Raw genomic sequence first — 144,179 nt, forward strand, 5'->3', positions numbered from 1 at the left:
TTTACATTTGAGATGCTCTAAGACATCAATTACTTTGCTTCATTAAGGGGTACTTAAAAGATAATTTGTTTCATTCTTCATAATTGTACCAAAAAATTAACACACTCCAAAAGGATAATGTAATATCTTCTTTTCCCAACAAGACAAATTTGAATTTGTACTATAATAGTACTCTTATCTTGACTTCGTTATATTTAATAACATTTATTCTCTACTCACATAAAAAATAAAAATAAAAATCGGATTTGATCATGTGTGATGCATCTGACTCTCGAACTACTTATCCTGAAATTTTGTAAACTTTTGGACCTAACGAATTGCCCACATTGGACTGTGAAGGAAGGTTCTTTAAGCGAATATGGGCTGTCATAATTGGGCCCCCAACACGAATTAATAAAGTGGATCAATCTCATTAGCCATTTCAAATTATTCGATCCATATGTTTGTTTTCGATACAAGGGTGGGACCATAAGTCCATTTCGCTACCTTTTTGGGAGATAGAATAAAATCCAAGCCTATCAAAATGTATATATATACTTTTGTATTGTGTGTTCATAAAGGTACATCAGACGTGATCACAGATCCATATAATTGACATCCTGGTTTCTGTGGTTGAACATAACCTCGCTATCAATTTTTCTATTTTTCATTTAAAATCAAGATAATACATTAATAGGCAAGTTAAATAAACCGTGCCTTCACAACATCCATCAAAACAGGAGGAAATTAACATAAAAATTCAGTTTTGGGCTTCACATCATTCACCAGATATCTTCGGTTTTTACCATTTTGATCATGAAACAAGTACTGAAAGAACAAAATGGTTGAGTAGGGCAAATCAGTTACATAAACCTAAACGGCAAGAAAAGTAAATGGGATTATGAAATGTATATGAAATTTATATTAGATATTGACCATTTTACCCATTAAGTGAAATTAATCTAAAGAAATTTAAAGTTCAAACTTTACATAGGACAGAAATTTTTTATATTATTTTTAAGATAAGAATATTATATTAGAAATCAAGACTCGATTCGGACTCCTAAAAATAACATAGAACAACCTAACCATTGAGTTACGACGAATAGAATTTCAAAAATTTAGGCTAATAGGGTAAATAGCTAATAAGTGAGGGATGGAACAATAGAAGCCGGACCGGGGACATGAATGGAAGGTAATAGGTCGGGCGGTCGGGACCACGGTGGCTGCAACTGACACAGGCATGTGGCAGTGCACAATGGATACCAAAAAGGCCAAAATGGATCCTACCATCCTCTCCACTCCACCGTTGATGTTAATTACTTTCGACAACAACTACTCAACTGCAGCAAATTATATCAAAATCTAGTTTTTTCTTTTATTTTTAGGTATTTTTTTTAAAAAAAAAATTATTTATTTGTGTCAAACATTCAAGTAAATTTTAACATATATTTAAATTTTTGCTTACATGCATTTGATTTGAATTAGATATATTACAGTTATTGTATCAGTGTATTTATCTAAGAAGTTCATACACTCCAAAATGGTAACTTAATTTTAGTCAACACCGTATGGACATCGATGCTTTATTGACACTTTGCATAGGTGTTGATTGAAACTTGATAATTCTATTTAAAATTTAACTTTTTTATTTTAAATATTTCACAAAGACATCTCAAACAGTAGGTCAATATATTATTGAAACTTGATCAACAGATCGTACACTCAGTCTTATAAAAAAAAACAAATATGTAGTATGAAGACAATATTATGAGCATACATCAAAATGTCAAACCTCTTTTTTCTTTAACATTTTGATATTAAAGAAATATCGTAGCATACTAATAAAGAAAAACACATTAATAAATGACAAGATAGAGATATGATATATACTATATTCAATAATACTCTTTTCCTTCCATAAAATTTGTATATGTTAAAAACTGTTAGTCACAAAGTTTTATGTGACGGAGGAAATATATTTTTATATTCTAATAGGTTGTGTTCTATTTTATATACCTTTATTATAAACGTTATAAATTAATTAAAATTTTATAATTATCTTAATCAATATATATATATATATATATATATATTAATTTAATGGTGTCAGACATGTCAAAGCATGTGTGTCCATCTATGCTTCTTCTTAGACTTGTATAACGATCTAAAGGTAAATTTCACTTACTTTCTCTTAAGTTTGTTAATATTTCACATACATTTCTTTTATATTTTATTATCTCACTTATTATCTCTATTAGTGATTTTTTTTACGGCTTTATTTATAAAATATTTATTATCATATTAGACATTAGAATGACAAAATGATCAAGCACAGTAGAGTATGTTAATAATATTGACAAACGTTGTGCAAAATATTGACAAGCCTAATGCGAGATAAAGTGAAATTTACCCATGATTTAACTGATTGGTGAAATGGTATTGTTTAGCTCATGTATTGAAACACTAGTGAAACTCTCGATCTTATATAATCCTAGTTTAGGACAAAAATACTTGGTACTTTTACCCTTTTGCTATGTACAAATTTGCAAAGTCACTGTGTGTTGTACACATCTGTTTGCTTTCATCACCACGAAGCCGTATTCAAGCCGAAAGAGGGTTTAAATATGCGTTGGCCGGTGGCTAAAATGCGCCGGGGGTCGAACTCCGCCTTCCTTCGCTGAAACGAGGCCCACTTATCTCCAAAGTGGTCCATCCATTCTCGCTGTGTGGTGTAATGGGGCAGGTACTGCTTGGCGTTGATCCCTGCATCATCACAGAATCTCAGGATTTGACGGTTCTGATTGGTCAGGTATTCCAACGTCTGTGTCTCATTTCCACTATCCAGAGCAGACCTAAGCAGTGCCACCAAATAAAACACCTCCTCGTCCGGTGTCACCACTGAGCTCCTCCCATCCCACCTATACAAATACAAAAGTTACATGTTAATATTGAACCGCATCAACGTAGTAACAACGTAATTCAATAATATAAAGATGAATTTTTAGTAAAATTTTAACTTGAACACGACATTTAGGAAAGTATGGGATTTGATGGTTTGGATTCTTTTGATGGATCGAGTGGGACACAAGGTGATGGGTCGTTTCCTGTACTAACGACCTATCTTGGTCGAAATACTTTGTTAGATGACAAGGGGGTATGGTCCGTGATTGGGTCCCACCAAGAAGATCATCTGACAATAGGATCTTCGCTCCTGGGGACCATCACAGCCGTCTGATTAATGGGTTTCAGCCAACAAAATCATACAAAAGTGGATTGTGTGTCATCAGAGTTAGCGAAACAGTGGATCATGGGTGCATCTGATCTAACGTTGGGGACGTGCATGTGAGCCACGTGTTAGGCACAAACATGCCACGTGATACCGAACAGAGGCCTAATCAGCTGATGATACACATCTAGTGGGGGTGTTCCTTATCTTCCATATGTTGTCACGAGTTCATATCACTTCAATTTTTTTTTTTTTTGTTAAATATACTTTTAAATATTAGTGGATTATGCAATAAATTGATTTCATTAATCGAATTATATAAAAATTACATTATTCAAATAAAATTTACATTACATCAAAATAGTGACATGTCATGCACAAAATGACCGCAAGGGATCCGGTTCTATTTTACCTTCCAAACTTAAAAGAGAGTTTTTTACCATACGTGTATATGTATAACTATGAATACATACGTAGTACTCTATATATATATATATATATATATATATACCACATTAACTATGAGCTCATCATTACGATATCTGGTGGGGGGCCTGGGGGCTATTTATGTGTGTGTATATATATATGCCGTGTGTCATGTATGACCTATATTAATACAATATAGTACTTGCATGCAGCATGCATGAATGGGATGGATGGATGCGTGGAATTAGAAAAAGGACAGAGGGAAGCATATATCACAACAAACTTACTTGTTTTTGTTCATTGGGTAGATGAGAATAGGACCACTGGTCTTGTCACCCAAAATGCCCTTGAACACCCCTTTATCGAACTCTTCAATTCTTGATTTTGGTACAAACAGGTTCAGCCATGGGTGTGGCACGTCCCACATTCCCTTGGACCGGAGCTTCAACTCCGCCTTGTGAACCCGGTCCAAGAAATCCACGTACGGAAGGTCCGTCGTGAACATCGTGGCCGGAATAAAATCCAATTTCTTCAAAAGACTCTCCACTTCCTGCAAATGCATACAAATACCCAATTCAATATTATTATGAAAAATGATATCCTCTTTGACAGTAAACTCTACATACTGATATCATGATAACGTCAATCTTTAATCGGGAAAAGTAGCTACAAAACACTTCATGTGTGAGGATAAGTTTGAATTCACATAAACTTTAATTTATTATACCAAGACAGTGTTTGGTGGGCGGGCGGTTAGATTTAGTAATTTATTAGTTAAAATATGAATCAGGTTTGATCAGTTAAATCACAGGATGAGATGGACTATTAGATCACAGAAGATCTTATTTGTTTTATTGTTTATGTCGTGTTACATATTTTAGTAAGTTATTGTATACAATAATCATATTTGAAAGAGCAACTACAACCATATAATCTAGGACAAAATTAATGTAATGACTTAATGATGCCTAGTAGTTGTAGAAAAACCCAAAAATGGTTTGGATTTGAACAGAAATACAAATTTGGACAGTGATTCGAGTAGAATGTTCTAACTTATATAGGGCAATAAAGTAATATCAAGTGCAGTTCTAGAGCATGCACAACTCTAATTATAAAATCGATTGTCTAGCGTAAGCCTAGCTACTAAGTTGATCTTATCGATGGTGTTAAGAAGTTAATTAATACATAATCTTTGACATAGTCATCCAAAATATTCACCGGATTCGAATTTAATTACAAATCAGTGTCCATGGATTTAATAGCCACTTATATATATATATATATATATATTTGTTTTTGTCGATAAGGTAGATGTTAGTCATGGCGTCGTTTTGCTAGCTAGAAGCTACTTCTTTGATCTTAAAACAAGGGACAAAAACACTCACTGTCTTCGGATACAAGACTAATTTACTGTTGCGATGATGTTAGTTCACTTTATTTATATATATATATATATATATATATATATAAAAGGTTAAGAAGATATTACATTGAGTTGTGATATACTGTCGGTAGAATGAATTTAATTATATTTAATTATTATGACATCGTCTCACACCCACATAATATATTCTCAAAACAATATATACTCAGTGTAATGTTGCATCAAACTGTTCACGCGACGGTGCATTAGGTAGTACAGTTTGTACTGCACCGATGCCAACACTTTTAAGTATCATTTCAAGAATGTAAGTTTGAAAGTAAATCAGTGATTTGAATTACAGGTGGGGTCCTCCAAGATTAAGAAAGAGACAAACCGAAATTTCCAACACAGCTTGCAAATTACTCCAGCGTTTATAAATAATGAATCACAGCTTTTGATAGACTGGAATGTCATCAGCCGCCTAACAAGATTTGTCTAGGCATAGGCAGGTCCCCACCAAGACTCACAGTAAAATTAAAAATATACTCTGTAACTCCTAATTATTATTATCTCAATAACATTACTATCAACTTCGGTTTTGCTTCCCAATAATACCCTTAAAAAAGGGCTACGTATTGAACGTACATGTACCTTATACATATTTCTCTACTTTATACACATGGGTTCCACGATAAAATAAACAGATTCGACTAAATTGATGTTAATGGAGAGTGACATGGGTACTTATTTTTTATTTATTTATTTGTAGTAAAGTAATTTAAACCGCTTTGGAACTGGTTTTAAGGATCTTTTTGTTTCTAAACTAGTTAAACGAAATAGTCTCAACAAAAAAAGGCTAGGTTGAAGCAGAGTATAAAGTGCACCTGATCAACGGTGTCGGCGGTTGATTCGTCGTAATTTTTGGTGATCTCCAAGCAGTATAAAACACCGCCATTACTAGCGAGAGAAGAAATCTTAACAGGGTTACGAGGAGAGAAAAATGAAGATCTCCAGTTGTTGATGAGGCCTTCGTCTACAATAACAAAACCCTCAACATAGTCGAATTTTCTAGATGGTGGTTGTCCATGCAGAGAGATGAGATACTCTTGGTCACGAGTAAAAGTTGAAAAATTCGAATACAATACTCGGATCCACCTCACCTGTAAAATAAAATAATAATGTTATTATTATTATTAAATAAAAACCAAAAAAGAAAAAGAAGAGTGAGAAAGTGACTGTGATTCAAAAATATTAAGTATGCGTCAACAACATTGCCAGCTTACGAACAGCCGTTTGTATGGAGTTAAAAAGCTCAAAATGACCATATAATCCTCACCTTCAGTCTTATGCATGTCGTTGACACTACATGCTTGCTTTTTAGATTTTGACATTAACTAATAATACTAGGAAATTATGTGTCTAACCATGTACACAAACAAAACCCCCATTTCAAAATAAGCTGAAATTATTGAGGCAGAGAGAGATGTACCCTTTGGGGTGCTTTTTCAAGAGCAATTCTTGCCCTAGTTATGATCCCAAATTGCCCTAATCCACCAAGAACACCATGAAACAGTTCTGAGTTTTGTTCTTCTGAACATGTCATCAGCTCACCCTTGCCTGAAAAAGTCAAATATAAATAATAATAAAAAATTAATAATGACATTAACAGTCTATGATTCGAGATATATATCAGGAATTTTTTTTCTTCTATTAGAGAAGAAAAATAATGAACAACCTGTAACAACATCTAGCTCGAACACATTGTTAATCTGAGGACCATGGTTGAAAGCTTGTCCACTAATACCAGCATTCGATAAGGTACCACCCACAGAAAGGTACAAGTAATCAGTCCAAGACTTGGGTGCGAGCCCATACTCTAGTGTGGACTTCAACACATCTATCCACAGCTCTCCGCCCCAAACGTCCGCATACCACAGCTTCTCTGCAACCCTCGTCGTCAAAGCCGGCTTCCCAGAAGAGCCGAGCTGAGCTTCGCTCGAGCCGCCGCTCATTTGAATCACCACCCCATTGGTGGTCTGAGCCTGACCGTTTATCGAATGCCCGTGGCCTCTAGCCGACACCGTGAACCCATGAGCCGACTCGTAGGCGGCTCGGACCAGCCTCGCCACGTCCTCGGCAGAAGCCGGGTGGTGAACCGCTAGCGGCTCAGCCCGGTTCAATCCACCGAAATCCAGAGAAGCCATTTCTACGTCAGACGGAGTGACGCTGAGCCGGCCGTCGACGCCGAGCCGAAGAAGCTCCACCGGGTCCAAGGTTAATCCGACGGTCACCATTAAACGACATATAGCAAACGCTAGAAGAAGCTTATTAGTAGCCATATTGGTTGTGGTGTGTTTGTTTGTTTGTGTATATATTTTCCGCTGTTTGGAGGATTTATATAGAGGAAATGGAGGTGAAGGATAAAAAACTGCGCACACCGGCGGAGAGAATTTGGTGACGCTCTCAAAGGGAACAAAATCTTGTGGCAGCAGCGTCGGAACTCGGGGCGCTAACGTAAACCGGATTGCGCTTTAAAGATTTACTACGCAACATGCACAGATTCTCTCACTCTCAAACTAAAAAAACCCTTTCTCTCTCTCTTCTTTTGCTTTCTTTAAGGAGGGAAATATGGAAGGAATGGTTGTAATTTTCTCTCTTCCCAAACAAGTGTTTCTCTCTTCCCAAACAGGTGTTTTTCTCTGTGAGGAGGGAGAATAGGAGAATTGGGGTTGTGTCTAGGAATTGAGATACAGGTTGTGAATTTATAGGACAATGACTTGGGAGGGACTGTGGAGCGACGTGGGAGTTCACGTGAGAGAGATGAGGAGACACGTGTGGGGAGGAGTGAACAGGAAATGGGGTCTACTGGGGAGTGGGACCCACAAGAGGATACGGAGGATCTGTGTGGGGACACGAGCAAGGGAAAGTTCACGTGGGTGCAGAAAGGGCACGACGTTAAGCTATGCAACCAATAAAGATTCTTTCTCCCTCTAGTCTCTTTCTCTCTCTAAAGTTATCGACCAATTAACGTCATCGCCTAAAATTTGATCTATATTAATCATGCGGTCATAATCACTGAATTATATATGTTGGCGGTTTTGCAATTTTGAACACCGAGAAGATGAATGAAACCATAGATTTGCACATTGGTTGGTGTTATCATCAACTTCAACTAGTCGATCTCTATACTTGAAATGGACTAGACTATAGTAATACATAGTTAACCACCAATGGCAAGTGGGTGTTTGGTCACCTTATTTGGTTTTTAAAAACATTACCAAGCTGTTGTTAGTAGTTTTCAATGTCTTGTATGGACTACAACTTTAATCGTTCTAATGATCCACAAACCACTGTGACATGGAACGGATCAATTTGTAAGAAAATGACCTCATTTGGTTTGTTTTTTGGTCGGATACACTCAATTCAAAGTGATGTCAAACCTAATTGTTATCTTCATTATTCAATGAATGAAGCTCTTCAATCTGTTCAAACTCTTTATATAACTTGAATAAATATTACTCTTATAAGTAATTTAAGTTAATTTAAATAATGCAAAGTTCATGTAAACTCAAGTTTTATTCAGATCTCTCAATTTGACTCGTGGGGCTTAATTGGTCTTCTTATGAAAAATTTAATTTAAAATTCTTTATTAATAGCTTTAACTTATATCACCACTTTCTTTATAATATAGTGGTCGGTAAAAAAAAATTGAGGTTTATATGAAAAGTTGTTAGTAGGGAAGTTCCAAGAGTCAATAACATGAGTCCAACTTACTAACACTCAAAACTCACCTCATTTTATAGCCGAACTTGACTCATTTAATTACTAACAGAACTAATATTATGCTAGTATATAGGGTAAATTACACTCTTTTTTATAAAAAATTTGGATAAATTATACATGATAGAGTTTTTATTATTTATTTTTCGTAAAAGTATAAAATATCTTTTATACCCTTATCAAATTTAATAACAGTTTAATAAAAAATATCTATCATACCAAGAGATTATATTACCCTTTTATTTTTCTCACATTTTGTAAACAGCATAGTACCCTAACAAATTTATTTTTCTTTAGAAAAAAAAAAAAACCTAATCAAATGTCATTAAAAATAAATTATTTTTATAAAATTAGTATAAAAAATGACTTTGCATTTCAATGGTATTTTTGTCATTTCATATCAAAATATGAGATTATTAAAGTTTTTATAAAAATAAATGGTAACTTAGTTATTTATTAAATTTTCATTAACATTGGTGTGCGTAACAATTCTCAGAAGATGTCAAAGTAATATAAGCCAAACGGTTTACCCGTATATAATTTGTCTAAATTTCAAGAGAGGTCAGTGTAATGTACTCTATTATATATTCCACAGTTTGAATCATTTTAATCTTAACAACTACAAATCACAAATCCACTTCGGTTATGTCCTAGCGATTTACTCGCTGCACTTTGGAACTTAGTAAGTTCAAGATCTGAGATTCGAGTTCCGCTAAGTGTTCTTTGTGGTTAGCTTCCGCTGCCCCTACAGTGACTTATCCAACTCGAGTGGGGAGGCGCCCTTCTGGGTCCTCAGGATTAGTTGGGTTGTTGAGGAGCTTTAAGGGTTCGTGTCTTCTCGAACGTCTCGAGTTAACTAAAAAAAAAAACACACTACAAATCACAATGTATTGTAGGTACAAAAGTGATACAATCGTAATTATTTTGTATTATTATTTTTTTTTTCTTGAAATTGTAAATCGGAGAAATAACAGGATAAAACAAATTCAAAAAAATAATTGAGAATCTGACATCGATACAAACTTGGCAAAGTATTCGTGTTAATCACTACTCACATAAATCGTTAAGTCCAGTCCAATCAATTACAGACAAAAATTTTCTTAGCCATAATCAGCTGGATTTTACACAAAAACAGCTTGCAATGCATGTTCCTAAACCAAATAATGTTTCCAACCATGATTGATGTGTCTTGTCCGCGCCTAAAGGATCACCATAAAACAAGAAGTGAAACTCCATGGGATTTATTGTCAAAAACATGCAGTACAATGTGTTGGTGTCATCCTGTTCCCATTATGGTGAGACTATATTATCAAGATGAACACTTGTAGTGCTACAGGTTGAATATTGACATCATCAGTCTACATCTCTCTGTGGCCTATTAGGTTAGGTATGTACCTGCGTTGACGATGGTGAACGTGGTAAATTCACAACTCCAAGGATTTATGCCCATGAGGGGATGCGTGTGTGACCTTGTGTCTCTATGTTTCATAACTCCTACAAATTCTTTTCGATATATACATTTATTTATATATTTTTTGTAGGGTAAAAAATTCATGCATTGGTTTGATTACTAGCTAATCCTAGCCGGCTTAGCTATTGAAATAAATATAAATTAAATAACACTCCTCCCAATCAAATTGTTGATAGGAGATTATCTTATTGTATTAATAACTCGGATCTTCTATCATATCATGAAATATTACATGTCATTATAACAATTTTATAATAGTCATACAATAATTTTATATCATTTATGTAACATCTATTTTATATTGTTTACACGAATTTATGTTACATACTGTGTAATAATACATTGCGTAAGAACTTCGTCTTCATTTATTGTTAAGAAATAAAATTGACCAGGAACATTGATTTGATGGCATTTATTAAAAGAAACTCCCTATTTTTTTTTTATTTTTTTTGTGTGCACATATAATTTCTGTTGAATCACGTTACTATTATATTACTGTTTATGATGTAATTTTGGTTAGGTCTATGTTCTTTTAACTTTGTTAAGTACATTGGTACAAGCTAGAATAGGTTAGGTTATTCAACTAATTAGTGCTGGACTATCATTAGTCAAGTCATTGTTTTTCATGAGGAACAAACCTAGCTATAATAATGTTTGTTTGCTGGCCAACATGACATAGCTTCCAACTGTCTCTATGTTGTCATGCAAATAAATCAAAATTCTTTTTATTCACACGAATAAATTAATAATTAAATTAAGCAAAATAGATATGTGTAAGTACTATACATATTTATATATGAATAACTAGTTCATTATTTCCAAATATTTTAGGGATAAACGGCATTAATTTGTCCTTTAATAATCATGTCCTCACATATTAATCATATATTAATTAGTCTAAGTTATACTAATGTAAAAACCTCTTAAAACATTTAAAAATTGTGTCAGTTTGATATTAACCAAAAACGTTATAGCCCATCGTGAATCTCCTCTTAGCGATCAGTTAGACTGAGAATGAGTCCTAACTCCTAAAAGAAAAAATCTTTCTTGCACTAGAAATGCCAAGACGAGAAAAATACATAGAATTTGGTATTTCCACAGCCTAAATAATTGCATATATAATATATATTAATTTATTTATAGAGTTTTTTATTTGGTTAAGTGATAATTTTTCCTCCTAAGATAATTGTGTGTGTGTGGTGTGAGTTAGGTGTGTCATGTGTGATCGTTAGAAGAAAAAAAAAAAATTCTCTTATTAAAGGAAGAGTTGTGACCGCAACCTTCCAAAATTAGAAATTAATTTTAGTATCAACATATTCAACAATCCAAATATTTTTACAAGTGCACCAACTACTAATTAGCAAATGTCTCTCTCTCTCTAATATACACATATATAGACACACACACATTGGGTATTGATTTAAAAATCTCTCATTAAGATTCAAAACATGCATCCTGTAAAAGTCATTCCATCAACTAACTAGATGGGTTGCAGTTTCGATTGAACTTTTGTCAGTCCATGCATATCTCTTTTAATATTACTTTCGTTACTTTTTAATTGTCTATCTTGTAAACTGTAACTCATAATTTTTTAATTGTCCGTCTGGTAATAAGTCACATTTTACGAAATGGACAATTAAAAAAGGACCGAAGGGAGCATTATTTAAAGTCATCTAAGGTTTGGAAATTGCCTAAAGTTTTTTCCGTAGCAGTAACTTGAAGACCACGCCTTGACATAACCAACTTTTGTTCACACTCATTCTGGTTGCCAAGATTGATTGGTTCTTGATAAAATTTCTAAGTCATGACTCGTGAGTCAGACAACATAAGAAAGTCATTTTCAAAATTTGAGATAGTCTCTATGTGAGCAATATTGTAATGAACCTTAAATAATGATTTATTTATTTATTTACATATTCTTGCTTTCACTTTGAATATTATGTTAAAAATAGAAGATTCCGAATATAATCTAATAAAAAGTCGTCACGAAATCTATTGATTTTAACCTATGTGGTGGCCAAACTCAACAATTTGACTATTTTATTTTATTTTAAATATTTAGAATACGGTTGGTTGGAGAAATTATTATATGTTCCCGAACTATAGATTGCGAATCGCTCACCAATTAACAGATAAAGAAATGTGTAAGTTTTATTTAGCTTTTTTCTTATTCTACCAATGATCTCGAAATCATATAATAATTTCTCGATTGAGAAAGTTAAACAGAAAAGAAAGTGGTTTATGTTATCCTTTAATTATTTTTTTCTTTTTCTTATGCCAAATGTTCTGGTTATGATCTAATAATCTTCTTATAATAAAAATGGTTGAGATGGAAAGACAGCCATACGAGTCTTATAATAGCTTTCTTATTTGGTGTCCTAGAATATAACATGTATAGTTTACTAATGCTATGATAAAACAATTAATATTTGTTATGCATGGGCTTTAATTCAAAATTTGATTCCATTCAGTTTAATTATTAATTCAAATAATATTCAATAAGAGGAAACTTGCTGTGGTTATATATAAAAGAAAAGGATATTTCAACAATATTCCTCAGTTTTCTAACAGGTGGCCTATATATGTAGGCAATTTTGTATTGCTCATAGCCATAACCATTCCATCAGCCACAATGTATGGATAGACATAAATTCTAGTTCAATAATTTAGGAAAATTCACATACATTATACAAGAAAATCATCCAAATGGATTTGGTGTGCATTTTATATACAGAAGATTAAAGATCTATTAGAGGGCCAGGGTGAGGTTTATTGATTGCTCGTGGACCATCCAAATGGGGATTGTCTTGTTTTTGCAGCAAACTAACTGGTAGGGATCTATATATATACAGTCATTCTATATTTTATTTATTTATTTTTTTATGACGTGGGAATAACTCTCACAAATATCGGTCATTTGGATTTGTAATTGACAGGTAAACCCCTGAATATATGCAACAAATTACAAACCATATTTATCGATTAAGTTCAAATTTACTGTCTCAGAGAGAGCTGAACATAGGATCTCTTAGGCGTGAAGCTCCTGTGTCCAACTCCTGAAGCATTAGAGCTAGCCCGCAAGGGCTTATAGTCAATCTACTTGCTAGTCACTTTGGCATTTTAGATGGTTTAGAAATTTCAAATCCATGCAATTGGCATTAATTTGTCACTAAATCATATGTATTATTTAAGTCCAAGTCTCAAACTGTATACTTAAGGGGAGTACCAATCACCCCAATTAATGCATTTGTTAACTCAATCTGTTTATTAAAACTCTTAACACATTTTGAATTTCTTTGTTTTTGGGAAAGAGTGATACCATTTAAACTTATTTTTCGAGAAAGAGGTTTTCTTCCATTCGATGAAGTGGATGAGTTCAGTGTTTCTCATCCACTCTATCAAAAGGAGAAAAATTATTTTAACTACTCAACACGGCTTTGAAGTGGATGGAACCTAATGTGAATGTCCACACATGTCGCATTCGATTTCAAAAGAAAAAAAATTCAAAATGTGTTAAGAGTGATACCATTTAAACTTATTTTCCGAGAAAGAAGTTTTCATCAAATGGATAAAGTGGATGGGTTCAGTGTTTCTCATCCACTCTATGAAAAGGAGAAAAATGATTTCAACTGCTCAACACGGCAGTGGATGGAGCCTAGTGTGAATGTCCACACATGTCGCATTCGATTTCAAAAGAAAAAAATTTAAAATATGTTAAGAGTGATACCATTTAAACTTATTTTCCGAGAAAGACATTTTCATCCAATAGATAAAGTGGATGGGTTCATCCACTCTATCAAAAGGAGAAAAATGATTTCAACTACTCAACACGGCAGTGGATGAAGTCTAATGTGAATGTCCACACATGTCGCATTCGATTTCGAAAGCTTCAGACTCCATATTTGTTACTTTTTAATTTTATGGTAACAACTAAGAAGCTACATTTTCTTTTCCTTTCTATCACCAATATCCCGGGAACCAAACAGTGAGTGGAAAATGTGGCGGATCATGGGTCGGGTTAAGGGTGTAACTGGATGGAAGGTGAGGTGGGGCTTTGCATGTGCCCTTATATCTTTCTTTCTAACTAGTACTAGTGTGTGTTTGTGTGTGTGTGTGTGTAAATATATATATATATAGCTTTTCTTTCTAGCTCTCATATACCGAACATGCACATAAAACAGCATAACCTTTGCTTCCCTCTCTTTATTCAACATAGTGGGGTTCTCTTCTCTCTCTCCTTCCACTTTTAATTTTCTCTCTCTAAACTCCCAGCCTGCATATCTTTTGTATATCTTTCCTGTATCATTCTCCAAATTTGTCTTTCTTTTTGAGTTAAACTCATCTTTTGCATGAAACCTGATAGCTAGAGTCATCTCTTTTTCTCTCTGTCAAAGTGCAATGTGGACCCACACAACTGGCACTTTATAGACAAAGGCAAACTTAGGAAGCAAACAGCTTCACTTTTGTGTTGGTCCAATCACACTCTTTTTCTCACTGACACCAATTATTCCTTAGATTTGATTCTTCTTTCTTTACTCCAGTTATTCTGGTAGAGGATGATAAATTTAAGAAGACCCTTAGTTAGTGTGTGTGACTTTAGTTTTAGTGTGTGTGTTCCAAATTCCAACATAACATTTAGATAATTAAAATAGAGATGGTGCATGGAACGTGAGTGAAAGGGTAGAAAAAGTTTGCCTTTCCATTACGTTACAGCTCAGTGCCAATTGTTTCTCCATTATCATTATTAGTCTAGTTTCTCATCATCACATTTTTTTTTTTTTTCCCTTTCCGTCCTTGGTTTTTATAATCGATTGAGATGTCAATCATTGATATATAAATAGTTGTTGGACATTATTTATTGAAGTCGTCTAAAAAAACTGAACGGCCATTGCATGTTATACATACGAGAAACAATAGCTCTCTCTATGTATAACATGCACACACTTTTAATGTACATTTACATGTATTTTTGTATGTCAAAGTAAACCTAGCTTACCAAGAAACGATATTCATATAAAACCTACTATTTTCTTAGTTTACTTTGATCCCAATTCATTTTGAGTCTGTTAGTATATATATTCACCCTGAATATTGAACTAATGGGAGAATTGAAGTTGGTAGATATATATATATATATATATATATATATATATATATACATATATATATGGGGCAAGGAAGGAAGGACTCAAAACCTTTTCCTTATAGGACCAGTATGGTAAATATATCATAAAGAAGTAGTAAGAATCAACTAATTTAACATTGAATATTGTAGATCGATGATCACACAGTATGTTGATTAGCCAATGATCGAAGACTACACAATACTATGAAATAAAGAATACATTAGACTATATACTATAATTAATTAGAGCAAACGAAAATTAGGTAAGAAAACTAACAATGGGATTCATGTTATAACATCAACTTCATCAACTAATTATATTGTATTAAAAATCCTTGAGGGACTAAGTTAAGAAATGGAGTACTAACATTAATTTTGAAAGCTATAAATGGGAAATGTTATATTATATATATACATGCTGTACATAGTACTACTATATATTGTACTGCAGTAGAGTGTTGTACAAGGTAATTTAACAGGAAAGAAGGGGATTTTCAGAATTTTTGGGGTGCCAGGCCACCACCACAATAGGTCCACTGAAAATTTGGCCATTAAATGAGAAGTTGGGTGTAATCATTAATACCTGAACCAAAAAAACTAATATAATATTGAACTTTTGTAAAAGTTAATGGAATTCTTAAATATAAGCTAGCTAATTTGTCCTTCAAATTAACTGAAGTCTTGATAGCCCAATGAATTAGTGTTTTTCGTAAAATTTAGAGTGTCAACTTTTGACTCTCTATATCTACTAATCTAAAATCTAATACTTCTTGCCTTGAAAAAACAAATATATATATATATATCCTTCAAATATTTTCTTGTAGAAAATTTAGACAATGATGAGACATGAGCGCATGAAAGAAAACCTAACTATATAAAATTGAAAATTGATTGTATTAACAATCTTCTTTCTTATAACTTTCGAACTGGCCATGGATACCAACAATGGAAATATTGAGTATATATTTAATTATATGTTCGTGAAGATTCTTCCAAACAAGCTACATGCAGCCTTAAATTCTTAAATATTATTGCATGTTTAACGTCTTTATGGTAGGAGAATCCTCCTTTATCTATGCTAGTAGATAGAAAATTGTTATTTTTAAAAATAGTGCTTCTTTTGATACACCTTTGTTTTGTAATTAACCAACTTTGTTAAATAATTAAAATTTATGAGTCATGAAAAAATTAATCTATTATAACTATAAATATGGACATAAATTTGTTTATGTTTTAATTTCCTATGTAACACACAAACACACACACACACACATACACATATTCATCTATATATATGTGTGTGTACATATTTATATCAATCAATCCTTGTTGTGAAATTGGAATCTAGTTCAGTGCCATTTTTTCAAATCAGAGATCTTGTAAATCTATTGTACAAGTACCACACAGCTAGCTCCAAAGACCAGATCGATGGACACTAGAGTGGATTAATTGCAGATAGCAAAACACATATTGTCAAGATTCAATATTGTCAGATAACAACTACACATACAGATGGCCTCGTACATACACATAGCCAGCCTCCCACGAAATTAAGTTATGGGCCACACCTTATATCCATATATATATATACACACCATATGCATGTTGCAATGTTCATACTTGGTAAGAGAAGAGGGTGTAAAGGAAAGGAAATGTAACATATATATTTAGGAAGGAATGAGATGCCAAATTTTCCTTAAAAGATTCGAGTCTGATCTTCCTTCAATTTATCCATATATATATATATATATATATATATATATATATATATATATATGTATGTATGTATGTATGTATGTATTAGTGTGTCTTGAATGAATTCTATGCGCCATACAAATGGCAAAGGAATGGTTTGGGAGGACTTTGGAGGATTATAATTTACTCCATTAATTGAAAAGAACTAAAACATGCATTAAAGGATTGAAAGGAAACGTGTCCAAGTGGGGTGGGATTCGTGGGAAAAATGGACTTGAACGATGGATAAATGAGTATGTTAGTGTCAGTGTGTGTCAGTGTGTGTGGTTGAAAATTGAGGTACCCAACTAAGAAATTTGCACACCTTAAACATTATTCTAATTAAATAGAATATAAACATTATATATATGTGTGTGTGTGTGTGTTGCATGAAGGGGCCACTCAAGGTCGAAGTCTGCAACTAACCAAATGAAGACAATTTGGAGCTATATATATAGACCGGCTTACCCTAGAGATTAGTTGGTTAATTATGAACACGTTATAAATATGTGGAACCAAAATGTGATGTTAATATATGAAGCCTAAAATGTGAAAATTGATATTGAATGACTATGCATGCAATTGTATGGTTATGAGTTTATTATATACATACATGTATATATATATGTGTGTGTGTGTGCTCCTGCATGCAAAGAGTAGGCCACAAGAATAAAATCTATGAGAAAATCTTGGGTCCATTATTAGGGTATAATAGTACCAGACCAGTGTTATCAGTCTCCACATCGTGATGGAGAATAGAGGGTCCATAGGGCCCAATTCCATGGCCAATGAATGATCCTCTTCCATTTCTAATGGTACTACTGTTTATCATTTCCTCGAATCTGACAGCTAATTTTTTTCAATCACTCTCCACTGCCCACTTGATCATCATCTTGTTATTATGCTTTCTAGCTACCCTACTTTGTCCATTTTCTTATGTTTTCTAATTGACTGCCTCATTGGCTTTTTCTCATCTCTTCTTCCTTCTATCCTCTCCTTTATTTATTTATTTTTATAATTTTTATTTTTGGGTATTTTTGTCAGGATCACACACGCAAAGAACGATTATCTTTACTTTAATACTTTGATTACACGTGCACTCTTTTTCCTCTCAAAAACCTTACTCACCTACAATTGTATATATCTCTCTATACTTTTTTCTTCTCAACCCTATTCATGGACTACTTGCACACCAAATTCGAGCAATAAAACCCAACCGTCAACTCTTGCGAATTGTTTGGTAGTTTAATTGAGTAATCTCAACAAATTTCAATGTCCCTACTTTGTATATTTGATTTTTGGTACTTTTGATATGGTCCAATTATAGTAATTATTGCCAATATCAGGCATATTATTTCTTTACTATTGACCTAGTGTGATGAATGTGTCATGGCCGTGTGGACGAGGTTGAAGGATGGGAGCTTTATATAGTCGTTTGAAATAATTTCTTGTTCACATAAATTTATCGGCACCAAATATGTTGACTTTAAATATATTTTTTTAAATCATCATTAATCAACCATGCTTAATTTCCCTGATTCGATGCAATTTAAACATTCATGCTAAAAGTGTGATTAATTTGATCTAACAAGACATTGATAGGCACTAAAATGATGATTTTGTGTTTTGTTACAAGAAAATAAAGAAAGTAAAATTTATAATTGAATATATTTGATAACGATACAATCCCGTTGGTATAAACCAGATAAATGAAATAATAACATATGGAACTGATTTTTATCAAATTACTTCACAAGCACAACATGCATGTTTAATTATATTAACCACACATCACAAAAGAAAGCAATACGTACCTTTGAAGATAAAGTCTATGAAGATTTGTCCCTAATTAATTTGTAGGGCACATCGGTAGGGTGCCTATATAATTAGATTCTAATTCTCTATATCTATATATGTCAATATATATGTACGTATGTATGCATGCATATATATATACAATACATATATAGGAGAGTTTATGATAATTAACTTGGTTGCAGTTTGCTTGATCATCTAAATACATTTTAAAAATAGAATAAATTTCAACATAATCTTCTTCTGGTAGGTAAGCTTGGGGCCTATTGGGGATCCCCTTAATGTCAGGGAATATATTGCCTCACCTACTCTCTCTTTCTGTTTTCGCTTTCTTCATTTATGAATTTTGGTGCTATGTTTAATCTATTAATAGTAATGATAGGAAATTCAGTTGTTCAGATGATTAATTTTAAATGAGTAGAATATAACATTATCATAATATTAAAGATATTAATGATATATCATCACAAGTCAATCTCTATGTACATAAATTGATTGGAGTTATATATATATATATATATATATGTTTTTATTATTATTATTTTTTTATCTGAGTCAAAACAAAAGTGAGTTTGTTGGGGATGTCAGGACATGTCCTTTGGTGGGCTTAGGTATGTTTAGTAGTGTTTGGCTTATATATTCATTGGGCTATTTGTTGGTGCTTCTTAAATGCATTTTTTGGGCTTCGGTTTTACATCTTCCGATCATAGGATGGGCTGGGGTTTTAATTATACCCTGAGAACATGGGCATTTTTGAACTTCAGCACCAACAAGGGTTTTGTTGTCCAATTAACCATATCCTGGCCTCTTTTTTCTTTTTTCTTTTTTTACCTGCTGAATTCTTGTTTCCATTTTTTTTTTCCCACTTATTTATTTAAATATTTAATTTGTTCCCTCCAAATATTTTCAATTATAATTTGACTATTTTTTTTTTCATTGACAAATAAACACCAAAAAAATCTTTCTTTTTCTTTGAACTCCACACACACTCACTTTGTCCCTTTAAAAATTTGAACCCTTACCATCCACTTTATAACTTGCAAGTACAAGTGGTAATGCAAATGTAATTAATTGACATTTTATTCTCTTAGAGATGATCGGATGTTGCCAATAGCATTCTATAACAGCGTTTACAATTAGGTTAGAACTTTTCATTGGCTGGATTATTCATGGAAGATGATGGATGCATGAGCTTGTGTTCTTTTCCTATGCAATACTACAACAATTATTTGATTTTTTTTCTTCTTTTTATTGGCACCATAAAAAAATTCCCTTAAATGTTGGAGTGTACCCAAAAACAAAAAAAAATAAATAAAATGACCGAAATGCTTGGTTTAGTTTTTAAGAACAATTTTTTATTTTATGAAAAATGAAAATCAAAAAATAATATAAAAATCTACTTGGTTGACAGTTTCTGAACAAAAATTTAAAAACGGTCTTTTATAATTTTATGAGCACAAACAAAGCAAGCCCGATGGTTGTTATGAACAAAAATTTAAAAACAGTCTTTTATAATTTTATGAGCACAAACAAAGCAAGCCCGACGGCTGTTATGGACACCAATATTATAAACTTAAATCTGAAATATACATGCCCAGGCTATATATTAGCTAATAGCTAATGTCATATACATGTTTCATTAACAGAAATACCAACTGAAAGTGTCAATCTTACTTTTGGATTAAATCACAGCTGACTGATTAATGGAAGAATTTCCGGAGAGACGATGGCCTCAATTGCCTTTGATTTCCAAGCCAGTGTTGCATGTGAACTCCTATGGCATCCAAGTACATTCCACTCCTTCCATGGAAGCCAACCACCTTCCCCTCTGTTGTCACTGAAGTGAAAAATATACCTATTTCTTCACCATAAGGTCCAAACTTCCTCCTACTTGTATGAAATGTTAGTGACTTGATCACTTTTGTCCCCTCATCTCCCCTTATAGGACCATAAAATCCACTTATGCAAGTCACTACTTCATTAGGATACTCCAGTTTTATCTGACAACAATAACACATATTAGACGAGAAAAAAGGTCACATGTATGCAACCCTATCTCCGAGACTAACAAAAAAGAGACTTACTCAAACTATTTAGTACAAGTGAAAAAGGTCAAAACTGATAAATAATAATAATAAAAAAAAAAAAAGGGTTAGTTCAGGCTATTCAGTACACGAGACTCTTGTTATTGCAGAGTGTGAGAAAGGTCAAATGTATGCAGCCTTATTTCTGCACCTTGAGAGGCTGTTTAGATGAAAAACAAATAAAAACGGATCATGTTAAAGACCAATTTATTACCGGAATTGCAGCCCCTCCGCTGTCTCCTCCATGTTTGGCTGACCAAACGGATTGTCCACTTCGATCATACTCGATTTGTATGGAGCAAATGGCATTGCTTCTTGTCAAGTGGATTTGTTTGATCCCCATAAACACTCCATCATCCCATTGTCTCCCTCCTTCCCCACCCCATGGACCTGGCCCTCCTTGAGCTGGTTCTTTTACCACCTTATGTCCCAACAACTGACACAATTAATCAACAATCTTGATCAGTACTTGTCAATCTTCGTAAATATATGTGTGTGTGTGTGTGTGTTTTTGTATAAGAATATTGTAATCATGAGGTCATTATGTATGTCGTACCTCATCTGTTAGAGCTTTCTTTACTTGCACCAACTTATTAGGCCTCTGCTGATCATTATGATCAACTTCATGAATGTGCACTTCAGATTGGTTAAAGGAAATGGAAGGAGAGCGAATCGGTGGAAACACTTTCCCTTCCACCACATGAACGCCAATGGCATCCACAAACAATCCTTTCCTCCCATGGAATCCAACAATCTTTCCTTCCTTCAAGTTGGTGGAAAATGACTGTCCTGTTTCTTCCCCAAACGGCCCATATTTCGTCTTCGTGGTATGGAAAGTTAAAGACTTGATAATAGTTGGCCCCATGAGCATTGTTGGCCCATAGAACCCTGTCATATGTGTCAATATTTCATAAGGATAATCAAAAAATATCTGCAGAAACAAAAAGAAAATCAAATGTTTGATCACTGTCCTCAAAATTTAAACAAAAACCAGAGCTTGATACATACCTTATCAGTCTTGAATCCTCCAGTCCCGCCATTTTTGTTGCCCCACATAGGTTGATCATTTTGATCATACAAAACTCTTATTGAAACAAGTCCCACATTACGCGATAAAATGATCTGTCTGATGCCGGTATACACTCCATCATCAAACACACTCCCACCGGCACCTCCCCAAGTTCCATATGTCATCACACCCTTGACATTGTTCGAGGGGACTCTCACGAAAGTATTCGAAACACCAGACGCTGCCTGAACGCTCTATTAGTGAATGCAGTGATGTAGAATTAGCACAAACGGTGTCCAAAATAATCATAGCTAGTCTGCTCGGTTTAGTTTTCTAAAAATAATTTTCAAAAACTCGGAAATCATAAAACCCTTCTCAGATAGCCATAAAAGACAGTTCTTTAAAAACAAATATTTTAACTCAGAAAACTGAACCAAGCAGGCTTGTTTACGAAACTTCAACTGATCATTACCTTGGCCTTCGAGTCTGTGTCACTGAACTCTTGACTAGAACTTGAACTTTGCCTCGACATATTGTTAGATAGAGGATTACTATAATCATCCTTCTGTCTTAAAGCCAGAACCATATCGAATTTTTGGCCGATACTTCCTTGTATTATCGAGTAGCCCAATTTTGGATCTGTTCCATTAGCAACAGAGTTTTGAGATTGAAGCAGAGATTTTGGAGGGCTGGGCTTGTTGTAGAGAGGCTCTAAATAAGCTCCGATCGCGTCGAGGTACCAACCACGCTTGCCATGGAATCCAACAATCTTGCCTCCAGTCATTGGGAAGGAGAAATACATTCCTTGCTCAACACCAAATGGACCATATATTTTCTTGTTACTTTGGAAAGTTAGAGATCGAACAAAGACAGGACCCCATTCATTTAAGCTACCATAGTGTCCATGGATTGAAGTTAGATACTCATCTGGGTACTCAAGCTTCACCTACAAGTTGTACACGCGTCATCATATAACATAAACAAGCTTAGCATGCAATTATATGGAGTCAACTTCTATTAACAATCAAACCATTTAGATTATTATGTTTGGTTAATTTAGTTATTAGGGTTTTTATTTTATTTTATTATATATATATATACTCATACACACTTTTGTCAAAGTCCGAGCTCGAACCATCCCTTTTTCTTTGAAAATGATGAGATTATACCATTAAACTAGAGGTAGTTTGGTTTAGAGTAAAATGAAGTGAAGTAAAAATTTGGTTCCTAATGATGAATTGGACATGGACAGTTCCAATAAGATTTTCGAACAAAAATCTATTAAACAGGGGAGGATACCCATTAATTACATAGCGATTTTGAATCAAAAAAGAAATTTCAAGAAATGGCAGATCTATAGATGAAACCATTGCATATTTAGAGAGGCAAGTGACATATAATTTGTAAATTGAAATGGTAACTTGATATGTGGCATAGCAACTTGGGATGACAATCACAATGACTATAGTGCAAAGGAGATGTTTGGTTTAAAAAAAAAAAAAAATTAAAACAGTTCTCAAAAATTCATTAAATAAATTTTTTTTTAAAGAACTATAAAAGATAGTTATTTAAAATAATTTTTTTTAATTAAATTTTAAAAATACAATTTTTAGAGGGAATAATTAATTTTAATCAAGGACATGTTTGGTCGTTGGAAACCTGTCCCAATTAATTGTAAAAACATATATGAATAAATATTTTTTTTTTCTTTATTATTTTCATTACTTTTCATGATCCATTAGATTTCTAATTACAATATGAACAAATTTAATTATCACAGATATGAATAAAATTACATATTTATTTATATTTAAACATTTTTTAGAAAATATCTTTGATTCGTTTTGGACTCAAAATGGAAAGATACTAAAATTACAGGACCAACCAAGCAAGGTATAAAAAAATGAACTAACCTTGTCAGTTTTAAGGCCTCCACTGCCACCGTGCTTCTCCGACCAGACTGAGGTCCCGTTCTTCTCATACTCAATCCGAATGGAGTCGATACCGGCCCCATGAGCAACCACCAGTTGCTTCACCGTGGAGCAAACTCCGTCGTCCCAACGAAACCCATCTTGGCCTCCCCACGGCCCAACTGATATGGTGTTCTTCCCACCATTGTCCTCCAAACTCTACCATGCATCACAATTAATTCATATATATCAATAGACAAAATTTTAAAATATATATATATATATATAAACATGCATATGCAAAAGTGATTAATTGGAAATTAATGACCTATATAGGAATTAAGTAGTTAGTTGTTCACCATTTCTGAGTTGTGAGCCAAGAATTAAGAGAGAAAAGAAGAGGGAATAAATGTGAGATAGAGATAGAGATAGAGACCGAGAAAGATGAGAATTAATGGTAGAGTGATATGGAGGAATATATATATATATATATGAAAGGCAAGGAGGGAGGGGAGTGTTTGTGCATGAAGTTTTGTTGGAAGTGGGTTTTGGATTTATGTAGAAGAAACAAATTCGGGATTCCACTATGGAGGGGAGGGATTGAAAGGAAGAGAATTGGATCCCTGGGAGAATCATCATAAATAAAAGTGCATGACTTTTTATCTTTCCAGAAGATTTAATGTACTGACATTTTTATGCAAATCAATTATGATGAATCATATTTAATCAAAGCTTACGAAGTAATTAAAAATAATTTTTTAAAAATAAATTAAATGAAAACACATAATATTATAGAAAAAAAAATAAAAAAAGAGAATTTATGTGGCATTCACATAATTCTGTCACAAACCACCGAATATTCCCAATGCACTTTGATGGCATAAAGTGAAATATGGTCATCGGTGACCTGAAGTAAGATTCGTTTTAGGCCCCATTTTTGGGAGTATTTTAGGCCCCACTTTAGGAAGTAGGTATTCGGAGCGCCGGGTATATCATGCACTAGACAAATCAGAGTCCCGCATACGCATTATGTGTCAACGGGTGCACATTACATACAGCTCTGAGATACGTAATGATGCAATTAAAACCAGTAGAGGCCTCCAGAGGCATAGCGGCGTTGGCAGATATCCGGGAGGTAAGACTTTGAGGTTTCGTTTTTGAACCACATTTCTGATTTGAATAGTGATTGTATTGTGGGGCCGATACTGAGAGAGAGAGAGAGAAAAAAAAAGAAAAAGGACGTGGGCCGATCATGGGCAATGCAGGCCACACTTGAATGTGACGATATGGGCCTGACTAAATCTAGGATGGGCCAGCCCGGCTGAAAAGTGAAAACCCCAGTATTACCCTTGGAAGTCCCTGCCTAAGGTGTTAAATGGGCGGCTCAGTCCAACCCAACTTTTACAAAGATACATTTGCACAAACAATGTCATCGCCCATCATACTTAAGAAATTAAGTTGACCATAAACTCATAAAGCAAACATTGTTACCAGAAAACAAATTGAAGAAGTTAAAGAATGTCAATAAAGTTGTGGAAGAAAACTTAGTCCTATATGAAATGTTAGAATTTTTAGAAGAAAAATTTATGCTAATTTGGTAGATAAACTTGATGTGTTAAGAGTTTAGAATGAGAGATCCAAATGGAAAACACCAAGTTTTCTAATGTCTTCCCACATTATCAAAAATACTATAGTGGAGAATAGTATCGAAATGGACCTTTTTTAACTAGCCATTTTGTTTCTCAATCTCGTAACTCTTTTTAGTTTCATCAAATATATTTTTATATTTTTGTTTTAAAAAATCTTATAACAAATTTTACATCACCAAACATGTTTCAAATCATCACTGAACATATTTCAACAAAAACGTTATTTCTATTTCGAATAAAAACAAAAAAGCAAAAGGAAAATGGTTGACATACAAACCTTAAATAAAGAAAACAATTTAATGGAACTGAAATAAAACATTTAAAAAATAATAATAAAATAAAATAAACATGGAAGTTTAGACAACTGTCTAAATCAACTTATATGGTGTAGTCATTGTTGATATCAAGAAGTAAGTTTAGCACATGCATACAAGAGCAAACATTTTGGATAAGGGAATGCATAGTCTAGGACCACCAATTATGGGGAAGTTGATAAGGATTGGTTCTATTATTGTAGTGAAATATAGGGCTATATGTATATATATATCATAATTAAGGGACAACCCCACATGCCAAAATGGCTAAATCAGTACTTAAATAAGAAAAAACACTTTAGCGTTGTGACATTCAAAGCTGGCAATTGTTGATAGTGATTTTTTTAATTCATAATGTTTGATTTTTTTTTATGCAAGGGATCGATCCACCGACGTAAACGGAACGGAGATCTAGCAGGACACTAAATTTAATTGGTGTGATTTGTGGATGTTGAAGAGTGTGACAAACGGCGGATCAACGGTATCCGGTTACTAATTATAGTTAATACACTATATTATTAGATATGTGTGTGTATATATATAATAATTGTAGAGTGTCGGCCTCCCTAAATGGGTGTGTTTGTTGTTTGAGTTTGACTTAAGTGAAAGTAACAAAAGAGATAAATTTGTTTTAATCAACAAAGTAATTACAAAGTAGCGTATTTTGAATCCAATAATTTTAGAGAAATCTGATATTTGTATTGATAATTAATTAAATGAAAGTTAATTCTGCACTTGAAAGTACACCTATTTATAATAAAAGAAAATTAAACACAGGAAGAAAATTTAAAACATAAAAAAAAAAAAAAAAAAAAAACTAATAACAGAAGGAAAATAACACTAAAAATAACCCTAAAAATTCCTAAAAAATAGAATAAGAAACCTAATAAATAAAAAATACTAAATCTAAAATTTGAGAACAAATCAGACTTCGTTAGACCTCGAACAAAAATTCAAAAATAATCAACAGGCCTCTTAACAGATAAGAAAACTCAAATTCGGAGTCCTAAATAAAGGTTTTCAATCAAAAACCAACATAGCCCATAAACTAAAAGCTAGTAATTTTTCTCAATGTATCGTTTTCATCTAAAAAAACACTCCAACCGAATCAAAAACAAATTTATCAAACTGTTCATGGAACTGTTCAGAATTATATCAGCCCCCTCTCCTAGTTTGCCAAAACTCCCTCCAAAGGGAGATGGTAACATTAGATTAATGCCGATAAGCCGCTCTTTAATAACCACCACCGAATTAATTCATGTGTTAGTGAGTTATGAGTCGGGTGGCCGACATGCATGCAAAAACAAACATTAGGTAAGGTAGAACCATGGCAAACAATCAGAAGCTAAAAAGGTTGCAATTTTTTATGCTCCTAAGGAGCAATTACTAACTCAAATTTTATTTAGCTTTTGATTGATAATGGGGTTTTGTCATTTTCTTGAAACAATTTGGTTTTTTAATCGTACAAATTTATGCTGACTTTGTGTTAATTTGTAGATCCGATCTGTCCGGTTAATATATGGTTTATATACACATGAATTAGCATAAGATCATGGATCTACTTGAATTTTGGGATTTTGTGTTTGTGTGAAGTTATTTTCTGATTAATAGTCACTGCTTGATACAAGGACGGAGTTAAGATTTCGGAGAGTACAGTAAAATATATAAGGAATATGTAAAAATAGAAAAAAGAAAGAAAAATGAGAAAACTTTAAAAGAAAAAAGTTAAGAGTTTCAAAATTTTTTTTTTCTTCTTTCAACTTTTTCCTTTCAGAAATTTAAAGAGTAAAAGAAATGATTCTAGAAATCACAAATAAAAATTTTCATATATACAAAAAAATTAAGAAAAAATTACCACATATATTATAGATGACGGGCCAAGTCAGGGGCACGCGGTCCCTGTAACTTCATTAGTTTTGCTACTTCGGTTGGATAGAAGAGGAGATAATAACCTCATAACTTACTATGTTCGTTAAGAGAAAATTTTAATTGTTTCTAATAATATTTGTAGAGGTAGTATGTAGTTTAAAACTTGTATAATTTAATATAAAATTTCTATAAAAATTTGCTTTTTTTTTTCATTTCTTTCATCCATTTTTTAATAAATGGAAATTTGTAAAGGAGAAAGGGTAACTTCCTCTCCACACCTCTTCTATCCTTCCTCTCTCATACAACATAAATTCTAGAGGCTTGTTTAATAATTTTACAGAGGGACGTATTTTATAGTGAAATTGGGGTACGGAAGATATTTTAATTTACAATGAGATCCCAATTTAATGTAAACAGTTTATTAATGTCTATTCTTTAATAATAATAAGACCAAGGACCCATTCTCTTGGTGTTCTCTCACCATCCTCCTCTTAAATAATGTGAAAAATATTTGCTCAAAGAAATAATTCCAGTGAATATATTTTAAGAAGTTCGCAGCATATTTAGCCCACCGACAAACAAACGCTCCCACCTCTCTCTCTACACTAGCCGTCGTCTTCTTCCTTTTGCGCTCCCTTCTATGGGAGTGGGGAGCTACTAGCTGCTTCCTACGTTTGTAATATATCCAGTGTGTTCAAATAAGTATACCCATGGGTATGTTTTTACGCGGTATTTGTTTTGTTTGGCTAGATCTGCTCTTATTTGTTTTGTTTTCAGCTCACTTGGGCAGATTTGTTATTTTTCTCCGGCTAAATTTCTGATCTAGGCCGGTTTTGGATTTTTCCCTGCTTAGATTTGATCATTTTCTCATTGATTAGATCTTCTACGGGGTTTTGTGTGTCGAAACGCCTTGTGATTGTAGTTTTGGAGCGATTGCCGTGTTGATGGCCAGACCTTTCGGTCTCCAGTTTGCTGCTTTCTCCCATAGTGGTTCCATTTGCAGAGTGTTGGACTCTATTTCCTCCATAAATCTGGAGTCTGTTCTTCAGTTATTTGCTTTGCTTCAAGATTTGTATGTCTTTTCTGAGTTGACTTTATGTCTCTGTAATGCTATCTTAGCTTTAGGCCTTTGAACCTTTGAATGACAGGAAAAATAAATAAATAAATAAATAAATAATGGAAATTGATTGCAGAGGTGACGGCGCTTTCTCAATTCACATGTGGATTTTTGTTTTACTCCTTAGTTTTACTTTATTTTTAGGAAAATGATTTGTGCACTATTTACATTATCAGAAAATAATAATAATAATTAGCAAAATTTATTTTCTTCTTAGTTGGTAATCAACCTCCATTTAGAAAGTAAGGATCTGATACCATTAGGCCACTAACTCGTTAGTATAATAATGTACAATAATTTTATTGTGAACTAGGAACTTATTCTTTCAATATTTTCACGAGTGAGCATGTTAAACGCATTTAAACCTTTTTCATGCAATTTTTGTTGTTCTTGCATAAAAAAAATTCTCCAAATAAGCACCCAAGCAACTTTTTTTTACCAAAAAAAAAAAAACCCCTTAACTAAGTGAGGGGGTTGTTTTTTGAATTTTTGCCACAACTAAATATAAGTTCAAATCTTATATATTTAATCATATTATATCATTACTATATTATTTATGTTATATTTTTTTATTTTATATAATGTGTACATATATATAAGTATATGAGATGGACATTCTATAAAAAAAAAAAAAAAAAAAAAAAAAAATTTAAATAGAAGAATATTAAATTTTAGTTTATCAGTAGGCAAAATATATAATAGGGACGGTGAGTGGGAAGGAAGGAGTACATGAAATGGTGACGAATTATATATATAGAAAGAAAATGAGAGTGCCACATCACACGTATTACAGTGTAACGCATGTGAACATGTTATACACATTTCAAGCGACAAAATTCGTCATCACAATGAGAGATAAAAAAGAGCATTGTTGTTAAAAAAGAAAAAACAAGCTTTTGAACATGTGAACAAGACACATTGATTTGGATCTCCAATTCATAAAACATATAGGTCTGTCCCCTCCATGTATAATAAGTATATATATATATATATATATACACACACACAAGAGTGTGTTTAATTCAATTTAAAAGTAATTTTTAATTTTCCAAGGGAGGAAAATAAGCCATACTACTATAATATTTATTTAGTTGATTTTTTCTCCAAATAAGTTATACGAACTCATAAAAGAAACTAATAACGTGATTCAACTTATAATTAAATTACAAATCTTATAAATATCTTTCTGCTCAGCATTACGATTTTGTTTGTTTGGATAAAACATATGTTTTATTTTTGGTGTTTATATTTCAAACCCAAACCGTGTCTTCTTCGATCTTTGAGTACCACCCAACGAAATTGTCGGTGACTCGGTTCCACTTATCAATCCCTATCAGTGTAGCTTTCGGAACTTTACAGTTCATAGCACAAAAGAGAAATAACAGGGTACTGTTTGATCAACAAGGGACCCGCCTACCCATGAGAGACAGCTGTCCACTATTGTTCATCCTTGCTCGCCATTCTTGCAAATATATATATATATATATATAACAGTGGTGGTATATATATATATATATATATATATTTTTTTTTTGAGATGGTGGGAGTATAGTACTATTGTCATTAATAATTTAAAGAACTTGTGAAATGTTACTAATCATGTAATTCGTCAAATCAAAACCTCATATTAAGAAAAGAAAACTCAAAAATGTTTAATAATATATTACAAAAATTTTAAACTTGAGTTTTAATTGAATTGGATCATCGAGATGGCATTCTGTCCAAAACGTTTTAATAGTTTTCATATTTCACTTATATTATAGTGTGTGTGTGTATATATATATATATAATATGTATGTATGTATTAAGCAGTACGAACATGTGTTGTGTAATTGGTATACCAAGATTATATATTCCTATCATTGAGACATTCTAGAAAAATAAAGAGTTTTCTTAGTTTGAGGTGGTATATTTTCAAAATTTCATAGGTAAGTCATTCAATTCTTTTTAATGAGTGTAGTTCTCATGTTCTGAACGTATTCTCACTCTCACATTTTGACACTGACACTCGTACTCATTCTGCATAACTTAAATTTTGTTATAATTTTAAAATATTAATTTTTTTTTTTCCCGGTAATACATTGTTTTTTTTTTATTCTCTAACTTTGTCTCTTTTTCTTGACATTAAATAAATGTTCAATAGAACTGAATTTTTTTTGACTTTGAAGTCAATAGTACTAGTATCAAACTCCTGTGTCCTTGTCTTTGAGTAATGACAACATTAAATGAAAGTTCAAAAGCAAAAATTACTTTTTAATTTTTAATTTTTAATTTTTTTTTTTGAGTTAGTATTAAACAATTCATTTCACTTGAAATTGCATTCACATTACTTATGTTCATACCAGATTTTTCTAATGTTCAACAGTGTCACACTAAGCTTATATAGACTGCAGTATTGAAAAGAAAAATACAAGATAGTTGCCCTCTCTACAAAGTGGCAGTAGATGAGACGCGCGCTATTTTTTTGGACATATTTTGCCACTTGGGTTTGTTTGAGCTTCCCACAATTTGCATAACTTCATGCTGTGAAATTATCTATCAAAAAGAAGTTAGAAAGAGAGTAAAAAATATGGAGACTATCTCAGTCTCCAAGCTGTTCATCTGTTTAAGCATGGCCTTGTTGGTGGGTAATCAGCTGATCCAGTGTAGTGTGACCTATGATAAGAAGGCTATCATCATCAATGGCCAACGGAGAATCCTCATCTCTGGTTCCATACATTACCCTAGAAGCACTCCTGAAGTATTCCCCTGTTCTCTTTCTTGTATACACACACACACACACACACACACACACATATATATAGTGTCAATTTATGTGAAATTGATAATGTTGCAGATGTGGGAAGATCTCATAAGCAAGGCTAAAAATGGAGGATTAGATGTTATTGATACCTATGTGTTTTGGAATGTCCATGAACCTTCACCTGGAAATGTGAGTGTAATAGACCTCCATTTTCTCTCACTTCATTAAATTTTCACCACAGATTTTGGGGTTTTACCTTTTTTCTTTTTCAATTATTAATTTTTTTTTTTCAGTATAATTTTGAGGGGCGATATGATCTAGTACGGTTCATAAAAACAGTGCAAAAATTGGGCCTCTATGTTCATCTGCGCATTGGACCTTACGTATGTGCAGAGTGGAATTTTGGGTAGTTACTCTTTTTCTCATTATTTTATTTTATTTTATTTTCTTGTTCTTTTTGGGATACATTTTTATTAGATCTATCCATCATGTTTCTTTAACTTTTTTAGTTACAGAGTGAATGCTTGATATTGGGGTTTTGTTCTTGTTATATGACTGCTCTCTGTCTCTCTGGTGCAGAGGATTTCCTGTATGGTTGAAGTTTGTTCCTGGTATCAGCTTCAGAACAGATAATGGACCTTTTAAGGTTTCTCATTTCATCTAATTCCCTCCTTTTCTCATTTCCTAAGAAAATAGTGGAGAAGAATGGAAAAGAGGGAGCCCATTTAAATCAGAAAAAATATAAAATTGATGAAGTTATATATCTGTGTGTGCACATATATATACATATATAGATTGAGGGGGAGAGGGTGAGGTGTTATACATTGATGTAAATTTAATTATTGAACTATTTTGTGCAAGAGATAATTTTATAACTTTTTACCTCACACTTTCTGAATTTGAAGGCAGCAATGCATAGGTTCACCGAAAAAATTGTTCAGATGATGAAGAGTGAAAACCTGTTCGAGTCCCAGGGTGGCCCCATCATCCTATCTCAGGTTTGAGTTGTCTTGGTGTTGTAATGCTATGAGTGCTTTTGAATTCTATTTGCTAGATTGCTGAGGTGTATGGTATAATCTTTAAGCTTAAATATAAAAATCTGAATGAATCAAAACCCCAAAAATGGATTTGACAATTATGACAATAGATGCCTAATTGCAATAATGTTTTTTTGCCATTTTGATTTTGATTGTGTAGATTGAAAATGAATTCGGGCTGGAAAAGAACGCACTTGGAGCTGCTGGTGACGCATACGTAAAATGGGCTGCAAAGATGGCGGTAGGGCTAAATACTGGAGTCCCATGGGTGATGTGCAAAGAAGATGATGCTCCTGATCCTGTGGTGAGTTGTTCTTGTTTTTTGCTGGACATTCCTACATTAATGTCCCCACTCATTTCTTGATTTTACTACATTCCTTGTGAAAAGTTCCTTTTGTATTATGTGGAGTTTGTTCTTCTTGTTTGACAATCTGCTAGATTCTACTGCTGTCACAATGTTTTTTGCTGCATTTGAAATTCTAAATTCAGTTAGTGGTTCTCAGTTCATCAACTCAATTTAGCTTCAAATATGGTAAATTCTAATTTCATTTCCTTATATTGGCAACAGATAAATGCATGTAATGGTTTTTACTGTGATGGTTTTACTCCCAACAAACCTTACAAGCCTACTTTGTGGACTGAGGCTTGGAGCGGCTGGTAAATATTACCATTATCTACACCTTCAATATTGAATGCATTAGATGCAAATCTGCCCTCCCTCATTCATCTATCATATTAATTTTTCTCTTTTCGCCACAATGAGAAGGTTCACAGAATTTGGTGGCACAATCCCCCAGAGACCAGTTCAAGATTTGGCATTTGCAGTTGCTCGTTTCATAGAGAAAGGTGGCTCATATTTCAATTACTACATGGTTAGTTACCTCGCAAGGTTCAGCTCACAAATTCACAAAACTTACTGTATCGTCTGTGCATAACTTAGTTTAGTATATTTGAGTTTACACACTTTCTGCTTGTGGCAGTATCATGGAGGAACAAATTTTGGACGCACTGCTGGAGGCCCTTTCATCACAACCAGTTATGACTATGATGCCCCACTAGATGAATATGGTTAGAATTATGCTCAATTCTGTTCTTGATGAAATTTGTTGGATTTTTGAAGAATTCTAAGGCATACATAATTTATCACCTATAAAAAGAAAATTAAATTTTTTTTTTTTAATATGTAACTAACTAACCAATTTACTGGGTTCAGGTTTAATCAGGGAACCAAAATATGGCCATCTGAAGGAGCTCCATAGGGCCATTAAACTATGTGAACGGGCTTTAGTTTCTTCAGATTCTACTGTCACTAGACTAGGAACCTTTCAGGAGGTCAGCATTTTCTAAAATAGCTTCTTTTCTTATAGTGATCTGAAATAACTTTGCTATGGTGATTATTAACTCAATTATCACCATTTCCAGGCTCGTGTATTCTCTTCAGCGAATGGAAATTGTGCAGCCTTTCTCTCGAACTTCGACAGCAATTCTGCCAAAAGGGTGATGTTCAATAACATGCACTATGATTTGCCCCCTTGGTCCACTAGCATCCTTCCTGATTGCAGAAATGTAGTCTTTAACACTGCTAAAGTAAGTGAAGTTATAATGCATTTCGTTGCTATCTATTTTGAAAATTGATATTTACATCATCTAGGAGACCGGTATAACTTTTCATTTAAATCCGAAGATTAGACATCACTGAAGGCCATTTCATTATACTTTGGGATAATTTACTCTTTTTGCTACATTCTCTTGCATTTATTGCTCATACAATTGTTCTCTTCTAATCAAGGTTGGAACTCAAACTTCAAGGATGCAAATGCTGCCAACCAATTCTGAGTTGCTCTCTTGGGAGATTTATGATGAAGATGTTTCTTCTTTAGAGGACAGTTCGGCGATGACAGCTGTTGGACTGTTAGAGCAGATAAATGTCACTAGAGATAGCAGTGATTATTTGTGGTACAAGACAAGGTGATACTAGTATTTCATAGTACCTCGTATACTTACAGCCCCGAATTCTTTAATCGCAATTTGATGGAGCTATATTGCACTGATATTAATCACTGTTTGCTTTTCAAAACTACATCAATTTATAGAAATAAAATTAGGATTTGGGAGTTGTTGAGGGGTGAGAGAAAGGAAGGGAATTGGAAGATGGAGAAACAAAAGTTGTGTGTGTGTGTGTGGGGGGGGGGGGGGGGGGGGGGTTGTGGCGGATACAAAAGCCTCTGCTGGTACATGTGTTCTGACTTCTCCAATTTGCTTCTCAAACCAGAGTTGACATTAGTTCATCGGAATCATTTTTGCGAGGAGGACAATGGCCCACTCTCACTGTGCAATCAAGGGGCCATATAGTTCATGTGTTTATCAATGGGAAGCTTTCAGGTATGATGTTTGATTACAACTTCTTAGATCAATCAACTAGATTATTAAAATGTGTTTGTTACTGAAATTGTGCTCGACTTGCTATCTGCTGTCACAAAAATAGTACAATTTCCACGACACTGATTTGTAATTTATAATTATAGGGTCGGCTTATGGTACCAGGGAGAACTCGGGATTTACATATACTGTACCAGTTGACCTCCGTGCTGGAGCAAATAGAATTGCTCTACTCAGTATAGCTGTTGGATTGCCAGTTAGTTTTCTGCCTATGACTCTATAAGAATGTGACTTTATTAGCCAACTCTTTGCGGGACCTTGAGTTTAGTCAACTAAATGTTACGACCTGATTCTAATTGAACATTTGAGCTATTTTAGTGACTGACTGAAAATAATTGAATTGTTGCTGAAGAACATTGGGTTGCACTTCGAGACATGGAAAACAGGAATCCTGGGGCCAGTTGTGCTGGACGGTCTTGGGCAGGGAAAGAGGGACTTATCATGGCAGAAATGGAGCTACAAGGCAAGACACATTCCACATATCTATTTTTCTGTAATTTCTGGTCACATCATTATATAAATGATATGAAAAGTTTGAACTCTTGTGTCTTCCTTGAACAGGTTGGCCTTAAAGGTGAGACATTGAATTTGGACTCTCCAAATGGAGCTTCATCTGTCGAGTGGATTCAAGGGTCACTGGTCGATCATCGCCAGCGCCCTTTGACATGGTATAAGGTATTTAGGAATGAAAAAAAAAATTGATTGAGAAGTTCTAACAGAAGTGGGGATCAGGCACTAAACGTAGTGTGTTTTGCAGTCGTACTTTAATGCACCACAAGGAAATGAGCCGTTAGCTTTGGACATGCGAAGTATGGGAAAGGGCCAAGTCTGGATCAACGGACAAAGCATAGGAAGGTATTGGATGGTTTATGCAAAAGGCAATTGCGGTGCTTGTAGTTATTCTGGGACATACCGAGCCCCAAAGTGCCAACTTGGTTGCGGTGAACCAACTCAGAGATGGTAACACTCTAAAATTGACCAGCCTCTCTACATTTTCCTGAATTTTTATACTCATCTCTTTGAAAATAATATAAAATGTGAAGGATTTGCTGTATCAGATTTTCTGACTAATTTCTTTCGATTACGGATATATCCATCAGGTACCATGTTCCCAGGTCTTGGTTGAAGCCAACACATAATCTGTTGGTAGTACTCGAAGAACTAGGCGGGGATGCATCAAAGATATCTCTGGTGAAAAGAAGAGCAACTACTGTTTGTGCCAATGCATATGAACACCACCCAACGACCGAGAATTGGTCTACCGAGAGCTCTGGCAAATCAAAGATGCATCATCAGGCAAAGCTTCACCTGCAGTGTGCACCAGGACAATCCATATCAGAAATTGAATTCGCGAGTTTTGGCACACCTCAGGGAACTTGTGGGAGTTTCCAGAAGGGAACTTGCCATGCACCAAACTCTCATGCCATCTTAGAGAAGGCACTTCCCCACCTTAAAGCTACCTTAATCAATATACATGAACATCTATGATAACATTTATACTGACATTTTTCATTTCTTTAAATTATTAATTACAGATGTGCGTCGGACGAGAGAGTTGCGAGATCCCCATATCCAACAGTAACTTTGGAGCAGACCCATGTCCCAAAGTGTTAAAGCAGTTATCAGTTGAAGCTAGCTGTTCTCCCACAGCAACATAAAAATGGCCAAAGAAGGGTATAATAAAAAAAAAATGCCAATGCAGTTATTGTTTGGTTGTACAGAATGGAAGATTTGAAGATAAATACCACATTGAACTGATTGAAGTATTCGTCAGGTAGATTGGTCCAGTGCCATGTTATTTCCCACTTGAAAGATAGCGCGAACGGAATACAAAGTAAATTTTTTTTTTTTTTTTTTTGATAAGCAGTATGAATCTGATAGATTTTGAGTATATGGTGGGCTCAATTGTTGTTCTAAAGTTCATTCCCTGACCTTGTATCTAGAAAGGGACACCAAGAATAATTTGTGTAATGGTAAGTTGCAAATAAAGCGATTGATTTTTCTCCTGCACTTACTAGCATTATTGAGGGATAAAGAAACATTGGTCAAAAGAACTTGGGTCCTAATGGTTTAACTTTCTTTACTTTATTGAGTTGCTAGAGTGACACACCTATAAAAAGATATCTATAATCATACATTATTGCAACGACTGCCTGTCTAAAGGCAAAACTTGCCCCTCAAAAGACGTCGGTGACAATTATTAATATCATTTCCAGGGTGGGTCTGTATATGAACTGAGCAGAGCCCGGTAAGATTGTTCAGGTTCATGAACAGCTCGCAAGATTCAAAAATGAAGCAACCCTAATGCAAAGTAGCTCGATTCATTTGCAACCCTAATGCAAGGTAATAGTATTGGTTTTCCCTTTAAGCCTTTGGCGTCTTAATATGTTATAAAGTTGAATTACAGTATTGCTTTACATTCTCCGTTTTCCTTCTGTTGCTCATTTTAGTAGTGTTTAGGTATTATCCAATTCCAACGAGGGAGACACATGTGGGTTGAACGTTGTGATCTTGATTTGTTCTCTCCTCTCTACATTGTTTCAAATGATTTGGTGCGAATGGATGAAGTAGACAGAAAAATGGGTTATTTTCTACCAACATTTTGGTTGGTAAACACAGAAAGTGTGTGACCAATTGAGCACAAAAATCTAAACAAATCCACAATCCCAATTATTGGATCAATCAAGAACAGAGAAAGAACAACCAACGATAAAGATTGATGTTAATTATTGAGAAATGATATTATTGATAAATGATATCACCAAGGGCATCAACATTTTAGGAGATATTTGTGACTCAACAAATGCAGCAGCTTGAATCCGAAAGCTTAAAATTTTCTTTCCTATGACTACCAGAATAACACGCAACAATTCGGGTCAAAGAAACACCAATTCACTGGTCTCATAATCAAGTAGAAGATGCATACAGGATAAGCCCCCGAACATTCATAACTCTCACTTCCAACATAAATCTTCAACAATCAACATACAGCGAATCCACAAATCTTACTACTACAATTTAGGGCTTCCTTCCTTCTATTCTGTGCTGATCTTAAACATTCTGGGGCTTCCTATCTTCTACTTCTATCTTTATCTTAATCTCAACTTGACATCACCAACAAGCTCCGTCTATCCCCGAATTTTTTTCCCTTTTTATTCTCTGCTGATCTTAAAACATTCAATCGACAAATGACAGAGTTAAAGGCTAAAACTTTGAATTAGAGGAGATTACGAAATACAATTGAAAGAAAATTACTAAATTTCCACCAATTCCAATTTATATACTCCGATTTCTCATGAGTTCTTAGAAATAAATTAATCAGATATCTTCTCCTAATTTTTCTCCTAAATTGTTGAGTAGATCTAAGTTCTTTCCTTGTTCTAATTTATAGACTTCTGGCCAGATTAAAGATGAGAAACAACAGCCACTAGACTAAATACTAAACATTCCGTATCCGAAACCTTGGAAAAAAGATAGAAACATATCCAAACCCTCAAACCCTCCTCTCTCCCCCATCCACTAATCAAACTTTCAAATGTTAAAAGACACTAGACAACACAATGCAACACTAAGACGCTAGACAGCACCGACAGAAATTAAACATGTGAAACAACAAACTTTCAAATGCTAAGAAACTAGACAACACATTGCAGCTCTATAACACTAGACAGCACCAACCAGTTAAAGAAGCAAGAGTACTTATTTTTAATATTTTGCAACTAGTATCTTATTCACTGCAACATTATGTGCAAATGATTCAAGTATATCAACCATACAACTTAAGGTAACAACTAGCTTCAAGGTTACACCCTTAACTTCATGCAGTAGGTTACTACCTTAATACAAACACCCACAAAGAGAAACTTACAAGACCGCAACACCATAGTTATCATAAACACACAGAAAAAGGTACCAAGGTCCTTATCTCCTCTAAGCATACAATCAAGCAGAAGCAGTAGCAGGAGCAGTAGGACTAGCATGTTTTGCAATTGTCAGCTGGAGATCATCTTTCTTTGCACCCACAACCTTGTCCACTATCTTTCCTTCTTTCAGGAAAATAAAAGTTGGCATTGCCTCCACAGCCCAATCCTCGGCAACAGACTGCAGAGGAAAACATAAGAGTTTTAAAATGGTATTTCAAACTAATAAACAAAATAAATCTGCAATGAATCAAGTAGGCATAACAATTGAACATATAATTGAGGGTCTTAGGCTTCCTTACCTTCAATTCATCCACGTCCACCTTGAGGAACATGACATGGGTCATCCTCCTGGCAAACTCTGCCACAATTGGGGCAATGAAACGGCATGGTCCACACCATGACGCAGTGAAATCCACCACAACCTACCAAAATAATCTCATTATTATACTCCTTTTTTCTTGGGAGAAGAGGGGAAAGGGAGAAGGAATTCCTTAGCATGTAAACTACTTTGAAAAGCAAACAAAGCAGATGGATCCTGCTAACTACACCACCAAAATTTAGAGAGACAAGATGAACAAACATACAGACAATAGAGAGAGAGAGAGAGAGAGATGAACAAACATACAAACAATAGAGAGAGAGGGAGACATTCAAACTGATTGCTTCACTAAATTTGCTTTATAAACTATTTGGTTCTATTATCTAGGAAAATTTCCTGTTCTCAAAGAAAAAAAAAAGAAGAGAAAAGAATTCAAAATTTCATTTGTTAGGAATCTATTCTTTGAAATCTGTTCTATGAAACATAAACTATTTCTAGATAACAAAGCCAAACAAGACCATAATTTGCCAAACCAGGCACAGGACTAATTTGTCAGAAAGAATACCACAATTACTACTACAACAAGAACACATTAAACCAATACAAGGGGAAAAAGAACCAAACAAATGAGAAAAAACATGACAACTTGATGTGTGCAGGCATGAAAATTCTTGGGATCCTGTTTGGTTCTGCATATGGATAATAGTTTCAATGAACAAGTGAACAAAAAACAGTTCTCAAGGTACAGAAAATGATTGTTCTCTGTAATTAAGCCTTTCTTAGTTCTGTTTCAAAAACACTCAACTAAACAAATTTTTGTTCTTTGTTCTATTTTCTCTTTAAATAGAAAATTATTTTCTGAAAGCATATAAGGAAACAAGCTCACAAGTAGGCTAACAACCAACAATACAGCAATAAATTAGATAGTAGAATACAGACAAGAAATACTGAAAAAGTATGTCCTAAGAAAGTTGGATGTGGGCATAACATGATAACATCAACATATAAATATAAATTATACATCTAATACACCAAATTTGATATTCTGTCATTACAGCAACATTAGCATCTTATCTCAGTATAATTAAGTTCATTTTCTTCTGCCACTGATTATATGCAGCATACAAGCATTTAATTGGCCACGCTTATAATTAGGTCAAAAGATCCTGAAGCTTCCGCTAAACAAATCAAAGTAATTACTAATTAATAAAAGAGCATATACTTCCCTCATGCTTGAAAGTCAAATGCAAAGATGATGATAGGGAGCAATTGCATATGATGGCTCTCACAATATATCTCACCCTATCGCAAATCCGGTTCAAGTCTTAGTTAATTAAACTATAAGACACTAATTAATTTTCAAATTTGTACACTAATATTGCATAGTTTGAAAGACATAGTTAAACAAGTATCACAAAGATTGTTATATTGCATAAACTGTAGCTTCAGTCCTACTATATTTTGTCCTTACAATTATATTATTGACCCAAAATGAAGGTGCCTACTGCATGCTTGACTTGTGGTTGCCAGGTATCAATGTCAAATATAAAATTATATGTTGGATGTTATACAATCACTCTGTTTGATATCAAACAAGATATTACTAAAATTTATGCTCCATTCGGTAGGAAGGAAAAAAATTGAATGAAAGGGAGAGAAGAATGGATGACTGAGACATCCCTAGAGAAGAGATTATATGTTTCTCTCTTTTTGTTCAGTTGGATGGAAGAGAATGGAAGAAACTGACAATTTAATTTGATCAATAGGATAAAAGGAAAGAGAAATTTTTAAGTTAACCCATCACTTAATTTATTTATGGGATCTATTAAATATTCATGAAGGATGATGCAGTAATTTAAAACTTCTATAATAGGCTCACTTGTCTTCTCTCCCATCTTCCACCTATATTTGGGCGGTTATATCATAATTTGTTCCTTCCTTCCTATTTTCCTTCCACCCGTCTTCTTTCCTTCCTACCGAACATAGCATTAAAGTTTGTGGAATTGAGAGATCAAAATCTAGAATAGGCATTGAGATATGATGGTTTTCCTACGATAAACACACTGAAGAAAATGAATATTCAGGAGAATTTCTACATAGGTATATACTCATGAAATGTAAATGCATCCCATAGTCATCATAAAGTATAGTAAGGATAATTGTTAAGAGTTTGTCCCTTTTGTTGTGTTACTTGGTCTAAAAAGAGAGAATCATGATTAGTTCCCATCAGCCTAACCCCAATGTGGAATGCCTTCACTCATTACCATGACCAAGAAAATGCATGGGCAAAGGGCATTGAAGTCGGTAGCCTACATATTTTTAACTGAATATCTTATGGGAAAAAATAAATAATACCGGCATTACAAAAAAGTACAGTTATAAAAAAAAATTAAAAAAAGTATAGTTATATATATATATTTTTGACAAGTAAGACAATTGTATAGAAGCGCTCAAATGGGGAGCGAAGCCCAAAAGAACTACACAAGACCAAAAAGGGCCTCTAAACTTTCAAAGAGTCCAAAAAATCAACAATCTCCTCTAAAGATGTATAATTGCTCCCCACCACCCAACAAAAAAGAGTGTAGATAATGGAAAACTTAAGCATAGAAATAGCATAAAGTACAGTTATATTAGCCACTAAAGCATGACAAATGTATTATTGTCATTCAAGACTACTGGGGTTTACTAGGTGGAAATGAATATGTGAAATGTTTGGCGCGATTTATCATTTCACACGATATCATAACAAAATATGATTACAAATGAAATTTAAACTAATCACCACCAGAATCATGAATTTAAGCAGTTAAGGAAATCTAAACTAATCATGACCGACTCAATACCCAATAAATCAATTAAGCCCTTAATGTTTCCAGCAAGATCCAAATAACTCACACACATATTGGGAGCCCTTAATATTTCCAGCAAGATCCAAGTAACTCAACACATATTGGTTTATATTCTTTGCTTAGAAAAAAACACTATTTCACTATGCAAAGTAAAGATTTCACTAAAACATAAACATTCCAGATTAAAGAAATGAACATAAAAATAAAACTAATCAACAGCTCATCAATGAATGCTAAAGCTGCAGTTCACCAAAACATAATTCCAAGCTCACTCGAAATGACAGACAACCACACACTATAAAAAAATTCAATGCTAAGATCACAAGTTTCATAATTATACAAAGAGTAACACTAGCTCCAAAGAGTGTTATAACAAACAAAAAAATAAAAAATAAAAAAACCACCAACATGCATTTGATTCAAGAATAGAAAAAATAAAAGCAAAATGAACACAAATCCTCCATGATTCCTCAACCATCAATCATTCTTTGTTTTTATTTATTTATTATTATTATTTTCCATTGGTCTACAATTTGGTATGAAGAACATAAACCAACAATAAATGAGTAAAGGAAACACCTGTATTCATAGGAAGCTCCAAGGAAAACCAAATTCAAAGTAGAGATGAACTTAAAATTTTGGCTCAATTTCAAGCATATTGTCACGCCCCGCCTATGGAGGTTATGCCACGCAGGCGACACGCAGACGCTGAGGAGGACGCTGCATGGCAACTGCATGGCAAGTGGAGTTTCTAGAGTCTTCCGGAATAGTCTAGAGTTATGTGGAAGTTTCTAGATATGTGTAGAAATGTGTAGAAGTGTGTGGAAGGTTCTAGAGTTCTCCAGAGTTGTGTGGAGTAGTATGGAGAATTCTAGAATGTTGTAGATACTAGTAGATAAGTATGGAAGTGTGAAGAAGGTGGGAGAAGATTCTAGATAATCAATCTCCACCGTTGGTTAGAATGCATCCTAACCGTCCATTAGGGATGGGGATGCCTATAAATAGAGGTAGGACTTCATTTTGTAGGCAACAAGTCCTAAATTGAGTCTTGAGAGCCTTGTAGAGAGCTTAAGTGTTAGCCTTGTACAAAGCATTCTTTGAAGTAATAGAAGTGTTCTTTCCTTGCCAACTTAAGTGCCTTAGTGTGTATGAGTGTGCAAGCCAAGTGAGGAGAGGGCGAGGGCAACTACAACACTAGTAAGCGCACAAGGGGAGTGTGTTGGATAAGGTGTGCACGGGAGTTAGGCTGACCAAGTACTTGCGAGAGTGAAAGCAACGTCTTGGTGCCGCACGGGAGCAGCTAGAGTGGTGCTGAAACTCTAAGCCCGTGACAATATGCTCACTTCGAAACTCTTACAATTGAGTTCTTATGTTTGTTGAGTTTATCAAGCAATGGATAAACTTTATTTATACCTTTTTATGTTTTAAAAGTCAACATCACATCCTTATTTGCAAACTTCAATAAATATTCATACGAGTAATGCTATCATGAGTGCCCTCTCATGACAAGACCTAATTTAAACACTGGATTGTTAAAGGTTTTTGAAATTTGTAAAAACTCAAACTTGTGATTTAATATATCTTTCCATTCATCAGTTAAATAAGGAGAGCTCACCACGAGAGGACTCTCACGATAGCATCACTCATATTCATATTGACTTTTATTAATGAAAGTCTCTAGTTTCTAAATATGGTTCACTGTGCTGCAAGAAAAGAATACGCCTTTAAATTGTGTGATGCTAATACAAACCGATAGAAAGGAATTCAAGTGTGACAACAATATCATTCCTCTTCGTTTCCCTAATTTTCAGCACTTTTAAATCTTTATAAGCCCATAGCTAGATCTGTTAAAACCAGTTCTTTGTCCTTAAAAGATACTAATTATGCATACCCAACATATTGAAGGTGTGTTGCACTCTTCTGCAAAGCCAGTGAACCACACAAGGAGTCTGACACAAATTTCTCAAAACCATTGAGTTATATCATCATGTAACAAAGCAGGAAACCCTAATTGAACCCCAAAGGGAAAACCCAAAAAAAAAAAACATGTGATTTGAATGCGAAATAAAAACTTTACATAAAACCATCACTAGAAACCCAAACCTATTGTTTGTACTCAAGAAAACCACATAAACCCGCCCTAATATATGACCCTCTTTGGGGGAACTAATTTAGCAAATAAACACCAAAAATTCAGGTAAATCAGACAAAACCAACTAAAACAGATTACAATTCGAAAATAAATGAATTAAGAGCACTTAGCAATCAAGTAAATACCAAGATTAAAGAACACAATTAAACAAAATACAATATATATATATATACCAATTTCTTGGAATCATTTCCCTTCTTAAGCTGATCGTCCCACTGTTGAACAGTGTGGCAAGCAATAACTTCTCCCTCTCCCGAAGCCATTGGTATAAATTGAACTCTTCACCTGACAGAAACAAAAAACCTAATCGAAGCTCTTGAAATCGTTTATCCACCAATATTCTTTTACTTTTGTGTCTGAAGATGGTATATATATTTGGTCTGTCGGTCAACTTACAGAAATGTATTGAAGTCTAAGGTTAATTACATAAATGCCACATGTTTGTTTTTACTTTAATTTTTGTACGAACGCGGTTTCGAATCTGATGCCCATTTTCCACACGTTTGTTTTTACTTTGAACGCGGTTTCGTAATAATAATAAATTTAGAATACCCGACTACTTTACCATCGAATGTGACGAGGGCTGACTTAATTGTTGAATTTTTCAAAAATTGCTGTATTCCCATAATATTGAATGAATTTTTTCACTTTGAACAAAATATAAAAACTTTGAAAGATTGGGATTTTGAATGCCAATAAATTGAATAAACATGTTAGAAAATAATCTTCCTAGGCTTCCTTCTAATCCCTTGAACATATTTATGACATAAATTCAACATATTGAGTCTTTTAAATCTTGCTGGTGGGCTCTCAGACTCAGAGTTGAAATCTGTTTAGGTCTTATTTTTTAAATAATGAGATTAGGGCTTAACTAATATTATATGGGCTCAGCTAAAAACATATTGTTCCATGTCAATTTTAATTTATAGAATTTTTTTTTCCTGTTTGAAGAGTCGGATTTTAGGGAAAAAAAAAAAAATTAAAAGAAATATACTATTTTATCTCATTAATTTTTGAAAGAAAGATGAGTATTTTTTTTTTTTTTCATTCCATAATTAATGGAAAAAAAAAAAAAAAAAAACTCATCTGAATATGTTGATTGTTGAGTTAAGACAAACTCCATGGTGACTATTCTACTTTGTTCAACCTAATTTCTTCACAAAAAGCAACATTTCCGCACATACAAATTCATCTCCGGAGATTCAAACTTATAGAAATTTCTTAAGAAAAAAAAAAGCATGCGTCAAATGGAAGTCGGATTTAAAAAGTGGATTTTGAAAGCAAAATGTGGAATTGGAAAAATGGGGGAAGGTTGAGAAAATCAATGATGCGAAAAATTCTTGTTTGCTGGGCAGAAAATCAAACCATGTTTCAGTTTACTTTAGAATGGTTATTGTCGGTATACATGTCCAATAAATAGTGAATTGTGAAATAAAATATTAACTTAAAAAGATCATTATAGCCTAATACGTAAGTAAATATTTTAATTTTATTTGATCTTTAGCTTGCGTATACAGATTGTGATTGCCCATGGACCACCAACACCCAAACACCAAATAAATAAATAAATTAAAAAAAAAAAAAAACACAAAAAGACAAACAGACATTTATTCCGGTGCTAGAGGAAAATGATGTGCTGTGAAAAGGATTGAAAGTTGAAAGCCTCGAAGGTGACGTGGAATTGGGGGGACACCACACACATTTATTGATTTCCACGTGTGAACTTCTACACCGCCACCCTATGATATGATAGAATCCCATGTAAATCATCTGTGTGTGTCAACTTCTGCACCATACCTATGATATGATAAAATCCTATGTAAAATAAATCATCAACAAATTATTAAATATTTCGATACCACATGATAACTGGATTGCGCAAACATTTGGTAACCGTCCTGTATTCACAGTTCAATTCCATTTCAATTGAAATGCATTAGGTGGGGAAGCTCTAAAACGTAAATCAGGGACTGGTTTTCCTGGTTAATTAAGTTCATACTTCCACTAACATTCTATCAACTGCAGAGAACCTGAATTGCTACATAATCATCTCTACTTATCAGGTTGAAGAAAGAGTTCTTCTATCACACTAATTTGGTGCATGGAGGTGAAGTGACACGAACACGAACCACCCCTTAAGCTAAGCTAAAGTTCAGCAAACCAATCAATCATGAATACTATAATTTGAAGGAGAAGGATGATTTCAGTCTGTGGCCCAACGATATTTTCCAATGCAGCCACAAAGCATAATTAGTGTCAGCAGGCATGACAAGATCGATCGTTCAGCTGTAGCACCGGGGTCATAATCACTGAGATAGCATGAAGACAAGCCAATTATTCTTGGAGAGCCATCATGGTGTAGTTTTAACACCTCTGGTCTCACAATGAAGCATTAAGTGGACAAGCCTGAGGGTGTTAAGAGTCTACATAGGAGCAGGGACAGGGCATTCAGGAGTGATGATGCCGCTAACTTGGATGTGTCATCCAGATGACTCGAGAAAATTGGCCATTGGAGCACCACCGGGGTCATGTGTGCCAAATCATGGGTGTTAGCATAGCTTTAGGCTTACCTTTGGAGGTCTTGTAACTAGAAGGGTACATCTTGCACTAATGTGTGTAATCAGTCGGTGGATAATACTGCACAGTATACTCCTTGGGAACTAAGTTTTGTGTTTAGACAAGCCACGAGCGACTTGAGGACTATTGCCCATACAGTTGTCAGACTCTGTCGTGTTAATAACTTCAGGCTTCTGCTATGGGCATGCGATGGCCTATCGTGTTTGTCCAACACGTGTACATGGGGAGTGTACCCAGGCACAAAAGTGAATCTTAGTGCTTGTTTGTAGCTAGATGACTTGACCAGGGAACCTTAAGGAGTGGTGGCACTGATAACATATGATGGTGGTATGACTTTCGTGGGTGGCCTAATTGCGAGGGTACTTCTTAAGTGTTACTAAGAATCAGTTGTGTATTAGAAGGCTTGATGACAATAGAAATTGAATGGAATGAGTGTCTTGCTTCTGAGAAAGATTGCCACAGTAAAGCAATCGGCAAACAACTTAGAGATGTTACTTTGGACAATGAAGCCAGCAGGGACATTTGATTCTAGTAACGATGCAAACAATCAGTAAAGTGTAATGAAGTGAACTGACTCGAGAAAAAAAAAATGAGCCGTGGATGTGCCAGGCAACTGACATATTCTTGCTTGGCTAGAAATATAAAGTAATTGTCATCCATATTAAAAGAGAGAAAAATATGGACATCCTTGCAACAAAGAATAAGTGCTTCCTAACTTATGAGATTGACTCCTAACTTACGAAGCAGAAGTGCTTTCCAACTTTAACGGGAGTAGGATTGACTGTGATTTCGAAATACCTCAAGGAGGTTGAACCAATTTTTTTTTATTTTTCCAAAAAATTCATCTGACAGTGATTGCCCCAAACCCCTTAAGGGGAGGTCAAGGTAATTTGCCATATTATTTATTACACGTGTTCGATTAAGAATCGCCTCCACAACTTACGATGGCTTTAACTTCCTATCTTGAACTCAGACCATGGAATTTTCCCCATCCCAATTCTTACCTACCAAATAATCAAATTCAATGTGTAAAATCAAATGTTCAATAGATCATGACATATATACTAGGAAACAACATATTACCTGGTCAGTTGAGCCTAGATTGTCAATGTCTATGGAAGTTAATTCATTTGAATAGGGTTCCAGTTTTGATTTCAACCGAAGGTGTAAATGTGTGTAATCATGCAGGATCAATCCAGGTAATTTAGAGAGAGAAAACGAATAAATCAGAACCTCGGTCATTTTAGCAGCAAAGCACCAACAAACTTCCAAATTTAAGTTCTATCCTTCCATGCGTATAAAACAATAAATATTTTCAAGTTCAAGAAGCAGCATTACATGAGCTGCAACTTCTATCAATGTTTATCACAAATGGACCCAAAAATTTTATAATTAATGTATTTGCCGGTTGTGTACAAGAATAGTAAATAATTTCAATCTTGGTTCATAGTCTTTCCTTTCTGTGGTAAAGGATACAACTGGTACATGAGTATAGTATCAGAAATAAAAATAACTCACAAGTACAAATGGCAGTTCTTTACATCCAAGCCTCCAGAAGGTAACTCCAGCTATCTGACTTCCTGAAAGATCTCATCTTTTCAAGCCCTTTCACAATCGTACTATTACCAGTTTGCTGCAATCAATATCGTATTCCACTGTTAGATATATAGAATCGACATAAAAAGATTAAAAAAAATTATCACCATCCCGGAAAGAAAATGTACTCGGTAGTGAGGAGAGTGACCTATACAAGTGAGATAGAGAGCGTTCTTGGCATCCCATGATAGATGACAGTTTTATTGCTTTATACTTTGCAGTTTAAGCATGAGTTTCAGAAATGGAAACAAATGCTGGAAAATGTAATAACATAAACGCAAAAAGAGCCATAAAGAATAAGTAATATTAAAAACAAGAAACGAGTATCACATTTGAGATTTTTTTTTTTTTTTTTTTTTTTTTTTTAATGCCAATACAAATGATGCCAAGTAGCATATCAAAGTACTGTTATGATGGAGGCTTAGTTTTGCAAGTGTTGGGAATGATTCTTCTTACAACTGATCGGCAATATGAAGAGAAACCTTAACTTTGCCCCTCCCTTTAATATGCCATCCAGCACTTTCAACACTATACTATAAAAACTTTTGGCAGAAACTACAGAAATAAAGTAAAGACACTAGTTTCTTCGTCACAATGACTTGAACACAAAAGGTCAACATGTGGAACAAATAACTCAACTTGTAACCAAAATGATGATAGTGAAGGGGAAAATCAGATCATATATGTCGTGTGAAGCACAAGGGAGTGATTAGATTTTCGATAGACATCCAAACATCCATTTAATAACATTAAATGTTGGTTAGACTGCTTGTGCTTATTAGGATTGAGGGAAAAATAAAAATAAAAAAAGGAAGAAAGAAAATCAGTACAAACCTTTAGACACTGATTCCTTTTAGTATCGCAAATTGGGTAATCATGAGGACAACAGTGACGGTGGTCCTTACAACACACTGCAGAATCCAACTCACAACATTTCCATGAAAAACATATACCAAGAAGGTGCCACATACAGCAGCAGGTTTCACCTTCTGAACAAGAGGTAAAAATATCACATCTAGTGGGACCTGGGGAAGGAGGGGGCGGTGGATTTGGACTGGTCTTAGTTGGATAAGAAGCCATCATGTTGATCCCACAGAGCCCTTCAGAATTGCCACCGTTACGTAGCATATGAATATAACCATCCATTCCCCAATGTGTTCCCCAAGAATTCTTCACGATCCAATAATCGACTCCATTTTCTGAACCATACCCCACAATCAATACAGCATGATCCAGAGAATTTGAGCACGGCCCAGTGAATATTCCCTGGTGAACAGATCACCCAAATGTTCAAATCATAACTGGATGATTCTTAATGAAAACATAATGACATTGAATTTGACCATGAGGACCAACCTTCGAGTACAATTGAAATGCTCTCTCACTGCCACATATACCTACACTTACAGGTTGAGTTGCCACAGCTTCTAATAACTGTTTCTCATTATTAGAGGGTACATCAGCATAACCGTCAATTGTTACTACGTGTCTTTTAAGCTGCAAGGAAAAAAATTCAGGAATTATAAAAGATAAAAGAATGAAAAGGGTAATATAATAACAAGGTGCAATAATGAGAATGAACTAACACTTCGTAATAAACATAATCGTTGAATAAAATAGAGACAGTACCTTCTGCTTATTGCATGACCTTTCCCCACCTTGATAGGGATAATCTTCCTCGGTGTCAATCCCATGATTTTTTGTAATAAATTCATATGCATAATCCATGAGTCCACCCCCACAGCCACTATTGTAAGATTTGTCACAATCGACCAACTCTTGTTCAGACAGGCTGACAAGAGATCCAGTAACAATTTTATTAATACCTTCAATTGCTCCTGTGGCTGAGAATGACCAACAAGCACCTAGATGACAAATCTAAATCAATTAATCTTCTTTTTACTACAAAGATACCATATGTGTAGGTATTACAACAAACCACATCAAAATGAGGTTAATTATAAAAAGGGTATTAAATTGACTTATGACTTCTGTAGAAGAGTTGGACAAAACAATTGTCAGATGATTGTTGAGGAAAAGTAAATAAGCGAATTTGGACAATAATGATCCATTGTGAACCTGTGACCCTTCCTATACCTGAAGTACAAAATACTTTTAAAAAATATATATCTACTTATTGCATTTTACTGTTTTCTCCATATATTATTACCAGCCACTTAAACCAAATTGATGATCTAGAACCAAACAAGCAAATTATTCAGAAGAATAATGAAATCTTAATAGTCCTATACTTAAATCAGAAGCAATAGCATTGGAAAATATTGTAAGCATCACAATTGCGTCCTTAGAGTTTCTTCGACATCCTAGGAGACATCATTCATTGAACATCTAACCTCTAGAGTTTCTTAGTGGAATATTGGCATACATACAAGTAACAACCTATTTATAAGTGTACCATAGGCCACCCAGCTTAAAGGCAGGATGAGAACAAAATTAGCAGCGTGTCTAACAGCTCAAAAACTCATGTCACCAATTAGTATTAACACTCAAAAACTAATGACCAGTAGTGCCCCACTGCATCTAAAGATTTACTTAACAAACTTTTTGTACACTAGTTCTTCATTTTGGTAGTAGCCAAGTTGAATCCAAGCTTAGCAATAAATACACACAATAAAGGGTGTTGGTCGAATTTATAGCTTAGAATTAGCATTCAGAAGATATATCAATTTACTTAATAGGAGCTATGAATTAGCATTCAGAAGATATATAGATTTACTTAATAGGAGCTATGTAAAATCCATGCCAAGAAAGATTCTCAAAGCACACAAACTGTAATAACATAAACTTCCCTACATCTATGTTCTTCTATATCCCCTTCCTTGGGTCTCTCATCCAACTCCAGTAGGCAATCCCTCTATATCTTTGTGAGTCAAACAATAAATCCTTAATTTCATATCCATTTAAAAATTAAGCATAACACTATTAATTAAAAAAAAGAAAAAAAGAAAAAAAAAAAAAGAAAAAAAAAGAGAGAGAATAGACAGAAGAAAAAGGGAAAGAAAAAGAAAAAGAAAAAAAAAGAACAGAAAACTCAAAATATTTCATCTGTCTGACTCGATTTAGAATAACCTCATTCTGGGTTTAACTTTTGTGGGCCTGTGAGAGGGATTTTTCTCCTAAACTTTCCATTTCTATTCTTTTCTGTCCTCAATAAACTAAACCAAACAGTGAAAAGATTAACTTCTTCTTCTTCTTCTTCTTCTTCTTCTTCTTATTTATTACTATTATTATTTTTTTTAAGTACTTGGAAAGAAAATCCAGGATCAATGGTACATAGGTTGAAGAGTAGGCCAATCAAGTGAAAAGAGGGTTTATTTATATCAAAATGTAACCATCTTTACTGCTGTTCCAAATACATTTACAGAACACCACAAAATAAAACAATAAATAAAATCTAGCGGATGAAGCATTAAAGAATCAAACTTTGACCCTTAAGACAAAAATTTCATCACACACCTTGTTAACAGATTATCAAAAACACAATATGAACACATTTCTATAATATACATAGCAAAGCAACAGAAATTTAAAAAGTGAAAGATATAGAGAAATACCCACATACCACAACTGCCCTGGTCTTTGACATGAGTGACTGCTCCATCCTTCCTCCAATCTAGTGAAGCAGGAACTTCAGTATACCCCTTTCGGGATGACCCAGAATTGAATCTATTAGCTGGTCGTGAAGAGAGACCCAAGCGTGAGGCTTTGAACTCGTGATGGGTGAGATCAGCCAAGGCATTTAGAGAGAGGGTATAAGAGGAATTAGTCATTGTGTTGTGATGACTAACATATGCATAGTTGTCTTGGAACACTCTCAGTCTGAACAACTTTTCTTGGTCTGAAGAGTATTTTTTGCCATATTGTTGAGACCAAGCGTCGAATAGATCGGATGTGAATGAAGATATGGATACGGGGATGTGTAGTAACAGAGTCAGAACCAGAAACCAACATATACAACCCATATATGAGAGACAAAGAGTTAGAGAGAGAGACAGATTTTGGGTAGGATTCCAAAGAGTGCGGTGAACCAAGGAGCAATGAGAGAGAATCCTGCGGTTTGTCGATTGAAAGTTGGAAATTTGTCCCAAAATGCTTGAAAGAGCTGACCAATTGATGAACAGACAGGTGCTTTCTTTATGTTTTTATCGCTTTAATAGGAGTAATGATATACAGACAAAAAAATTTAGATGCAACTTTCTCACTAATATATAGATATATTCTTTCAAGCATTTTGGGATATATATATATATATATATTTGATAATATAAAATAAATTTCAGACAAATCTATGTCCACCTAAAACATTCATCATGCGTAACCAGATTAGCCTCACGTTTCCGGATAGCATAAGTGTGTCAAACACGTGCATCCAGTTTAGTTATTTTGGTAACGTTTTGAATCTGAACTCATGATCGTGTTTAATTTTTAAGTAAATTATACCTACCTCCCTTTGGATTAAAATTTATTATATTTATCACTCATGATTGTGTTTAATTTTTAGGTAAATCACACCTACCTCTCTTTGGATTAAAATTTATTACATTTATCTCTTATGTATTTTAAATAATTACACTTATCTTTCTTCCAGTTACATATTTAAAATAAACAAACCCATCAAAATTCACTAACAGTCAAAGATAGTTTATGGTTGATATGATAAATTTTTTTAGCTTCATATCAAATTGCTACGAAAACAAGCATTGGACATAGGTGCCTTGAGTTAGATTCTCACGTGTCTCGAAAATATCAAAATTTAAATAATATGTATGTTTTACAAATAATTGCACATATTTAAAATTTACAAATGATTGTACATATTAAACATAACTAGTCGTTGAGTTAATTCTTTATTAACAACAAAAAGGGAAAAATATATATATATATATATATATATATATATATATATATATCATGATTTGGCAATCACTTTGGTTGTGTATCAATTGTCAAATTGGTACCAAAAAAAAAAAAAAATGTGTGAGATAAACACACGAGGTAACATTAGTTCCTTTAATAAAGCTTGTTGTATTTTGCTAAAGATTATCCCCCCTCCCCCCCCCCCCACCCCCAATTCCTCTCAATTTTTAAAGGATAATAAAAGTTATTATTCCAACCTTATTGTATCCCCTAAATCTTTTCTTTTCATTTCTTTTCCTTCTAACATTTCATATCAAACACAATTTATCTTTCCCATTCATTACCATTCTTTTCTTTTCCTTTCATTTCCAACATTTCATAACAAAGTTTCATTAATAGGTTATGCTGAACATGTTCGCAATTTTGGAAAATCAGGCCTGCCCAAGCATGAGCCCTCCTGGTTTTGATTAAGACTGCAATTCAGGTGGTTGGATTAGGAAAGTTGGAGGTATATGTCGAGTTGGGTTAGCTTAAGCCCAACCCGACAAATAAAATGTTTAACCCATCCATTCAATTCGAGTTCAATCCATCATTTTATTCTTAAACTTAGATTTGCAACTCGAACTTAAATTTCGAGTTAGAAACTCGGGTTAATTCGGATTACTCATGTGCCGAATCTTTACACGTATTGAAATTTTAATGTGATCTTTAATTAGTTTTTATATTATATTATTCTTAAATAAACAAATAAAGTTGTAAAAACTTACTGCCAATTTTTAATAAATTACTAAAAAAATCTTAGAAAATTAATTCTCCTAAATATTAACATATAATAAATTAAGATTTAATAAATGAAGTTGAAATGAAAAAAAGGTGATCTTGAATATTATATACAATGTATTTAAAATAAACATATATATATATATATATATATATATATATATATATATATGTGAAAATAATATTGGAATTCAAGTTCGGACTGTTAGCACCTTAACCCAAACCCAATCCTAATTAAGTTTGAGTTAAAATTTTTTAACCCTAATTGTCAAAATGATTGTCTAAGCAGTGATACATTGTATATAATAATGGGAGCGACCTTTAACAATAATAATAAATAGTGGGACATTTGTAAGATTTTTACTATAAAAAAAAAAAAGAAATATTTTTAAAGATTTTCATAAAATTTATAGGTAATTTTGCGAATAAAAAAAATTCAATGGGAGTTGTTGCCCCAACCAAGCCCTTCATGGTCCGTGACTGTATCCAAACTTGTGAAAAATTGGTTTGGACTCGGGTTATGTTCGGATTATCCAACTTAAGTTACATGCCTAACTTTGACTGGTGAGTAGACCGAGCCAGACGTAACGAATTTGGAAAAACTCAAGTTCGGTCTGCCGTTTCTATTTTTATTTTTTATATATCTTTATCTTGAAATGGACTTCATTCGGCCGGTCTAGAAAATACCGGCCTCTTGCATCACCGATTCACCGAGTAAATACGAATCGTAACAAAAGTCAGTCAGTGATTATTCAAAACTTCTTGAGAGACACACACACATATATATACATATTAATTTTCTTTTCAATTCAGAAAATGGTTCATAATACCCAAGTAGATACACTTACCATAAAAAATGACCTTCACTATTCATTTTTCTTTTTAAATTCAATTATAGGTACATGTCATGCACATGATATGTGACATATTTAAGAAATATCTTGAATTTATTGGATTTGGGGGTATTGGGTCACATGGGGAATGGGCTGGGAAGAGGGGCTACTAGCGCTGGGCAGTGTGTGGCCTGGCTGTCCCGATATTGGGCTGAAAATTTGACCCAGGCCTTATCCAGGCCCCGCCGCCATTGGATCGGCCCGTGGGGTTCGGGCTATTTTTCCACCATTACATTTTGTGTCATAAAAAAATGTTCAAATTCGGAAGAAAAAGAAGTTTTTTTTTAAGAAGAAAAAGAAGTTTTTTTTCCTTATTTTTATTTTTGTAACATAAATTCGAAAGCTGAGTATTAAAATAATAAAATAAAGTTACAAACAGTAAAAATGACCTATAATTAAATACGTACTAAAATTTAAGAGAACTTTATATTTCGGAACTACTTTTTAACCTTACAAAATAAAATTCCTTTTAATAAAACTTTTCTGGAAAAAATTGAGCTCAATAATTGACATGATCAAGACTTTTATTATTTTTCTAAATTACAATAATATTTGTTGTTTTTGAAGAAATTAAGCGGTTATTTAATTTTTTTTTTTCAACCAGTTGCTGTCGGCAGATCTACATATTACGCAAAACCCTCCAAAATTAAGCAAAGTTGTTTATCGGAGTATTTTATAATAGAAAAATAAGTGAATTGGAAAATTGTGAGCCACGGATGGAGTAAAAGGGAACACAGGAGAGTTGAGAAAGCAAAAGTAACGGTTTGTCTCTCCATCAAAATTGACCCGAGAGAGAGAGAGAGGTGAAGAAGAGGTTGATGTGAACTGGTCGACCACACGCAAACACACACACATGTACTCATTGCCATCGAAGTTCCGTCGACTTGTTAATTCTCTCAAGTCTCCAAAGTTCTGATTTTTATTTATTTTATTCGATTAACTTTTTACAGAAACTACAAAGGCAGTGATTAGATGGACGTAGATCCGCGACAGTACGAAAACATTGTAAGTATTTTTTTCTTGATTCAATCTAAATATTATGTGTTTACAATCTCATATATATACATACATATGTACATATATATATATATATTCTAATTTATCTCTTAATTTTTGATCGCTTGTGTTGAATTAGAAATGTTTTAGATGTTATTGACTTTCTTGAGATCAAATATCGAAACCCTAGGTTCATTTCTTTTGTTCTCACCTCAGGTTTTCGTTGGTTTTAGCATGTTAGTGAGATTATAATACCACTCTGTTTTATATGACATGCTATACTCTGTTGATTGATATATTTATTGAATTTTAACTTGTAGATGTGGAGATTATTGAGGGTCAGAGGTGATATATTCTTTATTTTTATTCTAACTTCAATTTGGTGCATTTTGTTTTTGAAGAAATGTTGGTTATAGTTTTTCATTATTGGGTTGGGTTGGGTTAGATGATTCATGAAATTTTGACATTTTTTTAAAGGGTCAGAACAATGTTAAGGAGTTTACAGAACAAAAGTGCACAATGGGGTAATGGGATGAATGAGTTTCTACAAATTGTGTCGCTATCATAGACTTAAGACAAAGGTTTTGGTCTTGGAATCTTGGTCCATTTGTGGTGCTTATGGTATACATTAAATTCAGATATTTTGCCATTAGCTTGACCTCAATCATGGAGTTTGGACGATGATTTTGAATCATCTTGCGCTGTCCTGGCCGCTATTTTATAACTCATTTTAGTGCATGATTGTGTGTCTTTGGTAACACAATTTAGATATCACTTAAAAGAAGTTTTACTTAAAAATAGGGTCAAGTTCTAGGTGAGGGAGACTTTATTTGTCACTACACAGTAAACACTTAAATTCAAATAAGTATCCGATAGATTCTCAATTTACAATTTACACTAAAATTTGACTTCTAAAATTTTCGATGCTTAATTTTTAGTTTTATCAAACAACAGAGTAATCACTTTTTACACAGTAAACACTTAAATTCAAATAAGTATCCGATAGATTCTCAATTTACAATTTATACTAAAATTTGACTTCTAAAATTTTCAATGCTTAATTTTTAGTTTTATCTAACAACACCGTAATCACTTTTATTTATTTATTGTTTTTATAAGCAATCACTTTTATTTAAAAAAAGAAAAGAAAAGGGAGCAATAACTGTAGTACATGATTTGTAATGAAGCCTCAACAACCTGGCATTGCATGGTATACTATTGAAATAAACTATTCTTTAGTGAGAAAATTTGCTTTATACTTTTACCCAAGGATACAATAATTATTGAAGTCATTTTCCATTTGGTACGTTGGAGGTTGGTTGAGAAGTCGTCCCTGGTAATTGCGTAGGCTGCTTTTACATTAGTTATTCTGCTAGTGGCATGACTCATGGTTTATTTTTGAACTATACATCATAGACGTTTTTGCTGTTTTCACTAGTTCGAGAAGAATATGGGACTACTGACATGCAATCTTTACTACTTCAAGTAAGAATATGGTTTCTTACTTGTCTTGACAGCTGTCACAACAAAACTTCTTTACCTTTGAACAATGATCCATGTTTCTTGGATTCTTGGAAATGTGTGAAGTAACCATCCAACACGGGGCACTTGGATATGAGTATAGAGTATATGTATGACATTTTTGGTTGAGCTTGCACCTTCCAGGCATATTTGACTATTAAATTTCACCATACAATTCTGCATATAACTATCTTGTTATTTATCTTTTGTTGCGTTATCTCAAAACGAGCGAAGAACTGATGTTAAACATATTATGTTACATTAAGATTTTTTTTTTTTTTTTTTTTTTTAACTCAAAAAAATAAAAGGAGATAAACAAAAAAATATGATATTTTTGGTCAGGTCCTAGTGTCCTTGAGTGGCAGGATTTGATTAATTTGATACTGGGACACACATGCATATCAGACACACGCAGCCGACTTCATATGACATAGACTGTTATTAATTCTCTAAGTGCCTCCGTTTCTCTTGGATGCTAGCTATTTCCACAGAGGAAGAGTTTATGAAACATTTTGCTTAGATTGGATGGTCCAAATTCATGCTAGAATGTTTATTCTTGGGTACAACTAAATTATTTGGACCCATCTAATGATAGGTTTGACACGTTACAAATGCTGTGTGTTGATTTCCTAATTTTGCCGATGTTGCTTATGGATGGTCAAAGTAAAATCATCTGTGGTAAAAATTTAGTAAAGTGATGTGGAACTTTTTAATATATTAGTCTTGCTTGAGATTCTTTTTCTTTTTTTTCCCAAGTAAACTCTTGCTGGAGATTCTAACTCAATGATGTCAATACAATGAAATGTTATTTAGTTACCAATTGGTCAATGTGCATACATATTTGTGTCTCTAACGTAAAATTCTAACTCAACCGAGAAGCATATCTTGGATATTGGGGTTTGCTATGCTGCAAATTGTTAGCAGTCATGTACAACATGGAAAAAAGAAAACGGGAAGGCTTAAGTGCTTATACGAAAGATATGTGTCACTTTTGGAGTGACGTGGCCTAAAGTGCTTAGTGAGCACATTAATTATAGCTAGCAAGTTTATTTTTGGATTCTGGTGACACCATGACATTTTGTTTTTCTTGAGTTAATGACAAAGAACATACTGTCCCCTGTTTTGACTTTTGATTTTAGTTTATTTTTCCAAAATTTCTAAGAAAAATGCAGCAAAATATCTTGGTTTCACCTGTTTCAGAATGCTGCTTCTTGGTGATAGGCAGGCTTTGCTTAATCTCTTTCACATCAAATATGTACCAGTACAAGATAGCATACCAACTTTACAGATATAAAAATTGATTCCTCAATCGACAACATTAATGCACTACTTTTATTTGATTACTTCTGTTGAAACGAACACACCTTATGTGGTATCTGGGGACTGGACTTGTTGCTTCTATTGTACCTGGATTTATGAGTCCGTCTGATGTGTATGTTTTAGTTCCTACTGTGAAATACCGGAAAAAGAGTAATCTAATTGATGCATAGTTATGGAATCTCCTCACTTGGCTCTTATTTTAAATTCTGTTGGACTGTGTTTTCATGTGTCTGTGACAGGCTATAAATGAAAATGACATCCACAACATTGTCTTATCATATCTTGTGCACAACTGCTACAAAGAGACTTTGCAGTCATTTGTTTCTTGTACTGGGATGAAGCAGCCTGCCAATCATCTCGAGGACATGCAGAAAAGAAAACGTAGGTGAACTTTTTCTTCTAAATTTCTGATAGAAGAGTAAGATTCACAATGTCATGGTTGCTGTCAGATCGGCTCTCCTAGTTGTCTAAAACTTTGCAGATTGGGCCAAATGTGTCAAAGTCTTTACTGTTTCTGATTCATACATGAAGTACAATAGGAAGTATCTTCATAAGAATAGTGGCATGTGGAAATGTTATCTTAATCAAATTTCTATATTCAAAATTTCACATGACATTTAACTTACATATACGGGTGTTTGTGTGCGCGTGTGTGAGAGAGAGAGAGGGGGGGCATGTAATAGTGAAGAATAGATTTGCTAGTTCACGCATCTTTATATTTGGCCTAATGCTTGCACGTTGGACACAAAAATTGGAATCACGTTTAGGCATTGTCACCTTGCTAAATAGCTCATTGGATGTTTGGTAGCAGCAGCAGGCTGCAAGTCATATCAGCCAAATTGAATGGTGGTGTACAATGTAGTGGAAGACAATGCCTATTATTTTCTAATTTGATGTGCTGTGAGACAGAGTTATAATATGCATAATGCAATTTGTTTCCATATTTCTTTATACGTTCTGATGCCTTTGTCTAGCGTTTGCCTTTCCGTATGGTTTATTTATTTGGGATGGTTGCTTTATGCACACTAATTTTACTTTTTCATGTTCAGAAATTTTTCAATTTGCATTGGAGGGGAATGCACTTAAGGCCATTGAACTGACAGAACAGCTTGCACCTGACCTACTCGATAAAGATAAGGACTTGCATTTTGATCTTTTGAGCCTTCATTTCGTTGAGCTCGTCTGCTCTAGGAAATGGTAAGTAGAGTATATATTCTTCAAGTTATGAGTTCAACAACTCCTTTTAACTGAAATTTTCATTTCTGTGGCAGCACAGAAGCTTTGGAGTTTGCCCAGACAAAGTTGACTCCTTTTGGGAAGGTGCAAAAATATGTTGAGAAGCTTGAAGTATGTTTCTTTCCCTATCAAGTCAGCTTAAGGATTTCCAATTTACTTGTCTAGATATCCGTTGGATTAAAAAGAATATTTTACTGTTTTTGCAGGACTTTATGGCTCTTCTTGCTTATGAGGAACCAGAAAAATCACCAATGTTTCATCTTCTTAGCTCGGAGTATCGGCAGTATGTTGCAGACAGTTTGAATAGAGCAATTCTTGGTGTGTTCTTTTGAAAATTTAACCCGCTTTCGAGTATCATGTCTGTTCATAGGAATCGTTTGTTTTATTTTCCATTTCATCTTTATTGTGAAGATCATTTGGTGATTCCTCTATATGTATCTTTGGTTTCTTTTATATTGAACCCTCTTAACATGCTCTTTTCTTGCAACTTACGGGATTATCAGCACATGCCAACCTGCCCAGCTACTCAGCAGTGGAGAGGCTGATACAACAGACAGTAGTAGTTAGACAATGCTTAAATCAAGAGCATGGCAAGGTAGCCTGAAGTTCTCTCTCTCTCTCTCTCTCTATATATATATATATATATATATATATATATAATTATCAAAGGCTGCTTATAATTGATCATTTTCATTTAGGTTTCGTATTTCCTAGTGTAGCTTGTGAGAAGTTAGTCTCGGTTCTCTCTCCTCCTCCCACGTCCACCTCCTCTCTTGTTCTCTCTCCTGTCCACCCCTCCTTTGTGACCACCTCCATCCACCACCACCTCCATTGCCCACAGGGGTGGAACTATGTGGAGACTATGCAAATATTTTGAAATTCCTATTTTATAGGATCCTTAAATAGTTGAAATTTAAAATATTAAAAAGATTTACTTTACCAAAAAAATATTAGCCCCCCCAAATTTTGGAAAACCCTACTTAATAGTGCCTTATGAATAGATATTAAAATATATTAAGAAGATTTACTTACCAATTTTTTTTTATTAACAAGTAGCCCCACAAAGTTAATAAATAATCTCAATAGGTTTTATTTTTGGAATCCACATTTATATAAAATATATATAAATAGATATCTTTTTATCCATTTATATATATATGTATTATATGCCAAAATTAGACACATTTTTGTACGCATTGATTAAGAAATACTTATTATTCATGGGTAAAATGCTTAGTGGAAAGAAGACCTAAACCCTCAAGTTTGGTTAACTTTGCCGTGACACCCCCTTCTATTAGTTGACCGCCAGTGAAATAAAAAGTCAGCTAATTTGAAAAATAAAATACCAAAACTACCCTCCATTGTTTTATGTACACTTTTACCCTTAATTAGTAGACCTTTATGCCCCTCACATCTTATTACTTAAATATTGAATTTACACTCTTCCCCTCCGTATGAACTTCCAGATTTTGGGTTTCTCTCCCTATACATTCGACTTTCTATCGCTGCATCTCCCCCTCTCTCTAGGTTTACGCTCTCTCTTACACACACAGTTTAGAGTGAGTGTGTGTGAGATTGTTCAATTCTCAGTTCATTCAAGCTTTGAGGTTCATAGATAGACCAAATTCAAAAGCAATACTATTGATTTCTAAGAAATAATTGATAGGCAAAGGAAATCAACAAACCAATATTTTTGTTTTAACATTTTCTTTTTCATTGCATATCAGCTTTGAAAGGTTAGCATCAGAAATCTACCTTAACTCTCTGATTGGTATCACTGCCGAAATAATACCCTGCTACTGTTTTCATGCTTTTTCAAATTAGCTCCTTTATTTTACGAAAAAAAAAAAAAAAAAAAAAAAAAACTGAGGTTGGTTTTCAAAAAGAATTAACACCATTAGGTAGCATATGGTTCACAACAATGAACTTAAGACCAAGTAATGAACCAAGTATGTCATGGTATTTACGCACCAATTCAAAGTAATTATCAAAGTAAAACATCTAAAAGATTGATATATATTCAAAACAGTTATTGAATTCTGGGTTATTGATTCACACACCATACCTGCAAAACCCATCTCAAATCCAAAACAACCCTTCTCTTAGATCGCCTCTCTGAACCCAAAAACCTAGATTTCTCAACATGGATCTCCGAAAATTTCCGTCAAAATCTTCACCATTTCCCTCTGAACCCCCACCGTCGCTGCCCTTTTATTCCTTCGCCACGTAGGCGATCACAGTGCCATCTGCTTCCAAATCCACCCAAAACTCTGAAAAGATCAAATTCCCAAAATTAGCTTCAAATCAATCCAACCCATTATCGATAAGTCCAGAAACAACAACTGATTGTGAACTTCAAGATTAGAGTACTCGTCGTTAAGATAATTACAAGTTCTCTCACCATAAAATGGGGCTGAAAATGAAGTGTTTGGAGAAGATGAAAATGACCCAGAAGCGCCGTTGGCTGTTCCGTTAATGATGGCACGGAATTAGTCTAGGACTCAAGTTACTATTGGGGCTCCAAAGATTGGAAAACCCAGAAAGCGATCATGGCAATGAGGGTGAAGAAGGGTTCATATGAAACCCATTTTGGGAATAATGATTCTGGAGGATGACTGGGTTAGTGAGTGATGTCTGGTCAAGTTCAATATGGGATAAGAGAGAGAGAGAGAGAGAGAGCACATCTGCAATGATGTCAGCATGGAGCTTAAATAAAGCCATGGGTATAATGGTAAAATCACTTTTTCCGTCAAGAAGGGGGTCTGAGAGCAATTTTTAACCAAGTTTAATCTACGAGCAATAAAAGCAAACTTGAGGGGGTGTCAGAGCATTTCACCCTTTATTAATTCATGATCTTATCTTAGTTTTTATATATATACTGAAAAGATATAAAAGAATTCTATGTAAAGAACAGTAATCCCTCCAATGAGCCTGGCACCACCAATGGAAAAGGAGGGGCATCATTGTTCACAATTTGGACTTTCTAGATCTCTAGGCAATTGGGGAGGCCAAAGTGGTAGACCGCATCCAACATGGTAATTGTTATAAGGGATATTTGTTCCACATCGGATCCGGATGGAAAGTGATAGTGGTATAAATTGGTGGGTATGCAGTACTACCCAACAACTTAAGCTTTTGAGTAAATGGGTAAGCGTCCACCCGTTATAGTTGGTATCAGAGTTAGACCCAGTCCTTAATCCAGTGCCACGCTAAACGCTCGGCCCGGAAGGCATCCGGGTGAATCACCCGGATAGGCATAGTGGCCCGACTGCAACGAGGGCGTTGCAAGTTTGGGTGGGAGAGAATGTTACAAGGTGTATATGTCCTATATTGATCTGGATGGAAAATGAAAAGGGTATAAATGGGTGGGTATGCAGCACTACCCAATAATTTAAGTTTTTGGAAAAATGGGAAAGCGTCCACCCGTTACAATAATCCAGAAGCACCGAGTTCAACTTTTCTTTTTTGCTTGTGTGTGAACAAAAAACTGGGCAATTTCAGCAAATTAGTGGTGGTTTTATATTGGGATTGTTTGGTATAATGTTAAGAAATGTATGTTTCAAGTTGTTCATGAGTTTGGGTTCTTTGTGAGGTGGTGTAACGGTGATTCAGACGGTGGTGATGTTGTAGTATGAGAAAGGTGTGTAAAGAGAGAAAAGAAAAGGTGGGTTTTCTCACTGGGTACTGCTAATTGCCCTACAACTGGTGTGGTGGAGGCAGTTTAGAGAGAGAATGTGACAGAAGAGAGAGGGGGTTGATTGTTGAATGAGGCGCTGGTCGATGCGATGGCTTAGAGAGAAGAATGCTGATCAAGGGAGAGGTGGTGGTTTGGGCTTCCTTTATTTATTTATTTTATTGATATTTTCTCTCTTTTTTCTTTTAATAAGATTACTAAATGGAGGACATAGTTGTAAATGAACATTAAAGGTTATGACCATTTGGCCCATTAACTTGTACCGGTGCCAGAGTGGCAATTAGCCCTAACCTCGGGGGGAGGTCAGGGTAATTTACCCTATATTAAATGTGTTCTGTTGCTTTAGATCACAATTTGCTTGCTGCTCATCTTTTAAATCTCTGTTTTCTGTACTTGCCGTGGGAGAGAATCCAATTCCACAGTGAACTTGTTTCTCGTTTTAACTTTTAATGCTGGAGATTATGCCGCAAAATTGCAGTTTTTGAGATGTAAATGCATTTGATTAATGGGCATGGAGTGGTTCCTTACTCTATATTTGTGATTTTGTAGGATGGGCTTCCGCCATTCTCTTTAGATGATTTTCTCAAGAGGTAGATCAAGGAAGTTTTGAAGCATTGTGGGCTTGAGGCGATGGTGTATCTAGCTTTTTTTATGTATGGTTTCTGTATAATGTTTGGCATCTATTGGTCGAGAGTAGTTATCAATGCCTGCAAATCTCGAAAGGTTCTTGTTAAATTATTCCATAAACGCCACTCATCCTCAATTCATCCTTGTTCCTCTTGCTTGGGTTGAAAAAATCCAGATACACGAAAGGCTGTGGCATGTTGGCTTTTCAGTATCACCTTTATCACACTATGAAAGCCACTGGGAAGTACCTGATTTTGGAGAAGTTATGAAGCTACTCGGCTGCTGCGGACTGCAGTGTTTTGCTGGGACATAGAGAGAGGTGAGAAAGAAGAGAGAAGGAAGAGACAATGGGAGGGAGGGAAAGAAGAAAAGGGAAGTATGTACTGTCATCCATTTTCTATATACTCAGATATTATATTAGTATGTTTTCACTTATCCAAAATAAATAAATTATATTATTATGTTTTTAATGTGTTTTTTTTTTTCAAGCATCATCTTTTTCCATATAAAATTGTTGGATAATTTCTTCAATAAATGGATCTCACTTCAGTTGATTCAATGTTGTGATTTAGAGACGAAGGGCAAACAATCTCATCTGCTGTGGTAATCGGCTGTGTTCCAACATTGAATTGAGAGACATCCAATTTGCTCAATGACTGACTGCTATTTCCCCAGAAAATTACAAATATGGAATCTTATTGCCTTCGGAAATTCCATTAGGTATATCCATTTAGGGTGTGACTGCCTTATCCTCCGTTCCTCCTCAAGGTTGGAACAGTTCAGCAACCATTTTGTTCATCACCATCAGGGTGGTGTCTATTGGTTCTATTGTTTCTTTGACACTGTGTGCGCTCTCCCGCTTTCATGTTCTGCGTGTGGCTTCTATGTGTGACTTAGATTTTGCCTTTTTTTTTGTGTGTATGTGACTTAGGTTGTGATATGCTTGTCTCAAAGTATTATCTGATATTCTGCAACAGAAAGTGCCTTCATAGTTACTGATAAAATAAAATAAAGTGTGTTCATCCTCGAATTTAGAATTGGATTTTCTCCAATGGGAGTCTTATCAATCTCTTCTGGCAATGTTAAATACTCCCTAGGGTATTATGATGGTGTCATTGGTATGGTCGGATGTGCATATGAGATGAGATGCGCGGGCAAGGACTGGTTTGGTGGCTCTTGGGATGTGGGAATAATCCTCCTATTTACCAGGACTGCTTAGGAATATGGACTCATCTTGAAGAATAAGGATGGATCATGTTGACAATCGCTTTCACAGGGGAAGGAACTTGAATGTCTTTTCTTTCTAATTAAAAAAATAATGAAAAAAAACACTTTGAAAATTAACCCTTATTTTCTTTTAAATTATTTTTTTAAGTTATTACTCACACACATATGTTTTTATTGAGACTTGAATCTACGACCTTATTTTGAAAAATAGGTATCTGATACCATTAGGTCACTGACTCGTTGATAAAAAAAAAAAAAAACCTTTTCTTATTGCAAAAATTCAGAATACATTTAGTTTATGTAGTTTATGACGGGTTGTTAGAATTGAATCAAGAGACCATGGCTTAGTTGTGGATTTAAGTGTTTGATGTCCCACTGTCAAGCTTTGTGAAGTTCAGACGATACAAGTCGCTTGCGTGGGCACACTTCGTACCATTTACCAAGAATATGGAAAATTTTAATGCGCAATCTTAACTCTTGGATTTGTGGGCTCTGCTGTGAGATTTACAAGATCGAGCTTGCACTTGTGTATAGCACAACTCTTAGAATATCCATGTAGTGAACATATCGGGATAGATTTTTTTTAAAAAACGTACTCATATTCTTATTATTGTATGCGGGGTAAATTACATTGGTTTTTTTTATGAGATTTGAGTAAATTATATACAATAGACCGTTTGACGTTAATAACTTTAAACTTCCTTAAATCAATAACTTTAAACTCCCTTAAATCAATAACGTAAAGTGACTTCAAGTATGAAAAGTTAATAGTGCTTTTAATATTATATTTCATTTTAAATAAGGGAAGGACAAAATTGTTATTTTATAAATTTTGGCCAACAAGTTTTCCATAAAAATGCTAAATAGAGATATTGTTGAGTACCTCAAATTTTAAGGAAAGTCAAGGTAATACTAAACATTTGTGGATAATTTGCACTGCAATGAATGCCTATGAATGGGGTGGGAATCTGCTATAGAGGTCTTATTAGTGACATACTAGTTGAAAGGTCTTATTACTTTAAGGATAAATTATACTCAGACCCCCTTCTCATCCTACCAATAACCATATAAAAGTTAACCTCTTTTTAAATATTAACACTTTTCAAGTTCGATAAAGTTAACAAATGCACCTCCATCACACCTTACATGTGATGAATTATATTATTGCCAATTGACTTATAAATTGACTTATTTAAAATATAAAATACCTTTTTAACCTTTCATTCAATCTCAAACCTAAATAAACATGTATGTGTGTGTGCATGTGTGTGTGTGTGTAACTAACATCCGATGATAAACTTGTCGATCCCCAGTTTTTTTTTTTTTTTGACAAAAATAACCTCAATACAATCTATCTACTAATAAAAATAAATGGGTATTCAAGTAACTTCATAAACAAATGTTGATCCAATCTACTAGGACAGGAACCTGGGCCCGTCTACTATTCACTATCATGCAATTTCTCTCTTAAGGCCATCTGCAGCGGGCTAGCTAAAGCCCGCTTTTGGCGATATGGGCTTCTTAGGCTGCTGCACCGGTGTAGCTAAAAAGGGCGGGGCCCACTTTGCCTCGAGGGCCGGTTCGCGGAATACCGCTAGCCGGCTCGCGATCGTTATATTTTTTTTTTTTTGTTTTTTTCTGTCCCAATACAGCGCCATTTTGTTGCCTTTTTTGTTTTATTGTCAAAGGTTCTTGGAACAGTGTCTGAACAGTACCTTAAGGCACTGTTTGGCAGAATTTTTTTTTTTTGAAAAAACCTAAAAATAGGTTATTTTGAGCTCTTTTTAAAAAAATAAAAATAAAATAAAATTCATTAAATAAAAAATATATTGTTTAGACACTATTTGTCCAAAAATAAATTAAAAAATCTTTTTTTTTTTTTTTTTTCTTTTGTCCCTTTAAAATTTGCTCTTTTTTTTTTTTTTTTGCTTTAAATTTTAAATGTGTACCATAAATAATGCATTTGGCGGCACTGTTTGGTGGACACAAATAGTGCCTTAACGGTTATAATTTTTTTTAAAAAAATATATAATTTTTTTTAAAAAAATAATTAAAATTACAAATTCATCTACTTATTCCTATATGATTTTGTAATCCTTATTTTCTTATTCTAATTAGTGCCGTTTAGTAAAAGTTAAAAAAAATTATTGTTAATTTTTTTTTTTTTTTTTTTTTTTGTGGAGAGCGAAAATTCGGAGAGCCGGATGGAGTGCATGTTTTTTGAGAGCGAAAATTACTGACGTGGCTCTTAAAATTGCTGACATGGCTTTTGGAAAAGCTGATATAGCATTTTCAGAGAGCCAAAATTTAAAGAGGCTGGTGCAGATGGCCTAACAACATTGCAGACCCTCGCTGCTATCACAAATTGTCGTTGCTGCAGATCTGGCCAACAAACCACCACATCTCCACAACAAAACCCACCACTAGCAAAATCGGTAATGCCACCACCCAAGGGCGGATGTAGGGGTGGACTTGCTATTCCCACTGCACAACTGTCATCGCCATCCCCACCAATAACCACCGCTGCCATCCTTACCCACAACCACCATCATTATCCCCATAGCCGGTAACCTCCACATGGGAGCGTGTGAGGCCCCTTCTGATGGCCGCATGTGGCCCCTTCCGACAACGAGTTGGGGCCAGAAAAGTGGCGATTCAACTGCATAGTGCAATCCCATTCCTTTCGACAATGACGATCCGAAACCTCCAGCGCCGAAATTCAATACAATCCGAGATATTGATTGATCTCGATCTCCTCATTATACGTGCCTTGTTGCTCATTTTCAACACCGACCAGAACGATGATTTGCTCCGATTAATCTCAAGTGGCGGTTTTATATTGTGGCCACAGTAGTGACTGGTGTTACAGAGTTAATGAGAGATGAAAGGGTTAGGGCCTTAGAAGATTCCAAAGAACCCATATCATGGACTTGTTCAATCAAACAGAAGGTTGGGTTGGTAGACACATGTAAAAATTACACACCTGTTTAATATTGTTAAAGGGTAGTTTCGTTAACTAAAGGAGTTGATATTTTTAATGAAAAATGAATATTTTATTAAAGGGCAAATAAGACACTTTACACTATTTTAGGCTGTGTTTGGATCCATATAGGGGTGGCAAAATTTGACACGACCCACCAACATAACTAGAATATGACCCGAATTAAGTGGGCTTAGATTGATCTTAAATGGGTTTGGGTCATAAACAGGTCGACATGATTAACCTGTTTAGTTAATCGTGTCATATTTGGGTTCAAAGATTTAACCCGTGTAACTCGTTTATACACGTTTAACTATATGTGTTATAAATAAATTTCTATTTAAATTCTAAAATTACTATATAAACTTGTGTGTTATAATTTAATCTTTTGTAAACTAGGGCTATATAGTAATTTGGTTGATTAAAACTTATATTTTTTAGTATTTATTATTTATTATTTTATTGAGCATTATTAATAATTTAAATTATATATATATATATATATATATATATATATATATATATATATATATATTGTAAATAAGTGTAACTCGTTTAATTAACAGGTCGGGTTAGTGTTGAGAGTTCCTGACATGATTATTAAATGGGTAGTGTTCGGATTGAGCTATTTAGTAAAATACCCTTAGGTATGTCGACATGACACGATTATGATCCACGAATACGAATTGCCACCCTTATCCATATCTGACAAGGGGGTGTTATTGTTCAAAAAAAGGCTAACTTGTATATGGTTGTCAATAGGGCAAACCTCAGGGGTGTCATTGTAATTTACCCTTACTTAAAATTGAAAGTGTGACATACTAGTTGTAACAGGTTGTGTGCTTTACAATTCGGCCCAAAAATTTAAGCTATTAGGTTATTCTACGTGGGATAAGTCCCACTTGTAGTCGAGCCACCTAGCCTACCCGAGATGCTAATCCAGACCCATTCGGATTGGACACTTGGCATGACACCAAATCAAGAAATGGAGTTGACTCTGATACCAACTCTAACTAGTCAGGTGCTTAATGATCCGGCTTAAAAGTTTAAGCTATTAGCTGGAGTTAACACCCAACTCATATATATCGATTCACTTCTTCATCCGGATCCAATGTGGGACAAGTCCCACTTGTAATACTAGTCTTATACTCTTATTTCATTCCATTGTATGATTTCAGGTCTTTATTGACTTACACTTGGCTCCAAATAGGTGTTGAAATAGCTTGTTTTAATTAATTTTCTATTATTTCTCAAGTTGAGGTTTGAATGGAGCTTGATATATCTTCTCTCACGGGTTTCACTATTAGCTATATTACTTTTGAGTAGGATGATGAGAATTCGATAAAATTGTTCCATTGCCATCTGGAGGCCAGTTGCGGGTTCAAAATAGAAAATAGTCTCTCTAAGATTTCACGTGTACTCGATTAGCCACCGGCGTAGTATTCCATTGGAGGATTTAATACATTAAGCTTTGTTGATGCATGATAAATGCCGAAAGATGCACATCTCGGCCCTTTACCTTGCATTTGTTAGCACATTATTTATATATTCATTCATCTTTTTAGTTCTAATTTACTTTATTGTCGATTTTAGGTTCATGGGACTCATTCGAGCTAAATCTAATGCCTTAAGGTTCGTGGGAAGGTTAACCAGAGTTTTAGCAAAGAAGTGTAGCTGAAAGGTGTTAAAAAACATAATCAAGAAGCACGCGATCGATCGTGTGGTAAGTGTACAAGACCTGACCACTCAAGTTCAAATTTTAAGCCCGTTTCGAGCCAAGTCCGTGGTGCACTCAATTGCTGACCTTAGTGTACGAGACATGACCCCTTTACAACCCAAGAGTCAAGTATAAAAAGGATTTACAAGCCGCTCTTGAAAATGGGGTTTCTCTCTCTACACTTTCTCTCTCTAGAGTTTCCTCTCAAGGATTAGGGAAGAAGACATTGGCAGTGTTAGGAGATGAGGATTGAGGCTTCAAGGATCATCTTCACCAGGTCCTAATGGTTATAACTCATTCTTTTTTAAAAAGGCTTGGAGTATTGTTGGGGAGGATTTAACATTGGCCATTTGTGACTTCTTCCAATCTGGGAAGATTCTCAAGCAGGTTAATACCACTTATTTGGCACTAATCCCTAAAGTCCCTAACTCATCATTTCCTTCTGATTACAGACCTATAGCTTGCTGTAATGTCTTATACAAGTGTATTTCCAAGCTTATTGCAAATAAGTTAAAACCAATTATGCCTACTTTAATTGATAAGGCCCAAAATGCCTTTATCGCTAGTAGAAAAATTGGGGACAACATCATTTTGGCTCAAGAATTGCTAAAAGGTTATCTTAGGGACCTTAATCCACCTAGATGCACACTCAAGGTAGATCTCATCAAAGCTTATGATAATTTACACTGGTAATTTCTCTTGGATGTTATTCAACTAATGCAATTCCCATCATTATTCATCTCTTGGATTAAATCATGTATATTCACTGCATCTTTTTTTGTTTGTATTAATGCCTTAATGGTGAACTGTGTGGTTTCTTTAACATCATTAAAAGACTAAGACAAGGGGATACCCTATCACCATACTTTTTTGTACTGGCAATGGATGTTTTCTCAAGTATCACCAACCTAATCACAAACAATGAATCACTCTTTACATATCATTAAAGATGTAAAACAACCCTAATATCTCATCTAACCTTTGCAGATGACATACTCATGTTTTGCGATGGAGATGTTAGGTCTGCACAGTCATTCAAATTAGCCATTGATACTTTCTCTAACCTTTTTGGCCTCACCCTTAACCCTAACAAAAGCAACTTGTTTTTCAGTGGAACTCCACCACATACCAAGAATACCATTTGCAACATCTTTCAGTTTCCCTGTGCTGAATTACCAGTCAAATACCTTGGTCTACCATTGATCTCTACTAGACTTACAGCAAATGATTGCCAATCCATTATTGATAGCATGCTTTCTAGAGTTACTAGTTGGACTGCAAGAGCACTGTCATTTGCAGGAAAGTTACAGTTGATACAAGCCACACTCTTTAGTATGCATATCTACTGGACAAACCTTCTGATTTTACCAGCCAAAGTGTGTGACAAGATGAACTAAATAATGCAAAGATTCTTATGGTCAGGCAAATCAATGAACAAGTATAGAACAAAGGTAGAATGGGAGCATGTGTGCAGTCCCAAATATGCAGGAGGACTAGGAATCTATGATATACAACTTTGGAACAAGGCTTCAATATTAAGACATATTTGGACTCTGTGCTCTAATGACACAACAGGAATTTGGAAAGAATGGACAATCAAACATTTGATAAAAAAGAGGAGCATTTAGGACATACCTATACCAAATGATAGCTCCTAGTTCTGGAGAAAGCTGCTATAGAATAGAAATTTGGCTCAACCTTTTGTCAAACACATCATCAACAATGGCTCATCAATAATGGTTTTTTTTTTTGACAATTGGCTTCCATGTGGTCCTCGATCTCTATCAGGTATTTTCTAACTCCAATCATAGATAGGGCTGGTTAATCAACAAATCCATGAAAGTATCATCATTACTCACCACCTCCCAATGGTCATGGCCTAGACACATTTCAAATATTGTCTCACCACATTGTAATATCAGAAACCTACTATTCCCTAACATCAATTCCAATGATACCATCTAGTGGACTCCATCCCCAAACAAGACATATTCCCTTAAACATACACTCTTAGCCATTACCCAACCAATCCCACCTATCCACTGCCATAAACTTATCTGGTTTAAACATGCCATACCAAAACATTCCTTCTGCTTTTGGCTAGCAATTCAAGAGAAGCTACTTTACCCAAGATAAACCTGTACTCCTCTATACAATGCAAACCAATGTGTGCATCCTTTGTTTAAAAGCTGTTGAGAACCATGATCATTAATTTATTCCATCACTGTGATTATTCAAAGATTGTTTGGGCTGGGTTACAACATAAATGTGGGTTCTACACAAACCCTAACTCTTGGAAGGATTTCCTAATTTGAGCATCCTCCAATTGGAAGCAAAAGCTAAAGAGAAGCAGGGTCATGGTATGGAAGCTAACATTGGCTGGCTATGTCTATCATATTTGGAAGGAACGAAACAATATAATTTTCAAAAATATTTAATTACTTCTAGTCCAAACAATGAATTCTGTGATTAATGCAATTTGACTAAAGTTTTTCTCTGTCAAGAAATTTGAATGCCTATTTGCAGAAGAAATTGAGGCAGATTGGAATCTCCCATCATCCTTTTATGAGCTTACCCACTCAAATCCTTTCTTCCATTTCACAACCATCCACCTCGCACACCCTCCACCACATACACCACTACCTCCGACCGCTCAACCACCCTCAACCATACCCCAGTAATGTTGATACTTTAGGATTTGTTGATTCATCCCACCCGAGGATATGTTTGAAGGTAATTACATACCTGTGATACCCCTCGACTCTGAGACACGGTTTGATCAGGCCCAAACCCGAACCCGAGGGAATATCAAACAATTAATATATAAACGAACACAGAATATAAAAGGAATTAAGAAATAAACAATAAAGCTGAAAGAATTACTAAATATAAAATCCTCTAAAGTTAAAGATTAAAATAATCCAGCTCTCCAAAACCTCCAAGAGTACAACTCAGAAATCCATCTAGTGGACCCCTAAACAAAATCCCAACTGAAAAGTAATTAACTGAAGATAAAACCCAAATCTAAAACATGGAATGAAATCATACGTCGTCGGTAGAGTAAATGATTGTCTCTACTTAGCCCGAACAAGCCCCAAGATTTGAACCGTCCGATACCTGAAAAATATAAGAGTGGGTTAGGCCCACGAACAAGTTCTATTCTAACTGCAATCCATATAGTGACCCGATACGCAAATACACCCTAGATATCTCAGCAATATCTATCTAGTCCATACATATATAAATATCCACATTAAGGGACATTCACTGGACTACAACGGGGTCTCAACCTGAATAGAAGACAACATGCAAAACGCACCTGAGTGGGCATGAGTACTAAAGCCTAATAGGGTACACCTCAACCTATCATAGCCAGCTACACATCCACTGCATATACGCACCCTGACCATCGACTCAAGCTTATATCGTGGTACCATAATCATATATTTAAAGTCCGTCCAAAACCAGAGTATGTCAGTCAATCATTTGTTGATCTGACATAAGATTTATAATCCGGTTAGTCACTCAACTTATTCAGTTGATTTGACTTAACAACAAATAACAATTAATCCGGGTAGTCACTCAACTTACTCAGTTGATCTGACTTAAATATAAGTAGGATTTAATATTCTACAATCCATTCCTTTATTCTAATAAGGTAAGTCTTAAAGTTTTGAGCTAAACCATCTCTAGTATGCCACCGTCCCATACCGGTGCATACAATCCATGACATCCAGATAATTGACAGAATTGAATATAATAATTTAGCAATTAAAATCCAACAATAATCCACATGATTGACGGAACATAGATTAATAGTTCAACAACTAATAACCAAAACAATGATCCATGTAATTGCAGAATAAACTTTATTATTTTAGCAATTAAAATCCAGAGTAAGCATAGACCAAGTCTGATAAATAAATGACCCTATCATGCATCCAAAATAAGATTTATAATCATATTATATTCCGTTAAAGTGCTAAAATTAAATTTAGTAATTAAATTCCTTCCATCTGTTAACAACATGCAAAGTTGTATACTTTTCTACTGTTCCATCTGACGACGGCCGCTTGATATACGCCAAAATAATGTAGTGAATATGCGGTTCAAGAAAAGCCTTTTAGGTTAAGTTTAAATTTGTAAACAACCATTACCAACACTACTACTAAAGTAGCAAGAGTGAGTAGGGATCGTCCCAAGGGATTATACGTGTTGGAATCTAACTTCAACTCTAGCGTATCACAAGATTGCAAAAGATAGAGATTGGTTGATTAAACTAGAAAACAATTAATTAAAATGAAAGTGAAATAAAACTAATTAGAGATAGGGATTTAAGAGATATGAAGAGAGAACTTAGGGTGTTGGAATCACCACTAAGCTCGTGTAATTAACCACTTGCTTTCCATTAATGGGGAATACATTGTTGTGAACAAAATGCGACTACCAATTGCAATATTAAGCATGGACCATCTAATTTATGTATGAATTGTTTACCAAAACTAAGTGTAGCACAACCCATCAATTTTAAGCATGACCCATCTAAGTAGCAACAATTGTAGCACACATCAATTTAGAGAATCATGGAATTTGCAATAATAAGCCATGGAATATCTAAGCAAGCATAGATTGTCTACCTACCTACAAACATGAATTAAATTATAGAACAACCCATCAAGCATAAGTATAAACCATCAAATTAATTGACAAACTCATTCAATGAAAAACCATGCTTAGCCATCACTAGATTTTTAATCAACCACACATAGACATACAATTAATATAGAAAAACTAGTGTAGAGATCAATTCCCAAATAATCACACATAAAACAACATGTAATTACAAAGAGAATCAATAAGAAGAATTAAATCATATGAATCATGTGAGACATAATTCCTAATTTAATCACACATAGACACGTAAATAAACTAGAGAATTAATAGGAAGAATTGAACCATAGAAATCATAGAAATGGACCAAGATTCATTAAATTTACAAGGCTAGAGCACTAATCACAACAATATATATATAAATCCCAAAAAATAGAAATACAAGGGTTTAGATTACACAAGACTTAGGTCTCATCCAAGCCCTAAGTGTAGATCTAGCTAATCATGGAGAAGGTAGATGTGGTCATGGAATCAAGCTCCAAACATGGCTCCATCTTCTTCTTCCTCTTCTTCTTCTTCTTTGAAGCTCTAGAGATGGAGAGAGAGTGGAGCTAGAGATGTGTTCTTGAGATGTGCCTCCACTTCCCTCTTTTCTTTAACCCTAATCTCTAACTTTTCTAGAGAGAGAAATTAAAATTACAATGTAAAAGTAAAATAATAAAAAGCTTATTTACAAATGGGTTATTTTCCTTTATATAGAAGGTCTTTTTTTTAGTCACTAAGTCGGGAATATAGCTCCAAAAATATCTAATCCCGTACTATGTGAAAGGTGGACTTTTGGGTGTGCACGGGAATAAGACAGCTTGCTGCTAGCAAAAGTTTGATTGATCAGAGAAAAGTTCGATCGATCCAACTTTGATCGATCTCACTTTCTGCGATCGATCTCATGATCGATCTCACTTGGCAGCTTTTCAGGATCAGCCTCTTTTTGCTCCAAATCAGCCTCCTTTTGCTCCGGATCCTCACTAAGACTTAGTTTGACTCCAAAAAGGCCTTAAAAAACCATTTTTAGTCCATTTTAACATTATTGACCTGAAATAGACAAAAACACAAATAAGTACTAAAACGGGAAAATAAGATAGATAAAGGTCCTAAAATACTCAAGCTTAAGGGGTTTAAAAGTATACTTTTCAGCGCTCATCACACTCCCAAACTTAAATATTGCTAGTCCCTAGCAATGAACTACGAAGTAAAGAAATGAAATGAACAACTAAACAACTATAACTAGAAAGCAATAAATGGATAACGCCACTTTCGTAGGGAACACGATTGCACTTAGCACATGCAACAAGTCTTTTAAACCACTAGGTTACCCCTAGTGGACGAGTGAAGTCTCGTGAGGGTTTCGAGAAATGATACCCACAAACATTAAGCTCATTCTTTCAAAAGAGGCACCAATATTGCAAACAAGTATTAGGAGAAAACTACCTCAAATATGCAATTTTTCAACCCTTTCCAAGCAATCTCCCAAAATCTCAACATCAAGCAAGCAAGTATGGTCCTCCACACATCAAAAAAATGATCGTGAAAATCAAAATAACTCTAGAATCCTTTTGAGTGGACCGACATCAAATATGTTGCTATCTTAGCCGAGAAATGATCACATATTTACCCTCAAACTAGCACACAAATCTAGTACCGATCATCAAGACAAAAAGTGGACCTTTTATTAAAGTTTCATTGTTCTAGGTGCGCTTATTCTTTTTACTTGATTTTTATTTTTTTATTTTTTTTTATTTTTTTATTTTTAGGATCAAAGATGGAAGCATAGTGCAATGTGTTGGTCTCTTAAGTTTTCTAGTGATTCATGAGGTCGAGCGTTAGATCAATGACTCCCAAACCAGACGGCTTTAGGGCATTAGGTGTTCAAACACCCCTATGGACTTACAAGCTCAAATCAACTAGGTTACAAATCAAGACAACCTCCATCTAATCATTTCCTACTTCTCTCCTTTTGGGAGAAGTCCTCACTTTTTATTGTTTTTGCTTTTGCTCTTTTTTTTTTTTTTTTTTTTTTTTTTTTTTTTTTTTTTGTAAGCAAGTTCAATTATTAACTTAGAGTTTGGGCCCTCCACCTTTCGGCGCGAGAAGTTCAGTGCTTGATGATGCTAGAACCCCAGCTACTTAGTGAAAAGGGGTTATTATCCACCTTTATCAAGAATGAAAGTTTTCAATGCACTACTAGGCCAATTGGGATATAACCAATTCAATAATCAACAAAACATGTACTCCACAAATGAATGCTAGTGTACGCCTGTGCTAGTGTAGAATCCTAGAATGAATCTCAAAACAATCAAAATCAAGATGATGTGGACCACAAATGCAAGCAAGATATCAATCTTTCGAAAAATTTACTTATAAATGGCATCCACAAGGCATACAAGGAGTATTGAACTCTCAAGTCATGCAATTTTAAATTCTAAGCAATATAGTCCTCAAAAGATCAAAATCATCGCTAACATGGATCTCAAATCTCAATTATGCATTTAAAATTCAACTTTAAGTAGAATGCAACAAACACCTTACCCCCAAACTTAAACTGCACATTGTCCTCAATGTGCAATGAGAACAATGGAAAAGATGGAAAAAGTATACCGTGATGATGTAGACATGAAGCCCGGTAGCGATCCAATTCGAAATACGTCTCCCCCAAACTTGGAATCAACAACCTACTTGAATAACCACACTAGCAAACGCACATCAAATATCAAATGGGATAAGAATAATCAAATCATGCAATATAAGGCAATATAGTACAAGATGAAAGAGAGATATGAGATCAAGCCCTAATTAAAGCATGAAAGTATGAATACACACAAGGGCACAATGGTGAAACTTTTTTTTTTTTTTTTTTTTTTAATATTTTCATTTAATGAAAACAAGTATATACAAAATGTAAGAAAAACCAAGAATAAAATGCATGAACAAATATAAAAAGAAAAATAAAGAAGGTAAAATGTAATGAAAAAATATGTATAATGTAGGAAATGAAAAACAATATGTACAATGCAAGTATATACAAAATTTTCTTACTTTTTTTTTTTTTTTGTTTTTTCATTTTTTTCTTTATGACATAACAAGTATGTACACATACACAAAAATAAAACAAATAGACATGCAAGAAATGAAAATGCAAGGAAATAAGGGATGCAAAAATTTGTTTTTTTTTTTTTTTATATATTTATTTTTTAAGAAAGTATGTACAATAAAACAAAATATAAGAAAAATAAAGAAATAAAAATGAAAATGAACATGTATGAAATAAGAGATAAATGACACAATGTGTCATGTGGGTGCTACGTTTAACGTCTCTAACAAGACGGAATGCTACTTTGAAAAACCGTCTTTTTTTTTAGACAAAACAAATATGTACATAAACAAAAATAAAAGGTAAGTAAATAAAAATGTAAGAAGTAAAAATGTAAAGAATGCAAATAAATAAATTTTATTTATTTATTTTTTATTATTATTATTTTTATTTTATTTTATTTTTTTGGGATCAAGAAAATGAAAAATAAAATAAAATAAAAATAGAAAAAGGAAAAAGTCAAAAAGTCAAAGGGGCAAAGCTGTGATCAATCTATGCTAGCACGATGGGATAGAGAGTATGAAATTTGCAGTGCTTTGAAATTTTTTCTAAGTATGGAATCTCAAGATCGATCCAATAATGAAGTTGGATCGATCGAAGAACTTTAGATCGATCTAGGAATGTTTTCGATCGATCTGACAGAGAGCTGAAATATGCAGGTTGATGTAGGCTCAATTTCTAAGTGTTGAAACTACAGATCGATCGAACTTGATGTTTGGATCGATCAAAGGTCTTCTGATCGATCTAACTGAGAACTGAGAGCTGAAGATTTTCTTGGATCGATGAGACAGAGAGTGATTTGGATGTAGGTTTGCTGCAAGTATGAAGTTCGATCGATCGAACTCTCATTTGAGATCGATCGAACTCTTGTAAAATGCTCAATTTTCAACATGAAAGTGCAGAAAACCCTATGCTAAGCCCCAATGATGATAACAAAAATAGAGATTGAAAAATTGATTGAAGAATGTACACAAAAAAATAAAAATAAAAATAAATAATAAAAAGAAATAGGAGAGGAATAGAGTTGAAAACTCTACGAATACCAGTGTTTAACGTCTCTAGCAAGACGTTGGGCCAACTCACTAATCAAAAGAATCAAAAACCGGATATGAAACATTCTTATTGATCCTCTTTTCACTTTTCGCATTTAATGTCCCACTTATGACAATGAAATCATCCTCCAAAAGAATGACTTGAAAAGAAATAAAAGAGATGATATTGTTCCTTTCATCCACGGTCTTGAAAACAAAATCAATCATGGTTAGCCTTGCCTCAATTTTGTGCTCTTGAAGTGTATTTAAAGAATCACTTCTTTTGTGAATTGGCAAGTCAATGTCTTTCAAAGACTCATTTGGAATATCAAGAAACACCTTCTCTTCATCCCTCTTCTCTTCCTAAAAAATAACCATTTCCTCACCTTCCAAGTTAGCTAAGGAGTCCATTAGAGAGTTCACTTCATTTTTGGAGCTTTCGAGGTTAAAACCACAATTTTTATACATTTCAAAAAGGCATGTCTCAAGAGGATCATTGGAGATAATAGAAGGAAGGCCATCTTCTACAAGTTCTTCCTCCTTCTCTCATACCTCAAGTGTGGTCAACATCTCCTCACTCTCTAAAGTAACAATGTCTGAGGTAAAATCATAATCAAAACAAGGAAAGTCTTCATTAATCATGTTATGCTCTATTGGATTAGCCACTAACTCACTTGCCACTTCCTCCTCTACATAAGATAGAGTGTTAGGCATTAGCTTACTTGTTTCATCTTCTTCACTCTCATCATCCTCATCTATATACATTGAAGTTCTTGCCATTTTTTCATTTGTCTCTTCCTTCCCCTCTTGATGAGAAAGAGTACTTGCAATTTGCTCAATTTGAGCTTCAAGATTGGCTAAAGTTTGAGAATGAGAATTAATAAGTGGAGTTTGTGAAATATGTACATCAAGCAAAGCTAATACTTTTTCTTCAAATCCGGGTGAGTATCTAGAAGGTGGTGGAGTTGGTTCTTCATAAAATGGTGGGGGAGGGTAATAGTCATAAGAAGGATTAAATGAGTGATCAAGTCCATAATAAGATGATGCATGAAATGAATTGGACTTAATCTCATAAGGATTAAAATATGATGGAGGAGTGTGACGACCCTAGATTTTTCAACCCAGTGTGTCTTGTGATGAACCAAAAGAATGACCCAATAACGGATCCGAAATGCGGAAACGAAGGAAACTAAGTGGCCACTAGAGATGTACGTCATCTCTAAGGCATCAAAATGACTCCCCATGACATGATCAAATTGCATTATATGCTATTGTGTGATGATGTAAACATACACGCAAGTGTAAAATGGTATTTTAAACATGCTATAATGGCCCAAGGCCTTATTACAACTCATTTACAACATTTGACATGTCAGACCTCTAAGTTAGAAAAATTACATTTCATAGACAAATCATGAGCATGCTAACACTTGCATGTGAACAAGAATGTTTCTAAAGAAGCTCAACTCAGCAAATCACCCAAGCAATTGCAATCTCCAATCTTATATCCTGTACCTGAAATATGGCCCAGTATCGTAGGGGTGAGTAACATAAAGCTACTCGTAGGAAATGAGCATTCATCGACCTACGTTTTACAAGTGTACATGATTTAATTATTGTGGTTCATTCCACCTTACGTTTATGTCAAAGGTGAGACTTAGGGAGCATCCGAGCTACCTAAGATCATTTCTAGCATAAAACACATCCTTTATGCAATTTCAACAACACAAGAGCATGCTACACATAGCAACAAGATATAACATGCTTACACAAAACAACTAGTTAGAAACATGCTTACACAAAGCAACCAGATAGAAATATGCTTACACAAAGCAACTAGATATAGATTCTCAAAGTTATCAACTTGAAATCTAAATGCTAAATCAACTAAATATAGCAATTTAGTATGGATGTACTTAACAACATCAAATTGCCAATAGCCAAAACCACAGTCACAATATAAACATGATTGATAACTTGGAATTGAATGCGAAAACAAATAGTGGAAGACTTGGACATCACGTCTCAGACTAAACCAAGAACAAATTGTTTATTCCGGGCATTAACCCGTTGGGAAGACCACCCTAGTGCGCACTATCTCAATTGGGGAGAACTCATACCTCCCGCACTAAAGCCGAACTTTAGCCATATCACAGTAACAATGTCCCAAGACTCCAAAAATAATCAAATAAGTTCACAACTTATACGTTATTTATATAATGCACTAAGTCACCTTCCATGCACAAGTAGATTATATCCACACAACACATGCTCTAAATTCACAACTACTATAGGATGACAATGTCGAATCTTTAAAGTGCGATTCGTTACAAGCTATAACAAAATAATCCAATATTGAAAATATAAACTCATAATTTCATTATAAGTCAAAAGTCATGCTTTAAACATACTATCAATGTCAAATACATGAGTTAATCAATAATACCATAGAAACGGAATTTAATCTATAAATTAATTAAATTCCCTAGGTTTCAAATCTCAATCAAATGGACTCCAATAATACATGATAAATAATATAGCATGGTCATTACATACACCACATCAAAACTCGATTAGGCTATAAGAACAATAAAGTGAAATTTAATTAAATCATGATAATCAAATTCCTAACTTCTAAAACAATATCAAATGGTTCCAAATTAACATATGCTAAAACATAAGTCGTAGTTATCACAAATATCAAGTTAAACACTTAATTAGGCCAATAGAACCCTTAATTAGATTTTAATTAATCATTTTAATTAAAATCTCTAGATTTTCATACTTGTCCAAATGCTCTCAAATTAAAGTATGTTAAATAACATACCAAGACATAATTTAAAAGTATATCACAAGTCAATTTCATGCAAGGTATGGCCATGGGATTTAATCTTTCACAAAAGATAAATATTAAATAAAATATGTAATTTTTATTCAATCAATACCAATTTAATATATGTTAACAAACATATTAAAACATAATTTTCTAGCATGCCACAATTCAAATCAAAGTTATATATCATCATGAATTTTAAATCTTATACAAAGAAATAAAAATTACCAATTTTTTAAATTTGATACAAGGCATACATATAAGTTGTATAATAATGAAAAACACTTAATACAACACATATAAATCCTAAAACATTTCCTACCTCAATTGGAATGAAAATCCCAATTACCACCAAAATGAAATCGCCCTAAATTTTTGGTCCGCAAGACAGATATTTCAACTTGTTACCTTCAACTTGGGAAATTCATAAAAAATTCAATTCTAATCCAAATTGAATGAATCCAAAGCCCAATGAAAGCTTAAACACTATAATTTGATAATATCAATTTAGTTTAATAAAATATTTTCCCAATTGAAACAGTTTTGACCCACAACTTTGAAACAAATTCTGCCTAAAAAACACATTTTCAGCCTATAGCTTCCAACTTTGAAAATTCATGAAAAATTCATTTGACATCCAAATTGGGCAAACCTAATTTATTTTGGAAGTAAACATATGAGAGTATAAAACTAAAAATTTAAGCCGTGATCCAATGTCAAAAGGTTAGTGAAATAAATCATCTAAAAATATGTTATCCAGCTGCAATAAAAACTTGGACAACAGATAGTCTCGGATTTTAAAAAAAATTTAGAAATGCTCTAAAATCGTGAAAAAATTCTGAGTAGTGTAAAATCCATGGGAAAGTTCCAGTAAAAATTTCAAGGTAATTGAAGCACCACAGCTCCATATAAAAATTCGTTTCTGGACCAGATAAGAAAAGATTTAAATTTCCAACAACTAGCTTGCAACTTCAAAAATTCATAACTAATTCATTTTAAATTCAAATTGCATGAAACCAAAACGAAATGGAAGCTAATTGATTATATTTTTATGTTATATATTTAATTTGACAAGATTTATTTCAAGTTAAAACAGTTTAAGGGCAGAATAAAAGTCCTTCTCTTATATGCATGTAAAACACTCAATAATGACATAAAAATACTTCAAAATAATAGATCAATACCTCATTAGAGAATTGAATCCCTAGATACCAAAGCAAAACTAGGAGTTAGGCTAGATCCTTCAAGGGTTTTGAAGAGGAGAATGAGAGGAAACTTTTACCAGTTAGGGTTCTTAGTCTAAGATAAATGGAAGGACACCAAAATTGAAGAAGAAAGCTATTAACTAAGCTTTTCTCCAATGGTGGCTAGGTTAAAACTTTGAAGAACTAAGGAAAATGAAGAGGATAAGTGAAAAATGGTGAGTGGAAGGGCTAGAGATCCTCCACTGACTATGTGCTCTTACACTACCTCACACACACACACTTGCAAGACTAAATCTTGATCCTACACTTGTCACCAATCCATGGCTCCTTCCTAGGCTTAATCCCACACCTACACTTGTCAACCATTCAAGCCAACAAGTGCACCAATCCTAGGCCAACAAGTGGGTGAATCTCACCCTCCAAATGTCATCATCCAATGCATCAAAGTGTTTCCACACAAATGTCAACAAGTGGACCAATGAGAGTGTGACACTTGTCACACTTTTTCAAAAATTTCAAAAAGGTCCTTTTTGAAAATATCTTCCAAATTTAATTACAAAATGGTCCCCAAGATGAAAAATAATTACTTTATTTAATTACATTAAAACTCCACAAGTTAAGAAGAATTACACTAAAGTATGCATTAATGTCCCTTTATGAAGGAAGTAAGCAATCAACATGCTTTTTTAGAAAAGTAAAAATACCACTATCATGAAAATCAAATATCATGAATGCATGCAAACCCGGAATCAAATCCGAGCACAAAAAGTGAGGTTGTGAAAGGAAAAAGGATAAACAAGAAAAAGATAAAATATGAATAGTGTTCGGAAAAATAAATTATGAAAATGACACAATCCCCAAAGGAAGTTGTCAATCCAAGGAAAAGAGTTTCGGAAATCGTTCCAGAGCACTCGAGACGACATCAAGTGATGAAAAACCGAACCCAAAAAGGAAAAGATAACGGAAAAAAATTATTCGTAAAAATCCGGGTTATTACAACCTTCCCACCTTAAAGGAATTTCGTCCTCGAAATCCAGCCCCAACCAACAAAAGGCGAAACCAGGATAACTACATAGAACATCTCCGAGTATCCCACACAACATGCCACACTAGTGACTTTAAAGCTGAAAGGAACACACAAACCAGTGTCATTTGCACCCACGTGCTCGTGACAAGACGACCTCTCAAAGGAAAAGTGACCACATAGCCACACGACAAGTCTGAACTTACACACAGAACCCAAGTTCAAACAAAAGAATGGAAAACAACAACCGTAAGCATTCCTCTTGATGAACCTCCAAACCGATCCATAAACAACCACCAATTGAACTCCAAGATCATCACAGATCAAATCAAAGTACCGAACAAAGACGACATGGAAGTACGAATAGCGACCAGAACTCGCCCACGACGTACTCAAATGTGTGGTAGCAATGACAGTGCTTAGTGCTCGCCCACACTTACTCGTCAGTAAGGTAGCATCGACGGCAACTAGTACTCGCCCACAACACACAACTAGAGCACTAATCACAACAATTTATATATAAATCCCCAAAAATAGAAATACAAGGGTTTAGATTACACAAGACTTAGGGCTCCAAGCCCTAAGTGTAGATCTAGCCAATCATAGAGAAGGTAGATGTGGTCATGGAATCAAGCTCCAAACATGGCTTTATCTTCTTCTTCCTCTTCTTCTTCTTCTTCTTTGAAGCTCTAGAGATGGAGAGAGAGTGGAGCTAGAGATGTGTTTTTGAGATGTGCCTCCACTTCCCTCTTTTCTTCTAACCCTAATCTCTAACTTTTCTAGAGAGAGAAATTAAAATTACAATGTAAAAGTAAAATAATAAAAAGCTTCTTTACAAATGGGTTATTTTCCTTTATATAGAAGGTCCTTTTCGTAGTCATTAAGTCAGGAATATAGCTCCAAAAATATCTAATCCCGTACTATGTGAAAGGTGGACTTTTGGGAGCGCACGGGAATAAGATAGCTCGCTGCTAGCAAAAGTTAGATCGATCAGAGAAAAATTCGATCGATCCAACTTTGGTTTTCGATCGATCCAATTTTGATCGATCTCACTTTCTGCGATCAATCTCATGATCGATCTCACTTGGCAGCTTTTCAGGATCAGCCTCTTTTTGCTCCAAATCAGTCTCCTTTTGCTCCGGATCCTCACCAAGATTTAGTTTGACTCCAAAAAGGCCTTAAGAAACCATTTTTAGCCCATTTTAACATTATTGACTTGAAATAGACAAAAACACAAATAAGTAATAAAACGGGAAAATAAGATAGAAAAAAGTTCTAAAATACTCAAACTTAAAGGGTTTAAAAGTATACTTTTTAGCGCTCATCACCATCCATTAGCCTACAGGTATAATTTATGCCATATAAGGTTTTAAAATTCCATGAAATCATTATCTAGAACCCCCAGTAAAGTCCTAAAACAATTCTGAAAAATTAAACTCGTCCAAATAGTGCAGAAAAATATTCTAGAACGCATAAACATGAGAGAGCTTGCTCTCAGAACTTGAGAGTAGGCTCCATTAAGCATGGAGCCTGCTCTAGAGGGGTGGGAGCTGGCTCTACATCCCCTAGAGCTGGCTCTTCACTTGGGGGAGCTGGCTCTACATCCCCTAGAGCCGGCTCTTCACTTAGGGGAGCCGGCTCTCTCCCTCTCTAAGAGTCATGATCTTTCTCCGGCCTTCTGCTTCGTCCCCGACCACTTCCAATCCTTCTGTTCTTTATTAAAACTGAACCTAAGAGTCTAAAGTATGTCTAGTATCATCCTAGTCCATTATTTAAAATAGTTTGCATTAAAAAGAACCATAAATCAATTACCGATTTAATATGCTTAAAGATTAAACACTGAAACCCAAACTTGCAAGAACAATGTCAGATTAAATTCAACACATACAAACGAGCAATTTAACATATACTAAACATGCAAGATTCAGTTAATGTCTAATTAAAATCCTAGAGATCATCCAGGTATGCACAGAACACAGGCCATGGGGAAAGAGACAGAATAGAACTTGCCTGTGTGGTTTTGGAATTAAAACTTTGTCGCCGTCTTCCTAAGTTTTTCGATGTAGTCCACTTATTATCAACCTCCTACTACTCAACCTTCCCTTCTCCTAGGTCCGACCTTTAATCCATAACCGAAACCCTCACCAAAGTTGCTCTGTTTTCTCACAAGTCTCTGCTATGTCGCTCCGCCTTCACTGTGCCGTGAATAGGGTTCTAAAACTCTAGGCAGACGTAGGATGTATATATTTATAGGCAATTACTAAACCTAAATCCAATTAAAACCCTAGGCTGAAAACCTAATTAAATCCTAGTCGGCCAATACGTGAATAATAAAATAATAAAACCCTAATTTCACATTAAAAGTAATAATACTAATTTAATCCAAGTAACTCAATTAAATAAACAAATAAACCATTTAAACAATTACAATTCAATTAATCCACTTAAAAAAATAAAAATACAATTAACTAAACAATTAACAAACCATTCAATTAAATAAAACAATTAATCAATTAATTAAAATAAATAGGCAAATAAACAAATAAACAAATAAAAATGCAATAAAATAATTATTAAAAATGCCGAGACTATCCTTTTAAAATTAAGGATATTACAATACTAGTGTGCAGAAGGAAGTATTTAGTTCGTCCGTGGGTTTAGTCATTGTTTGGGCTTTTAGTTGGGTTCTTTGGCCAACATTAGTGGACACTTGTTTTTTTTTCTTTCTTTCCCAGTTCTGTAATGTTAGGGTTGAGGAAATGTCCTCATTTTTTGTATCTACTCTTTTAATTATGAGAAATCCTTAATTATCGAAAAAAAAATAATTGTAGTATTCTCCTGACCTCAATTGTATGCTTGTAGCCACAATCTTTGTATGTTCATTTGGTATTCCCAAATTTAATTGCATTGGTAGAATTGCATGGCTTAGAAGTGAATTCCATGCCCTAAGACTTTTTCTCTCTTATCTTATCTTGTTCAATCATACTTCATTTACTCGCATTTTAGATATTTTTAATTTTAGTAGTCAATTTAGGATCATAATCAAACAACAGTCTTTATCGCTTCATTTGATCATTAGTTTGTTATTGAATCAAACCTTTGAATCTTTGTGTTCGACCCCCTACTCTCTATACCATATAATGGTAGTGGTTTTTATAAATTTAAAATTGATATTTTCCAAGCGTCCATGTATCCACAATTCTATAAGCATTGATAAGCGATGTATCAATGCATAAGCTGCATGATCCAGAATTATGGCTTTCCTGCGAAAGAAGAAAAGAGGTGATCGAGGCAGGCAACAACGCGGTGCCGGCCGAGTACTTTTTGACGACGGTCAAATGATTTATTGTAATACCACTGATTTTAAAAGGATAGTCTCGATATTTTTTTAAAAATTATTTTAATTGCATTTAATTATTTAGTTGATTTCTTGGCTAATTGTTTACTTGTTTAATTGATTTAATTATTTGTTTAAATGTGTTAATTGATTTATTTGTTTAAATGAAATTGTGTGTGATGATGTGTATTTGTTTAGGAATTTAATTATTTTATTTTTATTTTATTTTTATATTTTTAAGGAATTGGATATGGATTGTGGTAATGGACCAACCAATTGGGCTCCATGGACTACTTGGATAAGGGATTTGATGGGTATGGATAATTATCCATGGACGGTTGGATATGTATATATAATAAATAAATATATATATATAAAATATATATATATATATATATAAGGAAAGTTTTTTAGTAATAATCTGATGTGTATATTTATATGTTATATATAAAAAGGATTATACATAGATTGTACGTAAAATATATTTTAATTACCTTTTTAGTGTTTAATTTGGATTGGAAAGAGGATTAGGTTATTTTATTTAGCCTATAAAGATATAGCTATAGGTTAGTAAAAGGGGTTAGAAAATAAATCACGAAATATATTTTAGAGAGATAAAAAAGGAAGAGAAAGAGGAAGAAGGAGGTTAGGGTTTTTATCAAATCCCTAAAGGCAAGTTTTAATTCTTCTCTTCTCCTTTGATTCATACCCTATGCATGTTAAATTAATTCCAGGTTCTTTGTATAAATTAATTGAATTTAATTACATGAATTAATTTAGAAATTAAAGTTCGTGTGTTTTAATAATGGGTTCATGATGAATTTTTATATTTTAATAACTTAAGTTTTAATGTGTTTTGTGTTTTAATAATTGTGTTTAATTATTATTATTTTTAAGTCAGAATTGTTTGGTGGCTTGCATATTATTATATATTGTTTTAAGCATACTTTTACATGTTACATTTTGTTATATAAGTTATATGAAGTTATGATTTATTTTGCTTACACGCCGAACGAGGAAAAAGTAAAACAACAAACTAATGGTACGAATCATTAGTATCAGTTTTGTTAGATTGAATTTCAATCTCAATATTTTTTTTAAAGCCTACACGCCACACGAGGGATAAAAAAATAAAGCAATGCAAATTGTCTATATATGGTTACGGTTCTATATTGTTTGGACAATATTTTTTTTTTTTCATTAAATATTTTTTTAACAGTAATCTATTCAAGGTTGGAATGTTAAATTAATATTTATTATTTTTGATTAATGAATTCGTATTAAATATTTATTTATTTAATAGATTCATTAAGAATTAGAGTGCATGATTTAAGCTTACATGCTAAGTATGGAGTTTAATTGTAAAAATGATAAATTAATTAAATATGGTTGGATTAAATTATTTTAATTAATTGTTTAGATTTAAATTAATTTAATCAAAACATGGAGATGAACAATTTAGTTGAGATGGATGTTAATTTCTTGTGATATAAATTAAATGCATGCCACTTAGAATTGATATTTTTACTCAAGTAAATGTAAAGGATGTGTATATGATTTATATCAGTTTATTTGGATTATTAGATATAAATATTATTACATTATCCTTGAATTGGAAACTTTTATTTGATTATGATATGGATTAATGCACCATTATGGGATGAGAGTATATTAGGAATGGATTAACTTAAGAGTTAAGTCCTACCTATTTTTAATAAGGGAACGGATTAACCATAGTGTTAAGTCCTACTTATTCGTGTCAGGTCAACGGAGTAGTTGGATGACATATTATTAAAATAATAATTGGATAGTTTATTTTTGATGGTTGGATATGACGGATTTTAAATATATAGTTATACGCCATGATATGAGCTTGAGTCTCAGGATCAGTGGTTAGGGTGCGTATATTGCCAGGGCTGTGTAGCTAGATATAGTATAGTTGTGTATCCTGGTAGGTCTATGTACTCATACCCACTATATGTGCGTTTTGCATGTTGCCTATTATTCAGGTTGAGATAACTCTATAGTCTAGTGAGGTTCCTTTAGTGTGTATATATCTATTTATGGACTATTTAGTTATTGTTGAATTAATTAGGATATGTACGTGTATCGGGTCTCTTTTTGGGATATAGTAGATTAGAACTTGTATGTGGGCCTGACCCACTATTATTTTTCAGGTGTTTGTTAGTTCCAGTCTTAGAGATTGTTCGTGCCAAGTAGAGACAGTCATTCACTCTTCTGACCCTACATAGGACTATTCTTCATGGTTTAATTATTAGTTTTATTTCAGTTCAGTTATTTCAGTTAGGATATTATTAGAGGTCCACAATATGGATTCCCGGGTTGTAGTTTAATTAATTACTAGTATCCGAGGATTGGAGGATTTTATTATTTAATTTTTAATTATTATTTATTTGAGAATCTTAAAATATGGATTTATTATTTAGTTTCCTTCAGTTTATTATTTATTTAATTATTTATTATTCTTTTTGTATTCAAATGCTTGTTTAAATATTAATTGTTTGATATCCCTTGTATTCTGTACTTGGACTTAATCACCAGTGGCTCTAAAATCTAGAAGTATCACATTTATAATATATCAAATAAAGATTTTGTAAGTCATTTTTGACGTACCATTTTAAGTTGACCGACTAATTCTTTTATAAAAAAAAATTGCAATAGTATGGATTCATCTCTATTGTCTAGCATAAATTCGATAAGATTGTTCAATTACAATCTGAACGTCAGTGATTCGAATAAAAAAAACTCGAAGTGTACTGGACTAGTCGATTTAGTCTTCATCACATTATTCCATTAATCGGAGGATTTGACACAATGAGCTTAAAATGAAGAAGAAAAAAAAGATTAATTTTAAGACCCAAGTCCACATAATTTTGTCTCTCTCAAAGTTAGTGTCTCACTTATTTTCAAGTCACCACCTGAACCAGGACCTTCCACGTTTCAAGGAGTGTTGCAAACTGTCAATTGCCAAGTTTAAGTCAGTCCCAAACTTATCCACATCTCTAAGCCCAATATTAAATGCAAACGAGTTCTCCCTCGCTCACATTCAGAACCCATTCATGTATTTGGTCTTCCTTTTTTGCCAGATGAGCTTGCGTACAAAAAGAATGCATGGGCCAAGTGTGTATAATAGATGAGAAACAATAACACCATCAAACAGGTTGGTCTTGCCAAGTAGTACCGGTCCGTCGCCACCAACAGACACGTATCAGCAATGGGAATTGTAATCTTGATCAATAACAACAGTAACCCAATTCACACAGATCATATATATATATATATATATATATATATATATATAAGCCTACATAGCCATCCAAGGTCCCAAGCTCATCACAATCCATCCCTTGAATACCAAAAATATATGTTGAAACCAGTTGTGGGACGTTTAGGATAGAGAAAGCAGATGGGTCGAAAACCAGAAGCAAGTTCAAGAAAAGGGTGCATGAGAGGGAAAGGGGGACCTGAGAACGCTTCCTGCACCTACAAAGGTGTCCGGCAGCGGACTTGGGGCAAATGGGTGGCCGAGATTCGCGAGCCTAACCGCGGGGCCAGGCTCTGGTTAGGCACTTTCGACACCTGCCACGAAGCTGCCGTGGCTTATGATGCGGCTGCACATAAGCTCTACGGCTCCGATGCCAAGCTCAACCTGCCGGAGCTTTTGGCGAAGCCGAATCGGTTGTCTGATTCTCAGACAAACACCCACATGGAAAATCACATGCAGAGTCAATATATGTCTTCTGGAGTTACTGATGAGTCTGTGTTTTGTGACAGCAAGTCCTCTGTTGGGGGTGGTGGTGTTGATGGTGAGTCCCACAAGGAGGAGAGAGTTGGACTGAGTGAAGTGGGAGGGGAGGGGATTTGGGGGAATCTGAATAACTTGCCGGAGTTTGATGACTCCTCTATATGGGCGGAGGTGACGGCCACGATGGACTTCGATCAGGCAGCGGCAGACCCCGGGATTTTCCCTGCCATTTTTGAGGTTGGGAATGGTTCGGAGACCATGCAGTGTCCATGGGGTGCTTAAAGCTTCTTCTCAGGAGTTGATATATATATATATATATATATGTATGTATGTATGTATGTATGATGTGATACATATACATATACTAGTACAAAGAACGAAAAATAGGAATAACAATAGTAATATGTTGGGGCCACAATTGGTCGTCTTTTTTTAAAGGACTGTGATATATAGGGTGGCCCTTGTATCAATCCAAGCATATATATCCAAGCATATATAGGTATTAACTTTCTCTGCTTGTAAAGTTGTATGAGTTATATATGCAAATATGAGATGTTTTAGATGCTTGCACTTGAGTCTTACCTTAAATTTCCAATATCATTGGAACTCCTTCCTCTAGGAGTGCAGTGTTATGCATGTTTGAAGTCCATAATAATTTTCCGAGTAGAGGAGTCGAAATAATTGACTGTAAAGATTTGTAGGCCCAACAAAATTAGGCCAAGAATGTTTGCCCATCCAAATTAACATAAGCCTTAAATTGGAATAGGGTAAATTACTCTCTCCCCAAATTAATTTTTTTGCAAAATTACTCTCCTCACTTCTACTAAACTAATGATTTTTTACTTGAACTAAGAATTGTATGCATTTACCCAAATGTCCTTAACTTATCACTAATTAATTACCCTAAAATACTCCCAAATATAATATTTAATAAAAAATTAAAATGACACATGTATCCCTTTCCACAATTAACCCTCTCCACCACGGCTCCAACTCACTCTCTCACCGCTTATCTCCACCACCATTTTTTTCTCTCTCTCACTCTCATCTAACTCCCTCCACCAGCGCGCGCACACACACCCCCTACACATGAATGAAAATACACACACGCCCTTGCACTATTAACGTGTTTCGTCGGTGAAATTTTGGCCATTGTTGAAGCAAAGAACTAGAGTTGGAGACCTATTTCGAGTTGTAAAAGAAATAGAGTTATGATTGAGAAGAAGAAGGCGATTGTGAAATTAGGGTTAAATCAAACCCACTAATTTGTTGAATCAAACCTAAATGCCATGATATATATTTATATATATATGTTTTATAATAAACCCACTAATGTATATGCCGTGATATATATAAAATGGTTCCAGCTCAATCAAATCCATTGATCTGTACTGACGAGTGTGTATGTGTGTGTGTGATGGCATTGGCGGTGGGGCGAGAGAGAGAGAGAAGCAAAGGCCTTCATATTGGTTTCGGTTATGTGGAGAGAGGGGTGGGGCCAGGGCTGGTGATAATAAAGGGATGACGATGACACCACCTTGAGAGAAAAAGAAAAAGGGTAAAGGCAAATGCTACCGGAGGTAAGTGTTGGCCGTGGGCGGTTACTACATAATATTTAATAAATAAATATTCCTTATAAGAGTGATTTTTTCATGTAAAATTTTAATCAATTTTATAAGGAATATTAACGAACAAGGTAAGATGTTAAATTTCATATCATGGTTTAAATAAATATTTCATAAATAACAATGGGGAAAGCTAATCAACCGCTTTAACAAAATCGTCTATCTCTGTGCTAGTGCCAAAAATCCATGGAACATATATCTTTGATCTACAATCCTTTATCGAAATGATTGGAGTACTAGATCACAAAAGAACTTACATTTCTTTGGCAGCTAAAGCACAAACAGATCGCTAAAGAACCCTATCGTGTTGATCTACCAACAAATCATTGTAGCGACACCAAAATACGATTAACCCTACTTCCCTCCGATAACTAAAGCATCGATTCACCTCCCCTTTTGCTGTCGTCAGAGTCTCTTAATCAGATAGCTTTGTCAAATTCCGACTAGTCTTTTTCGATCGAAAGACCTCTCTGACAAAGTGGACAAGCTAGAACCATGATTTTTGTTTTCGGCGAAGAACTCGATGATAGTGTCAGTGTTGGTAGCACATATGTCGTTAGTAGCAATGTTGGCAGTGGGGCTCATATTTTGACATTGAAAATGCAGATTGGAAAAAATAAAAGAAAAAAAAGAAAGGTAAAATACATTGACATCCTTTGAGATTTGGTCTAATTGCCTGAGGTAGTCATATTTGTCATCATTAAAGCCCCTTAAGTTTGGTCTAATTACACAAATCAATCATATTATGATCGAGAAGAAGAAAGCTATTGTGAAATTAGGGTTGAATCAACCCCAATAATTTGTTGAATCAAACCAAATGCCATGATACATATATATGCATGTTATATAATCAAACCCGCTGTTATATATGCCATGATATATAAAAAATGGTTTTAGCTTAATCAAATCCACTGATTTGTACTAACATATAATAGAACACTCCACCACATGGTATTATATTGTCCGCTTTGGGCTTAAGATTGTACAGTTTTGTCATTGAATTTTACCCCAAAAGGCCTTATACCATTTGAAGACAACACTAATACATATAAACACTTCACCTTCACGTTACTTATGTGTGATCGTGCACCCGTAGCTTGTCAGCACACTTGCCTACAAAATTGCCACATGACACGTGTATGTGTGTGTGTTTACTAGCACTAATGGTGGTGGAGAGAGAGAGAGGGGGAGGGAGAGGCCAAATGCCCCCATTTGGTGTTGGTTATGTGGAGGGATGACGATGACACTGCCTTGAGAGAAAAAAAGAAGGGAAAAAGGCAAATGGGGGCAGTGGGTGGTTACTATATACATATTCTGTAAATAAATATTACTTAATGAAGAGTGATTTTTTCCATATAAACTTTTAATCAACTTTAGAAGTAATATTAACAAGGTAAGATGATTAAATTTTATACCATAGTTTAAATAAATATTTCACAAATAATAAGAGGGGAAACCTAATCTCCCCACCTTTAAGGGAGGTTAAGATTTGTCTCCATATTTATTAGACAAAATACTTAAAATTAAAATTTTTAAATATCATCAATTTAATGATATTGGTATAATTTGATAAAACACATCTTCACACCAATCCATCGCTTTAACAAAACTATCTCTTTATCTTTATTTATGTGCCAATACCGGAATCCATGAAACATATAGTTTTGGTCACTAATCCTCTATTAGAATGTCTTTCTCTTTATATATCTTATATCGATCAGAGTACTAAATCATAAAATAACATACCTTCCTCCGGCAGTAAAAGCACAAACAGATCACTAAACACCCCTATCATGTTGATTTGCTAATAGATCATCGCACCGACACCAAATACGACCAATCTATACCTCCCTCAAATAACTAAACCATCAATTCACCTTTTTCTTTGCTATCATTAGTCTCTTTTGTGTTTCAAAATTAGATCTAGCTTCATTAAATTTTGACTGGTCTTTTCAAATCAAAAGAACTATTTGATAAAATGGATGAGTTAGAACCATGATTCTTGTTTTCGACGAAGTCCCTGGTGATATTATCAAAGAAAGTGGTGCACAAGGTGCAGATTAAGAAAAAAAGAGAGAGGGGTAAAATACACTAACATCCCGTGAGGTTGGGTCTAATTACACAAGACATGTATATTTGCCATTTATTACACCATGTACCCTTGAGGTTTGGTCCAATTACACAAGGCAACCATGTTATGATCGAGAAGAAGAAGGCGATTGTGAAATTCGGGTTGAATCAAACCCATAATTTGTTAAATCAAAACCACTAATTTGTTGAATCAAACCAAATGCTGTGGTATATATGTGTGTTATATAATCAAACCCATTGATATATATGTCGTGATAATAGTTTCATCTCAATCAAATCCACTTATTTGTACTAACATGTGTGTATATGTGTGTTTAATGGCACTGCAGTGGTGGTAAGAGAGAGAAAAACAAAGGCCCTCATATTAGTGTTGGTTGTGTGGAAAAAGAGGTGGGGACATGGGCGACGATAACGGAAGGATGACGACGACACCACTTTGAGAGAGAAAGAGAGAGATATAATGGGTAGAGAAAATACTGGTGGAGGCAAGTGGAGGTGGTGGGCAGTTACTAAATATGTATTATGCAAATAAATATTACTTCATTAAGAGTGATTATTTTCATATAAAATTTTAATCAATTTTAGAAGGAATATCAACAAGGTAAGATGATTAATTTTCATATTGTGGTTTAAATAAATATTGTATAAAAAGAAATGATAAACATCATGGATGATTTTCATGATATAGTATCATGAATGATATGGCATGCGAGTTGGCAGCCAAGTGCAATTTAAAAGCAAACTTTTATGAGATAAACCCTAAAACAAAGGTGAGAAACAATATAAGCTTGCAAAGATACAAAGATTAATATTACAGTAATGTATTGTTGTAAATATGTAAATTAAATTAGAATTATATTTGCAGTATAGTGATCAAGATCATGTTGTGTAAGTATATACAAGGGCGAATCTAGTAATTGTTAATGGGGTGGGCTAATAGTAGTAATAATAGTATATATATATATTTGTTTGTATTGGGCTAAAATTAGGTATAGTTAAAAAAAAAAAAAACAAAATTTGTTTTTGGGTGGGCCCTGGATCTGCCAGTGTATATATGTATGTGCGCGTGTGTGTTTTTGTATATATATTTATGTATATATATACACACACACATATAAATATATATATTAGAATTTTGGTTAATTAGGACATATGCTTTGTTGTAGAGAATCGGTATATTCATGGAATTCAATTCATGTGCTTAGGAAAATTACATGGAACAAGTTTTTTATGTCGTTTGATAATTTGAGAGAGAGAGAGAGAGAGAGAGAGGGTAAGTCAGTTAATATATGCACTTTTGATTGATTAACACAACTTAATAAATATATATACACTTTTGATTGATCAACAACTTCGATAATAGTAATGTATTGTTGTAAATATGTAATTTAAATTAGGATTATATTTACAGTATAGTGATCGAGATCATTGGTGGGTGTTGTCGCGTTACACCCAAAGTTTGCAAAGAGATGACTAAGATGAGTGTGGCCAAGTTTTACATTTATAATTCGCCACTACTACCTTTCACTAAAAATATAGTTAGGGCGAGTAGGGATCGTCCCAAGGGATTGGTGGGTCGTATTAAGTTATGGAATCGAGATTAGGGTTAGTAGGTCGAGTAATCAAAAGATTGGTTGGTGATTGAATTATACTAAGATGCAATTTAAACTAAAGTAAATAATTAAATGCAGTAGAGAAAAAAATAAAAGAGAGAGATCATGGGGTTTAGAGGTCACTACTAAGCATAGCTTTTCTACACCCTTAATGAATGATTAATGAGGGGGAAAACATGTATTGCAATAATAGTGTGTGTGTGTGGTTGTTTCAACAAGTATGGATGACTAATTAAGTATATATTGTCTAAACAACATAGTGAATAACAAAATATATCAAACTAAACCATTAATCCTTTCTTGAAGCTCACAATCCATACACATCATAAGGTTAGAGACATATGCTACTTATTTTCATAAGTATGGAACATCAAACAATAAGAATGGATTGTCCTCCCATTTAACATCTAAACTACAATTATACTAAAATTAAGCTAATTACATGAAATTAAACTAAGGGAGAGGCACAATCCATCAAGAAATGAGTATGAACCATTAAATAAACTACAAGAGCATTCTTTTTAGCACTATGTCTTGACAATCTCTAGATCTATAGCATCAATACACATAGACATGCATCAATAACACAAAATCTAGAGACAAACACATGAACATCTATTCTAGCATATATAGACATATGGATAGAATGAAATGATCAATTAGAAGTATTAAACCACACAAATCATTGAATAAATAAGATCTATGTATATAAAAATGTCAATGCATGTATCACAATACAAATTCCCTCAAAAATACATAAAGCAAGATGTAGAAAACATGCTTAGGGCTAACTCTAGCCCCAAAAGGATGTCTAGCCACTCATGGATGGTGTCCTCCAACCCTCAAGGGCTAACTCCATGGTAGAAATTGCTCCTCTTCTTGGTTGATTGAAGAACTCCAAGCTTGTGTCTCTAGCCTTATCTCTTCTTTTTTTCCTCACTAAGAATATGATATGGAAATTGTGTCCAAATTCTTTTTCAAGTATGCTCTCAAGAATGGCTCATATTCCTTATATACGTAGGTCAAATGTCACCCCTCAATGACCTGGGCTCGTACTCCAATATTCCTCCCAATGATTGGATATGAGACAACTTTTAATGAGCTGGAAATTGAATTTTCTCGCACTTGGGGAAGTTCGATTGATCTAACATTCTCTGAGATCGATCGAACATGGCTGAGATCTGTCGAACTTGAGCTGGATCGATCTTCCCATGGCGGTGCCTTTTTAGATAAGGACAAATCTGAGATATTTTGGGGAATGAGACAAAAGTGGTAGGTAGGGTGGTATAGTAAGATAAGATGGAATCTTTTCGATCGATCTGAGAATTGTTGGATCGATCGAACTTTGTGAGATCTTTGGATAAGGACAAAAGAGCTCGGATCCATCTTAAAATGTCTACATCGATGAACTTTCGATCGATTGAAATATACTTTTGATCCATCGAACCTGCTGAATTCCATACTTTGCTTCAAACTGCTTCCACTTTGCTTCTTTCTTCCATCCAGCTTGAGTGAGCTTCTTTTAAGCTCTTATTTGGCTGAGTTAGCTTATTTTAGAGATAAGTACTTGAAAATGGAAATAATACAAAATCAGTCTAAAACGGGAAAGTAAGATAGATAAAGGTCCCAGAATGCTTAAGCTTAAGGGGTTTAAATGCGCATTTTTCAGCGCTCATCACACCCGCAAACTTAAATATTGTTAGTCCCTAGCAATGAACTACAAAGTAAAGGAATGAAATGGACAACTATACAACTATGAACTAGAAAACAATAAATGGATAACGCCACTTTCGTAGGGAACACGATTACATTTAGCGTATGCAATAAGCCTTTTAAACCCCTAGGTTATCTCTAGTGGACGAGTGAAATCTCGTGAGGGTTTCTAGAAATGATACCCACAAATATTAAGCTCATTTTCACAAAAGAGACACCAATATTGCAAACAAGCATTGGGAGAAAACTACCTTAAGTATGCAATTTTTCAACCATTTCCAAGCAATCTCCCAAAATCTCAACATCAAGCAAGTAAGTATAGTCCTTCACACATCAAGAAAATGATCATGCAAATCAAAACAATACTAAAATCCTTTTTGAGTGGAGTGGCATCAAATATGTTACTATCTAAGTCAACTAAAGAAATAATTACATCCTTACCCTCAAACTAACACACAAATCTAGTACTGATCATCAAGACAAAGAGTGGACCTTTTATTAAAGTTTTATTGTTCTAGGTGCGCTTATTCTTTTCAGTCGATTTTTTTTTTTTTTTTTTTAATCCTAAGGATCAAAGATGGAAGCATAGTGCAATGTGTTGATCTATTAAGCTTTTTAGCGATTCATGAGGTCGAGCGTTAGGTCAATGACTCCCAAACTAGACGGTTTTTGGGCATTAGGTGTTCAAACACCCCTAAGGACTTACAAGCTCAAATCAACTACGCTACAAATCAAAATAACCTCCATCTAATCATTTCTCACTTCTCACCTTTTGGGAGAAGTCCTCACTTTTTATTACTTTTACAACTTTTTCTCTTTATTTATTTATTTTTAGCAAGTTCAATTATTAACCTAGAATTTGGGTCCTCCACCTTTCGGCACAAGAAATTTAGTGCTTGATGAGGCTAGAATCTCGGCTACTTAGTGAAAAGGGGTTGTTATTCACCTTTATTAAGAATGAAAGCTTTTAATGCACTACTAGCTCAATTGGGATATAACCAATTCAATAATCAACAAAGCATGTACCCCACAAATGAATGCTAGTGTGCGCCTGTGCTAGTGTAGAATCCCAGAGTGAATCTCAAAACAATCACAAAATCAGGATGATGTGGACCACAAGTGCAAGCAAGATATCAATCTTCTGAAAAATTTACTCCTAAATGGAATCCACAAGGCATACAAGGAGTATTGGACTCTTAAGTCGAACAATTTTTAAATTTTAAGCAATATAGTCCTCAAAAGATCAAAATCATAGCTAGTTATGGACCAATTATAGAAAATTCCTCAAATACACAAGTCATGCTCAAAATTTTGAAGTTAAAGCAAATACTGTAACAACACCCATTCCCCCTAAACTTAAATGGCACAGTATCCTCAATGTGCAAAGAGAACAAAGGGAAAGAGTATACCAGTGCAACTAGCTAGAATGACCGGGACAGAAGTATCAAAGTGGGTGGCATAGCCCCCCCCCCCCCCCCCCAAACTTGGGATTAACTGTGGTCCTGAAAAGATGGCACTATGATAAAACTCATCAGATAACAAAAGGGATAATAACAGTGCACAGTGGACATGCAAGTGTAAATGGGATAAGAAATTGAAGTAAGGAGAGAGGAAAAATGGTGGTCCTGAAAAATTCGGGCAGCACTCTCTCACTGAAGTCACTGGGATGCACCTGATGGAGTCAATCACAAACAGATATATCAATATAAAATCCAGACATTCAAAAATATCATGCATAATATAGAAAATGGAAACAGTATATATAGTACATCACAGGAATAGGGCTGATAGACTGGCCTTAAAAATATAACAGTATTAGAAATATAATAGTCAAATCACAGATATAAAATGAGAATGAGATATAAAAATCATGAAGAGGAGGTAGGATGGGTAGGGTGTGCTCCGCGGATGTCTTTAGATAGATCTTGCAATGCGGCTATGACATCCATACGGAGTGAAATAATATCAGCCTAGATGGAAACCATGCCATCCTCCAGAGTCTGAAGACGCTCTCCGAAGTTGGGTATCTGAACTGGAGCCTCAGGTGCTGCTGGATCGGGAGAATGATGATCCTGAGCCTGCTTCTCATCATGAACGGGTGACCCAACCGGAGAGTGATGCTCTGGGTCCTCTGCGGGCCGCTCTAAATTAATGTCCATATGCATGGCAGCCGGATCGACTGGTACATCATCCGCCGCCTGCTCTGCAGCTGCTGCAGCTGCTGCCTGCTCCATTTCCTCTATCTCAAGCTCCTCAGCTGCCTTTACAGCATCCTCCTGTAGACTGCCTTGTAGCTCTTATCCCAGTCCTTCTTCTTGAATGAGCAGGCCCTAGCCTCAGTATGCTTTCGGTGCTGGAAGGGATAGCGCTGGTCCCGTAATATCTGTGTAATGAGATGGCCAAATGGGAGAAACTTAGCCCGTTTAGGCTTGGCCTTGCTAATGTGATCAACATATAACTTCATCATAACGTTCCAGATGAGCGCAGGAATGGATAGCCAATGCCATGTATAGAAGGCGTACAGAGCTGTCAGATAGTCGCCGCACCTCTGTATCTTGTGGCCTGCCATGAATACATTTCGGAATAAAACCGAATCGAAGAACCATAGGTCATCTGGCAGATAAGTCCGCGTGGCAAAAGTCTCGCCAGCTGCATAGTTACCTGTGAGTGCCACTACCATATCGACATAGGAAGGCTTCCATAGAGTAGGATATGTAGCCTCGCGATCAGGAGGGCAGACATGTGGACATCGGTAAGATCTGGATAGAGTGTCCACAGTGATACTGATCGGGTGGCCGTCAATGGTAGTCTGCAGCTCCCTCAGGTTACTCGGGGCAGGTTGGAGGTTCTGGAAGAACATCCGGACCAACCTCGGGTACATTGGATATGTAACAGGGGCTAATATGGCTGAAATGCCCCTTTGGTCTATGTCATCATATGCTGCTCTGGTAAGAACAAACCGGGAGAAGAAGGTTATATCAAAGATCGACTCATGCACCACCTGAAGGTGTGAGTATCTCGGCAATGGCCGGTCTAAGTCCTGGGCTGGCTGAGCTGGTGGTGGTGATGGAGATGGTATGTGCTCAGCCTCAGCATCAGCCTGTGAAGAAGATGCCTCAGTCGAAGACTGTAGTCTAGAGTCAGCGGATGGGGATTGAGCTGTATTTGCCTCTGGCAGGTCCTGTATTTGTTCTGGCTCTGGCTCAGGCTCAGGAATAGGGTCCTGGATATGAGATGGACCTGCCTGGTCGTCTAATCTCCGCTTGACTTTGCGATGATAATGTCCACGGGCAACAGTCTTGACCCTAGCCATAACCTGCAAAATAAAAGGAAACTCAAAAAGGAAGTCAGTGCCGATATAAATAATTAAAGCACAGTTTATAGAATCATGTATGTCAAATAAGATAGACAAAACAGATAAGGAACATGAATCTATGCAAGTGATAAAGAATAAGTGATATGATGTGAAGCATGCTAGACAGTATAAGTATGGAATGCATCCAATGTGGAAAACACATGCATTGGGCATGTATGAGATAGCATGAAACACAAGAGATGGTGTGTGAAGTGTATATACAAATCTGTGAAGTTCGATCGATCACAAAAATGTGAGATCTATGTAAGTTCGATCGATCTTGAATAAGTGAGATCGATCTATTACAGATCGATCTGAGAAAAAGTTCGATCGATCAAACTGTGAGGTGAAATTTGAAAAGTCACAGATCTGTGACGTGGATGGCACGGGGGCCTTCCGACCAGGCTCGTGGGCCCCTCTACACAACGAATCAACAATTTTGGTCACTTTCCTTGGCCCGTAACCCCTAAAATCAAAATTAAAATAAAAAATATAAAACCAATATATATACATATATATAGTGGGTTAAAGCTTCAAAAATGGCAAGATTCATCATCATAACATCATAAATCTAACACGGAAGCATGAATTCATCAATATGAAGCTTGAAATCAAAAGGGAAGAACTCGAATCTTACCCAAAACCAAGAGAGAAGTGGATCGAAGGAGAGAGAGATGAAATTTGAGATCCAAGATGAGGGAGAGAGATTCGGGCACGATGGAATCGCCGGAGCACTCACCGGAGATGGGAATAGTGGGGTTGCAGCGGCGAGGGAAAGCTAGGGTTTTTTGGATCGATCTTTGAATCGATCTGAAATAACCCTCGGCCTTTATTTTTAAAAACATTCTCTCTTCAGTTCGATCGATCGAACTGATATCTTAGATCGATCGAACTAGTATCGATCTCTCCTCACTAAAAGACAATTGTTTTTGAAACTTTTGGATTTTTCTGAATTAAAAATTAAAAATTAAAAATTAAAAATATTTTTGGATTTTGAAAAATAAAATAAAATAAAATCTTTTTGGGATTTTTCAAAAATAATAAACAAACAAAAATAAAAGTATATTTATTTATTTAATTTTTTTAATTAAAAATGTTTTTTGAATTTTGCAAAATTTTGAAATAAAGTAAAAATAAAATCTTTTTGGAATTTTTGAAAATAAAATTTAAAATATTTTTGTAAGTTTTATGAATTTGAAATTCAAAGTCAAAGTCAAAGTCAAAGTCAAAAAGAGCATAGATCGATCAAACCAAGATCGATCTCAAATAGGCTTCGATCGATCAAACATACAAAAACCTGCAGACATGTTCGAACGATGAGACATAGAGGCCTTTGGATGCAAGTTCAAAATTGTTCTAAATGTTGGGACTGCAGATCGATCCAAAACGAATCTGGATCGATCGAAGAATTTACGATCGATCAGACAGAGAGTTGAAAAAAGCAGGTTTTCTTCGAACGATTGGACAGAGAGGTGATTGGATGCAAGTATGGAGTTCGTTCGATCGATCGAACCTCTTTTGAGATCGATCGAACTGATGCAAAATGTCCATTTTCAACATGAAAGTGCATGCAATCCTAATCACAGTTCCTATCAATGTATATGAACCTAAAACAAATATCTAAACTTCGCAAGAAATGAAATTTAAAATAGAAATGAGGGAGGAATAGGGTTGTGATACCCTACGAAATGCACTAGTGTTTAACGTCTCTAGCAGCGTTGGGCTCTTTTAGTCCGGATCAAACATCTTGTAGTGCGTCCCCTCCTTGATGGGGTGATAAATACTTTGAACTCCATCCAACAAATGGTTCCCTAGAGAACTTGTTGGATTAGGCTCAAAGGAACTTGTTGGTCCTTTTTCAATGTGATCTTTGGGCTTTCATGCCCTTTCAAAACAAGAGTTTGAAACAACTTTCTTGGAATTCAGGGTTGAAGATAAAATTTTTGAAATTTTGATTTCACACAAAGACTCTATTCCTTCACATTCATGGTCATGATATTTCTCTACAACATTCACTTCTTCGTGCTTGTCAAATGAATTGGGGGTCCGATTGAAGATATTCAACTTCACCTTCATGTGGCCAAATGAGATCTTCATTATCCCTGTCCTACAATTAATGTTGGCATTCGCGGTTGCCAAGAAAGGACGGCCAAGGATAACGAGAATTTGGCTCTTAGGATTCGGGATCGGTTCCGTGTCAATGACAACGAAATCAGTGGGAAAGAAAAAATTATCAATCTTATTCAATACGTTCTCAATAATACCCTTAGGCTTTTTGATGGATTGGTCAGCAAGTTGCAAAACCACTGACGTCGGTTTCAAGTCTCCTAAGCCTAATTGGACATATACTGAGTATGAAAGAAGATTAACACTTGCTCCTAAGTCTAAGAGAGCCCGATTAATGACATGGTTACCAATGACACAAGATGTAGTAGGTGAACCGGGGTCTTTGAACTTTGGAAGAGTGTTATGTTGCAAAATAGAGCTCACTTGTTCAGTCAAGACCACTTTTTTAGGTGCTTGGCTTTTCTTCTTCCTCTTTTGGGTGCAAAGATCTTTTAAGAACTTGGCATAAACCGGAATTTGCTTGATTGCATAAAAAAGCAGAAGATTGACTTTCACTTGCCTAAACACATCAATGATTTCATTTGTCTTTGTCTTTTGTTTGTCAAGATAAATGGATCCTTTCAAGGCATCCGGAAATGGAGCTCTTGGCTCAAAATTTTTTTCAGAATTTTTCCTTGAAGTCTCTTCAACACAAGAAGTTTTGAAATTATTTTGCAAATTTTTCTTTTTAAGATCACTTTTCAAATCACTTTTCAAGATATTCTTATTTGAAAGATCATGCATATGCAATGAAGGAGGAATAGGATGTGAAACGGGACGGTGTCAACTTTGGGTTGCACCAGTTCACTCTCTTCATTGGACATACCCACTTGGTTGTCAATGATTCTTGCACTTCTCAAGGTTGTCACCTCATTGACATGCTCTATTATAGGACTTTCCGATGAGGAATGAGTCTCCATAACACATTGTTACTTTGGTGGGGCATTCAAAGGCATTTTCCCTTTCTCTCTAGCATTTAAATTACTAGCTATTTGTCCTACTTGGGTTTCTAGCTTAGCAATGGATTGAGAATGAGAATGAAGCAATTGAGTGTTCGCCTCAAGAGTGCCTAGAGCGTTCAAAACTTTCTCTTCAAAAGCGGGACTCCTAGAATTTCCTTGAGAATATGATGGTTGATTAGGAAAATGAGAATTAGAAAATTAATTTCCTTGTGATTGATATGGTCTATATCCTTGTGATCCTTGGCCTTGCATCAGAGGTGGAATGTACTTTCCTTGAAAACTACCTTGGGAAGGGTTTGAGCCTTCCCCTTGGTTTCTCCAAGAGAAATTCGGGTGATTCCTCCAGCTAGAATTATAGTGATTGCCATAAGGATTGTTCCCTTGATTAGCAAAAATAGTATTGGCTTGCTCATGGTTTTCATTTTGTACATGTCCATAGGGACAATTGGAAGTAGAATGTAAAACACTTGAACAAGTCATACATGATCCATTGGATGCATGATGGGAATGGTTAGGGAAGGAAGATACTTGATTTGCCGAGTTTTGGTTGATTAAGAATTGATCAAACCTTTGAGATAAGGATTTCATCTCGGCATTGGAATGGTCAACTTGATGTAAGCCAACACTCTTCCTTCCACTTGAATTCCTACCATTCTTAGAAGATAAAGTTCGATGCAAAGAATTTTCACTCATGCTCTCATAAAGACGCCATACGTCATCCTCATGCCTATCAATGTAAAAGCCACCCATGGAAGCATCAACCATGCCCTTATAATTATCGGATAAACTCTTAAAAAAATATTGAACTAATTGCTATTTGGGCATGTCATGATGTAGACACTTCCTAAACAATTCATTAAATCTTTCCCATGCCTCATGGAACGTTTCCCCATCCCCGTGTGAAAACTCTCGAATTGAGGTTCTCATGGCATTAGTCTTAGAAACCGGATAGTACTTCTTCAAGAACTCTTGTTGCATTTCTGCCCAAGAAGTTATTGAAAAAGGCCTAAGATTGTTAAACCAATATTTTGCCTTGTCTTTAAGGGTGAATGGAAAAAGTTTAAGCCTTAAAATCTCTTCCAGCATGTCCGTGTATCTCACGATGGAACATACTTCAAGAAACTCATCTAAATGCTTGTAAGGTTCTTCACTTGGAAGTCCATGATAGTTCAGAAGCATTTGAATGGTTTGTGGTTTGGTTTCATAGTGGTGTGCTCTAAATGGTGGCAATTGAATGCATGTGGGTGCATTATATTCATTAGGCACATAGTGATCTATTAAAGCAAGGGGAGGGTTAACAATTGGAGGTGCAACATGGGCACCTTGATTGCCTTGAACGATGGGAGGTTGTGGAGCATACATTGGCCTAGGCATTCCCAATGGAACTTGGCCTTGTTATTGTGGTGGGTGAATAAATGGCCTCAGCATGCCTAATGGTACTTGCATGTTATCATGATGCACATTGGGGTGGATGATACCTTGTTGGTCTATGTGACCAAGGTCCTCCACATGTTCTCCATTATGGTCTTCCATTGATGAAATGGATTGACTAGAACTTCCTCTTCCCCTAGGGTTTCGAACAACGAATTCAAGATGAAAATTAAGAGGGACAAGAGTAGGTTTCAATGATCTACGACCATGCATGCACAACAAAACACAACAAGCAACAAGCAATGAACAATCACTTCACTTTCGCAACAAATCAATAATCAACAAACTTCCTCCACATACAATGATCCTATACTCCCATGCTATCAATAATATGCAAAGAATAATAAAATTGCCTCGATGTGGGCTTACGATTTATCTAAGAATTGAAATACAAGCCTCCACGCGGGCCGACGATTTAACTAGAGCTTGAGTTAAGAAAGAGCTCACATAGGGTCCTTTAGCACTTCAATTCAATTTTCAATTTTAGCCTTGCAAATTTTTTAGATTTTAGCTTTTTCCTTGCTTTTGCTTAGCTCCTTGCTTAAAATGCTCATTTGCTCACCTTCTAGCTCAATACACCTAATCAAACAAGAACCAACACAATAAGTAACCAAAATGAAAATAAAAATGAAAATAAAGTAAAGACACGATCAAAAGAGTACTAATTCCTAATTGATTCCACAAATACGCCGTTGCCTTCAATCAATCCCCGGTAACGGCACCAAAAACTTGGTAGGTGTCGTCGCGTTGCACCCAAAGTTTGCAAAGAGATGACTGAGATGAGTGTGGCTAAGTTTTACATTTATAATTCACCACTACTACCTTTCACTAAAAATATAGTTAGGGCGGGTAGGGATCATCCCAAGGGATTGGTGGGTCGTATTAAGTTGTGGAATCGAGATTAGGGTTAGTAGGTCGAGTGATCAAAAGATTGGTTGGTGATTGAATTATATTAAGATGCAATTTAAACTAAAGTAAACAATTAAATGCAATAGAGAGAAAATAAGAGAGAGGGATCTTGGGGTTTAGAGGTCACCACTAAGCATAACTTTTCTACACCCTTAATGAATGATTAATGAGGGGGAAAACATGTATTGCAACAATAGTGTGTGTGTGTGGTTGTTTCAATAAGCATGGATGACTAATTAAGTATATATTGTCTAAGCAATATAGTGGATAACAAAATATATCAAACTAAGCCATTAATCCTTTCTTTAAGCTCACAATTCATACACATCACAAGGTTAGAGACACATGCTACTTGTTTTCATAAGTATGGAACATCAAACTACAAGCATGGATTGTCCTCCCATTTAACATCTAAACTACAACTATACTACAATTAAGCTAATGACATGAAGTTAAACTAATTAAACTAAGGGAGAGGCATAATCCATCAAGAAATGAGTATGAACCATCAAATAAACCACAAGAGCATTCTTTTTAGCACTATGTCTTGACAATCTTAAGATCTATAGCATCAATACACATAGACATGCATCAATAACACAAAATCTAGAGACAAACACATGAACATCTATTCTAGCATACATAGACATATGGATAGAATGAAATGATCAATTGGAAGCATTAAACCACACAAATCATTGAATAAACAAGATCTATGTATATAAAAATGTCAATACATGTAACACAATACAAATCCCCTAAAAAATACATAAATCAAGATGTAGAAAGCATGCTTAGGGCTAACTCTAGCCCCAAGAGGATGTCTAGCCACTCATGGATGGTGTCCTCCAATCCTCAAGGGCTAACTCCATGGTAGAAATTGCTCCTCTTCTTGGTTAATGGAAGAACTCCAAGCTTGTGTCTCTAGCCTCCTCTCTTCTTTTCTTTCTCACTAAGAATATGATATGGAAATTGTGTCCAAAATCTTTTTCAAGTATGCTTTCAAGAATGACTCATATTCCTTATATAGGTAGGTCAAATGTCACCCTCTAATGACCTTGGCTCGTACACCAATATTCCTCCCAATGAATGGATATGAGACAACTTTTAATGAGTTGGAAATTGAATTTTCTCGCACTTGGGGAAGTTCGATTGATCTAACATTCTCTGAAATCGATCTAACATTCTCTGAAATCGATCGAACATGGCTGAGATCTATCGAACTTGAGCTGGATCGATCCTCCTATGGCGGCGCCTTTTTGGATAAGGACAAATCTGAGATATTTTAAGGAATGAGACAAAAGTGGTAGGTAGGGTGGTACAACAGGATAAGATGGAATCTTTTCGATCGATTTGAGAATTGTTGGATCGATCGAACTTTGTGGGATCTTTGGATAAGGACAAAAGAGCTCGGATCCATCTTGAAATGTCTAGATCGATGAACTTTCGATCGATTGAAATATACTTGTGATCAATCGAACCTGCTAATTCCATACTTTGCTTCAAATTGCTTCCACTTTGCTCCTTTCTTCCATCTAGCTTGAGTTAGCTTATTTTGGGGATAAGTACCTGGAAATAAAAATAATACAAAATCAGTCTAAAACGGGAAAGTAAGATAGATAAATGTTCTAGAATACCTAAGCTTAAGGGATTTAAATGCACACTTTTCAGCGCTCATCAATCATGTTATGTATGTATGTGTTTCGGTATATATATATGTGTGTGTGTGTGTGTGTACGTGTGTGTGTGTGTGTGTGTAAAGTGAAGATTAGGTTGTGTTAATGCCATGATTACTCAAAAACTCCCAAGCATTTATTTAGAATGTTTGGTTAGTGGGAAAGATGCTTTGTTGTGGAGAATTAATATATTCATGGAATTCAATTAGGGTTCATGTGCTTAGGAAGATTACATGGAGTAGGTTTTTTTTATATCATTTGATAGTTTGAGAGAGACAGAAAGAGAGAGAGTTGAGAGAGAAAGGTAAGCCATTTGATATAGGAAGGGAAAAAAAAAAAGGTAAGCCGTAGGGAAAAAAAAGTAAGTCGAATGATTTAAGGAAAAAAAAGTAACTAAAGTAGCCTACAAGAGTGGACTCTGGCAGTAAGAAAACAAAAATGTTATTGTAATACTATTCATGATCCACATCTTGAAATTTATTTCATGATGTGTATTATTTCTCTTTTATAAATAACAAGGTGAGAAAGTTATCTTCCCTACATTCATGAGGGTTAAGCTTTATCTCCATATTTATTAGACAAAAATACATGTTATTTCTTATGAATATGATATTGAAGTATAAATTGATACAAACAAAGAGATATGTAAAGATGAAAGAGAGAGATATTTGCCTTTTTACTTTCTTCACTTTTCTATTGTATACATATCAGCCTATTTATAGGCATCATTGTTGTGGGCAGCAAACAGCTTATGCAACAAGTTGCACTTGCCACTCAAATGCTTCAATCTATGCACCATATCTCAACTATAAGTGGACCCCACACAAACATATATAACACTCTCCCTTGGGGTCTACAATACTACACTAAGAAAATACCTCGTTAAAACTTTGCTAAGGAAAACCCAGTGGGACAAAACCCTACGAAAGAAAAAGAGTATAGTATTCTTGTGTCTCTGAAAAATGATATTGCCTAGATTAAAACTGCCTCATTAAAACGTTGCCAATAAAACCCAGTGGGACAAAACCTGGACGAAGGAAAAAGAGTACAATATGCCAATACCTTTTCGATTAATTGCTCCCCCTCATGTTGCATTAGATCAGCCCTGAAGATCCTTTAGTTGACGCATTCCAATGTTGTCCACCAGCTTCTTGAATGTTGTAGTTGGAAGCGTTTTAGTGAATAAATCTGCTAAATTGTCACATGAACGTATCTTTCGAATGTCAATATCACCCTTTTTCTAGCGTTCATATGCATAAAAGAATTTTGGTGAAATGTGCTTGGTCCTGTCACTTTTAATATACCATTCTTTTATCTGTGTAATACTGTTGTGTTATCTTTTATTAATGATAGACCACATATTGTTCAAATATGTTGGATCATTGACCTCAATCAAATGCATTCCCTGCTTGCCTCATAAATTGCAAGTATCTTAGAATGATTTGAAGAACTTGCAATCATTGTCTTTTTCATAGATCGCCTTGATATAGCAGTGCTGCCACAGGTAAACACATATCCTATTTGTGAATTTGCTTTATGTGGGTCAGAGAGATAGCCGACATCTGCATATCCAATTAATTGAGAATTTGATTCTTTTGAATAAAACAATCCCATATCAATTGTACCACGAAGATATCGCAATATGTGTTTGATTCCATTCCAATGTCGGCGGGTTGGTGTAGAACTGTACCTGCTAACAAATTAACTGAAAATACTATGTCAGGCCGTGTGTAATTTGCAAGATACATAAGAGCACCAATCGTATTGAGATAGGGCACTTTAGGACCAAGGAGTTCTTCATCATCTTCTCGAGCACGAAAATGATTTTTCTTGACGTCAAGTAATCGGACAACCATTGGAAAGCTCAATGGATAGGCTTTATCCAAATAAAAATGTTTAAAAACCTTTTCTGTATATATTGATTAATTAATGAGAATACTGCTTGAAAAATGTTCAACCTGCAGGCCAAGGCAGAATTTTGTTTTTCCGATATCTTTCATTTCGAATTTTTTCTTTAAATAAGTGGCCGTTTTTTCGATCTCGTCCAAATCTTCCCACCAGATTCAGATCATCAACATATACTGTAACAATAACAAAATCAGATTCTGATTTGTTAATAAAAATGCATGGACAAAGATGATTGTTCATATACCCTTCTTTAAGTAAGTAATCGCTAAGGCGATTGTACCACATTCGTTCAGATTGCTTCAATCCGTATAAGAATCGTTGTAATTTTATCGAGTACATACTACGTGGTATTGTTTTAGGCATTTTAAATCCTTCTTGGATTTTCATATAAATATCACTATTGTGATACCCCTCGATTATAGAACCACGGGTGATCAAGTCCGAGCACAGATCCAAGGGATACCAAACAATTAATATGTAAACAAGCAAGAATAAAAACTGAATTAAGAATAAAATAATAATGCGCTGAAAGAAAACTAAAATGAAAATCCTTGAACCTTAAATAATAAATTAATATAATATAAATCTGTACAACTCGGGAATCCACCTAGTGGACCCTTAATTCCAAAACTTTAAATAAATTTACATAATTAAAATCCAAAACCAAAATAGAAAAGAAATCCTATGTAACCGGAAGAGTGAGTGTCTGTATCTGCATCAACACGATCAAACTCTAAGCCTGGTACTGGCGAAAACCTAAAAAATAAGAGTGGGTCAGGCCTACATGCAAGTTCTAATCTACTACAATCCGTACATAAACCCGACACGCAGATACATTCTAGATAGCTCGGCAATATCTACAATAGTCCATATATATATACACACACACACACACACACACTATAGGATGCTCACTATCCTATAACAGAGTTCAGCCTGGGTAGAAGGTGACATATAAAACACGCTTTTCAGCGGCCAAGTACCTAGACCTACCAGGGAACATTAGCTATATCTAACTACTCAACCTTTGCAATATACGCACCCTAACCGTGATCAGGAGACTCAAGCTCGTATTATGGTATCATAAGTATATATATAAATTCCTTCCTAATGCAGAAAGATAAAACAAACATCCGTTATGTCGTTCAACTGTTTTAGTTGACAGGACATGTATCAATGTAGGAGTTAACTATTTTAGTTAATCCATTCCGTATGTATGAAGGGGTAGGACTTAGTTTTTTGATCTAATCCATCCCTGATATGTCACCGTCCCATACCGGTACATATAATGCAAATGATGCACATTCATTAGAACATCAAACATATCCAGAAAACAGCATAATAGAAATCAGATACTATTAAGATCCTATCATGCATCCAGTATATGATTATAATCATAAATCCTCCCTTTAAATTATTAAAGTAATGATAAACAATTTAAATTATCCAATTCCATACAATTGATCGAACATAAATTTTAATAGTTCATCAATTAACATCCATAGCACAATATAATGACAAATAGAGTTATAACTATGCACATCATCCTAGACTGCCAAAAATACCTCCATACTAGTCCAGTTCGTTTGATAAAACAAAACTAGTAATCACAACCTACGCCATCCTTGATGGCATGCCAAGTAATGCTTAAATTACATGACGTCCCTTTAATCCTCACTATAGATCATGTGTCTGATATAACGACACTCAGAAATCTACATAGAGTACATCTTATGAAACCCCAAAAGTATTCCCATACAATTCCATTTAGTTCGCTAAAATAAAACTAGCAACTAAAACTCCTACAACTCCTGTCGGCATGCAACTTATCAGTTAGAATTACATGAAGACCCTAACCATAGCATAAACAACCTTCTTGGAACTAAAACATGGCATTTATATCATTGGTATAAAATCCTAACACTTACCTTTATAGCAGTTCATTTAATTTGCTAGCCAACCAACGATTCCAGTTCTCCTTCCTTCTTGACAGTATTGAACATTCATATTTTAAAATTTATGTTGTCTATTCCCATGACTTGAATCAATACATCCTAGATCTTAAACATGCTCTGTACACCATTTAAGAACCCCTATAAAACTCCAAAATTACCCTTTTGCCCCTGAAGTATCAAAAAAAATTACCAGAAATACCCCCGGAGGGGTTCCTGTTCAAAGGAGCTGGCTCCCCCCCCCATGGGAGCCGGCTCTTCATCTTCCAGAGCCAGCTCTCCCTCATGGAGAGCCGGCTCTACCTTTTTGGGAGCCGTCTCCCTCACTTAGGGACCCGGCTCTCTTCCCCTGAGAGCCGTTTCTGCTCCATTGCTTCGTCTCTGCTTCGTCCGGTTGCCGTCTGTGCTTCCGGCGAAGTCCAGTGTTCTATCCCAAACCTTGTAGCATTCTTAGAATTCTATTTATGTTCCTAAATTCCTAGAAACCCTTCATAAACCTTTGTGATTTAATTGACCTAAAACTTACGGCATAACAAAACAGTTTATACAAGAACCATAGTTTCAGTTAACAAAACAAACGAACAATTTAGGGTCAGATAACATGCATCAATATTCCATTTTAAAGTTTAATTTACATCCAAACCATCCTAAAAACTCCTCACATTCCTTTACGAATTAATTTACGAGAGTTTAATACATAACCCAACAGTTTATGCAAGGAAAACAAACTTTATGTATTTATACGTTAATCAGTTTATAGTCCGGCAAACATGCATCAAACATCAGTTTTAAAAATTGAATTAATTCCTGGAGACTATATAGAATGAACAGAACACAAGTTTATAGGAAAGGAATAGACTGAAACTTGCCTGCGAGATTTTTGAATTAAAATCTCTACGCTGTCTTCTTAGATTTTCCGGTGATCACACACTGTTCTAACTCCTCTGTTTCCTCTTTGGTTCCTCACACGACCAACACCCCTTCTATCCTTCCTTGGTTCAACCTATAGTCCATGACTAAAATCCCATCTGGTGGTTCTCTCAGTCTCAAGCTCCCCTCTGTTTTTCCTCTCATGACATTCTCTGTTTCACTTTGCCTCACGATATGTGAATTAGGTTTTTGTTTTTCCAACCCTAAACGTATACTGTTCTATATATAGGCTTTCATTAAACCTACGTCTAATTCCAATATTACTTAAAAGTCGGCTAAACCTAACTTCATAACCCAACAGTTTATACATAAAACATAAAACCCTAATTCAAAGAGGTAAATAAAACAAAGAAAATAAAATAAACGAATTACAACCTAATTCTATCAAGCATTAACCATTAAATGAAAAATAATGAAACAATTATAATCAAACAAATTAAGTTACATAAATTCACAATTAATCAATTAAGCTAATAATAAAATAAACAATAATTACAATTAAACACATAACCAGATAATCACATTTAAATGCACTAGAAAACAAGTAAATCAATTAATCAATTAAAATGCACATAAAATAAACAAGAAAATTTCAATTCTATCCTTTTGAAAAATAGGGGTATTACAACTATCTAGTGATCCATATAAATATGTTGTAACCACGTCCATTAGATGCATATGCAATCTTTCTATGACTGCCAAATGTATTATGAATCGAAATGTGGTTGCATCAATCACATGAGAGTATGTTTCCTTATAATCAATATCAGATCTCTATGAGAAACCTTGAGTTACCATTCGGGCTTTGTATCTCATAATTTTATTTTTTCCATTACATTTTCGTACAAATACCCATTTGTACCCAACAGGCTTGTCACCCTTAGGTGTTTGGACTACAAGTCCAAATACTTCACGTTTAGCTAATAGATTTAGTTTTACTTGTATCACTTTTTTCCATTTTGGCTAATCATTTCTTCGTCGACACTCTTCGATGTTTTGAGGTTTCGGATCCTCATTATTAATATCAAGAACAACACCATATGAGAATATATTATCGACAACAATTTCATATCTATTCCATCTTATTCCATAATTTATTGAAATATCATCATTTTCAGATACCGTTGCCTCTTTAAGGGCCACATTATCATTGGTTGCCTTTGCGTCATCAGTATTTATTATTTCATCATTTTTAGGTACCTGAACCTCATCAAGAGCCTCTGCCTTATCAAAGGCTATAATCTCAGATTGATTAATAATATCTGTTACTCTTTTTGTGACCTCTTCAAGAGTGCCAATTTTGCTTTGTGATTTCCTCTTACTATGAACAGTATCTTTTGCATCGACTGGTCTGCCATGCTTCAAGCATGTTTTAGATGCATTTATTGCACTATTGACAAAAGATCCCTTAGGGACAACAATTCGTGTTGGAATATTTGCAGCTAGGATATGTGATTTTATTACTTTCTTTCTATTAATACATGCATCAGGTAATTGACTTACAATATTTTGCAAGTGAATGATCTTCTGAACTTCTCTTTCACATTGATTTGTGCGAGAATCAAAATGAGACAATTATAGGGCATTTTAAACAATATCAGATTACTGTTGTGCCTTTTCTCCCCCTAATGGTGGAAAAACAACCTCATCAAAACCAATAACAGTCAGCAAATCATGTTTTAAAGACATCACCTGTTAGGGGTTCAAGATATATAATAATAGACGGAGAATCAAAACTAATATAAACTCTAAGTCTACATTGAAGACCCATTTTAATGCGTTAGGGTGGTGCAATTGGAACATATACATCACAACCAAAAACTCGTATGTAGGAGATATTTTGTTGTTGACCAAAAATAAGTTGCAAATGTGAGAACTTATGGTAAATAGTTGGTCGTATACGAACTAATGATGCAGCATGTAATATGGCTTGTCCGCAGGCAGAAACATGTAATTTTGTTCGCATAAGCAAAGGACGACCAATTAACTGAAGTCTTTTAATAAAAGATTCAGCGAAACCATTTTGAGTATGAGTGTGCGCAACAGGATGTTCAACATTAATTCTAACTGACATGCAATAGTCATCAAAAGCTTGAGAAGAAAATTCAGGAGCATTATCAAGACGAATTATGTTAATTGGATAATTAAGAAAGTGTGCCCGAAATTTGATAGTTTGAGCAAGAAGACTTTTGAAGGGGATGGTTTAATAATCAACTTGCCTTGTGAATAGGTTGTACATAGATAATTATTTGATAAGGTTATTTTTTTGATCCTTTAGTGGGTGTCCATGTGAGTTTTCAATAATTCGACGCATCATTGTACTCCTCGGGTGATCAAATCAATCGTGCCAAAGCATAAAAAATTTTGGATCATAAAATTTTTTATGTATCACAACATTTGACTTAGTTGTCTTAATGGTTGTATAGTATAACCCAGAAGAGAAAACATGGAGTTTTTCAAATATCAGCTTCTTACATGAGGTAATGGAAGTAATGTAGAGATATTTTACATTTTTTTCATTTGCGGTCTCAATATGATACCTATTACGGCGTAAATCTTTAAAACTTAACAGATTTCTCCGAGATCTTGTAGAATATAAGGCATCATTAATTTGTAATCTTGTTCCACGTGGCAAAATAACGTTGACTTGTCCAGAGCCTTCAATCAAGTCGGTGGGACCTGATATTATACTGACACTAGCGCTTGTCAAAGTTAGGTGAGAAAAATATTTTTGATCTCGAAGGATTTTATGTGTCGTTCCACTATCAGCAAAGCATATATCTTCACCATTTATTTTGGAACCAGTCAGCTTCAATCCTATTCATGCTAATTTTTTTATTAAAAAAGAAACAGTTATAACAAAAGAAACTTTAATACAAACTTAAATACTAAAAAAAAAAACTTTAATACAAGGAAAATAAAATCTTGTTGAAGATAACGCAATGAAAGAATATGAAATGAAAATAGGATTAACTGATGTGGATATTTCCATCACTAATCAGGTAGTCTATCTTTCCATCATGGTCTTCAAAAAAATCTGATACATCTAGATTTATGATGTCAACTAGCTTATCATGATCAATGAAATTCATTTCTTTCCGTTTCCCCTTTTTCTTTCATTGAGGCTTGGTAAATTTCAGCCAGATGCTTAGGTGTACGACAAATGTTTTGCCAATACCCTGTCATTCCACACCGATAACAAGTATTATCATATGCAATGGAAGATTGAGCCAGATCCTTCATTTTTACTTGTTTCATTTCATTATATTCTCTCCTTTGGAGATATGGTGTGGATCTCTGATTACGAAAGTTTGAGTATTGATATCCTTCACGGTAATAAGAGTAATTTTTATCACGACCATATTCATTATTGTGGTAGTTATTTTTACCACGGCCATATTCATTATTGTGGTAGTTTTTTTTACCATGGCCGTATTCATTGTTATAGCCATTTCTACGACAACGATCATGTCTATTACCATGTCCACGTTCACGAGATGAGGCAACATATGTTTCAGGGATCGATGTCGATCTAGTGGGACGGGACTGGTGGTTTCTTAACAAAAACTCGTTATTTTGCTTAGCCACAAGTAAACATGATATCAGCTTTGAATATTTTTCAAATCTATGCTCTCGATATTGTTGTTGCAAGAGTACATTCAAGGCGTGAAATGTGGTAAATGTTTTTTCCAACATAAGTTCATCAGTGATTATATCACCACACAATTTCAATGTAGAGCTGATTTTAAATAGGGCAGAGTTGTATTCAGCCATAGTTTTAAAATCTTGCAACCGCAATTGCTGCCAATCAGCCCGAGCTTTTGGAAGAATAACTGTTTTTTGATGATCGTATCTTTCTTTCAATTTTTTTCCACAAACTCAGTGGATCTCTTTCAGTGAGGTATTCAATTTTTAGCTCTTCACTAATATGGTGACGAAGGAAAGTCATGGCATTCACTTTATCTTGTAATGATATATCATTCTCTTCTTTGATTGTGTTTCCAAGACCCATGGCATCTAAATTGATTTGAGCGTCCAAAATCCAAGATAAATAATTTTTGCCAGAAATGTCCGAGACCACGAATCCAGCTTTGTCAAGTTTTACATTTTTAGAATAACTAGATATAACAACAATAAAAGAATATAATTTAGCATAGTATACAAACAAACATATATCTTAATAATAAAATGGCATTAAGTGAAATAACAACATAATATGAACTATTATAATTCCAATATAATTAAACTACAAAGGCGGTAAAACCAGCCATAATGAATAAATTATTAAACAATAAATGTGGTAAAACTGACCATAAATCATTAAATAATGAAGGCGGTAAAACCGATCATAATTAGTAGATGATTAAATAATAAAGACGGTAGAACCAACCATAGTTAGTAGATTATTAAATAATAAAGGCGATAAAACCAACCATAGTTAGTTGATTATTAAATAATACAGGTGGTAGAACCAACTATAGTTAGTACATCATTAAATAAAAAAAGACGGTAGAACCGACCACACTAGATCATTAAGTAATAAAGGCGGTAGAACCGACCATAGTGTGAGCACATATATCATTTAAGGAGACAAATTAATTTATGAGCAATAATCAATAATTAAAATTTTCTTACCCTTCAGAAATACAATTTTCTTCAGTAAAACAAACAAACCTAACAATGTATCAAAACTAATAACACAAAAGAGATATATATAGGTGAGATAGAAAGAGGGAGAGAGAACTTCTTATTCAAATCTCAGATGGCTAGAGCTCATGCTGATAACTTTTTATGATATGATTTGAAGTATAAATTGATATAAGCAAAGAAATATGTAAAGATAAGAAAGAGAGAGATGTAAAAATGAGAGAGTGAACTGCCTTTTTATTTTTTTCACTTTTCTATTGTATACATATCAACCTATTTATAGGCATCATTGTCGCGGGCAGTAAGTAGCTTATGCAACAAGCTGCACTTGCCACTCAAATGCTTCAATTTATACACCATGTCTTAACTGCGAGTGGACCCCACATAAACATATATATCATTTTTAATAACATTAATTTAAGGTATTTGTGTAGTTTGGTAAAAACATATATTCAGCCCAATCCACCGCTCTAATGAAATAGTCTCTCTCTGTCTCTGTACCAATGCCGAAATCCAAGGAACCTACTGTTTTGATTTGAAAATCCCCTATTGGAATGTCTCTCTCCTTACATATCTTATGTCAATCAGAGTACCAGATCGTAGAGCAACCTACCTTCCTCCCATTGCTAAAGCACGAATAGATTGCCAAACACCCTATCATATCCACCTACTAACAAATTATCACACCGGCACCAAAATATGGTTAACCCTTCATTCCTCCGGCAGCTAAAACATTAATTCACCTCCCCTTTTGCCATCTTTAACGTCTCTTTCCGGCTTTGTCATTTGATCCTGATTCATCAGATTCCGACTGGTCTTTTGGATCAAAAATATATCTTTGGTGAAGTAGACGAGCTCGAACTAGCGAAAACCTCGACAATAGTGTCAGAGCTGGCGGCGCCCATATCATTGGTAACAGGGTTGACGGTGAGGTTCAGATGCTAACGTTGAAGCTGTAGATTGAAAGGAAAATAATAAAATTCAAAAGTAAAATGACGAAATTAACTTTCATCTAAATTAATAAATAGTAAAAATGAAGGACATTTATTGTCTAATAAATACGAGCTTAACCTTCTATAAAGGTGAGGTTACTAATTGATTATGGAGCAATACTTATATTATGGTTTAAACGGTGATTTTATTTGTTTGTTTATGTAGGTTATTTTTGGAAGTAATTTCAGTACTTTTGCTACATAAGAGGATAGTTTTGGCATTTTATTTTTGTGAGTGTGTTATTTACTTTTTTTATTTTTATTTTTTTATTTCAACTTACAATCAATTTTGGAATAAAGTTAATAAACTTCACGAGAGGTTGACTAATTGTTGACGCCCATTTTGGTAATTGGGTTTGGACTACAAGTGAGCTTGAAGTACAATGACGTGGTGATAGTTTGGGCTACAATGAAAGGTTCAGTTTTGTATATGGGCTGATGATGTGGATATATTTTGGCTGAATGGAGTTGTATTTTTCAACGTGGAATTCAAGTTGCATGCAAAGATGGGAAGAATATATTTTGAATAAATAATGGATAAAGATAATTGTTTTAAGACTTATCTTTTGTTTAGTATTAGTTGCATAATTATATTTATATATAGGATTAATATAGTTTGAAATTACTATTAGTTATGCGTTAGAGTTGTAAAGTAATTAGGATGCATTTTTATAGGTATTTGTTTTATGAATAATTTCTATAAATAAACAAAGGGGCATGCTGTGACGGCCCAAATTTTTCAACCCGGTGCGTCAGTGATGAACCGAAAGATGACCCGATAACGGATCCGAAATGTGGAAGCAAAAGACAAAACAATGGTCTCTAAAGATACCACACATCTCTAAGACACCAATGTGACACTCAATGAGGTCACGGAATCCAAAGGAAACAAATGCGGAAGCAACATTTTAAAAACGAATAAGATTGAACCTAGGGGCAAAATTGTCATTTCTAGCTTAAAAGTGGGTGCCACCGAGCACACCATTGGAAAGACAACGAAAAATCAATGAACTTAGACTCAAAAATTGCTTGATTCGGAGTCCGGATGAAGAAGATATGGCTTACGGAAGAAGAAGGGGCAAAACGGTCAAAAATAGCAAACCCAAGAACATATAACCGGTTAGATGGCCTATCTAACTGGTTAGAAGGCCAAAAACAGTGACAAAAACGCTGCCCACACTCATGTAACCTGTTACGAGACCCTATCTAAACGTTTAGATGTGAAGGGGCAGTAAGGGTGTGACCCAAAAAACTAGCAGCAGGGGTTTTTCCGGAAAAAATAGAAATTTGAGAGCCTATATGACATTTTCTGGAAAAACACAAAGGAAAAACCCCCCTCAAAATCGAGTTTTCTACGTGATTTTTGAGAAAAATCGAAAAATACTCAATGTAAAATGCCCAAAATGCCCTCCCAAGAAAATTGGTCCAGAGGGTCCAAAAAGCTGCTAAATTTAAAAACTGAGAGTTGAACTTCGGAAGCGATTTCCGATATCAAGACGACATTTTCTGGAAAATCACAAAAAAGAAACCCCCCCTAAAATCATGTTTTATATTTAACCATATGAAGAACAAAATTTATTTCCCAAAGAAAATTTCCAAAATACCCTTAGGTCAGAATATGCAGCAAAAGTGAAAAATGAGTCCGTAGGAGGCTCATTTCACCAAAGAAGAAGCTTTGCCCGGAAACGACCATGCACACAAACGTAACTTACCTACTAAGATGTGCTACAATGGTCCACGGCTCAAAAATATTGCCGATACAAAATATGACCCCCCAACGGCCAAAATGCAAAAAACGAAGTTTGGAACGAAAACTTGGAATTTAAAATCATGAGATGGTTTCAAAATGCTGCTTGGCCCTTGGCCACACTTCATACATGGTGAATGAATACTAATGGAAGAATCAAAATGGAATTCCCACACCCAATGCAAACATGGTGAAGCAAAAACTCAATTTTATTTCAATACTTTCATAATATTCCATTAAGTCAAAAATTACATATGATACAAATTACATGTCATTGGCCTCCGGCCTCATCTCATACATGTCAAATACATTGTAAAGAGTGTACTCATGTACACATTACATATGTGGAATCAAATGTACACATGTTGACATATAAGACTACAATTGGCATTCCGAGCCAACCTTCACAAAAATGGAAGTCTCCAAGCCCACAAACCATCCAAGTAACCTCAACTTTGATTCTTGTACCTGAAATATGCCCCAGTATCGTAGGGGTGAGTAACATAAAGCTACTTGTAGGAAATGAGCATGCATCGATCTACCTTTTACAAGTTTGCATGATTTAATTATTGTGATTCATTCCACTTAACGTCTATGTCAAAGGTGAGACTCAAGGAGCATCCTAGCTACCTAAGATCATTTCTAGCATCAATCACCTCATTTATATAATTTTAGTAATATAGGGTCATGCGTACACAAAGCAACAACATAGAGATTCTCAAGGTAATCAACTTGAAGTCTAAAATGTAACATCAACTAAATATAACAATTTAACATAATTAGAATATCTAATACCACACATCAAGACATAGATTCTCTAGGTTATTAACTAGAAATCTAAAAGTGTGAAATCAACTAAATATAGCAATTTAGTATGGATGTACTTAACAACATCAAAATCGCCAATAGCCAAAACCACAAGTCAACAAGGTAAACATGATTGTCAACTTGGAATTGAATGCGAAAACAAATAGTGGAAAACTTGGACATCACGCTCGGAATTCTGCCGAGACCTCAATGATTATTCCGGGCACTAACCCGCAGGGAAGACCACCCTAAGTGCGCACTATCTTAATGACTTAGAGGACTCACGTACCCGTACTAAAGCTAAACCCTAGTCATCTCAACTCAATAATGTTCCAAGATTTCAAAATAAGCCAAATAAGTTTATAACTTATACATATTACTACTACATAGTAACAAGTTAGCAATATAACTCTCAATTGTGCATAATAAGCATTTCATATCCATAATGCTACGAAATCACAAGCCAACAATATATTCATATAGAAACATACTCTCATGAATATAAATTTAACAACAATGCCCTTCAATGTATATAACACAATCAAGTAAATACTTCACAAGTCTAAATACATGATCTTAAAATAGAAGTACCTTCTAAAACATGATTAAATCTATGGATAAATAAGATAGAATCTAATTACATCAAAATAATTAAACTCTCTAGATTTCAAATCATTTCCAATTGGCCCCAATTTAATATATGCTAATAGACATATCATGGTCATTACATATATTCCCACAAAAGCTTAATTAGGCCCATGAAACCACAAAATTAGATTTTAATTAATTCTCTTAATTAAAGTCTCTAAATTTTCAAAGTCAACCAATTGCTCTCAAATTAAAGTATGTTAACAAATATGCCAAAACTTAATTTAGAAGCATAATACAACTCAATTTCATGCAAGGTACGGTTATGAACTTTAATCTTTCACAAAAGATAAATATTAATTAAAAAGAGCAATTCTTATTTAATTAATCCAAATTTAATATATGTTAACCAACATGTTAAAACAAGATTTTCTACCATGCCACAATTCAAATTAAAGTTATATATCATCATGAATTTTAAATCTTATTCAAAGAATTAAAGATTACTAACTTTCTAGATTTGATACAAGGCACATATATAAGTTGTATAATCATGCTAAACACTCAATACAACACACACAAAAGCGTAAAACATTCCCTACCTCCATTTGAGATGAAATTTCAAATCCCCACCAAAATAAATCGGCTCCGAATCCGACGAAACTCCTAGGTTTTGTCGGGGACAACACCACGAACATGAATCCCAAGGAAGCCCCATCAAAAACACAACTTAACTTCAAACCTGAACTCAAGAAATGGCCAAAACGAGATTCCAATCGGTTGGAATCGAAGGCCTCGCCGAGGGGAACAATAAACACTAAGGCATTGAGGTATTTCATTGAAGGGAAGAAGCTCAAAAGAAGAAAGAGAAGATGGCAGCCATGGCTGCCTCTAGATCCGGCCAAGAGAGAGGAGAAAGAGAGCAAAAATATGATTTTTCACTTAAAGGCCCCCTATTTATAGAAAAACTCAAAAAGTGCCCCGTACGAGCCCCGCCGGGTCAGGAAAAGTGAAATCTGAGCAGACGCTCTCAAACGGCAAAACTCTGTGAACGAAAAAGATTCCAAATGAGAAAATATTAACAACGGAAAAAACGGCGTCAAAAACCGAGTCTTGACTAGAGAGTTATACCCAAAACAAGTTTGGCGCAAATCGGGGCCAAAACCCTGAAACTGGAAAACATTGTCTAGGAGGAAATTCTAAGAGTCCACGACTCAACGAAATGTGAAAATGAATCCCATACGAGGATCCAGACTCAAAACAAGGCATTGAGCAACAACTTTCATTTATTGCACAATGACCCCTCCAAAAAGTGAAAACTGCGAAACTGTCCCAGAATGAAAATATCTTCCAAAAGATATTTTCTTAGATACCCCTGAAATAAAATATCTTCAAAAGATATTTATGAAAAACACCCTAAGAAAAGAAAAAGTTTCTAAAGAACTTTGCATTTATGCCCTTATGGACACTGGGAGCAACCAGAGTACTTTCTCACGAAAGTAAAGATACGTATCTCATAGAAATCATTGGGAATGAAGATACGTGAAGTCAAAAACCAACTCCAAACACAAGAAGTGTGGTTACGCAAATAGAGTGACAAATGAGGAAAAGACGGAATAGGGAAAAAGACAAAAAGTGAACAGTGTCGAAAAACGAAAAATGTGAAAATGACTCGGTCCTCAAAGGAAGTTGTCAATCCAAAGAAAAAAGCCTCAGAAATCACTCCAGAGCACTCGAGATGACACTAATCGATAAGAAACCAAACTCAAAAGGGAAAAGACAACGGAAAAAATTTATCCGAAAAATTCGGGTCATTACAACCTTCCCACCTTAAAGGGATTTCGTCCCTGAAATCCAGCCCAACGGAACAGAAAGCGAAACCAGGATAACTACAGAGTACATCTCCGAGTATCCCTCACAGCGCGCTACACCAGCGACCTCGAAGCTGAAAGGAACACATAAACCATTGTCAATTGCACCCGCGTGCTCATGAAAAGACAACCCCTCAAGGGAAAAGTGACCGTATGGCCACACGATAAGTCTGAACTCACACACAGAACCCAAGGTCAGACAAAAGAACGGAAAACAAGAACGTAAGCGTCCTTCCTGACAAACCGTCGTAAGGAACCAAAAACAACCACCAAAAGAACTCCAAGATAACCACATATCAAATCAGGGTACAGAACAAACACAACGTGGCAGTACAAATAGCGACCAGAACTCGCCCATGACGTACTCGAATATGTGGTAGCAATGACAGTATCTAGTGCCCGCCCACACTTACTCGTCAGTAAGGTAGCATCGACGGTAACTAGTACTCGCCCACAACACACAACTTGTATGGTAGCATGATAGTATAAGACAATAATTCATAACCTGCCCCCCACTAGGTCTACCCAAGAAACCTCTCGATACAAATGGCATCAATGTAAAAAATGATCATTGCCAAAAGCACTACGGAGACCAACATTTTGTAAGAGTTAAGATATGGTCCAAAGATGTCTGGCCAGACCATCCTGGCCAATCCCAAAACTCTGACAACAATGCTATAGGTACCGCTATGCTTAAGGCCACAAATCCTCAATACAGCAAAACAAACATCTCCAATGTCTCAAAATACCCCTATTAACAACATTAATCAGGAATCCAAAACCTGACAAGCAAATCAACGCCTACAAAAATTAAAACGAACCTCACAATAAGACATTTCATCGAAAGTCCTTCATATCTCCATGAAACAGATCAATTACAAAACTATACCGTAATCAAACATCAGATCCGCATCGCTATCATGGATAACTAAATCCTCGAAATACAAGTCCACCAAGTGGCACATACATCAAAATCCTGACAACCAAGGTCACAAAATGAATCTCTTAAAACCGTACTTGGAAACACCAAGTTAGATTAAAATTCCTCAATTTTTAATCCACAACCAATCATCAAAACTACGATTCCTCAAAACTATGCCTAGTCATAACTAGGACGAGAAACTCCACAACAATCCATATCCAACAGCAATCCTTCAAAACTTTTCCTAAAAGTCAACAACATCAAGATTTCCAAAACTGAAACAAGTCTCCAAAAGAAGTTCTCAAAAGAGCATCGAGCTCACCTCTTGAATCAAACGAATCCTCAATGGTATGGACAGAAGTCCCCACAAAATAATCTCACACCAATCAACTCACTCTGAGCACCACAGCCGTCAACAACCACGGCAAAAACTCCCCAAGGAAAGATAAAAAAGAAAGGGAACCACAAGTCCTAAAAAGGACAACTCCACGACTCCATCTCTATAACGAAAGACAACAAGGGCAAAGACTTCACCCCCTATATGGAAGTAAGTTAACCAAAATCCAACAAATCCTCACCAAGGACTCAAGACAATGATGGTGACCCTCACGGATCAGTCAACCCCAAAACAGTGCACAACACAACGGAGAAAAAAGACTCACTCCTTGTGAAGTCCCTAACACGAACCAACACAAAACCCTTGTGGAAACCCACATACATACTACGTGCGACCGAGGGAACGAATGGGAAAACCAAACCTAGAAGTCATGCATATGACAAGGAATGCAACTACCAGAAAGAAAATCTACTCATATAGATAAAAATCAAAGGTACATGCAACACGTCTCCATGTAAGCACAAAAGCATGTCACTAAAGCGCAATAACAACATGGCATCTCTAAGCATATAAAGAAGGCATGCTAATACCACACAACAAGAAGGTAATGTGGATACACTTCCACGTACTCATGCATCACAATATCATAAATCATACTACTAACATGGTAGTAAACGAAACTCAATAAGACAAAATGATGCAACAATGAACCCTATAGACAATGTGTCCTAGAGTGTCTAGGTAAAAGGAAGAACAATTCCTAGCCATAAACTGTCTCCAAACAAATGTGAGCCGAAGAAATCATGTTTTCTATTTAACCATGTGAATAACGGAATTTATTTCCCAAAGAAAATTTCCGAAATACCCTTAGGTCAGAATATGCAACAAAAGTGAAAAATGAGTCCGTAGGAGGCTCATTTCACCAAAGAAGAAGCTTTGCCCGGAAACCACCATGCACGCAAACGTAACTTACCTAGTAAGATGTGCTACAATGGTCCACGGCTAAAAAATATAGCCAATTCAAAATATGACACCCCCCCCCCCCCAACGGCCAAAATGCCAAAAATGAAGTTTGGAATGAAAACTTGGAATTTAAAATCATCAGATGGTTTCAAAATGCCGCTTGGCCCTTTGCCACACTTCATACATGGTGAATGAATGCTAATGAAAGAATCAAAATGGAATTCCCACACCCAATGCAAACATGGTGAAGCAAAAACTCAATATTTTTCAATACTTTCATAATATTCCATGAAGTCAAAAATTATATAGGATACAAATTACATGTCATTGGCCTCCGGCCTCATCTCATACATGTCAAATACATTGTAAAGAGTGTACTCATGTACACATTACATATGTGGAATCAAATGTACACATGTTGACATATAAGACTACAATTGGCATTCCGAGCCAACCTTCACAAAAATGGAAGTCTCCAAGTCCACAAACCATCCAAGCAACCTCAACTTTGATTCTTGTACCTGAAATATGCCCCAGTATCGTAGGGGTGAGTAATGTAAAGTTACTCGTAGGAAATGAGCATGCATTGACCTACCTTTTACAAGTTTGCATGATTTAATTATTGTGGTTCATTCCACCTAACGTCTATGTCAAAGATGAGACTCAAGGAGCATCCTACCTACCTAAGATCACTTCTAGCATCAACCATCTCATTCATGCAATTTTAGCAACATAGGGTAATGCTTACACAAAGCAACAACATAGAGATTCTTAAGGTAATCAACTTGAAGTCTAAAATGCAACATCAACTAAATATAACAATTTAGCATAATTAGAATATCTAATACCACACATCAAGACATAGATTCTCTAGGTTATCAACTAGAAATCTAAAAGTGTGAAATCAACTAAATATAATAATTTAGTATGGATGTACTTAACAACATCAAAATCGCCAATAGCCAAAACCACAAGTCAACAAGGTAAACATGATTATCAACTTGGAATTGAATGCAAAAACAAATAGTGGAAGACTTGGACATCACGCTCGGAATTCTGTCGACACCTCAATGGTTATTCCGGGCACTAACCCGCAGGGAAGACAACCCTAAGTGCCCACTCTCTCAATGACTTAGAGGACTCACGTCCCCGTACTAGAGCCAAACCCTAGCCATCTCAACTCAACAATATTCCAAGATTCCAAAATAAGCCAAATAAGTTCATAACTTATACATATTACTACTACATAGTAACAAGTTAGCAATATAACCCTCAATTTTGCATAATAAGCATTTCATATCCATAATGTTACGAAATCATAAGCCAATAATATATTCATATAGAAATATACTCTCATGAATATAAATTTAACAACAATGCCCTTCAATGCATATAGCACAATCAAGTGAATACTTCACAAGTCTAAATCCATGATCTTAAAATAGAAGCACCTTTTAAAACATGATTAAATCCATGGATAAACAAGATAGAATCTAATTATATCAAAATAATTAAACTCTCTAGATTTCAAATCATTTCCAATTGGCCCCAATTTAATATATGTTAATAGACATATCATGGTCATTAAATATATTCCCATAAAAGCTTAATTAGGACCATGAAACCACAAAATTAGATTTTAATTAATTCTCTTAATTAAAGTTTCTAAATTTTCAAACTCAACCAAATGCCCTCAAATTAAAGTATGTTAACAAACATGCCAAAACTTAATTTAGAAGCATAATACAACTCAATTTCATGTAAGGTACGGCCATGAACTTTAATCTTTCACAAAAGATAAATATTAATTAAAAAGAACAATTCTTATTTAATTAATCCAAATTTGTTAACCAACATGTTAAAACAAGATTTTTTACGATGCCACAATTTAAATTAAAGTTATATATCATCATGAATTTTAAATCTTATTCAAAGAATTAAAAATTACTAACTTTCTAGATTTGATACAAGGCACATATATAAGTTGTATAATCATGCTAAACACTCAATACAACACACACAAAAGCCTAAAACATTCCCTACCTCCATTTGAGATGAAATCTCAAATCCCCACCAAAATAAATTGGCTCCGAATCTGACGAAACTCCTAGGTTTTGTCGGGGACAACACCACGAACATGAATCCCAAGGAAGCCCCATCAAAAACACAACTTGACTTCAAACCCGAACTCAAGAAATGGCCAAAACGAGATTCCAATTGGTTGGAATCGAAGCCTCGCTGAGGGGAACAATAAACACTGAGGCATTAAGGTATTTCATTGAAGGGAAGAAGCTCAAAAGAAGAGAGAGAAGATGGCAGCCATGACTGCCTCTAGATCCAGCGAAGAGAGAGGAAAGAGAGAGAGCAAAAATCTGATTTTTCACTTAAAGGCCCCCTATTTATAGAAAAACTCAAAAAGTGCCCCGAACGGGCCCCGCCGGGTCCGGAAAAGTGAAATCTGAGCAAACATGCTCAAACGGCAAAACTCTGTGAATGAAAAAGATTCCAAATGAGAAAATATGAATAACAGAAGAAACGGTGTCAAAAATTGAGTCTCGAGTAGAGAGTTATGTCCAAAACAATTTGGCGCAAACCGAGGCCAGAAACCCTAAAACTGGAAAACATCGTCCAGGAGGAAATTGTAAGAGTCTACGACTCGACGAAATGTGAAAATGAATCCCATACGAGGATCCAGGCTCAAAACAAGGCATTGAGCAACAACTTTCATTTATTGCACAATGATCCCTCCAAAAAGTTAAAATTGTGAAACTGCCCCAGAATGAAAATATCTTCCAAAAGATATTTTCTTAGATACCCCTGAAATAAAATATCTTCAAAAGATATTTGTGAAAAACACCCCAAGAAAAGAAAAGGTTTCCAAAGAACTTTGCATTTATACCCCTATGGACACCGGGAGCAACTAGAGTACTTTCTCACGAAAGTAAAGATATGTATCTCATAGAAATCATTGGGAATGAAGATACGTGAAGTCAAAAACCAACTCCGAACACAAGAAGTGTGGTTACGCAAACAGAGTGACAAATGAGAAAAAGACGGAATAGGGAAAAAGACAAAAAGTGAACAGTGTCGAAAAATGAAAAATATGGAAATGACTCGGTCCTCAAAGGAAGTTGTCAATCCAAAGAAAAGTGTCGCGGAAATCACTCCAGAGCACTCGAGACGAAACCAAACTCAGAAGGGAAAAGACAGCGGAAAAAATTTATCCGAAAAATCCGGGTCATTACACGTGCTGTGATAGAGGTCCAGCACCCTCAGAATCTTTTATTATTATTGTTACTTTCTCAAGCTCTTTCCCTATATAGCATCCTAGCTATCTCTATCTTTCTCACTCTCTATTTCAGTCTCATTTTATTTCTCCCCTACATCTCTCTCTATCTCTTCTCCCTATCACTTGTTATATCTATAATTTCTCCCATTTTTATTCTTAAACTGTTACTATATTTATTCACTGTTAAAAGTCCTTTCATTAAGGCAATACTGAACTCACAGAGGAGTATATTTGTTCTTTTTTTCTTCGCATTGCTTGAAAGTCAAAGTTCTCAAAAAGACTATCGTTGAATAAACACACATGAACCAAACAATTGGTTCTGGCATGCCTGCACACATCAAATTTAGAATCGGCTCTAACCAATCGATTTTAGCGTCAACATTCTTGGCACGCCCGGTGGGACACCACTGAGTGAGTAATTTATAGTAAAGATGCCTACCAGACCAAAAAATTCAAAGGCTGTTACTACAAATGAAGACAAGGAAGAAGAAAACCAGCAGATCAGTCCAGTAGGATCGAATATGGCAGACTCATCCCTTCCATTAAATGTTCCTATTACTCAAATGCTCGAAGCTATCATGTAGAGAATAAAGGGAATGAGTTCTCAGATACAATCACAGATGAAATCTAGTCAGGGGATAGAAGCAATAGTGGCTCAATTATCGGTTGCACAAAGCTGACATGATCAAGCTGAAGCATCAAATGCCCATGAGTCATTATTTCAACATATTTCTTCATCATCTGTGATTATTCCTCAAGGACCACAGACAACTACGGCAGGAATTATCCCGCCGAATCTATCTTTCTGCATACCTATTGATACTATACTAATATTATCCCTTAGCATGCCCGTGGTAATCCACCGATATTGTCTGAATCATCAGTGATCAATGCTGTGCCAATATATCAGTCGCCAGTAAATCACCAGCAGAATCAAAATACGTAATGCCCACCAATACAGCCGATTCCTTCTCTAAGAGATCAGCAATAGGGGGGCAATCAAAACAAAGGCAGGGTTAATCCACTAGTACCACTGGCAGCTGTCAGGGGGCATATAACTGCAAATCCTTAAAGAGAATGGGTTGATCCATATGCTTCACTCCATCCGAATAACCCTCCAAGCCAAAATGCAGGGATCGATAGGGCTCAAATTTTAGCCCTAATTCAAGCTGAGGTAGCACAGGGACGCAGACGGGCTTGGCTCGTGTACAGGAAGCCCGATCCTGATCAAGTCGATACTCATGATTTACCCCAAAATTATCGGTATCCTGACTTTTCTATGTATAATGGTGAGGAAATATTTTCTACAGTGCAACATATTGCAAGGTTCACAGCATAATGTAGGGAAACATGGCCTAATCCTTGGTTAATGGTGTGTGCCGTTCCGTTACACCAAAAGTTTGCAAAATGATATGAACTAAGAGTGTGAGTGTGCAACGTGGCCAAGTTTTAAATTTGTAAAAGCCACCACTACCTCTAACTAAAAATATAGCTAGGGTGAGTAGGGATCGTCCCAAGGGATTGTGGGTACCTTTGTAATGAAAACAATATATAGGGTTAGTAAGTCGAGTGATCAAAGATTGGTTGGATTGATTGATTAAGCTATTATGCAAACAAAATTAAAGTAAACAAAATTCAATGATTAATAAAGTAGAGAAAGATATAGAGGGGAGGACTTGGGGTACTAGAGCTCACCACTAAGCTTGACTTCACTAGACACTAGCAATTGTATATTAATAGGGAAATTGACTTGTAACTTGTATATGTGTGTGACATTAATTGAAACTAGGCATAGATGGCAAATAAGCATAGGTTGTCAAGCCAAATCAAATGAAAAGCACAACCTATCAAATGAGACCAAAATCCATTCAATGAAACCACAATTTATGCACACAAAACTATCTAGAAACATACACCAAATGCATTCATAAGTATGGAACACCAAGGAACAAGAGTAGATTGTCTACCTATCTATGAATTTAATACAACTACACTACATCTACACTAAAGACATAAAATTTAACTAAGTAAGCTAAGGGTGTGGTATCAAGAAACAAGTATGAACCATCAAATAAATTGCAAGAGTGTGTTCAATTAAGCTCTATGTTTTGACCATCTCTAGATTAACTTTATCCATACGCATAGACATGCATAAATTCTACTAAATCTAAAGAAAAGCACATGAATCATCCATTCTAGCATACATAGACATATGGTTAGAAGTAGATAATCAATTGAAAGCATTAATCCATACACATCAAGTAGAAACCACAAGATATATATATGTAAATCCAAGATCAAAACATTGTTACAAATAAATTCCCAAAAATATACAAAGAACTAAGTCCAGGAAGCAAACTTAGGGGTTACTCTAGCCCCAAGTAGATGTCTAGCCACTCATTGAAGTAGTCATCCAACCCTTAAGGGCTATCTCTATGGTAGGAATGACCTCCTTCTAGATGGAAACCCTAGAAGAATGGAAGAACTCCCAAAATGTGTAAAAACTCTCTAATCTCTAGCCTCCTCTCCGAGATATGAGATATACAAATTATGAATAACAACTATACTCTAAAAATGGCTCTCAATCCTTATATAGGTAGGTCAAATGTCACACCAATGGTTTGGGCTCGTACACCAAGGTCCCTCCAATGATTGTACCATGAGCCAACTTTTAATGAGCTGGAATCTATTTTTTTTCAGACTTGAGGAAATTCGATCGATCGAACTGTGATCGATCAAACTGTGTTGAGATCGATTGAACATGGTTGAGATCCATCGAATGCTGCAGAGATTGATCATCATTGGCGGCGCCTTTTTGAATAAAGACAAATCTCAGAGATATTTTTAGGAAGAAGACAAAAGTGGTAGGTGTAGATAAAATCGAATTATTTTGATCGATCTGGAAAACATTAGATCGATCGAACTTGCTGGATTCTTTTGGATAAAGACAAGGGCTTGGATCCATCTTGAATTGTTTAGATCGATGAACTTTCGATCGATCGAAGAAATTCTGAGATCGATCGAACATGCTGAATTTCCATACTTTGTTTTATTTTGCTCCCACTTTGCTTCTTTCTTCTATTCAGCTTGAGTTAACTCCTTTAATGCTCTTATTTGGCTGAATTGACTTATTTTTGGGATAAGCTCCTAAAAAGGGGAATAACACGAAATTAGTCAAAAACGGGAAAGTAAGATAGATAAAGGTCCTAGAATACCTTTGCCTAAGGGGTTAAAATGCGCACTTTTCAGCGCTCATCACACCCTTAAACTTAAATATTGCTAGTCCATAGCAAGAACTACTACGTAAAGGAATGAAATGAACAACATACAGCTATGAACTAGAACGCAATAAATAGATAACGCCACTTTCGTAGGGAACACGATTGCATTTAGCATATGCAACAAGCCTTTTAAACCTCTAGGTTACCTCTAGTAGACTAGTGAAGTCTCGTGAAGGTTTCCAGAAATGATACCCACAAACATTAAGCTCATTCTTTCAAAAGAGGCACTAATATTGCAAACAAGTATTGGGAGAAAACTACCTCAAGTATGCAATGTTTCAAACATTTCCAAGCAATCTCCCAAAATTTCAACATCAAGCAAGCAATATGGTCCTCCATACATCAAGAAAATGATCATGCAAATCAAAACAACTCTAGAATCCTTTTTGAGTGGACCGGCATCAAATATGTTGCTATCTAAGCCAACTAAAGAAATGATCACATCCTTACTCTCAAACTAGCACATAAATCTAGTACCGATTATCAAGACAAAGAGTGGACCTTTTATTAAAACTTTATTGTTCTAGGTGTACTTATTCTTTTCACTCGAATATTTTTTATTTTTATTTTTTTCATAACTATCCTATAGGATCAAAGATGGAAGCATGGTGCAATGTAGTAATCTATTAAGCTTTCTAGCGATCTATGAGGTCGAGCGTTAGGTCAATGACTCCCAAACTGGACGGCTTTAGGGTAGTAGGTGTTCAAACACCCATAATGACTTACAAGCTCAAATCAACTAGACTACAAATCAAAACAGGCTCCATCTAATCATTTCTCACTTCTTACCTTTTGGGAGAAGTCTTCACTTTTTTTTTTTTTTTTTTTTTTTTTTTTTTTTTTAACAAGTTCAATTATTAACCTAGAGTTTGGGCCCTCCACCTTTCGGCGCGAGAAATTCAGTGCTTAATGAGGTTAGAATCCCGGCTACTCAATGAAAAGGGTTTGTTATCCACCTTTATTAAGAATAAAAACTTTCAATGCACTACTAGCTTAATTGGGATATAACCAATTCAATAATCAACAAAGCATGTACCTCACAAATGAAAGCTAGTGTGCACCTGTACTAATGTAGAATCCTAGAGTGAATCTCAAAACAATCACAAAATCAGGATGATGTGGACCACAAGTGCAGACAAGATATCAATCTTTCAAAAAATTTACTCCTAAATGGCATCCGCAAGGCATACAAGGAGTATTGGACTCTCAAGTCAAGCAATTTATAAATTCTAAGCAATATAGTCCTCAAAAGATCAAAATCATAGCTAGTCATGGACCAATCATAGAAATCTCTCAAATACACAAGTCATGCTCAAAATTTTGAATTAAAAACAAATACTGTAAAACACACATTTGGCCCAAACTTAAATGGCACAGTGTCCTCAATGTGCAAAGAGAACAAAGGAAAGAGTATACCAGTGCGGCTATGGCAAAGAATGGCCAGGACAGAAGTATCCAAAGTGGGTGGTATAACCACCCCAAACTTGGGATTAACTGTGATCCTGAAAAATCGGCACTGGGAGAAAAATTGATCAGATAGCAAAGGGGATAATAATGGTGCACAGTGGGTATGCAAGTGTAAATGAGATAATAAATGAACTAATAAGAGAGGAAAATGGTGGTCCTGAAAAATTCGGGCAGCACTCTCTCACTGAAGTCACTAGGATGCACCGGATAATGGAGTCAGTCACAGACAGATATATTAATAGTAGAATATGACATCCAAAATATCATGTATAAAATAGGAAAATAAAAATAATTTATGGTACATCACAGTAACAGGGCCGACAGACTGGCCGCAAAAATAATATAACTGTATCAGAAGAGCAGGAATGTATCACAGATATATAACATGATAAAAAAGAGGAATAAAGATCAGGCAGATGAGGTAGGGCGAGTGGGGCATGATTCCCTGATATCTCTAGATATGCTCTGCAGCGCAGCTAAGATATTGGAGCGGAGAGATGCCACATCTGACTGAAGAGAGACAACTGCGTCCTCTAAGGCCTGGATACGCTCTCCAATGTAGGGTGTCGGTGCTGGAGCCTCGGGTACCACTGGATCAGGAAAATGATGTGCATCCTAAGCCTGCTCCTGGAAATGTAATGGTGACCCTATTGGAGAGTGATGTGGTAACGCCTCTGCTAGAGGCTCCTGCTCCAGATCGATCTCCATAAGTACAGCAGCCGCTGGTGTGACTGCTGGATCGTCTGCTGCTGCTGCTGCTACTACTATCTCCTCCTTCTTAAGCTCCTCAGCTGCTAGAATAGCATCCTCCATCAAACTCTTGATAAGAGCATTATAGCTCTTATTCCACTCCTTCTTGCCATAATGGCAAGCTCCTATCTCTGGATACTCATCTTGGTGGAAAGGATAGTGCTGATCTTGGAGGATCTGAGTGATAGGATGGCCAAGTGGAAGGAAAGTGGCCCGTCTGGGCTTGGCCTTACTAATGTAAGTCGAGTACAATCTCATCATGACATTTCAGTAGAGTGCCGGTATGGATACCCAGTGGCCTGTGTAAAATGAATATAAAGCAACCAGAAAGTCTGAACGCCTCTGGATCTTATGGCCCGCTATAAATACGTTTCGGAATAGTACCAAATCATAGAACCAAAGGTTATCGGGCAGATAAGTCCAGGTGGCGAAAGTCTCGCCATCTGCATAGTGGCCAGTTAGTGCCACGGCTATGTTTGCGTAAAAAGGCTTCCACTCCAAGATAGGATAATGAACATCAGGAGGGCAGACATGCGGGCATTGAGAAGATCTAGCAAAAATATCAACTGTGATCCGGATAGGGTGGCCATTAATAGTAGTGTGCAGCTCTGATAGGTTACTCGGGGCCGGCCGGAGGTTTTGGTAAAACAACCAAACAAGCTGCGGGTAAACTGGATATGTAACTAGGGCCAAAATAGCTGAAATGCCCCTCCAGTCAATATCATTGTATGCTGGCCGGGTCAAGAGATATCGGGAGAAGAAAACAATGTCAAATACTGACTCATACGCCACCTCAAGGCGTGAGTATCTCCTGGTAGGTTTGTCGCGGACCTGGCCTAGTTGTGCCGGTGGTGGTGAGGGAGAAGGTATATGCGCAGTCTTAGCTATAGAAAATGATACAGAGGCTGAAGACTGTAGTCTAGAGTCGGCTGATGGGGACTGAGTTAGATCTGCCTCTAACTGCTCAGCCTCATCAACCTGCTCTGGAGCTGGCTCTGGAATGGGGACCTGAACATAAGATGGTTGGTGATGAGATGCGGGTCGTCACTCCCGAATCCACACGGTTTATGTACACCGCCAAAAGATATAGCAGTGTAGAGCTATGATGAATGTGGCCAAGTTTTACATTTAGAAATTGCCACTACTACCTTTCACTAAAAATATAGCTAGGGCAAGTAGGGATCGTCCCAAGAGATTGAGGGTCATACTAGGTTGAAGAATCAAGATTAGGGTTAGTAAGTCGAGTGATCAAAATAGTGGTTGGTGGTTGAATTACACTAGGATGCAATTAAACTAAAGTAAACAATAATGTAATAAGGAGAATACAAGAGAGAGAGATCTGGGGGTTTAAAGATCACCACTAAGCATACTTTTCTACACCCTTAATGAATGATTAATGAGGGGGGAAAAAAAACATGTATTGCAACAAAGAGTGTGTGTGTGGTTGTTTCAATAAGCATGGATGACAAATTAAGCATATATTATCTAAGCAACATAATGGATAGCATAACATATCAAATTAAGCCATTAATCCCTTCTTTAAACTCACAACCAAACATATCACAAAGTTAGAGACATATGCTACTTGCATTCAAAAGCATGGAACATCAAACAATAAGCATGGATTGTCCTTCCATTTAACAACTACACTACAACTAAGCTAATGACATGAAATTAAACTAATTAAACTAAGGGAGAGGTACAATCCATCAAGAAATGAGTATGAACCATCAAATAAACCACAAGAGCATTCTATTAAGCACTATGTCTTGACAATCTGTAAAATTATAGCATTAATACACATAGACATGCATCAATAACACAAGAAATAGAGACCAACACATAAACATCTATTCTAGCATACATAGACATATGGATAGAATGAAATGATCAATTGGAAGTATTAAACCATATAAATCATTGAATAAACAAGAACTATATATATAAAAGTGTCAAAACATGTATCACAATACAAATCCCCTAAAAAATACATAAATCAAGAAGTAGAAAGCATGCTTAGGACTAATTCAAGCCCTAAGAGGATGTCTAGCCACTCATGGATGATGTCTTCCAACCCTCAAGGGCAAGTTCCATAGAAGAAATCTGCTCCTTGGTTGATGAAGAGCCTTCAATGGTGTCTCTAGCCTCCTCCTCCCTTTTGCTTCCTCTCTAAGTATAAAAGTATAAAGTCTCCAAAAAATCTCTAAGTCTCTCAAAAAGTGGCTCATATTTCTTATATAGGTAGGTTAAAAATCACCCCAAATGAGCTAGGCTCGTACACCAATAATCATCTAATGATTGGATATGAGACAACTTTTAATGAGCTGGAATTTTCTTGGGATTTGGGAAGTTCGATCGATCGAACTTGTGGTGAGATCGATCGAATATGGCTGAGATCTATCGAATTGAAGCTGGATCAATCCTCAATGGCGGCGCCTTTTTGGATAAAAACAAATCTAAGATATTTTGAAGATATTTTTGGGAAAAGGACAAAAGTGGTTGGTAGGGTGGTACAGCTGGATAAGATCTGTCATGTGGATAAGGATAAGAAAGTTTGATCGATCAGAGAATGATGTTGGATCAATTGAACTTTTGGGATCTCTGAAAATGACATCATAGCCTGGATCTATCTTGAAGTGCTGAGATCGATGAAAGTTGGATAGATCGAACTTTTCTTGAGATCGATCGAAGTTGCTAAAATTCCACCTTTTGCTTCCTTTTGCTCTACTTTGCTCCTTTCTTTGATTCATCCCAGAATTGCTTCAATTAGGCTCTTATTTGGCTGAGTTAGCTTATTTTGGGGATATGTACCTGAAAATGGAAATAACACGAAATCAATACAAAATGGGAAAATAAGATAGATAAAGTTTCTAGAATACTTAAGCTTAAAGGGTTTAAATACGCACTTTTCAACGCACATCAATGGTCCTGCCTACTCTCTACTCGCTGCCTCACTCGGTGTGGGTACTTCCTACGGGCAATAGTCTTTACCCTAGCCATGGCCTGCAAAACAGAAAGAGAAACGCTTACTGAATAAGTTAGTACCGGCATAAAGAATTAAAGCACAGTATATAGAAACATGTATGTCAAATAATATAGACAACTCAGAATAATAATCATGAATCTATGCAAGTGATGACGCAGCCAAATAAACAGTGACCAAGTGAAACATGCTAAACAATATAAGTATAGAATGCATCCAATATGGAAAACATAGGCATTGGGCATAAATAAGATAGCATGGAACATAAAAGATGGCGTGTGAAGTGAAAATGCAAATCTGTGATGTTCGATCGATCAGGAAAATATAAGATCGATTCAAATTGGATCCATCTGGACTTAAGTGAGATTGATCTTTACCAGATCGATCTGAGAGAAGCAGAGATCGATCGAACTCTGTAACAAATGCAAATAATCACAGATCTGTGACGTGGATGGCACGGGGGCACCCAATCAAGCTTGTGGGGCCCTCTCACACAACAACAACACACTATTGGTCACTTGTCTTGGCACGTGACCCCCAAAATCATATTCGGAATCAAATATATACACAAATATATACATATATAGACACATGTGTTTAAAGTATTAAAGATGGAAACAAATCAATATGGCAACCTCAGATCTATCATGGAATCATCAAACTCATATGAAGTGAAGCTTGAAAATGGAAACTAAAACTCAAACTTACCAAAAACGAATGAGAGAAGTGGAGGTCGAGAGTGATGAGTAGATCTGAAGCGAAGATAGAAGATTTGAAGCCTTGGAAGCTTGCTGGAGGGTTGTCGGAGGTTGGGAAGAAAGGGTGTTCCTGCGGCGAGAGATAAGGGTCTGAGATCGATTTACAAATCGATCAAAATGGCCCTAAGGTTTTATTTTAAAAACTAGTCCCGACAAGTTCGATCGATCAGGAAAAATCTCATATCGATCGAACATAAATCAATCTTGAAAGAACACAGATCGATCTATACTTTAAATGACAAAGTATTTTTAAATTTTTTTTTGAATTTTTGAAAACTGAAAATATTTTATGGATTTTTAGAATTTTTTTTTATAAATAAAATGGAATTAAAAAGAAAATATTTTTTAGAATTTTTGGATAATAAAAACCTTTTGGAATTTTTGAAAATATTTTTAAGATAAAAATTAAAAATAAAAATAAAAAATAAAAAATATAAAATATAAAATATAAAATATAAAAAAAAAAGATAAAATGAAAATATTTTTAGCTTTTTGAAAAATTTCCTAAAATTAAAAATATTTTTGAAATTTTTGAGAATAAAATGAAATAAACTAAAAATTCAAAATATTTTTTTGGATTTTTGTAAACTTAAAGTTCAAAAGTCAAATTAAAGTCAACAAAGGGGGTACAGATCGATCAATTTAAGATTGATCTGAAAGATACTTCGATCGATCGAACAGGTGAAAACCTGCGGACAAGTTCGAACGATGCACAGAGAGGCCTTTTTCATGAATCTCAAAAATTTTCTAAGTGTGGAGTGAAGATCGATCCAAGAAAAAGTTGGATCGATCTAGGAACTTTCAGATCGATCCAAGAAATTTTTTGATCTATACACAGAGAGCTGATTTATGCAGGAAAATTTCGATCGATGGAACAGATGGATGATTGGATGCATGAAGGGATGTTCGATCGATCGAACTTTTTTTGAGATAGATCGAATAGGAACAAAATGCCTATTTTCAAAATGTAAGTGCATGCATTCTCAATCATAGTTCCTATCAATGTGTATAAACCCCAAAACATATCTAGACGAAGCAGGAAATGAAATGCAAAATAGAAATGAGGGAGGAATAGGGTTATAAACCCTACGGAGCATTTACCAGTCTTTAACGTCTCTAGCAAGACATTGGGCTCTTTTAGCCCGGATCAAATATCTCGTTATGCAACCCCTCCTTGACAGGGTGAATGGATTTTTGAATCCCCAACAAATTGCTCCCTAAGGAACTCATTGGATTTGATTCAAACGACATTGACGGTCCTTGGTCAAAACAACTCTTGGGCTTCCTTGCCCTTGGAATACTTGACTTCAATGTAACTTTCTGTGCTTTTAAGTTGGTAGACAAACCATGGAAATGTTCAACATCAAATAAAGACTTAACTTCATCAAATTTATGGTTTACACATTCCTCTACAACACAGACTTCTTCATGTTGGTCCATTGAATTAGGGGTTGGGTTAAAAATGTTTAACTTCACTTTCATATGCCTAAATTAGATTTTCATTATCCCCGTCATACAATTAATGTTGGCATTTGAAGTTGCCAAGTAAGGACGGCCAAGGATAACGGGAATTTGGCTTTTGGGATTCGGAATTGGTTCCGTGTCAATGACAATGAAATCGACCGGGAAGAAGAACTTATTAATTTTAATCAAAACATCCTCAATGATACCCCTAGACTTTTTGATTGATCGGTCGGCAAGTTGCAAAACCACCGACGTTGGTTTCAAGTATCCTAAGCTTAATTTGACATATACCGAGTATGGAAGAAGGTTAACACTTGCTCCTAAGTCTAAGAGAGCTCGATTGATGACATAGTCACCAATGATGCAAGAAGTAGTAGGTGAACCGGGGTCTTTAAACTTTGGGAGAGTGTTATGTTGCAAAATAGAGCTCACTTGCTCGGTCAAGACCACTTTCCTTGGTGCTTGGCTTTTGTTCTTCCTCTTTTGGGTACAAAGATCTTTTAAGAACTTGGCATAAGCCGGAATTTGCTTTATTGCATCCAAAAGCGGGAGATTAATCTTCACTTGCCTAAAAATTTCAATGATTTCATTGGTCTTGGTCTTTTGTTTATCAAGATATATGGATCCTTTCAAGGCATCTAGAAATGGAGCTCTTGGCTCAAAAGCTTTTTCAAAATTTTTCTTTGAAACATCATCAACACAAGAATTTTTGAAGTCTTTTTTCAAATCATGCTTTGATTCATCTTTCAAATCATTTTTTAATGCTGTCTCAACATGATGATCATGCACATACAATGAAGGAGGAATAAAATGTGAAATGGGACGGGTGTCAACTTTTGGTTGCATCGGTTCACTCTCTTCATTGGATATACCTACTTGGTTGTCCACAATCTTCCCACTTCTCAAGGTTGTCACTGCATTGACATGCTCAGTTGTGGGACCTTCCGATGAGGAATGAGTCTCCACAACACATTGTTACTTTGGTGAGGCATTCAAAGGCATTTTCCCTTTTTCTCTAGCATTTAAAGTACTAGCTATTTGCCCTACTTGGGTTTCAAGCTTAGCAATGGATTGAGAGTGAGAATGAAGCAATTGAGTGTTCGTCTTTAGAGTGCCTAAAGCGGTTAAAAATTTCTCTTCAAAAGTGGGACTCCTAGAATTTCCTTGAGAATATGATTGATTTGGAAAATGAGAATTAGAGAATTGATTCCTATCTGATTGAAATGATGATGGTCTAAAACCTTGAGAACCTTGGCTTTGCATCGGAGGTGGAACATACTTTCCTTGAAAACCACCTTGGGGACGGTTTGAGCCTTCCCCTTGGCTTTTCCAAGAAAAGTTCGGATGGTTCCTCCAACTTAGATTATAATTATTGCCATAGGGATTATTCCCTTGGTTAGTAAAAATGGCATTTGTTTTCTCATGGTTGTCATTTTGCACATGTCCATGGGGACAATTGGAAGTAGAATGTAACACACTAGAACAAGTCATACATGATTCATTAGATGCACGATGATGAACATGATTAGGGGAGGAAGAAATTTGATTCGCCGAAGTTTGGTTGATCAAAAATTGATCAAATCTTTAAGATAAGGATTTCATCTCGGCGGCTATATCATTGGAATTGTCAACTTGATACAAGCCAACATTCTTTATTCCACCTAGATTTCTACCATTTTTAGAAGATAAAGATCTATGCATGGAATTGTCACTCATACTTTCATATAATTGCCACACAACATTTTTATGCTTATCAAGATAAGAACCACCCATAGATGCATTAACCATACCCTTGTAATTATTCGGTAAACTTTCAAAGAAATATTGAACTAATTGCCACTTAGGTATGTCATGATGTGGGCACTTCCTAAGCAAGTCATTGAATTTTTCCCATACCTCATGAAACATTTCCCCATCCCCTTGTGAAAACTCTCGAATTGAGGCTCTCATGGCATTGGTCTTAAAAACCGGATAGTACTTCTTCAAGAACTCTTGTTGCATTTCTGCCCAAGAAGTTATCAAAAAAGGCCTAAAATTGTTAAACCAATATTTTGCCTTGTCTTTGAGGGTAAAAGGAAAAGTTTGAGTCTTAACACTTCTTCTGGCATGTCCGTGTATTTCACGGTAGAACACACTTCAAGAAACTCATCCAAATGCTTATAGGGTTCTTCACTTGAAAGTCCATGATAGTTAGGAAGCATTTGAATGGTTTGTGGTTTGATTTCATAGTGATGTGTTCTAAATGGAGGCAATTGAATGCAAGTGGCTGCATTATATTCATTAAGCACATAATGGTCTCTTAAAGCAAGAGGGGGATTTACAACCAGTGGTGCTACTCGAACACCGTGGTTAGCTTGAACCATAAGAGGTTGTGGAGCAAAGATCGGTTGAGGCATTCCCAATAGAATTTGGCCTTGTTGTTGTGGTGGAATAAATGGTCTAGGCATGCCTAATGGTAGTTGGATGTTTTCATGATGCACATTAGGGTGGAGGATGCCTTGTTGGTCTATGTAACCAAGGTCCTCCACATGATCATTATTTTGCTCCTCCATTGATGAAATGGAGTGATGAGAACTACCTCTTCCCCTAGGATTATGAACAACTGATTCAAGATGAAAATTAGGAGGGACAAGAGTAGGATTTAATGACCTACGACCATGCATGCACTAGCAAAGACAAATAATAAGAAATAAGCAAGTAACAAACACTTCGCCCCCACAACAAATCAATCAACAAATCTCCACATACATTAATCTCATACTCCCATGTTTGAACAACATGCAAGGAAAAGTAAATTGCCTCCACGCAGGCTCATGATTTATCTAAGAAAGGAAATACAAGCCTCCATGCGGGCCGACGATTTAACTAGAGCTTGAGTTAGAAAGATCTCACAAAGGGTTCTTAAGCAACTTCAATATATTTTTCAACTTTCTAGCCTTGCTTTGCTTTGTTTTTTTTTATTTATAGATTTTTAGTCCTTTTTGTGCTTAGCTTAGCTCCACTTGGCTTCCTTGCTTTGAATTCTCCTTTGTTTGATTTCATTCACTCAATGCACCTAGTTAAATAAGAACAAACACAATAAGTAACTAAAAAGAAAATAAAGAAAAGACACGATCAAAAGAGTACTAATTCCTATTTGTTTCCAAAACACGGCGTTGCCAATTAGATCCCCGGCAACGGCGCCAAAAACTTGGTGTGTGCCGTACCGTTACACCAAAAGTTTGCAAAATGATATGAACTAAGAGTGTGAGTGTGCAATGTGGCCAAGTTTTAAATTTGTAAAAGCCACCACTACCTCTAACTAAAAATATGGCTAAGGTGAGTAGGGATCATCCCAAGGGATTGTGGGTACCTTTATAATGGAAACAATATATAGGGTTAGTAGGTCGAGTGATCAAAGATTGGTTGGATTGATTGATTAAAGCTATTATGTAAACAAAATTAAAGTAAACAAAATTCAATGATTAATAAAGTAGAGAAAGATATAGAGGGGAGGACTTGGGGTACTAGAGCTCACCACTAAACTTGACTTCACTATACACTAGCAATTGTATATTAATGGGGAAATTGACTTGTAACTTGTATGTGTGTGACATTAATTGAAACTAGGCATGAATGGCAAATAAGCATAGGTTGTCAAGCCAAATCAAATGGAAAGCACAACCTATCAAATGAGACCAAAATCCATTCAATGAAACCACAATTTATG

The 144,179-nt window shown here is 35.1% G+C and overlaps 7 protein-coding genes and 1 pseudogene across 8 annotated transcripts; 4 read left to right on the forward strand and 4 right to left on the reverse strand.

Annotated features, from left to right (window-relative positions):
• Positions 1 to 2,325: 2,325 nt before the first annotated feature.
• LOC132279245 (cytokinin dehydrogenase 5) lies at positions 2,326 to 7,715 on the reverse strand. Its single transcript, XM_059781177.1, has 5 exons — positions 6,733 to 7,715; positions 6,487 to 6,614; positions 5,882 to 6,157; positions 3,922 to 4,184; positions 2,326 to 2,900 (listed from the first exon to the last, which is right to left on the reverse strand). Exons 1-5 carry the CDS (start codon positions 7,334 to 7,336, stop codon positions 2,567 to 2,569), a joined length of 1,605 nt encoding a protein of 534 aa, XP_059637160.1. The 5' UTR covers positions 7,337 to 7,715; the 3' UTR covers positions 2,326 to 2,566.
• A 12,755-nt stretch (positions 7,716 to 20,470) lies between these two features.
• LOC132278597 (jacalin-related lectin 3) lies at positions 20,471 to 24,441 on the reverse strand. Of its 2 annotated transcripts, none has more exons than XM_059780428.1 (7): positions 24,285 to 24,441; positions 23,929 to 24,144; positions 22,488 to 22,961; positions 22,015 to 22,260; positions 21,563 to 21,937; positions 21,221 to 21,442; positions 20,471 to 20,922 (listed from the first exon to the last, which is right to left on the reverse strand). In XM_059780428.1, the coding sequence occupies exons 1-7, from the start codon at positions 24,285 to 24,287 to the stop codon at positions 20,623 to 20,625; spliced, it is 1,836 nt and encodes a 611-aa protein (XP_059636411.1). In that variant the 5' UTR covers positions 24,288 to 24,441; the 3' UTR covers positions 20,471 to 20,622. The 2 variants fall into 2 exon arrangements, with proteins under 2 accessions (XP_059636411.1, XP_059636410.1); XM_059780427.1 differs by having other exon boundaries at positions 22,015 to 22,269; positions 24,285 to 24,440.
• A 6,776-nt stretch (positions 24,442 to 31,217) lies between these two features.
• LOC132278629 (beta-galactosidase 5-like) lies at positions 31,218 to 37,103 on the forward strand. Its single transcript, XM_059780471.1, has 19 exons — positions 31,218 to 31,614; positions 31,711 to 31,806; positions 31,911 to 32,023; positions 32,197 to 32,263; positions 32,523 to 32,615; positions 32,815 to 32,958; positions 33,223 to 33,311; positions 33,421 to 33,526; positions 33,635 to 33,722; positions 33,868 to 33,986; positions 34,077 to 34,241; positions 34,444 to 34,622; positions 34,927 to 35,036; positions 35,180 to 35,289; positions 35,446 to 35,556; positions 35,655 to 35,768; positions 35,851 to 36,053; positions 36,194 to 36,530; positions 36,629 to 37,103. Exons 1-19 carry the CDS (start codon positions 31,444 to 31,446, stop codon positions 36,749 to 36,751), a joined length of 2,538 nt encoding a protein of 845 aa, XP_059636454.1. The 5' UTR covers positions 31,218 to 31,443; the 3' UTR covers positions 36,752 to 37,103.
• Positions 37,104 to 38,774: 1,671 nt separating this feature from the next.
• Positions 38,775 to 44,692, reverse strand: LOC132278630 (thioredoxin H1-like). The gene is made up of 3 exons (XM_059780472.1): positions 44,510 to 44,692; positions 39,316 to 39,438; positions 38,775 to 39,194 (listed from the first exon to the last, which is right to left on the reverse strand). Exons 1-3 carry the CDS (start codon positions 44,597 to 44,599, stop codon positions 39,036 to 39,038), a joined length of 372 nt encoding a protein of 123 aa, XP_059636455.1. The 5' UTR covers positions 44,600 to 44,692; the 3' UTR covers positions 38,775 to 39,035.
• Positions 44,693 to 48,179: 3,487 nt separating this feature from the next.
• LOC132278758 (zingipain-2) lies at positions 48,180 to 52,714 on the reverse strand. Its single transcript, XM_059780640.1, has 5 exons — positions 52,093 to 52,714; positions 50,139 to 50,374; positions 49,866 to 50,006; positions 49,344 to 49,775; positions 48,180 to 48,546 (listed from the first exon to the last, which is right to left on the reverse strand). Exons 1-5 carry the CDS (start codon positions 52,490 to 52,492, stop codon positions 48,451 to 48,453), a joined length of 1,305 nt encoding a protein of 434 aa, XP_059636623.1. The 5' UTR covers positions 52,493 to 52,714; the 3' UTR covers positions 48,180 to 48,450.
• A 3,049-nt stretch (positions 52,715 to 55,763) lies between these two features.
• On the forward strand, positions 55,764 to 64,924 carry LOC132277047 (uncharacterized). Its single transcript, XM_059778753.1, has 8 exons — positions 55,764 to 55,915; positions 56,011 to 56,065; positions 59,137 to 59,278; positions 59,947 to 60,094; positions 60,169 to 60,244; positions 60,340 to 60,451; positions 60,637 to 60,728; positions 64,377 to 64,924. The coding sequence occupies exons 2-8, from the start codon at positions 56,033 to 56,035 to the stop codon at positions 64,419 to 64,421; spliced, it is 648 nt and encodes a 215-aa protein (XP_059634736.1). The 5' UTR covers positions 55,764 to 55,915; positions 56,011 to 56,032; the 3' UTR covers positions 64,422 to 64,924.
• Positions 64,925 to 90,657: 25,733 nt separating this feature from the next.
• Positions 90,658 to 91,903, forward strand: LOC132279291 (dehydration-responsive element-binding protein 2D-like). Its single transcript, XM_059781222.1, has one exon. It carries the CDS (start codon positions 90,995 to 90,997, stop codon positions 91,613 to 91,615), a length of 621 nt encoding a protein of 206 aa, XP_059637205.1. The 5' UTR covers positions 90,658 to 90,994; the 3' UTR covers positions 91,616 to 91,903.
• A 13,718-nt stretch (positions 91,904 to 105,621) lies between these two features.
• LOC132280515 (small nucleolar RNA R71) lies at positions 105,622 to 105,720 on the forward strand (annotated as a pseudogene).
• Positions 105,721 to 144,179: the final 38,459 nt, after the last annotated feature.

This window comes from Cornus florida, unplaced genomic scaffold (genome assembly GCF_030987335.1).
Source record: "Cornus florida cultivar Cherokee Brave unplaced genomic scaffold, ASM3098733v1 CherokeeBrave_3.0.0_Hap2_Chr10, whole genome shotgun sequence".
Taxonomy (NCBI): Eukaryota; Viridiplantae; Streptophyta; class Magnoliopsida; order Cornales; family Cornaceae; genus Cornus; species Cornus florida.

Coding starts and splice junctions, on each gene's coding strand:
- LOC132279245 (XM_059781177.1), bottom strand. CDS start 7,336: ATGGCTACTAATAAGCTTCTTCTAGCGTTTGCTATATGTCGTTTAATG. Junction 4,185..5,881: donor CCGCCGACACCGTTGATCAG/GTGCACTTTATA, acceptor ATGCATTTGCAG/GAAGTGGAGAGTCTTTTGAA. Junction 2,901..3,921: donor TACCCAATGAACAAAAACAA/GTAAGTTTGTTG, acceptor GTATTTGTATAG/GTGGGATGGGAGGAGCTCAG.
- LOC132278597 (XM_059780427.1), bottom strand. Junction 22,270..22,487: donor ACACAGACTCGAAGGCCAAG/GTAATGATCAGT, acceptor ATTCACTAATAG/AGCGTTCAGGCAGCGTCTGG. Junction 21,443..21,562: donor AGAAAGCTCTAACAGATGAG/GTACGACATACA, acceptor TAATTGTGTCAG/TTGTTGGGACATAAGGTGGT.
- LOC132278629 (XM_059780471.1), top strand. CDS start 31,444: ATGGAGACTATCTCAGTCTCCAAGCTGTTCATCTGTTTAAGCATGGCC. Junction 32,264..32,522: donor CAGATAATGGACCTTTTAAG/GTTTCTCATTTC, acceptor CTGAATTTGAAG/GCAGCAATGCATAGGTTCAC. Junction 36,531..36,628: donor CTCATGCCATCTTAGAGAAG/GCACTTCCCCAC, acceptor TATTAATTACAG/ATGTGCGTCGGACGAGAGAG.
- LOC132278630 (XM_059780472.1), bottom strand. CDS start 44,599: ATGGCTTCGGGAGAGGGAGAAGTTATTGCTTGCCACACTGTTCAACAG. Junction 39,439..44,509: donor GAAATGATTCCAAGAAATTG/GTATATATATAT, acceptor TTATTTTGGTAG/GTTGTGGTGGATTTCACTGC. Junction 39,195..39,315: donor TGGACGTGGATGAATTGAAG/GTAAGGAAGCCT, acceptor TTTCCTCTGCAG/TCTGTTGCCGAGGATTGGGC.
- LOC132278758 (XM_059780640.1), bottom strand. CDS start 52,492: ATGGGTTGTATATGTTGGTTTCTGGTTCTGACTCTGTTACTACACATC. Junction 50,375..52,092: donor CAAAGACCAGGGCAGTTGTG/GTATGTGGGTAT, acceptor TTTGTCATCTAG/GTGCTTGTTGGTCATTCTCA. Junction 49,776..49,865: donor CATTTCAATTGTACTCGAAG/GTTGGTCCTCAT, acceptor TCTGTTCACCAG/GGAATATTCACTGGGCCGTG.
- LOC132277047 (XM_059778753.1), top strand. CDS start 56,033: ATGGACGTAGATCCGCGACAGTACGAAAACATT. Junction 59,279..59,946: donor GGACATGCAGAAAAGAAAAC/GTAGGTGAACTT, acceptor TTTCATGTTCAG/AAATTTTTCAATTTGCATTG. Junction 60,245..60,339: donor AATATGTTGAGAAGCTTGAA/GTATGTTTCTTT, acceptor CTGTTTTTGCAG/GACTTTATGGCTCTTCTTGC.
- LOC132279291 (XM_059781222.1), top strand. CDS start 90,995: ATGGGTCGAAAACCAGAAGCAAGTTCAAGAAAAGGGTGCATGAGAGGG.